The sequence below is a fragment of the Emydura macquarii genome, unplaced genomic scaffold (assembly GCF_026122565.2).
Source record: "Emydura macquarii macquarii isolate MOO-44397 ecotype Brisbane River unplaced genomic scaffold, CSIRO-AGI_Emac_v2 contig_1483, whole genome shotgun sequence".
NCBI lineage: Eukaryota > Metazoa > Chordata > Testudines > Chelidae > Emydura > Emydura macquarii.
Genome location: NW_027131620.1, coordinates 19,624,497 through 19,761,821, shown reverse-complemented (window position 1 = coordinate 19,761,821; position 137,325 = coordinate 19,624,497). Strand labels below are relative to the sequence as shown.

Here is a 137,325-nt window from a genome sequence, read left to right as displayed (position 1 = left end):
ATGACTGTTTAAACATTTTTCACCCTCTATACACTCTTATTGCAGCAGAAAGTCAAATATTGTAGCAGGATTTCTAACAGGACAGAGTAAGTTTTTTAATGGTAATATCATTGCTAGATATACATGCAAGGATAAGAATTATTAAATCAGATGCTTCCAGGTGTGAATTGATCATTTTTAGGGTCAGGAAGAAATCCCATGTATAACATTGCACATTTGGTCCTGTGTAGAAGGGGGGATTGCATTCCTTTGTGAAAGGCCAGAGACAAGATACCAAGATGGGCCAACCCTGGATATGTTAAGATAAAAGCACTTTGTTTTTATTCCATACTCCTCTGTGATAAGAGCATCTGTTCCTGTACAATTCCTTTGCTGCCTGTTTTGTTGCTTTGCTTTTACAAGACAAATAAAAGCGGTAAATCCTTTAAATACAGAAGGAGATCAGCTGAAAGGAGAATACTGACAGATAGGAAAAGTCCTTGTAGTTGTGCAGAGGAGTCCTTTATTTTCAATCTCATCTGAACTCACCCCAAATATACTAAATCAGTGTTGCCAGCTAACAGCTGGGCACATCTGGTGCATGGGGGTAAGGCTATTCCACTAGCATTCTGTCCTCCGCTGCAAGCATTTTGCTTGCCTCACAGTGTCCCCCCTCACTTCCCCCCCGATCTGGAGTCTCTGTCCTTCCCAAATGGTTGGAAGTTCTGGTCACTGGAATCAGTCATAGGTCATATAACATTCAGTTCCTGCATACATAACATTCAGCACCTGCTACAAATTCTTCTACTTAGTTCTGTAGTAACTGGTCTTTGAACAGCTGGTCTAGTGAATGAGGAGACAGTCCTTTGATGCTGTGTAACTGTGCTGAGCTGTGTTGCTGGTCCTGGCAGGTTGGCAGTCAGCACAGATACCTGCATGCAGCTCTGCTTGCTCTGTTATTGGAATTGATAAGCAATATGCCAGAGGCCATTATCCATCATTTCAGGGTTCAGAGATTAGGTCCATAAGCCCATACACCAAATGGCGAAATCCATACTTTATTAGATGTTCCAGTCCTCTCCGCCCCTTTCTCTCCCCTTACAGTAAACTGACATGAGGATTTAATTTCAGCCTTGCATTAGATAAATAATCAATTACGGAGAGAGGCAAGGAGATGAGTGAGCTGAGCTAGGGCAGCTGTTAGGTCAATGCGAACATGGCTGGTGTATGAGCAGTGCTGAGACACAGACACACACTCGGGGTCACCTGCTGCTGTAAAATTTTATGTGAATGTAAAATTGACAATAAAACCTGAATGCACCAACTCTCACTGTATTTAACGGAAGCTTTAAACCCCTTTCCAGATACCCATATTCTCCTCTCTTTCTCTCTCGATTTAGGACATCAGCAGCTAGAAGAAAAGGAAACAGACCTGGAGTGAGAGCTCAGCGTTACAGCCAAACCAAGAGTCTGTCTTGGCTTCTGTGGCTCCTGAGACTAGTTCAGTGGGAGTGAAATTCACCCCTGTGCAGAGAGCCAGCAATAGGTCTATACACCACTACACTCTTTCCCAGCAACAGAAAGATTATTTCCCCAAGGCGAGTTGGTGAATAGTATTTTACAAGGCATATTTATGTATAGCATTTTATCTATAAACTTAGAGCTGGGCAAATCAATTTGTGTAATAGGTTTCCTAGTCACCAGTCTTTAATATTTAGTGTATGTCCTTTCTTGAGCAGAGCTTTCAGGACTTATAACAATGCTTAGGATTGGAGACTGCCAACTCTCATGAGTTGCCAACTCTTAAGATTTTTATTGAGAGTCTTGAGATATTTGGAGTTTGTATTTACAATCTCAGCTGCTGGAGGCAAGTGGTTGCAAGAGAATTTCTGTTTTCTTTTAAAAAAGTTTCTACCCTTTGTGGTTGCAGAGAATAACTTGAAAACGTGATCTAAATCCACTCTAAACGCTCAAAAGCCAGGTGGTAAATAAAAACCCAATGGTCTCAAAAAACCTCATGATTTTGAAGTCACTTGTAGTTTTGGGGGTCCAGACAGGGCCCAAACATAATTTTTTCGGGCCCAGTACAAACTTGTAACACAGGCCGCCTCCCACACATATAGTGGGGGTTGCAGCCTGGGCCGGGCCCCACAAAGGCCCCTGGGCCCTGGTAAAGTGTACCCTTCCCCCCCCCAATGTGAGGGCCCTGGGTCCAGACTCATGTTTTTTGAATGTTTGGGGTTGGTAATAATGGAAACTCAGTTCCAAGGAATGAAGTGGCCAAGAAGTAAAACTGTTCACTAATGGTGTTTGAAACCTCACTTTACCCCACCCTCTTGTGTTTCTGTACTCTCTCTGAAACCAGTAGCTGCTATGATAGCAGCATGAGGGGTCTCCCATTAAATGGTGAATTTATTTCCACCTTGAGATCAATCCAGAGCTGGCTATAGGGCTTCTGCAGTTGGAATTTAATCCAATACAGCTACTAAGAAATGAGCTATATCCATGTATCAGAATTGCTAACTAGCTCAGATTCAGAATCCATTCTTGAAGGTTAGAACTGGGTGAATACAGCCAATATTTTTTTCCAGATTTGCTTCAGTGGTATCCATAACCCTTTGAATTTGCGTGTGAATTTGTGTGTGTCGAATTTGTATTTTCATAAGTATGTGCCCCAGTGCTAACATGGCAATCTTAATATTCCTTAATTAGGCTAGCTCTCATAGTCAGGGAACAGAAAATATATCAAGCAACATAGGTGACCAATCACAGCTCAGATATCAAACCGCAAATACTAAATATTTGAATTTTTGAAGTGAACCATTCACAAGCAATCTATAGGCAGGATTTTGTTTGATCATAACATAGTATTTATGGATGCTGTGTATTACTGCATTTTTATCTATTCATAGTGAATGTGTAGACAATTCACAAACCAGGAAAAAAGCTATGTGTACCTAATGAATGGTTCATGTGAGTTATTCTACCAGCGCTAGTGAATAGAAAAAAACAGAACTTGATTTCTGGAAGCCATTGTGAGTATACAATAAGAAAAGCTCTGCTTGATTCCCATAGTTTAACAAATTTAATCTGGAAGCTGCTGTTGGAAGAATAAATGTCAAGAAATTATCTTACTGAGGTGCTAGCTTAACAGCAACAGGACTTTGGTTCTGGCTGTGTAGATAAGACTTCAGAGTTTAACAATGGTGGTTAATTCAGTTGTGGCAGATCTGTGCTGTAACATTGTTCCTGTGTGTGAATGGAAGAAAATCGTTGAGTGAATAATGCAACAATTCCTGTAAATATGCATTGGGACTCCAATTCAAAGTATTTAGGTACATGTGTAACTTCAAGGACATGCTTAAGTGCTTGGTTGAGAAGACTTTAAGTGAATTTGCTTTGGCTATTTCAAGCCTTTTTGCTGAGCACTTTCTATGAACATTTGGACTATAATATTTTGCTGACACAAAAGTTTATGGAAAGCCGAGTTCAAAGCAGTTGGGTACTGAGGGGGCCAGGCCCCCCAATGCTGGCTTGTGAGGGGGTGCTGGCCCAGCCCTTCATGACGTGTAGGAGGTGGGAGGCGCAGGAGGCTCTAAGGGGCTCCAAGCCGGTGCTGGGATGCAGGGCTGGAGTGGCGGGTAAGTGTGGGGCGTGCTGGGCCAGCCCTTCACGACAGGTGGGAGGTGCAGGAGGCGCTATGGGGCTCCCCTCAGCGTCTCCACTGCCACACTTCATGAAGGGCCAGCCAAGTCCCCCTCTCCAGGCCGGGGGCTGAGGCCACCCAGTCCAAGCTGGTGCCAGGCTGCGGGGCTGCAGCGGGAGAGGTGGGTGCCGTGCAGCGGGTAAGTGCAGGGAGGGGGGTGGCGGAGCCAAATCTGCATTTGCGCCTTCCCAAGCCTCCTGCCTCCCCTCCCCCCCCCCCCCCCGCAAGTACAGATCCCCCCTCCCTTTGGCAGCTGGGACCCCTCCTGCCATGCACAGGGGGGCATTAGGCTCAGGCGCCGGAGACCCTTGGTATGCCACTGGTTCAAAGTCACGTTCAGGAGTATTCCATATATCAAATTAATAGTTGACAGGTGCAAGTATTCATACAAAAATTATCTTGGCTTAACCATACAAACAGTATATTACCTAGCTGACCAATCACAAAACAGTTCAAATTTTAAACAGTTACAATCCACGGGCTAAAAGGAAAAGCTTTGAGGCTGCGGCCTATCTCTTGTTTTATCACAAGACCGACAGATGTCTGGAGGTCACATCTGTGTCGAGCAGTGGTCACCACACCTACCTTCATCAAGCTCTGACTGTAGAAAAGACATTCATCTCCTGGCCCACAGGATTTAAAAGAGGTAACATTTTTCAGTAGTTAAGTCAATAAGCCAGACCAATCGCATCTATCAGTTCACTGGCTTCCCAAAGTTCACCCATGATAACAAGGCTCGTGGCATTTGGATAATAAATCCACAAACTAAGGGCCCCCATAATCAGGTTCAGGAAGTTAGACAGAGACACTAATGATGCAAATGTAATAACCTTTGAAAACATCTTTGGAACAAACAAAAAGAAATCAAGTGCAAGAGTGAAGCAGCATAACATCATCCTCAGAACCCTCCATACACACTCCCCTCACACATCAGAACCTACCATTTGTTTACTCAATGGCAAAACTTTGGAAAAAATCCATCAAATGCACATCTAAGTATATATACTGGGCAGGATGCAACAGGAGAGCAGAGGACACATTTTCCAAGTGGTACTTCACCTGGGTGAATTTGTATGAAACTGTATCGTAAGAGAAAAATAGCATTGCCCTTAAACTGATTATCTATGGGCTTATCTACACAAAATTGGTACTGCTTTAACTATCCTGGTATAGTTAAAGTGGTACATCCCTCCCCCCAAAGAGTGGGTGCAATTATACTGGTATAAAGGTGCCTTATACTAATATAGCTATTCCTATACAGGAAGGGGAATTATAAGGTGCCTTTTCTTTGGTATAACTGCATCCATACTAGGCGTTGTTCTACTTTAACTTTTTTTTAAACTAAACATGCCCCAACCAAAATAGTTACACCAGTACGAAAACTGTGTAGGCCAGCCCGTTAAAGTAGCGTACTGACAGTTCAAGTCTGATTCCCAGTGACTGTAACGATGACTGCAATGCTTACTGCAGCTCAGGGTTGGAGCTGGTTCAATTCTAAGCTGGTAAACCAGCTCTATCAGCAACTAAGCTGGTAAATTCTGGGCTCTTATTGAAGATTTCACAGACAGACTTGATTTTTGCCTATTTTCTTATATTTCATGCTTGTGAGAACGCTTCAGCCTCTGGGTTGTTCATGAGGTGTATTTACTGTATGCATTACGCTATTAGTTATTACTGCTGTGTGATTGTTTGCCATCAAGTAGTGTGACAGTTTGGGGAATCTGTCTATGTACAACCTATGCATTCTGACTGATGTTATGAACTCTGTCTGACTTTAACCATCAGTGTGTATTCTATCAGCCATGTGCTGACAGGGACCATGTCACATATCACAGACCTTGTCTGGCAGCAGCAACAGGACAATCAAAGAAGTCGTTAATATGAAATGACTGCGTTCTGATAGAACAATGAATATGCTAAAGAGATTGGCCAAGCTAAAGAAAACTGGTTATTTTAGCTTGTCTGAAGGGAGAGTGGGTGGAACAACAGAAATTCCCCAGCAGAAAAGAGAACAAAGGAAGAGGTGTGTGAAAGACATGCTGTGAGCAACTGGGGTCTTCTCACTGCCTGACCTGAACAAGCTACAGAACTTGTTTCAGGGGCAGAGAGAGGGAACCTGGAGGCTGGGCAGGGGAGAAGGGTCCTGGAACCCTATAAGTACATGACCAAAAGAGCTCTGGGAGTGGTGAGGACATTGGAGGGAGGGCTTTGTGTGCAGGTTTTTGTTATTGTCCATAGATCTGTATATCTCTTGTCTGTGAGTCAAGTGCGATTGGTTTAAAAATGCAAAGTCTGTGCTACTTGCTTTCACTGTCATGTAGTCCTCAAAGGAGGAAAGCAGAAACCCACAGGGCCCATATCTTCAGTGGAACTCTGGGAGCATGTAAGAGTTGCTGGGGAGGCTTGGGAGAGCAGGCACTAGTTTCAGGGCCTAGGCAGTTGGGCTGTGGAGTCCCATTTCTCAGAACAAGTGCTAGACAGAGGATCTGTACCTCGGGAGCATTCCAAGAGGCCCAGAAACAGTGCCTAGATTCTGCTCAGACCCACCAAAGCCTAGAGCATGTGGGATCCAGTGTATGGATCCAAGTAAAGCAACCAGGTGATCATGCACCAGGGGAGCTCATCCAGGGTTGTAACACATGGCATTGTGTGTTACCTGATTGGTTGAATGTGACTGTAGTAAGGAGCAAGTCTCAGGGAGAAAGTATTCAAGTCTCAGGGAGAAAGTGGGAGCAAGAAATCTATAGAATATTTAGGACATTAAGTCTTTTCCTCTGTGGAGCTCTCAAGTCCAGCCTGGCCTGAAAGACCATTCCCAGTAAAGTTAGACTACTGCAATGTTGCTTGAGATCAAATTTAAAATGATTTCTCTCATCACATCCACATAATTGCATGTGGTGTTTGATTGTGCAGTCCTAGCCATAAAGAGGCAGTGACCACACGCTTGTTTGGCTTATTTGATGGTCTCTGTGCCAGGGCTCTGACTAGGGGGAGGTTGTGTATCTGTAAAGAACATGGTCTATGGTCACATTCTCTTCTTACTCTTGTTTTACTCTTAGTGCCAGGGGTCTGTATGGGGCTTGGCACCCTACATCCTTCCCCTGCTGTATGGGTAAGCACCATTTCCCGCCTCATACGTAGTGATATTTCATACATCCACCAAGTTCACTTATTTACCAGTCTCCAGTCCTCTATCACCATTCACCACCAGCCACTGTGACAAAATCAGGCTTCAGTGGAGGCATGAAGACCTCGCCGTGAAGGGCATGTGTGACGCTGGCTAGATTGGGGGATCATTTATGATATTATTTTAACATTTCAAAGTTACAATAATTCATATGAGATAAGTCATGTCAGGTACTGTTAGAAAGGTTGTAATTTGCTAAGGATGATGATATTGTTTATGTGTATGTGTCATATTTGTATTGGAAGTTATGGATATGTTTGAGTATCTGTATTTCAACTTGTGCTGTGTTTCTGGCAACACCCCAGATAAGATGGCTGCAGCACTAGCTGCTTAATGGCCCATTAAGGAAACTCACAGGTACAATGGGCCCAGGGAGAGAAGCAGGGGCTACACCTGATGAGTCACCAGAACCTACTCATGTGACCCTGGACTCCATCTTCTTTCTGTAAATTTCCACAAGCAGCTTGGCAAAGGCCAAGGGACGTAAAAGGCAGCTGCACCACATCCATTTTGTCTTCAGCCTTCAGTAAGTCTTTAGTCTTCATCCTTCACCTACCTCTGGATCAACTCATCTACAACTGAAGCAGTGAAACAAAGGACTGAGACCCATCCAGCTATTGGATGTACACCAGAGGGACTATAGAAACCTGCAAACTCCACAGTTCTACTGAAAACCTGATATATATGGACTTTTAAATCATTTGTATGTATCTGATTTCTTTAATCATTTAACATTTCTCTTATAGTTTGTTTCTTTTATAAGAAACCTTTAGATTTAGTTACTAAAGGATTGGCTGGCAGTGTGGTTTTTGGGTAAGATTCAAACTTATGATCTTGTAATGTGGCTAGCCCTTTGGGTCAGGAGAACCTCTTTGGTAAAGAGCATAGAGTTTTAAGTAACTTATCTCTTTACTGGACCTAGTGGCTGACTGGGATCCTGAGACTGAAATGCAGTAAAGGGGGCTGTGTATATTTTGTTTTAGCTTCTTGATAACCAGCGTGGGGAATCAGGAGCACTGTTTGTGGCTGGTTGGGAAGTCTGACTTCAGTGTCACCCACCAGTGTTGGGAGAATCTGCTCTCCTTTTACAGCCTGCCCTGACCTTGGCATTCTCAGATGGCTACCCTAGGCCTGGACGGGTCACAGCATGGTGAGCTCCCGTACTAGCCTCCATGTTAGAGCTCTGCCCTGCGAGGCATTTTGACTGGTCTGTCCCTCTGTTGTATTAAGCATTACTTGGTTTGTAAGTAAATGCCTTTACTGGTCATCAGCACACAAAATATACAAAAGAGAGCATCAGAGGGAGAAAGGGGTCTGCCAGAAAAGTTCCATGCCAATACCAGAAGAATCCTAGCAGAGGCATTCCCACCTTAGCTTTGTCTTCACAGCATGGCCCTTCTGGCTAACCAGAGCCATCTTTGCAGGGGCGGGTTTATCCTCCTGATTCAATGGGTGTGCACTGTACTAAACTGCTGAGCGGGGCACCGACCACCCATAACTGCACGCTACACTCCAGCACTGCAACCCTAATCCCAGCCTGATAGCAGGGGTGGGGAGGAGAGCAAGCCCATCCCACACTCACTCTATGGCCATGGTGTCTGTCCGAAGGGGCTGGGCCCAGCTCTCTGCTCTGGGTATGGCGACCTGGCACACAGGGTTGTCACGCCACTCAGGTTTGCCTTGGCCAGCCTTCCATCATGGAGGAGTGGCTGGGCCAAACCTGAGTGGTGTAGCAACCCCATGGGCCAGATTGCAACGCCACTTGCTTAAATTTGGCCTGGATGCCCCTCCATTATGATATCTCTGTGTTTTTCTCCTCCAACCTTTTATCTTGCCTATGTAGGGGGACAAGGCACAAATGGAAGTTGAGCACCTAAACTATCCTTATGTATCTGAAAAGAAAATCTTCCATTTATCATCATCATGGCCCCCATCATCATTGTGTGTGAGCATCTCAAAATATTTAGTGTGTTTATTCTCAGAATCACCGTGTGTATGTGAGGTAGGGAAATGCTCTTATCTCCATTTTACAGATGGGAAACTGAGGCACAGGGAGGCTACGTGACTTGCTCAAAGTCACACAGGAAATCTGTGGCAGAGCCAGGACTTGAATCCAAATCTCAAGTTGTAGGCTAGTGCCCTAACCCCTAGACCATCCTGCCTCTTAGACTACACACTGGGGGTGGGGGGGGGAAGGTGCTGTCTCACTGCACCCAATGGGTTCCTATCTGTTATGGCCTATAGGTGCAACTGTCATACAAATAATTCCATGTGAAATAAGTTTTGGGCCCACAGACATGCCCAAGTCTTTAGCTTATTTATGGAACATTTGTGAAGGTCCTTTCCATGTTGCTGTTTGAACAGTGTAGTAACCAGATCCCTTGACATGGCTGGAACTGTGACCATAAGCAGGTCTTCTGATTCTAGCACAGCTCTAATAAGAACTAGTGAACTGTTTTGGTTTTTTGTCCTGCTTGCAAAGAGATTCATTTATTTCTGGTGACCAAAAAAAGGGTGAAGTTACCCTTAAAATGCTACAAGCTCACACATTTGTCTGTGGGGGGATTGCTTCTTATGGTCGCTGAGAAATGTCAGATTTGGAACCACAGCTGATCCATGGTGCAGCTGTAGTTTGGCACCAGCAAAAAAATGGACACTTATGTGGAAAATAGCAAAATATTTTAGGCGAAACCTTTCCTTCCCCCACAGGTATTAGCAAGAGGGCTCGTGTATTTCTGTTACGCCCCGTGTTAAAGATGTAACTCGAGTAGTGCTGGAAATCCAGCAGTCTAGGTAAGCTGGAGAGGTACTTTATTATTTTGATACAGGGAAGAGATGTTTCCAGTATTTCCCTTACAGTGTTTGCTCAGCTGCTGAGAGGACATTAGCTTCACTTGGCTAAGTTTCTTGTGGGTAATGTGCACTTTTCTGACTCCTGCCTGTCTTGGTGATAGTTACTGAATTGATAAAATCAAGGGTTTTCCTCCCCACATTTTAAGCCAAGATTTTAATTAGCAATAACAAAAGCTAGGCAGTGTGTATGGCAGTGTCATGGGGCGTATAGACCCTATGCAGACCTGGCAACCAAAGAGTTAATGCAGGAACTGCTGGTCAGTGGTGATTGGCCATGTGGCAGCAGCTGGGAGAATAAAAAAGCTGAGAAGCAGAGGGCTAGGGTGCCTGCCAGAAGAGCAAGCAGGCTAGAGAAATAAATTTCTCCCAGAAAGCTGTGAGAAGCCACTCCCTGTATAACAACAACCCAAAGAAAGGACAATCAGAGCTTCAGGCTGCAGAAGCCTACAAAACCAAGGGAAGTAGGAAGATGCTCAGGGTACAGCAGGAGAGTTGTTAAGGACTGATTCTGCATGCCGGGGTTAAGGGCCCATGCTGGAGCCAAGTGCAGTGGGTGGGTCTGGGTTCCCATCAACCCCTTAACAGAGACTTAAGAGCCAAAGGGGATTCCAGGCCCCTAGAGGAGAAGGATCAAATAACCCCCATCAAACATAAGGGGAAGTCTGTACACCCCAGGGGGACAGAAAGTAATGTCCTTGCCTTTAGAGTAGGACTATAGAAACAGACAGGAAGGGTAGTTGACTGCCCCTTTGAGCTGAGCAGACTCTGTGCAACACCCTGTCTGACCAAAGGGGGCTGAAGGGGCCAATGCATTGGAGCCCCAGCCCACAGTCAGGTAAGAAGGAAGCATTCTAGACCACACAAGTCTGACAGTACCCTCTACCTTTTGTCCAGAGCTTTCCAGTTAACATCTGGCCCAGCGTGGTAGAGCCCAGAAGTCACCACAATCTGACAAGGGTTTGGCACTTCAAGTAAGTTGGATGGTCTCACTGGCTACCTAATGGAAGAGGGGTGAAAGGAAAACCCATCAAAATTAATGCCCAGAGCAAGAGATCTTAACAGAGAGGACAAGACCTGAATGAACATGGAAACTGATCTACCCTCGAACAGCAAAAGTGATGCCTTCATGTTAAGGAGGAGAAGCATTATGAGGGGAACATGTTTAGGCCTTAAAGGTTGAGACCCCAAACCAGGCGATAAGGTGGACACGTATCTGTGTAGTGTCAACTGTACTAGATGCTTGACAGTAAAAAGACAAAGGCTTCGCACCACAGAGGGCGTGATCTCAAACTAACAGCATGGATTCTCTGCCCACAACAGTGTAACTCTTGACTGCAGTGGAGTTACTCCAGTTCATAGTAGTGTGGTATGGCCAGTGCAAAGTGCTAAATATGATACATGACCCAGAGGAGCAGTGACACACACACTGTGTTAATCATAAATGTACAGCCAGAACTGCAAAATTAATCGGTGCATTGACAATGTTCTATTCTTAGTTGTACACCAACCAGGACACAATTCCTAAGAGGCCCCAAAACAGCAGGGCCAGGTAGAGAACAGTACACCACACTGCATTACTGGGGCTCACTGTTTGGAAGTGCTTTTCCAAAGCCTCCTTGAGCCATATAATTTTGTGTTGAGCTCTTCTAATAGCCATTGTGTCTGGCTGTTCAAACTCAGCAGACAGTCACTCCACCTCCACACTCCAACCCAACGGCAACTTTTCCCTCTTTGCTTCACATATATCATGAAAGACAGTATTCAAATAGTAAATGTTGCGTTCTTTTAATTTGCCTCCTCATTTTTGAGCCTTTAAGGTGCATTCAGGTCACATTTTCAAACTTTTCTTCGCAACTCTGAGAGCTAGATCTTTTTATTAAACAAGTAAATTGAGAGTCTCACACAATCACATGACTCCAGGAGCTGGGGCTTTAAGAAAAATACCAGATATCATGCAACTTGGAATGCCACAAAAGACAAAAAACAAGCTCTGCCTATTCTCGAGCACCAGAGTTTTGGAAACAGCATACTCAAACTATGGAATGGAGAAGGTGAGTCAAATATTCCAGTTTTCAGCACTGGGCACTCTGGTTTATCTTGCCACCCAGACTAGCCTGTCTCTGTGATAGATGGTCCCTTACATAAAAAATCACAACAATATTCAGGTTACTCCCAGTCATAAACAACCAGTCCCTTACCCGACGACATTTTTAGCCAATCCTATAATCAATTAACTAAAAATGTACTAACTAAGAGAAAGAAATGAGAGTTCTTTACAAAGTTAAAGCAGATAAACATACACATACAAATAAGTTACAGTCTTAGGTTCCAAAAGATAATAAAAGCTGTTGTGATATGCAAGCTCTCAGTGTCTTCTAGGGCTAATCATCCGGGGATCCCTTGCTTATGCTCAGAAATCTTGCCCTTCCAAAGTTCAAGCAGCACAAAGATCCAATTTTTTCTTGTCATGGATTTGTATTCCTTTCTCCCAGAGTTCAAATTGATGGATGACTCCCCACGCAATTCTCCTCTTCATGGGTGGGAGTGGGAGTAATTAACAAAATATTTTGCCTTCTGATGTTCCACGATAGTTTGTCTGGTGTCTATAGGTCTGTTTTTGTGGGTCATGATATAACACCGCCTGTGACAAATGAATATTTCACAGTTGGTAATGCTGCTCTCCTGACTTAAACACTTAAATGTTACCTTATAATATGGGATTCAACTGTTACAAGTGAGATTGATGCACCCAGGAACTGACAAGCTTTTCATAAAGTCTAAAAATGTTTTATATAACTTTTATTTTAACAATGCTAACACCATTGGGGAGCCAGACTGGTTCCCAGCTATGAATTTGTCCGTGTGGAGTTGAAGCTTAGGGACCCTGACATGAGCTGGCACCTGGTCTTGCCAGCATCACAGGGAGCATTTGAGGAGGCTTAATACAACTCTTTGTTGAAACTGGGCCACATCAGGGTTTGCGTCCCATCTCCCAGGAGAAGCACCACGTGCTTTTTAATATCCCCAAGGGTTAAGGGCCTTGGTTTCGTGTCTTTGAAAAAGTGATAATGAAGCAGTGTGCTGTTGCATTTGGTTCTTTACTGACTCAGAAGGAATAGCTGCAGCAAACTGGCTTTTCTTTGGAAATCCCCCCCCTCCCACCCCCCAAATACTGACCTGTTCCAAACCTGTTTAATTTAAGTGAGAATGAAATGACACCTCTGGGTTACATGGTTGCAGGAGAAGGATTTACTTCATTCTCCCCCACAACATGTGTAACAGACAGCAAACAGAATAAGTTAAAAAAAGCATTGACTTCTCTAGTTATACCACAGTGTGCACTAAGGGGCTCACATTGATTTAACAGGATGTCACATATAGTTACACTAGTGACCAGCGCTTTTCTGACTGCTGTGCTCTTGCAGAGCAGTTATCCACATTTCTGTAGTTTATGACTGCACAGCCAGTGTGAAAGTAGCGGCTGGAATGATGCCATAATTTCACCCCATGTGTCAGCCCACACATTCCTGGCCTACTGCTTGCTATGTAGTGCAGGAACTCTGAGACCTAGGTGGGGCTCAAAGGGAATGTACAACGCCAGCACGTCCCCTATATTTTGAAAAATAAGGAAACTAAAGGGCCTTGTAAAACACCAGACTGCATGGCACAAACTGAAACCACAAATTGAAACTGAATCTAATTCTGGGTTTCTATGATCCATTGAAATTTATTAGCTTTGGAGCGTGAGTTAAACAAACAGCCACCCTGACACTCCACCCCCAAAATATAGAGAATTTAAAGCAATTCAATGGCCCATTTTAGGACAGTGACTTAGGCAGTTTGTGCAATTGCTGCACTTCCCTCATAAAATTCAGTTTCTGCACCTCAGTGCTAGCACCCACCCTTTTCTAGTTTTGGGCCTCTCCAAAGCAAAAACTGCCAATGACACCAGGCTTTTATGATGTAGGCATAACACGTGGTAAAAGGATGTAGAATGGAACAACGTTTGTCTTTGTGTTCTACGGGAGTAGAACCCAGATATCTAGCAGAGAGAGGCTGATAGATTAACCTTGCTTGTCACTCATGCCAGAGGGAGTGACTTGGGGCCCTCTATAGGAATGTGCACACACTTCTGATGAGTTGTCGTTTCAAGGTTTGGCTCTGTCGCTGTAATGGGAAAGGAAGGCTGTGTGATGACATCCATATCCAAAATGGATGTCTGAAATCTTCAGAAGGGGTTGGTAGCAGGAGAAACCCTTAGAATCAAGTTTCTAGGAAAAGTCCCCCTCATTACTGTGAATTATAGGGCACCACGATCTACTTCTCTTCGTAAGGACAAAGTACAGGTCTCTAAGAATTCAGCCAGCCCCCAAATGAGTGGCTCAGAGACAGTTATTAGAAGGAAGGCCGGTGGGGTTTACCATAGGATGGTTCTGAGAAAAGACAATTGTCCAGTCTCAAGAGAATAAGATGCAGAACATGAATGTAGGGATTGGCCCAAAACACGAAATATGGATCTGGATTACGACCTCTTGACTCTGAAGCTGAAAGTATTTATATCAGCAAGCTCATTTCTGCTTGCTGTATGCTTAGGAGTTATTAACTCCTAAGGAGGAGAAGCTGATAAAACACAAGTAGCTATAGCCTCTATATGTTAAACTAGAAGTACCCTGCACCAGGTAAGGAACAGACTATGGAACAGAAAGTGTCCCCACCCTCACAAACAAACTATTTGCCACTCTAAATGTTGGAGGAACTTTGCTATTGTGAGTCAGATGAAACATGATCTTCCCAATATTGGAGCAGACGAGGCAGTGGTATTTGCTTCTCCAGCCATCTGGACTAGTAGAAGAAGTGAAGATGAGATTAATGATCAATGACTCTTCAAGGGTCCAGAGTTGGGATTCATTTGAGCAACGAATAATTTGTGATCTTTGTAGATTATCTGAACCTCTTGGGCCCAAAAATGGGTGGAGAATTGAAAAAGAGCAGGGAATGAGGCAATTTCAGATTTCCTTTGGACCAGAAATGCAGTCACTATTAACTGACATTATCTACAGCTCCCAGGTAAGGGTGGTTGAAAGTTTTCTGTTGAAACTTTCCTTCAACAGACAACTGAGCTTGACAAATCATTAATTTTTCACAGAAAGTGTCAGCTTTCCTCATATTTTTGATTTTTGTTGGAAAGCCAGAAACCAAAATGTTTAGACTGAAAACCAATTTTTTGATGATGAAAAGTCAAAGTTTTCCCTGGAAAAGACCCATTTTCCAACCAGCTTTACTCCTGGTTACTCATTTTGACAGATTATAGTTCAATGCCAAGGAGAAATTAGTTTAGTCTTCACTGCATTTCTGGTTCTCCAACCCTGGAGCGTGCAACAAGAGCCTGTGGCCGGCATGTCCAAAGTCAGAAAATGCTGAAGGCATGATCTGAGTTTCTCACATCCAGAGTAAATTGAAGGCCACTTCTCATTTGGCCAGATCCCCCGCTTTACAAACTCCCTTGCTGTTACAGATGTTTTGCTTTTTCCAAGTCCTGTGGTTGAATCAAGACTAGAGTGTAGTCCCAGGAAAAGCCATTGCAAACTCCGGCACTCTCCAGGACTTGAAAGTGCAGAGATCAAGTCAATGTGAATAACAATGGGCTGTGGAGAATTAACCACTTTTTGTTTTGAATGTCTAAATAGATTGATTGAGTTTTGGACGGGCTCTTATTTTAGCCAAGATTGTTTGTCAGCGAGTTAATATTCATGCAGCACTTTGGGACTGTAGAATTCTACTTGCAAAGATACAGTAAGTTGCAAGTAGGGGAAAGCAAATGTACAGCTGCCTCTTGAGTGGAATGTGTGTAACTGGTATAGTGCTAGCCTGTCATTGCTGAAGCAAAAAAGAGAAAAATCGGAATTCTAGCCCTGTCTGAAAAGTAAAAGGGACAAATTAGTTTCTTGTCACTGCACTGTAATAAATACATTGTCATTTTTATACCCCAGTGAATCATATTCTCCATTTCCCCCGTAACTATTATACAGTCTGCTGGCAGTACATCATTTTTTGGTAATTTTATTTTCACCAATTGTTTTATGAAATTTTTGAGTTTTATGGACACTAAAACAAATCTAGCCTGCGAGTGTTATAGCCCTTTAAATCACCAGCAGGAAATCTCAAGGTTCCTCCAGACTGTAAGAGAAGGAGGCTTTAGGAAAGAAAGATTGCCCCTAGCTTATAAACTGAGCAAAAATCTAGAGATAAGTTTGTAAAGGGGACATACATCATCACTGGCAAAAACTGGGACATAAAACAACATCTCTCTGCTCAGCTCCCTTAAGAATAAAAATGGATTTTTATTTAGCAGAAGCACTAAAGCAGTTGGGGGGGGAAGGAACATACAAGCTTTTCCATGCTTTCTTAACCATAACAATCCTTATTTCCTACTGAGCCAAAGTGTCAGGCTGCACTTTGGTCAAATTGTGGATGGTCGTTGTCCCAATTCAAAGAAAATAAGCCTGGGAAAAAATTCTCTCATTCCTTACTCGTATGTATATAACAGCTGGATGAATTTGGTCCTCATGAAAGTGAGGACCTGATGGTACCTTACTACAGTGGGTACACAGTAGGCAAACTTCTGTTTCTCTCCCACCCTGGCCTCTGCTAATGCTTTTCTGAGTTAACTTGCTATTGGGTACTTCCCTGAGCAAAGACTGCTAACCACACAAAATTTCATGGTGGAAATTAATAAGGTGAAACCAGCAGACTCATATTGCTTGCAACCAGTTTGGATTTGAACCAGGACTGCAGCAATGAAGGGATAGGGCATTTCATCAATCCACTGTAGTCCTCATCTTCCCATTGTCCACTAAGAGAAGTCTACTTTGCAGGTGTTGGTCTCTAGCTCAGTATATAAGCAATTTGCCTAATTTTTTACTTTTTCAAGGTAAAGGGAATATGGTACTCCATGACAGCAAGAGGCTGAAATGGAAAAGTTAAAGCATGGACCAAGAACAGGATAGGGCATTTATCTGGGGTATTATAATAGCCAGGATTATATGATACAATGTAATTAGAGGAGCCAGGTTGCCATTTTACTATTTGTTAGGATAGAATATATAAATGTACACCACACTACTTGAGGTACAGGTAGAGATTGCACTACAGGGCATGTTCCAATGTTCTATGGATTTGTGGAACAATGTAAAGAACAGGCAGGTTTAGCATTTCGTACAGCTATTCGTTCTGTCTCAAAAAGGAGCCATTTTCCTACTCTTCTTTAAAACATGTTACCCTCCCCATTAACAACAGTAGTTTTCCCATCATACTTTCTCTTAACAAGCCGCACCACAGTTTCCCTTTTATAGGAATTTTTCCCAGCATATCTTTCAGAGGATGAGGGGGAGGCACTGAGCCTATAAATTTGGCAATGCCAAGCAATTGCACTCTTAATAGGGCTATTTTGCTATGAGCTGCTGTTTGGGGCATCCTCTCTAGCTGGTAAGTTTTCATTATGTCTTATGTTTTTTTAATTATTGAGAGAAATTATTTTTTGGGATAAAATTAAGAGTACACTAGAATTTACACCCACCTTTAATCCAAACTGATCTTTATTAAGAGTTATTTTATTTTTATAAAATCCTACTTATGAATGTTTGGTGGTGGTACTTTCTGGGTTTATTTGGAAATGGAAAAGTAAAATTCTATGAGAGAGGCCTGGCATGTGGGGAAAAAAGTATGGGGTCACTGAGCAGCTGTGCTTCTAAATGCCTGAGAATTAGGGCATCCTGACTTCTAATCCCAGCTCTGACACTGAGTGACTCTGTAGCCTTGGTTAACTCTCTTTCTCCTGTGTGTCTCTTTAATAATACTTCACTTTTGGAGGTATTCTGAGGATTAATGTTTGTGAAACTTTCTAATGAGTCATGGAGTTTTAAGCATAAAAGGAACCACCAGATCGTCTAGTTAGATTTCCTATATATCACAGGCCACTAAATACCATCCGGCATCTACACACCAAGCCCAGCAATCAGCATTAGGCTGAAATATTACTGAAATATTAAATATTTACTGAAGGACAGTACATTACCGTGTGCCATAGGCCCAGAACAGGAGGGATTGAGGTGTACCAACATCCAAGACACCTGTGTAACCTGGTGGTGAGCTAGAGGGCCTTGGGCTGGCCAAGCCTGATTGTGAAGGAGACACACCTGAGTTGGATAAGAGCCTCAAGAAGCTGCAGTGAAGGGGTATGAGTTGTAAGAGCTACTGAGGCTCCCTGAGGTAAAAGGCCTGAAATAAGCTGTGGAAGAGCTACCCCTGAGGATCTCAAGAGCAGGAGGGTAATGCTATGTTGTTGTTTCAGTTTTGGTTGGCTGTATTGGGAGACTAAAAAAAGAATAAAAGCCTGGCTAGAAGGGCCTCTGAGACTATTTGTTTGGTGGGAGCATAATGGGAGAGCCCTGAAGATGGGAGAAATTGTTAGCAGGACACTGCATCCTGAGAGGGGGCACATGGGAAGTGGCTGACCCTGCTGCAGCCTGCAATGGAAAAAGCCAAAAGAACATACTTTGCTATGTATAAACCTCTCTGCTGAAACTGAGCTGTTCTGTGTGCACACCCCCACTCCTAGTTCTCCTGGCAGACTGCTTCCATTTCACAGCAAAGTTCTGGGCTGTGAATTTGGGTGGTAAATGCAGAGTAACAGCACTACTATGGCTGGTCACATCATGGGCAGGTTAAGGGCTACTTCTTTAACCACCTGTTGAAGAGTAACTATCTCCTTTGAGGAGTCCCCTTGAAATGAAACCAATGAGACTACTTATCCAAGTAAGTGCTGGTGAGGGTGAGGAAGGGTTGCAAAACCAAACCCTCTGAATAGCAATATTTAGAAGTGTGAAGTCCTTTTTACTGAGTCATTGAACACGCTCTAAAGGAGGCCCTTGGACAGCCTTAGCTGTATAAATACTTAAGTAGACAGAAGGTTAGACGGGTAGCAATAGTTGCTCCTTTTACAGAGGGTTGCAGAAGTAGCTCATGATATTGGGTGCCTAACTTTCTGGCTGTCCAATTTGGGATGGGTAAAGATTGTCTGCTGCAGCCCCCCTGCTTTAGCTACCCTTTAGCTCACAAACAACTCAAAAGACCCTCTGGTTTAGCAGTCACCAGTGCAGTTTATTTACAGTGCCTTTATGCATCCACTACCTTCATACACTGCCTGACTAGCGCTAGCAGCCTCTGGGGCTTCTCTCCTCCCTATGAAACAGGCAGAGAGACTTGACTTCACTCCCTTGGAGTGCCCCTTTCCTTCCTCTGGCCAGCAGATAAGCCCTACTTAGTCAGCCTGGCAGCTGCCTCCTATCTGCTAATCAGGTACGAACAATCTCTGAGCCCCCTTATGTGCACAGCAGACTCCCATTCCCTAAGTTTCTCCTAATTAGCTGTAATGCACCTTAGTTAGCTGGCTAGGGGGTTACCACCCAGTCCTCTGTCACCTGATGCTTTAGGCCTGATTTTCAGAGGTGCTGTGCACCTGCACCCCATTTGGAACTGTGAGTACTCAAGACTTCTGCAAAATCAGGCTTAGAGGGGTTCCGGTTGTGCATCCAAAACCAGTTGCTGCTTCCTAAAATGTTGTCTGGAAAATTTCTGTCTTTTATCATATGTCCCTCCCTGTCCCAAACCAATACAAGATTTGCACCTTTGGAATGGACCAATGGTTCATCTGACTTGCTGGCATGTCTCTAGTACTCATTAATGCTGGGTACCTCAGAGGTAGGTATATATTACATTATGTACATCTAACTGTCCAACACCATGTCATAGGCTATGGTGGGGATATTTTACTGACATCAATCAGTGAGCATCTTTTATCCTGAAGCATGAGGATTTATATAGCTCTCATATTATTATTCCCAGAGGTACCAAAGTGCGTTTGGTGCTTTATAAGCCAATAAAGAGGCACGGGCTTTACAATTTAAATAGACAATGAACAGATGAAGGGGGTGGGGACAGGATGCAACAAAATGAATGGTTCATAGAGTGGAGGTGTCCAGCATGTGTCTTGTGCCTCCAAAGCGTTCGAGTTTCTTTGTGTTTAGACAAACCCTATGTTTAAGCAGTTCAGCTCTCTAGGGGGGATGTAGTTATGTTGGTATCAAGGTGTTTATACCTACATAGCTTATTCCTGTAAGGGAATGTAAATAAGCTATAACAGCAAAAGGCACTTTCTTTATACTGGTATAGCTGCATCCACACTAAGGCCTTGTCTATAATACAGATGCTTTGCTGGCATAGCTATACTGGTGTAGACCCTTAGGGGAGATGCAGTGTAAGCCCTAACAGGAGAAGTTCTGCCAGCATAGCTAACACTTACTTAAACAGCATTAGCCAGGGACAGCAAAACTGGGGCAGCAGGAGATTTACCTCCCCTGCAATGGAAATATTCAGGAATAAGAGTGTCCACACAGCTCCATCTGTAGACAAGTCCTTCGACTTTCCTTCCTTCTGTTTCTTACCTTTCAGCTCTTTGTGGCAATGGGCAAGCACTGGCCTAATAAGTCTTGTCAAAGAAGTGAGTTTTAAAGAAGGATGTAGTGGTCTGAGCTATAGAGAGGGCTCCAGGTCTAGTAAGGATGCATGGGAGGCAGCAGGGGAGAAGCAAAAGGAAATATTTATCCTAGTTGGCCCAATTTCAGGTGCTGTTGATTAACTCTGTTAATGTTTAAATCTGTGTAATTTACCAGGATCCAGATTCTGCCATCTTCGAGTAGTAGGATCTTACTCTTCGAGTAGCCCCATTGATTTCAAACTACCCAAGGAATAAAGCTACTCAGTGCAAGCAAAGGTGGCAGAATCTGTTCCAAAGCTATTTGCTTCAGTAACATCCAGCTGAGTCAAATGATAATCCACAACATAGCTCTCCCTGCTCAGACATACCTCCAATGGCATTTTCTTTTAAAATGAGGCATGCAGACACTTCTCAATTACACTACTTGCTCATATTAACTGTTTGCCACTTTCTGCTTTATTCTCCCCCAACAGGGGCTAATTTTTTTCCTGGTCACTGCTCCATCTATCTCTACATTTTTTCCCCTTATGCTGTTTAATCTCTAACTCGGAGCCCCAGAGCCAGTGCGGCGTTACAACAGTTTTGTCATGTTGGCTGTCACAGCGTTGACAGCGCCGTGACAGGTGGCAGATGTGCAGATGATGGATGTTTTCTCCCCTGTGCAAGGACGATGGGATAAAAGTGCAAACAAACCGGGTAATAGATGAGAAAAGCAGAGCCATGTTGATAAGGCCCGGTCCACGCTCTGTGATGTATGGGAAAGCAAGCGGTGGGCAATTTGTTTCAGAGAAATGAGACTCTCTTTTTAGAGAGGGATGCAAGGAAAAGACAAAAAGGAAAAGAAAATAAAGGAATTAAAAAGAAAAGAGAAACATGGTCCTTTTTGCAGCACCTGCAGCCAGTTGTTATGGCAATAGGCAAATCCAGTTTCAAGGACAGACATGGGGTATCAGTTCCTACTGGGCAACTTTGTACCTAGCATAAAAATCAGAGTCCCTGGAGGAGAGGAAGAAGTGTGTTGTGCCTTTTTAGGGAGGGAAATGGCTGGGTTTAGGTTCTCTTGTTCATGCCACCTTCACACACCTCTCTGCGAGATTGCTAATAACTTTTTTGATACCTGGATGCCTCTGTGTACCTGAAACATTCATAAACTAAATGAGCACAGAGGGCAGTTAAACCTTCAAAGCTGGCTGCCTAAATTAGACATTTAAATCTATATGAGCACTTTATAGTAGCGGGTGAAGTCATGTGACAAGGCTGCTGAACATTATAATCCCGATTTCAGTCATGTGACTGGGGCTAAGCCATAAAAAGCAGTTCCTTACCATTAGTCTTGCAGGGAGGATTCTTTGAGCTGAAGAATTTGAATCCAGATTGGAACTTTCCCCAAAGTTGCAGGGCGCTGAGATCCAAGGTTTCGATTGAAGCCCATCTCCAATACAGACTTTCCTTGCAGGGCTTTTGACTGGGGACTCAGCTCCTTGAACCCCAAGCGAAATTTTATTACTTGAGGCTTCCACCCACTGCCAAAGCAGTCTAGCTCTTTGTTAGTTGGCAAAGCAACCTGACACTAGGTATGGAAATAACACCTTTTTGCAAAATGAGGTGGGATTGTATTTGTCTGCAGGGAATACGTTGTCCTGTGAGAATCAGCCCCTTGCAGAAATGTCTCCAGTGGATTATATCTGAGCCGTGTAACCCTGGGGTTGAGAGTGTAGTGAGCGGGAGCCAGTCTAAAGGAGATGCAGCTCCTATGGAGCGGATACAATGCTGCACCTGGAAGCACCAGTGACAAAGGCAGTTTTATTTTTGTTTTCAATAGGAAGAAGATGGAAGAAGTGGGAATGGGGAGATCCTCATTGGGGGAGGGAAATGTGAGGATGGTAGGAGCCTGCTGGGGAAGGGATTGAAGCAATTCGTCTCCATCCCAGGGGCTTCTCACACTACACAGCTCTGAGCCTGAGCTCCATGCCAGGTTAGAGCATGCACAGCCAAATGGGAGGTAGCAGCTACCGGCTGGTTCAGCTGAGATTTTAGCCTGGAAACTCATGCAGTTGCCTGAAAAGGTTTGATTACACTCCACCAAGGGAACCTCTGGAGTGTGGGGAGATGGACGCTAAAATTATAGTCTCTGTTACTTACCTGCTTAGAAACAAGTTGGTGGTAAGAGGCTGTCTCTTTTTAAAATGCTGGGGGTGTCTTATGAGTGTCCCATATGGATACAAAATATTAATACCTCAGCACTGCTATTACTAACATGGATATACATGCCTTCACACACTCATTTACTGGCATGTAAATTTCCAAGACTCCATCATTCCTCCCCTCCCCCCTGTTCTGTCACTGTCAGGGACTTATTTAGGCCTATAATGGTGATAATTTATTGCAGCATACTTCCTACTTTGAGTAAACAAGTCTGTCTCCTTTAAATTCCCTGGGCAATTAGAAGAATGAAAGACTGTGCCACATATTAGCATTTATTTCCTACCAGCATTTATCCAAGGCCATTTTCCTGCTGACAAATTGTGGGGCAAACGGTTCTCGAAAAAGTCTGTCAGATGAAAAGGTGTTATGATTAAACTGCTGGCGTAAATTTGGGTGACAATAAATCCTTTTATTGCATTAACTGGATTTATTTGCCCACAACTGCCATTAAGGAGTCAAAGAAATAATAATAAACGGGGGCTGATTTTGCACCTGCATAAGGGTAATTAATATGCATTCTAAAAATAGAATGAGTCTTTTTAAAAAGAAAAAATCCAGTTAGTAGGTTAGAGACTGATCAGGAAACGGCTGTAGAATTGTCTGCCTGTGTGTGTTAGTGCTGGGTTAGCAAAAGCCCTACAATATGATTGCAATGTGGCTAGCCTGGTTCAGATGCAGCACAATGGGTCTAATCCTGTTAAACTCTGCTGATGCGGTGGCCCAATGATTGGACCCAACTGCCTGTTATGTTCATATGAAGCAAAGGGGGCTGTAAGGTCAGTGGATCTGGTTACTAGGAATACACTTGGTGTACAGGAATTCCTCAGTTGGCAGAGGATGGTGTAATGGCTCTACGCTCATCCACTTGATAACTCCGTGATGCAGGAGGTGCGGCCTGGGAGAATGGATGTGGTTACAGCACCACTATGTTCTTTGTTGTTGGAACTTCCCATTGTGGTCATGAGCAGCTGGGTGCAAGTTCGTGTGGCTGCTGTAAGTTATGTGGGGTGTCAGCCTGTTTGTGCCCCATTCAGTTCCAGGGCCAGATGCACCTTGGATGGAATTGGTAATTAATTCTTTTGATTTTAGCAGGTGTGCTTGTGTAATGGATTCCACATGGGGGCCAGATTTAGCAGGAACAGTCATCTCTGTTTCAGTGAGTTCATGGGATCCTGTTTAGGATTACCCATGTGTCCAGGTTTGGCAGGGTCATCTGAGGCAAAAGCAGGTTGGTGGTAGGGTTTGAATTGGGCTGGTATACCTCCACCTCTCCAACTGCCTTTCTTGTTCTCCAGAATTGCTGCTTTCATTTCCAAGCCTCTGTCTGTTATGTTTGCAAAAACAACTTTGAAAACATGAACTGAAGCCTTGTCTAGACACCAAGTTGCACTGGTTTAACTGGTCTAATGGGTGATTTATTTTTTTTTCAACTGACTGAATTGGTGCAGGCTTGTCTGGATACTCATGTGTCCTAAATCAGTTTAGTTAAGTCATTTTGTAATCAGCTTAAATTAAATGGATTTAAAATAATTTAAAGTCAAGTTGAATGTTCACATGAGGAGGGGTGTGTGGCATGGCACTGATTTAATCAAATCTGTTCATAACCGATGTCGTTAAAATGGTGTAAAAACTCTGAGTAGACCAGTTCAGAGTGCCAAGTGAAGCAGCAACGTCTGCCTGAGTTTGCCGAGATCATGGAAATATTAGCTATGAGGTCCCGATTCATCTTAGTGGGGGTTAACTTAGATGCCCAGAGTGAATCCTAGCATTTATAATTATTGCAATCTCATTGTGTAGAAGGAGAGAAAGTGGCATATTAGAGATCTACACAATCCAGTCTGTGACCCCTCATTTTGGGATTGTGAGTGGGTGGGCTGGGGAGAGCCATCATTCATTTTTTTCCCCAGTTGAGAAGAAGCCTCACCCAAAAGGCCGCCTGAGACCCAAGAAAGGGAAATCAAGCCTAAAGAGACCAGCAGGCTCCATGGGTGTACTTAAACCCCAATGAGACCATCAGAGCTCAGAATGTGTAGATGTTCATGTATAATTTATTCAGAACAGGATCTCAGTTTGGTGTTTCAAGTGGATGAGACTCGCTTGTAATGGTATTGTCCCCTTTCAACCCCCGTATCCCTAGTGGGGGGCCAGATCCAACTCCCATTAAAGTCAACGGAATGGCTGTCTTTGTCTTCAATGGGATTGAGGATGAGAAATCCCTCTAGAATTGCCTTTTAGTAACCCTGGAAATTGCATCCAGTAGCACCCACTGAAATGTAAGATGAGAATAGAACCCAGCTGCAACCAGCACCTGAGATAACTGGCCTCCCTCTATATGTTACCATACTCCCTTCCAGGAGGGTTGACCATATTCACACACAGGTATTAGGGGATTCTAGTACTCCAAATAGAATTGCTTCCAGTCTCCCCAAGACTGTTCCATCCATCCCAAGAGGCCCCAACCCAGACTCTTCAGGTGCTTTCCCCACTGGAAAAGTAAGGAGAAAAGGTTGTCTTCTGAGAGCTGCTGTGGAGGCCCTGTGCTCCTGCAAAGCGGTGCTGCTGGGCTGCTTTACTGATTGATGATCTCTCCCGTTGCTGTGACGAGCAGCGTAACATCTGGTAGGTTACATTCAGGCTCAGTAGGGAAATGTGCTGCAGAAAGCAGCTTTTCCCTTGCTCCACTTGCTTTGTCTCCTATGTCCAAGTACCTGCCAAAGCTCAACCCTGCAGAACTCCAATGGAGGGTCTTCCCCACATGGTGTCGAGGACGGATTCATCATGTGTGTCTTTCTTGTGCTTCCTGTCTCCCATGACCACTGCTGGGTCCCATTTATTTTGTTTGCCTTGTCAGCGTTGTCATGTTTGTAGGCCAGTGTGGGAAAGCTCTTGCTACTCTTTCCCATGCTGTACTTTGGACGTGGAGGAGTTCAGTCTGCAGGGCTGTCAACGTGGCACCTTTCACCAGCACTAAAATAACATGAAAAAATGCTGCACTGGGCGGTGTTAATGGCTGCCACCTGTGAAGTCTTGGATCCAAATACAATGGCAGACCTTGTTAACACCAGTGGGTGCCAAGCACCCTCCTTCAGGTTCAACAGAAGGAGCAATCAAGCCCCTTCAGGTGGTGGAGACAGATGTAAACACTAGAGGTTACCACCCCAGGCACTTGGCCACATGGCGGGTCACAGCTAAAACTTGTGGATTGAAGGAATTTTGTGGCTGCAAATGCAGGGGCTGGGATACTGGTTTGTAGCTTGTATGCTGGAGGCAGAGAAGAAAGCCAGGACAAGGCATTGAGTGTGACTTTGGGAGGAAGCAGAGGGATAAAACTACTTGAGCACAGAGCTAGCTGGAGGGACAAATTTGAGGATTTCAGAGCAAGGAAACTGCATGCTGTTTGTTTTTAGAGAAACAGGGCTTTGTGGAAGGAAAAAGAAAGTAAGACAGGAATTACCTAACTTGTTCCACCGATTTCTCATCCTAATGGAAACAACCCTGCAAGACCCTGAAGTTTGGCTATCTGCATAGGTCAAAGGGTGGCAACACAAGACTTTAAAATATCAATGTTGATCAGAGAAGGCAGTGCTGGTTATGGGAGATTTTGGGTTGCAGAAAACTAGGGTGACCAGATGTCCTGACTTCATAGGGACAGTCCCAATATTTGGAGCTTTGTCTTGTATAGAAGCCTATTACCCCTCACCCTCTGTCCCGATTTTTCACACTTGCCATCTGGTCACCCTACAGAAAGCAGTGTTGGCTCTAGGCAGTGGCACCACAAATATCTAGGATTTGGTTAATATTCAGCGTGCAAGATTCTAAAAATTCATCTCATGCTTTCAAAATCTATTTTCCTGTGCCATGTTTGTTTTTTGCAGGGTCTTGCATGCTAATTTCTGTGCTGAATCATTTCCTTTTGGTTTGTTAACAATGAATGCAAAGAGATTGTAACTTCTTTGCCCTGGCTGAATATCTGCTTTTGTCCTCGTTTCCCCTGGTTTGCTATGTCGGCTGCAGGCTAATAAAATGATGTAAATAATTTAGTGTAGCTTGAAATAGCCCTTTTTGGGAGGAAAGTTGTGGGTGCTTTTATTATTACTACGGAATTATTATTTCTTGCATGGTGGCATGAGGGATTTTAATGAATTCCAGATGCCATTTTACAGCACTGCTCCAGCTGCCGCTAGTTCTGAGTTTGCTGCTTTGCTATGTAACCAGCAGCATCTTATTATGATGCCTGATCTGACTGGGGACCTGGGAGACAAAGAGACCGCGCATTACAAAGCTCCTCATTAAAAATCCACCTCTGACCTTAGGCTTCTTCAGCTTCACTTCAATCTGGGTGCCAAGTGGCTCCAGAAGTAAGGATATTCATATCTGTCCTGGCCTTGATTATAGTAGTAATCACCTATTGTTCTTGCAGGTAGTATTCTCAGCTCTCACTTTCCCCTTGATTTATATACTTTGTCACAGAGAACCCCTTGGTAGAATGGAATATTCTGCCTGGAGGGAAGTTAGCCATCTTTTCAGTCCGTCAAAATCCCTCCATTCCACCAGAGCTGTGAGAGCCTGACCCTGCAGTGGCCCATTAGGAGTTGAGGGCACTCAGCACCTTGCAGGATCAGGATCTCTACTAGATATTGTATAAATGAGGGCTTCACACAGAGGTGGGCACACAGTGCAGAAGATTATTCATGCATATTCATTTGACTAAAACATGCAATTTTGCTTTGACTGGATCCATGACCCCCTTTTATTTGCCTTCTGTGACATTCGTACAAGGGCATTTCTGTTCCCAGAAAGGAGTGTTGTGAATACACGTGAGTGTGTCCACGTGCATTTGTGCATGCTGGAGATGGCAGCACAATCTTCCTGAAAGCTCTTTGCAGGTTGAGCCATCCAGTCAGGGAGCAGCAACAGTACCATGTGATTTTTTTTTTAGGTAGATAATCACTCTGTATGACTAACAAATTGGTGATAGTGACTACTTGAAGTGACCAGTGCAGTGAATACCATTTGATTAATCTTTAGGCAGGAATGTATGCATGTCAGCCACTCACAATTTATCCATAGGCAGAAATGTGTGAACCTCCTCGATTCACTAGACAGCTTCAACTCTCAAACAAGTCCTAGAAAATCAAAGTTAGTCTATGGATACTTGGAGCAGAAAGGAGCTTAATTCTATTCTTTGAATAAACTACCCATTGCAAATAGTTTGCCCAATGCTATTTCAGACCATTGGGGATTGATTTCCGATTGTCTCTATGTATTACAAGACAAAAAATGACACTAAAATAGAGGCAAGGTTAAGCCAGCCAGTAACTGAAGGGTAAAAGGTATGACACTGACATTATTACCCCCAAACCAAGCACTAAAACCCCAGTCAATTGAGTTAAGACTGAAGGTAAGAGAAACCCACACATGGAAAAGCATGCACCTGCCCAACCCTAACTCTGCCCTGGTGAGATGTCATGGAATAACCAGATAATTATGATTGACATTTTAGTGTTTGTGATCCTAGAATAGAGAGAGACTGCTTTTTAAAAAACAATTTTCATATATTTTCCGCTCCTATTGTCACTATAGGGCAGAGCTAACGTTGCCTGGGGGTTTTCAACCTACCATAATATGTTTGGATTTCTCTTACCAGATTTTTCAGTTCTCTTACAGTCTCCCTCCCCCCCCCCCCAAAAAAAAAAAACAAACAAACCCAAAAAAACAAAACAAAAACAAACAACCCTCCCGCAATAACAACAGCACCTTCTCCCACACACACTTTTGGCTCAAACTGAAAATGAAAGTTTTCAAAACTTACAGCAAACCGAAAAGTTGGGGGAAAATTTTTGCAGGTCAGGTTGTTTGACCTCAAATAAAATGTTTTATTTTTGATTTTGAACATCTTTTATATTTTTGCATTCTTTAAAAGAAATTGAAGGAAACTTCAAAATGAAAAGTTGTTTCTGCTTGATAATCTCAACAATGTAATTTTTTTAAAAAAAAAAGTCAAAACAGATTTTTCTTTTTCAGTACAGACAATTTGGCAAAATAGACATGAATTCCTAAAACATTTTGGTGATGCAGAATCTTCATTATTCTGAAAAATTTCACCCAGCTTTATCCTAATTCTGAATTCCCTGAATTTATAATGGTTGTTTAGGGGATAATTACTGCATTCTTGAATGGAGTCCCCACTGTACCGGCCAGCAGCGGTGTAAAAGGGCCAGTGCCACCCCCAACAGCCAGATAGATTAAGGGGTGGGCAAAGAGGGGAGATGGCCACATCACACCATTGAAGTAGGGGGCTAGTATGAAATCCCACCCATGACTATCTGTTGCTAGCTAGATTCTTATTGGAAGAGGGGAATGCCATTCCAGAGCAGGAACTCTACCCTGTCCAAGTGGGGACATAGGATTGGCTGTAGACTCATAGACACATAGACTTTAAGGCCAGAAGGGACTACCATGATTATCTAGTCTGACCTCCTGCACACTGCAGGCTATAGAACCTCACCCACCCGCTCCTGTAATAGACCCATAATCTCTGGTTGAATTACTGAAGTTCTCAAATCATGATTTAAAGGCTTCAAGTTAGAGAATCCACCATTTGAACTAGTTTAAACCAGGATCTCTGCCACTCTGACCTAGGGGAAAACTCCTTCCTGACCCCAAATATGGCACAGGCACAGGGTGATGGTGGAGAGATTACTTTTGCTCACTCCTGAGCACATAACCTATGACAGTAGCTGCTGCTGGGACACACATTGGGAATCTGGGCTGGGGCACGGGGAACAACCTATCTGTGGGCCATGGAGCCTGTACCGCATGTGAGAATTAGCCAGAGCCCAAAGAGAAGGAGGCCTCTGATCAGTGCCTGGGGGGCACCAGACTGTGTGTTTGCTAATAAAAGGGTTGGAGTTATTTCTCAGTCAATTTCTACCTTCTCAAGTTTGTAGGAGAGTTCTTTGCCAATTCAAGGGGTAGGAGGCTATGGGCAAAGGGAGCTCCCTCCATTCTTGTAAAGTTTCTATGCTTAAATTAATGAATTGTGCAATCTTACCTCTATTTCAACTTAGTTTTTGTCATGGAATTTCCGTTGGTTGGTTGGTTTGTTCTTTAAATAATTCATACACAAACACTAAGCAAGAAGCCCAAAGAGAATGCTGCCATGTAATATTAATGATGTAACAATATATAGAGGTTTGGAAAGATTATGGGTAAAAATGTCAGTTAACATCTATTTCACTGTACACAAACCAACAAAAATATTTCCATTGATGATGATTGAAATGCACAGTTAGGCAAAGTAAGAAAAATGCTGCTTGAGAACGTTAGAGTTTGATTGAAGGGTGTGTACTGTGCATATTTTGATGTGGTGTTGACAATTTGTGCTTTAATGGTTCTAAAGACTTACCTTCTGGAATCTCAGTACCTACGATCATTAAATAATTATTGTCTGACCCTCCCATCATTTCCCACAACAGAAACACAAAAATTTAAGTGCATAAATATCTAAAACAAACAATACCCAAATTATAAACCAATAAAAATCGAATTCTGCGAATTCTAGGTAATAGCATCAACTGTAAATCACTTTGTATTTTAACTTCCAAGAATGGATTCACCACTAAAGCCAGAATGCACTGGCCTTTTGCATCACTAGAACAGGGCAAAACAATCAGAGTGTAATGGTGAATCGGGCCCTGGCTTTGCAATTCCCTTATTGGTTTAAGGGCCTGTTAGTGAGAACAGCTGTATGTGAAGGGAGCCTAGTCCCCAAGAGCTCCCCCTATGCTCCAGCTTCAGCTCCCCCTAGCATCGCTGCCTGACTGCATCGTGGAGCAGCCGTGCCATGGAAGTCTTTCAGACGCTGATCCCCAGCCAAGCCTGCAGCTATGGAACCTTTCCTTGGTCCAACCTATGCTGCTGTTTAACCCACCAACGCGAACTCTTGACACGTGTTTGCTCTTCCTCATATCAGTGGCTTGTTCCAACCAATAGAATTGTTGCATGCAAGTTACTGTAGAGGAAGAGTGGTGACTGGCTGCGTTTCTGTCACAGTTGCCTCATTTAAAAGTTAATGGAGCCTGTCGGTACCCTATACCGTAACAATTAAATAAAACAATGCTAACAATTTTTAGCTTAATTACAAACTAACTTTCTCAAATGCAGCTCACAAAGAAGACTTCAATATTAAATATATGGGCAGCTTGACAATTCTCCATTCATCTGTTGAGATGATTTGGGACAAAGAAAACACTGATGCAGACACTACATTCCTTAAACGGCACCGGTTTAAATTTAGGTTTAAACTAGACGAAAGCCAGCAGAGTGGCTGCTGAAGCTGCATAAGCAGGTACTGTTGCACAAGGGGAGAGGGTAAAATGGGGCCTAGCTGGGGCTACCCCTCCCCTGAATCATCCTGACCAAAAACCGTGCAAGAGAGATTCCCCCCTCCCCGTAGGGAGTACTAGAACCCCTGAAGTGTCCCCCTCTCCCTTAGCCCTGTGTCCTTGGGGAAATAAACTACAGGGAAGAAACATCCAGAGACTGAAATCTGCACAGCAGCTGCAGAATTAGTTTAAGCAGGGACCATAGGACACTGGTATCTTCTACAGTTTTGACTTGACTTTCTCTGCTCTTTGCTGATCAGCTATTTGCTCCAACCCCCTGTGTCCTTACCTCAGCCTCATTCCACATCTTCTCCTCATTCGTCCTCTTCTCCCTTGCCCTTCCCCACCCCCATTCATTTCCCTTGTGTTGTCTTTCCCTTTACCTAATTCCTTCCTAGCTAAACCCACCCCCTGGGAAAAATCATGGAATTATCATGCCCTTTGCTGCCAAATATCACGTTGTTCACTCCGGATGTGTGTTCTGTCTCTTCTCCACACTGTGTATCTGTTCAGGGTATGAGCTGTCTGGGGCAAGTACTATCTCCTATACCATTTGGACAGTGCCCTGCATACTTGAGGCCCTATTTTGGGTTGAATCCTGGGCACTATAGCATAATAAACATAATTAAAAACTTGCATGTGGATGAGTTCCAGAGGGGTAGCCATGTTAGTCTATTTTTAGCAAAATAGCGTCCTGTGGCACCTTAAAGACTAACAAATTTATTTAGGCATAAGCTTTCGTGGGCAGAAAAAAATTTAGTCTTTAAGGTGCTACAGGACTCTTGCTATAATTAATAACTTAACCCAGTAATTAGTTTGTGAGTTTACTTGCAAAACAGTAAATTTAATTCTGTATTCTGAGTGCTGTAATTTTGGGGAGGGTGTTCTGTCTGTTTCAGACATAAGCAGGTTGAATCCTTGATTTAGGTGTAAAATGGAACTCAACCCTAAGTACCTCGTAATCGAACATTACTACATTGCGGCTAATGCTGGCAGAAGGAAGAAAATGACTTATAACAGCCGATGGGCTTTGATTTAAAAGCCGGGGCCTGATGCCTTGTTGCTTGTCCCCTGAAGAACTCTAAATCTTCATTGAAACGGGTCTAAAATGGGGAATAATGCTTACTTCCTTTTGTAAGGAGCTTGGAGAAGTTAGCAGGAATTGGTCATTTTCTGGGGTAGGGGAAGGAATCATGTCATTTTGTTCCAACCTGAGGTCTGATCTCTTCATGTAATTGAAGTCCAAATAGACTTCAGTGGCAGTTACTCACATCCTGCTTGGGAGAACTCTGGCCCTGGGATTTGAAGGACAAGTCCTTTAAAAAACACACTAGACTTGGGTGGAGATTTACCCAGGAAGGAAAGGGTGAGCTCTGGTTAGCCGGAGTCGCACAATAAATAGCAATGTGTGCAGCATTATAACATGCTATAGCAATGCACTGGCTGTTCTATTCAATAGCTAGGAATAGCCATCACCAGACTTTCTGTAACAGTCAAAATCCATTCCTGGTATATTAAATGTTAAAAATGTTGTTTCTCCAGTGTTCCCATCCTCTCATTTACCCAGTGGTTTATGGATGGGACCCCGAGTCTTTCTGTTAATTCTTGGTTTCCCTTGCAAATGGGAATGATCTATGGATATTTAGAACTGAAGCTACATTAAATGGGAAGCCCCTCCAGCAACTCAGCTCAAGCTCAGTGGAACTTCTGTATATTTAATTAAGAAATACTACTCATATAGAACTGAATGTGCTAACCTAATTTACTGCTGTGTCTGTTTGTCTCTGTGTCTCGCCTTTTGTCTTTCTTTGCATCCTATACAATACCCTGGCATCTTATTACACAAGTTAGGTGGATTCTTGCTTGGCTGAGCCGAGATCAAAAAGTAATTTTTCTTTTTGCAACAGCCGATTAGAAATTCATTTATTTTCACATTAGACGTTTGGCCAAAAAAAAAAAAGTCTTTGGCAATTTAGCTCCATTTGTATAGTCTGCATAATGGAAGAGAGTGAGGCTGCTAGAAAAATGTGGCCCAGGGCACAAATTAAATGCAGAATCGTGTATCAGAAATGAGATGTATTTACTATTGTTTTTGAAAATTAATGGTGCATTTTTAGTTTTTATAATGTAATTTAATGATGCAGTTCATCTAATAAAAAAACACATTTTAACTCAGTTGTACAGACCTACTGGGGCAGGACAAAAATGTACCTTTCAGATGTAAGATTTTTTTTCCAAATACTTGGGGCTTTCCCCCAATACAAAAATGAGAAATTCTTTGTGTGTTGGCTAACAGCTGGAGTATCATCAGGAGTCCAATAAAAAGGACATTTTTCTTTCTAAATATTGGTGTTTGCACTGGATACAATAATATTATAAATGCAGCATTGGGTTTGAAGTACAATGCTGCACCTGATTATAGAATGCCATATGGTGCTGGCGTGTTAAACTGGTACAGGCTGAACATACACTGGAGCTTTAAATGAGACGGGCCAGCAATTTTGCTTAACTAGAATAAATATACCATAGTGTGTCAATGTACAGTGCTGTCCTGGGCAGAATGAAAACAGCATCAAAATAACATGGAAAGCCTGGAGAAAACCCACCAAAGTCAGAGTTCCAGAGGGGTAGCCATGTTAGTCTGTATACAGCAAAAACAACGAGAGTCCTGTAGCACTTTAAAGACTAACACATTTAATTTCTGCAGGCATAAGCTTTCATGGGCTGCAACCCACTTCAGAGTGGCGCACACTCTCCCCTTATCCCTGATTCATTGTCACTCATGGGAGATGCTATTCTGTGCAGAGCTTTTCTGGGTAGAGAGAGAAATTGACTTCAGTAGGTAACAGCTGGATGCAGGGGAGAGGCTGTGGTGTTCCAGTACATGCTGGACTAGGAGTCAAGAGTCACTAGGTTCTATTTCTGGCTTTATTATGGACTTTCTTTGAGAATTTAAGTAAGTTACTTACCGGGCCTCAGTTTCCCAATTTAGAAAACGGGGGTAACATTTGTAAAGTGATGATTTATGGTGCTAATTAAAATGTGTCAGCTGGATTAAATCCACTGTGAGTATTAAGTATTGTCATTCTCTTGCTTTGTAGGGGTGAGTGTAGATCCTTGAACAAATTTTTAGTGTACCTCAAAGCAGCCTGATTTTTGGTCTTGCAAGAATGTGCAGGCAGGTATTTCCAGCTTTAAATTGTGCACACACCTATCTTTGCTAGACTCTGTTTTGCTCTTGCATATATTTGTGTGTATGAAATTGAAGGCTGTGGCTAAATGCATGGTCCTTAGTGTTACTTTAAGGTAGCTCAAATTCTGTGACTAAAGAAATGTGTACTTAGTGGGGCTGAGTGATCCTGTTCAGGTAAACTATTAATTTGAAATGACTGAAAAATCAACTGACCTTGAAAAATTTGTAGCTGTTTAAGAACTCTGTTCATTTTTTGGATGGATTATATTTCTGCTCATTTCTTCACTTCCTGATTCTGGTTTCTGCAGAACCAAGGAAGGCTGTTCCTGTGGCATTTTCAGCCTCAATGAATTCAGGCAATACAGGAGAGCTCCTTAGATTCATAGACTTTAAGGTCAGAAGGGACCATCATGACCATCTATTCTGACCTCCTCCACAGAGTGCCTCCAGACCTTCTGAAGTTTGCCCATCACTGTTCATGTGATGTTGAATAATAGGGATGTATGAACCAGTTTGGATAAAATAAGGACACTCCATGGTTCATATTAATTCCAGGGAATACATGGATAAGATCCTCACATGTGGCCCCCATCTAGAGAGTTTCCTCCCATTTTAAATACTAACCCCACTGAGAGTTCAGCCCCTGGCATGTTTCAGCCACTGTGCTTCTGCCCAAGGAGGACTTGATTTGACCCATCGACTCTCCCTGACATGATAGAAGCATCACTGCTCCTACTCTCCCTCCTGAAGGCCTGAATATACTGTCTCCATGTTCTCATCGCCTTCCACGCTAGGGGATGATATATAGCCAGGGCAAGAGTAAGGCAATTACCACTAGGCCAAAGAACCAGCTAAATGAAAACCAGTTACAAGCTTGCTGACACTTTTTTCTTGTTTCATTAGGTTCTATTCATCCAGCCACCAGTGAGTAGCAAGAAGCTCTTGGTAATAAAACAGTGAATGCAAGGATAATAGGACCCTTTCAATAACTGCTATTCTAGGTTTGGCTTTGAACCAGTGACATAAAGGTGAAAAACTCTGTCCTCTTTTCCTATTTCCTGAGCCATCTAGTCCTGTGAAGGTTCTGTAGCATATACTATATAAATAAAACATGTCTGGGGTTCAAAGACAATAGCTGGATTGTAAAAGAAAGTAAATTAATTTTACGACAGTAACAACATTATAGGTAGATCTGCTGAAATAGGGGTAATCCAGTCTCAAGGTTAACAGTGTCAGCTAGCTGCGTAACCCCTGCTAACGCTTTCCCACACACCCATCTAGTTGTATTATGGATGCTTTCCTTTCTTCTAAAGCAGTATGTCTTGGCCACTGGATTTAACTCCTAATGGATCAAATGTCTGATCCAGTGTGGCAAATTCTATACAGGGATTCATACTGAAGCAGCAAATACATACAAGCTATTATTGTTTGTATTTTGTTAGTGCCCACATCCCTCAGCCAGGAATCAGGGCTCCATTGTGCTGGGTACAGTACAAATAAACAAACAAAGGCCCTACCCCACAGAGCTTACCACCTAAGTAAAGAAAAATACTTTGTGTAATAAGTGTATTGTGTACACTGGAGATATACAGGGTGCTATGTCGATGTGGTCAACAGATGGATAAATCCCTGGGACTTTTTCAGCCAATTATCTAACATTAAGAGCTGTGTGACAAACAGAATTTTTGTTTCATTGGCAATTTTGAGAAGTTTTTAAATGGTCTTGAGTTGAATGAAATGTTTTGTTTTGACAAAATTGACCATTTTGAAGGTTTTTGATTGTTTGTAATTAAAGAATTTTGAAACGAAGTCATTTTTAACTGAAACACTTTTGTTTCAGAAGTGCTAAAACAAAGCATTTGATCCCCCCCCCTCCCCCCCCCACTGATGCAGCTAGGTGAAACCAACAAGAATTAGTGAAATGTTTTGGTATAGTTGAATCTACATTTTTTTCACTGGGAGAGGATAGGAAGTTTCACTGACACATTTTGCCCAGATCTAATTACATTTTATATCATGAAAGAAAATAAAAATTGACATCTTTCCTCCAAATAATGGCCAATTTGTAGTGATTTCTGTAGTACAAAGATCTATAGAAACTTTCTGGACTGTACCTTGGACCTCAGGGAGTGATGGCATATAAATATCTAGGGGCTTGTCTATATGGCACTGCAGTCCAGAGTATGGAGAAAAGAATGAATTTAGAGCGGTCTAAAGTGTTGTGCTTTAGCTGACCCATGTAGACCCTGCTGGCATGAACTAAAAGGTACATAGTGCACATTAACACTGTCCTGTTTGAAGCTGGACAAACTCAGACTCGAAATAAGGTGTATTTTTAACTGTGAGGGTAATTAACTATTGGAACAATTTACTCAGGGGCACAGTAGATCACTGGCAATTTTAAAATCAAGATTAGGTCTTTTTCTAAAAGATCTGCTGTAGAAATGATTTTGGGGAAGTTTTATGGCCTGTGTTAGACAGGAGGTCAGACTAGATTATCATAATGATCCCTTCTGTCCTTGGAACCTATGAAAATGTGTACTAGCCACCTTTCAGTTTGTACCAACGGGGTCTACACAAGGCAGTTAGAACCCGGTGCTTTAGAGTTCTCTACAATTCACCCGCCCATTGTGTACATGGTGCTGCAATCCAGACAAGCCCTAGGACAGAAATCTGCAAATGAAACAATCTCCAATCAAAGGAATGCTAGAGTGAGTTACCCAGATGTTGCCAGTAGAGTAGGCAAATGATGAAATAAACACATTTCTTAAACCTCAAGCCGCCGTTGAAAAAAATCCATCAAATTTAAATTGGGGGGGGAGAAGAACTTTATTTTATTTATTTTTTAAACAATCTTATTTTTAAAAGGCTAAAGCTAATTTGCTGAAAGCCAGAGTGTTTGGGGTGTGCTATGTATCAATAACTTCGTATTGGGTTTCCAAAAAAGCATCACATAATTTTTCAGTGAGAAATCCTAGAGCCTGGGAGATGATGTTATGGTGTGAATTACATTGCAAAGCGGTTGTCAGCTGTCCCAGTCAGCACTTTCTCAGATGCCATAATGTGCAGTAAATGCTGTGGCTGCAGCTATTAGGTTTATGGTGGTGGGGGTTTTTTGTAGGGGGAACCACAAATTAACGGTCAATGAAACATGCCCCCTTTCCTTGTATTGCCCCATCTCCAAATTGCCTCAAGCTATCATTTCTTTAGCATGTGACTTTCCCACCTCCTTAACTGAAGCTTTGTCAGTAGACAGGACTACTCTACCCCTGTCCTCTGCAGCCTGGGTGAGAAGACTCCCCTGCTTATACATGCTAAATGCCCCTTAGCACAGTAGCGCAAGGGTTGATGACTGTGTTACCGTGTGTTCATTGTAATTTGGGAGGCAGTGCAGTCCAGTGGATAGGAAGTTAGGTACTCTTTCCGGTCCTGCCTCTGACTTGCTGCATGACCTTGGGTAAGTCACTAGAGCACAGTGTTGATCTGAAAATGGGGTGGGGTGAGGGGACTGCTTCCTTTCCCCCACCCATTCTGTTTAATTTGACTCTTTGGAGCAGGGACAATTGCTCCAGGTATATACAGTGCGTAACACCATGAGGCCCAGACCTTAGTTGTGGGTCTCTGAATGCTTCTGTAATACCAGTAACTTCCCAGATCTAGAGAGATCCCTCCCTGAATCAGCTATCTGGGTCCAGGTTTCCCTGTGATACATAACATTGGTTGATAAATATTTATCTCCTGGGCCAGTTGTTAAAATTCAAAAGGTGGCAATGACTAGGAAATAGCTTTTTGAAGTTTTGATGAAGAGGTGGCAAAGTTCAGTTGCTCCTTTCTTCGCTGAATCAGTCTTAGCCTTTGGAAAACCTTTGTACGGTCTGTATGCACCACGTGCAGTTTTCATGGGCCTAAAGTGGAAGCAGAATGTGAACATGTCAAGGCTGTTCTGTGTTCACTTGCTATGTGCACATCACCTCTGCTGACTGCAGTGTGCCCTCATTTGCAGCTGTGACCTCTTGCAGTTGCTGGGGATCAAAGGTGAGTCTCAACACAAAACCTGTTGGCAAGCTCAGCAGGTAGGCATAGGTGCTGGAGTTAGGGGTGCTACTGCACCCCCTGGCTTGCAGTGATTTCCATCATATACAGGGTTTGCAGTTTGGTTCAATGTCTCTCAGTGACCCCACTGTAAAAATTGTTCCAGTACCACTGCAGGTAGGTAGACAGTATTATTTGGGGGCAGGATAACGTGTGCTCACTTTCTGCGTATATCTTGTGTATATCACACTGAGAGAGAATGAACCAATTGTTCCTGCTTAGCTATTTGCTACCTAGTTACATATGGGGTAGGACACAGCCTTTCTCCATGTAATCACCTATGTGGGCACTGTGAAGTGTAGAGCAATATTTGGCATCTCTAAATCCTTCCAGCTGAGGACCTCAAAATGCTGCATCAGCATTAATGGATAAATCCGTCAACCAGGTGAATGTTACTTGCCCCATCTTAAAGCTAGCAAAACTAAGGCACAGAGGTGAACTGACTTGTCCTGGGGCACAATGAGTCAGTAGCAGGGCCAGCAATCAAACCCAGGAGACTGTGCTGCCAGTCCCCTGTTAAGATCCTAGGTCACACTTCCTGGTCTGATTGAATGCTGCCCATTTATTTATCCCACGCTCTCTTTGAAATCTTCCCTCCCTTGAAGTCAACTTCTGGGCAAGGAAGCCTGTTTGTCTCCTAGAATCCTGACCATATTTTTTCTATACCAGCTCTTGGGCTCAGCTCTTTGCTTCCCTACACAACTCTTAGGCTTCATCTATGATGAATGCTGAGTATTTGGCCCCAAAGTTGTGCATGAGTTTCAGGACGGCCTGTCAGATGGCATATGAAAATCAAGTTACTGCTTATCTAGTGAACCATGTGCCTATGCCACTCTGAGGCTTGTGCATCCAAAATGTGTTTGCTCCAGTTCAGAGGCTGAGAAGGCCCTACAAATCGACACTTCTCTTGCAGGAGAGGACATAATAAGGGAACTATGTGGGAGAGAATGGAGCGTGACTAGCTTAGAAGGAGCTAGGAGCTTCTGAATTCTAATTTAAGTGAGCAAGAGTGATTGGTCATTCGACTAGGTTCTGGCCAGCTTCAGATTTCACAGCAAGTCTGCAATACAGTTATCCCAGCTACCTTGCACTTAGAGTTGTAACTTTCCCTCTTCCCTGTAGATGACACTGTTTGACCATTTTGCAGACACTTGTGTAGATAAGTTACTCACTGATATTTTCCATGCTAACAGGAATGTTCTGCAGAGCAGCAGAGTCCTGGCTGAAGGATCTCTTTTGGTAGTCCTGGATTCCCTGATTAGGACAAGGGCAGAGTTCTTGCTGTGTCAATGGGCCATGTGAGAACTTGTCCCCCTCTTTCAGGTGTTCTGTAGCTGATGTGCCTAAATCTCACTAGCCCGGATTTGCCAAAAGCAACCCTAATGAGACCCAACATGTTGCATAAGAGTCAGTCTGAATGTCCATCTTCATGTCTGCAGGCCAGGACGTAATAGCAGAACTATGTGGGAGAGTGTGGAGAGAAACTAGCTTAGAAGAAGCTGGGAGCTTCTCAGTTCTAATGCTGGCTCTCTAAGAGGCCTTAGGGAAGTCACCTAACCTGTGTCTTTTACCCTATCTGTATAATGGGGATAATAATTAACGTAAGTGTTGGAAGGGTTGATCAGTTAATCTTGGATCCTGCTCAACATTTACCTGGGTTTGATTTACTGTGAAGGCAATGGAGCTTTCTGAACCACTTTCATACTGGACGTGGAATTTGTGCAGCTGTGGAATTTCAGGGCCGATTTAGAGATAATCCACTATGTCGATATGGGCAGCCGCAAACCATGACACACATTGTTGAGGACTGCAAAATGACTCAGCTTACTTCCTGGAGGACTTCGTGCATCATTAATAAGAATGCTGTGGCTTGGCATGACTGGATTGCATATGCCAAATAAATAAATTAATCTTTGTACAATATGCTGGTCAGGTCTATAAAATGCAAATAACATGTTACAGGTGGCTATAGGTGGGCATATCTCCAGTGTCTGACTTTAAATTGTCTGGGGCAACATTTCTTTGGGTTGACTGCCAGATTTTCTTTGTTCTTTTAGCTGGCCTCTTATCAGCTTTCTGATAATGCTCTGTCAAGCGTTTTGCTGTGCTAGTTCATGTTAGGCGAGATTGTCAAAAGATCTGTGTGTTGGGTGCTCTTCTGAAAATCTGATGCAGTGTGTGAAGTTGGGTGAACTGTACGGCTGTGGAGCAGTCAGAGCTCACACGTTTCACATTGCTGGCTACATGTAGGGGCTACTGTGCATGATTCTCCTCAGTTATACTGGTCTTGAACCATAGTGACTGCATTGACTACGTGGAATCATTCCTGACTTCTATTGACTTGGGAGGAAAATCCAACCCTTAGTTCTTTCCTGGTGGCCCTGCTTTAAGTACTTAAGATGAGCACCTGTGACTGTGGTAAATACCCTCCACATTTTTAAATAAAAACCAGGGGGACAATCCTATGAGAAGCTACATGCCTTCAACTACCGTTAGGAGATGTGCAGCACAGTATGCATAATAATGTATTTCCAGATTCTCATTAGTCTGTCTCTGTCCTTTGGGTTTTATAGATGTAGAAATAACTATCTCTAACCGTATTTACTACAATACCAAAATTACAATCTTCCTTTAAAATCCAGAGAGTGGGAAATCATTCTTCCCCCTTCTGCTTCTGGAGCTGGTCTGCAGTATCACTTCCATCCATGAAGGAAAGAAAAATTATTTGAGCTAAAACGTCATATTTTATATGGCAAGATTATCTTCCTTTATTTACATATTGCATGGCTAATACTTACAGACACAGTCAGGGATTAAAAATTCAGCCCCAGATACCCATGTACCCACTACCTGATCATGGAACCATAATCCAACAAGTATTTTGGTATCGATCAGTGTAGAGAAATCCCAGGTGCCTGCATATATCTGTGATGCACCAAATACAATTGTATTGTCTTAAGTAAAACAATACTGCACCAGGTGTTGTTGCACAATGTGTGTCTTACCACCACACAATTCTTGAGACAGTCCTTGGGGCATTCAGGACTCCATCTTTTAGTGAACCTCTGCCAACTGGTGTCTCTATCTGTAATTCAAATTGGGCGGCTTTGGCTGTCTCATGTGCTTTCTAAGGTTTTCTTATGCCCCAAGTTCTCATCTAGCCTCAGCAGAGAACGGAAGCAGAGGAGATCCTGCAAACTGAATCTACCTGCAGTGAGCTGACCATACTAACTCCAACCCAGCAATACTGAGCAAACAGATACTTTTGCTTGGACTCAGCCATGAAGCTTCAAGATTCTCTCCTTGTAGATCTATCTCCCCTTCTGTCTTGTTGCCAGGTGCTTCATCAGATCAGTTTTTTTCCTTCAAAAGGAAAATAGCATGTTAATGTGTGTGAGAGAGAAATGAAAAACACTCACCTGCCTCTCCCAAGCCTGCTGGGCCAGGGCAGAGAGGCTTAGAACAAGTGATAAAAAGCAATTAGTCAGCTGTGCAATTCAAGGAAGAATCAACTCCAATTTGGGGCTTTGTTCCTATTTCCGATAAGCCCATTAAAATCTTAAAGGCCCCTTTAACCACTGCAGGGGTTCTTCTAGGGAGAGGCTGGGAGAACTGCACATTTCCACTAGTGGCTTTTCATGTGGGTTCCCCATTAGGGCAGATGGGGTTAGTTCCCATCTCTCTGTAGGCAGAAGGGACTTCCCCCATTACAGCACATCTGTAGATCTGTGCCCTCTCTCTGGCTCGTGGCCCCTTTGGCTTCCCTCATCAGGAGACTTCAGAGTGAGGATGGTGAAAGGAATGGATAAGCTAATGCAGCTTCTCTCAGCATTGACTTACCCAAGTCTTGTGGCCTATGACTGGGGAGAAATGTCACAGAGAGGGGCTCTGCCCTTCACTCCACTCCCTCCTCATGCATCCCTTCAGCTGTGGATTATAAAAAAAGAAGCAGAGGAAAGCTCTGAGGCACTTCCTCTAGCAGATCTTCCTTGGAAGCTTGCCCCCTTCTGTCCACAAATAATCTCCATGTTATTAGACAAAAGGCTTCTCTGACAATCACTCTTAATTTTTCACCACTGATCATTTATTTCTTCAAAACTCTCAGCAGAACAGAGCAGCTCCAAGAAAGCAGAGGCACTGGATGAACACTTCCCACTAACCCAAATGGCTAAAATGTCTTTATTCAAAAGAACCAGAGAGAGAGAGAGAGAGACAAAGCAAAAGGAAAAAAGAGGTTTAGGCAGCAAGCCACAAATAAATACCATCAATCATAGTGCGGTCAAAAACGTTCACGTGCTGGTACCTGCTAGTTACTGGCAGGACTTGCGGAGTCTCGAGAGTGCAATCTTTGGGGCTCTTAAAAAAAATAAAAATAAAAAAAATTCCATATTCCTCTGAAAAACTGCTTGTCAGCACTGGAATGGCAGGTGCATTAACTCCCTAAGAACCAGATTATGCCCTGCATAGCAAAAAAATGCAAACACAGAGAAATAAGACGTCAGTCAACCCTACTGTTCTCTCCTTTTCTCCTGAAAGTAATTTTAAAAAACCCTCCAGTGTACAAAGGATACTGAGAAAGAGGGAGGTGCAAATCTGCCTTTGGTCTGGCCATTCTGCTGCTGCTTTAGATGAGACCAATTTCCTGCCTATCTCTATGCCTTCCTCCAATGATAGCTGTAGTCTTCAGTCTGTGAACTAAAATCTCTCCTTCCATGCTACTTATGACCCAATAAAACACAAGTAAAGACAGAGCTCTAGTTACAGATCTTACCCCATGCAAGTCTATTTCCATCAGATGCATTGAGAATAAATGAGATTAAAGAGGCTAGTAAGAAATAAGACTCACTAAAATGACTTCCTTAATATCTGAGAATCTGATGCTATGCCCTTTAGGTGCGACCAGGTGGTGTTTAACTATGCTGGAAGGCATAGCGGGAGCTTATTCTCCTCTCCTCCCCACCACACACAGTTCTACCATTGCATCATTTTCATAATCTCCAACTGAGTTTCCAGTCCCAAGAGTCTGTTGAGCAAAACATTCAGTTTCCTGCTGTTCTTGGGATGGCTACAAATTGGCCAAGGAAGATCCAGCTGACCCAGAGCTAAAAATAGCTGGTCTTCCTTCTAAGTGCTATGGAAATCTTAAGGAAACACTCTGTCAGGTTCAGGGAAGGGCTAATGACCATCTTCCCAAACTCATTTATCTTACCGCACTAGACTGTGAAACCCTTAATAAATCTGGAACAGGACTTTACTCCTTGAGTCGCTCTATTGAAATGCCTATACTATGGCAGAACCAGGCTGGCATAAGGGCCCCAGAGATGTACATAGTGCTTTACACAGCTATAGTGAGACATGTCCCTTTATGCTTGAAGGACTTACATTCGATGAGTGGTACAGATAAAGGCAAGGCATAAGCTAATGGGTGTAGGGGAAGGGATTTTTGAGAAGGGGGAACCTTTCAAGGTTGCATATGAGAGAGATGCAGGGAGCAGGAAAGTAGATTGGAAAAAGTGTTGGGAGGGGAATAGGAGGAGGGGAGAATGGAAAGAGAATTGGAGGGGTGACATTTGATAAATCTTGGAAGGAGTAGATGAGGAGCTTGAACATGAAGAGGAAGGAAATGGAGGGAATCATGTGGGGATCTGAGCTGATCAGAGCAGCAGGAGCTGACTTCAGAGGACTAAACATACCATACTTTCCCTTTTGGGTTATGCTACTACAGCCTCATCAGGTCAGCGGAAGTGTTGATCCTTAATTGTCATGTTAAGTTTTGTGAGGTGGATTTCGGAGGGCACCACAGTGAGAGATGGAGAACTCATTTCACGCTGGTGACTGAACAGCTGTCAGCTGCAGCAGGATTGCCAACATGGTATTTTAAAAAAGGGACGGTTTCCTTAGCACCCCCGCCCCACTCCTCCACTTGATATCATCATCATCATCATCATCATCTTCACCATTACTGCTTATTAAAAATAATACTTACCTACATTCGCCAGGGGTATGTCTTGCTGTTTTTTGCAGCACTCGGCAACTCATGATCTTGTTGTACAGAGATGAAAAAATAAGGGATGTCCCTTGTACTAAGGGACTGTTGACAACCGTAGGTAGTGACTTTGGCTGACAACTGGGCAAGTAAGCTGGAGGAAAAAGGCTCTGAGCTTAGTTACAAATTTTTGGAGCCATTCAGTTCTCCATGAGGTGTATTTTGATAAGATGCACAGTACAGATGAGCACAGCCAGTTTTTCAGAAAGGAAATGGAAAGGTGGTATTTTCACTGCTTTGCTCTGAAGGTCTTGTCAGTACAGTGGGGCTAACGTGCTACAAGGGTGTGATTTCTAAAGCGCACTAGCGTGTAGCACGTTAATTGATCTATGTAAACCCTGCTGCACTTTAATATGGTGCTGTTTGAAACTGTGCTATGTTAAAGCACACGAGGGAGCCTTTTGTGTGTACCAGCATGGATCAATTAATGTGCACCATGGCAGTGCACTTTAGAAATCACACCCTTGTAGTGTGGATTACCCCACCATGTAGATAAGCCCTTATGTAGTCATTTATTCTTGTGCAAAGCAACTTAGACTACTCTGATTGAATGGCCTTTTATGCTCACTTTGCACAGAGGTAAATGACTATACAGGATGTGAGACAGTGGAAAACCCAACCCTATATATCCCTTTTGTTGAAAAAGGAGTGTGCATGAAATAGTTTGTGAAGAAACAGTTAAGGAAATCATTGCAATTAACAAATACAAATTGGTTTGAATCAGGAATTGTGTAGTTTCTTAACTCTCCTGTGATATGTCCTTCTCTAGACTGGTAACTTTCTCTTCCGGAAATGCAGATATGGGCATGCTAATTTAGGCCTAGTACAGGCACTAGTTCTATAGAGGGCTGTGGGTTAAGGAAAAGAGAATTTGTTTCTAGGCAAAATTACATGAACTTCACAAAAGTATGTAGAAAAAAAGGGTAAGTTTGATGGGGTGTTTTGTCTTTTGTTTTGCATCTCAGCCTTGACAATGCTCTTTAAGTATATTTGTTACCAGCAAAGAAAACCAATGCAAAATTTAATTATTTTTAAAAATTTGTTTCCCTTAAAAAAAATCAAAAAAGAAATAGCCACACGGTGGCACTCTGGGGCTTTAGACTCCATTTTTCTCCCTGGAAGAAATACTCAAAACGAGCAGGTTTGGAGACCTTGGAAACTATATTTTTCCTTAATTGTAAATGTTTTTTATATTTGTTTAGACATGAAAAATTGCAGATTCGTTGCCCTCCGTGTATGTGGCTCTGGGGGAAAACTTTGAGTGACTTTGTCATCTTCTGAACAATCTAACTGTAAAATATGAGCTGATCTCTTTATTCGAAGGTATTTTCAGCTCACAAGAAGCTGAACTTCGGCATCTACATTTTAAACAAGGTAAAATTTCTCTATCATCTGGGAGCCTGAAATTCCAGAGATAATATCAGAAGAGCTCTATAAAATAAATGACACAGAAACATGGACCATGATAAGGGAGTGCTAGAGCTAAACAGGGTTGTATGTGACTATTAAGCATTGATTGGCCTTTCCATGTATGTAAGAGAATAAATGACATTTTGAAGTGCTCTGCTTTCCCTCATCAACTAACTCTTCGGTAGGTAGAATTTAGACCAATGTTAGGAGCTCGGGGTTCTAAAATTAAAACAAAAGTTTCCAGGTCCTTATCACCCCTCTGTGATAAGATGAAAGGGTCTTTACTGTATTTTTCAGAGTTGAAAAGTTGCCTTTTGTTTAAAGTAATGGACTCTCTCCTGCAATGCCCCTCTGTTCTAAGCGAACTGGCGTTAAAGGAGTCAGATCTGTTCAGCTTCGACTGGCTGTTTATGACAGGACTTGTGAGCATTTAATTATGATTCTTTTGCTACAGACAAGGTGATTCTTTGAGTCTGAGGAGTTTGGTTGTAGTCACTCCACACACATGCAGTTTTAAATGACAGGAGCGCACACGTACGCACGCTCTGAGATACCAACAGTTGACTGTCTCCCAGAATATAATTGAATTACTTTATCTGACCCAAGTAAACATTTATGAAAGTTTATTAGTTAACAAAAATGTATTTTCATGGCTTATGGAAGCTAAATAAGGTGTCTGTCCCATTTGGTGGAATCCAGGAGTGAAATGCATCTTTGGTGCAGGCACTTAAATACTATGTTGGGCAAGAATGAGCAAACCCTTCTAAAATAATTGCCATGGACCTCACTGGGAATTGCATTCACTCACGTTGCACTTGCATATTTGGTCCAAGGTAGATCTGATACAATGAATTAGTTCTTTACTATTCTATTTACAAATGGACTATGAGTAGTTGGATTTTTTTTTGTGCCTCCATATTCATTATTTGCTCAATACTTTTGTGACTAATCCTTGCTCTGTAGATTGTTTGGAAGCTGTTGATTGTTGGTATTTGATATTTGAAATCTGATTTGTGTTGGTTAGGCTTGATTGGATGTGCAGGTTATATGGTGTTATTTCTGTTCCCTGAGGAGACAAATGAAAGTTGAAATACTTGTGTTTGAGTTTGAAATTCACTTTCAGTGAATATTCTCTAAATTGCTTAAAACTTGCTATGCTCATGAATAATCTTGTTAGTAATCTCTAAGACTAGAAATTTTGTGATAAATTATCCTCGGAGGGATGGGAACACACCTGAAACAAATTCCAAGAAATACTTGAGGACACTTTTGTGAGATACATTGTTCTGCTGTAGTAATTGGTATTTAGTTAGTTTGTTTCTAATTCAAATACCTACCAGAAGAGTTCTGTAACTCAGCCCACAATTCCCCTTTGGGCTGAAATGTGGCAAGGAACATGTGTAAGTACTGAGCAAATAAATGTATTGAAATGTGTGCAAAGCTGGTTTTTTGAGCTGTGACCAAAAGAAAAATGACTCTCACTTTGCTTAAACTTTCATGAATTCTCTACAAAACAGAATTGGCAGTCGACTTTGGCAAAAACCAGTTCTGTATTGTACACTAATCTCTCCATATAATATAGATAGGCAGATTGGTAGTAGAAGGTATTTCTACAGAGCTTTGGTATAATTAAACCCCACTGGTATATGAAGTAAAAAGAAATTCCCAAATTGTTCCAATGCATCTTCCTGGGAAGTCTGCTGCTCTGATCATATAGAAGTTCCTCTGTTAAGAAACATGATTTCACATTGAGGGGTCTGCATTGTATTCAACACAGGCTTGATTAACAAGTTTCTGTTACTCATCCATTCCTCAAAGGGATTCAAGACCTTTTTCCTTCTCTCCTCTGTCCATTTTGCTCCTTGAAGAACCCATGTCCCCCTGCATGTTCTCAAACTACTGCTGATACTAGGAGCTAATGCTGCAGTTATCCCATATTTCTATTGGGAACATGTCTGTCTCATCTGCTGTTTATTTTTTCGCTGTGGGTGTTCAGGCTGACATAAGTGCTCCGTTCACTGAAACAAATAATTTTTCAGTGCTTGAAAAGGAGTGTGTGGCGGGGGGAAGCAAAGACTCAAAACAGCCCTTAGCATGGTAATAAAGGAGATTTTATAACTTGTTTAAAAATGACAGCAGGGAAAATGAAACTGATGGGTGTCTTGATACATTTATGTTCTGGCATTTTGACCAAGTGCTATGTTGAAGAAGAGAGAATGCATGTTTATGGTTAAAACCTTGGCTTTAATTGTAAACTTTTTCCTCTCTATAAAGAAAAGATATATATCATTTTTTTTTTTTAAATGCGGTTTTCCATAGCAGAGATTGCTTTTGGGAAAGGAAAATCTGGCAAGAATGGGGAGAAATTGTTTTTTCATAGTTGCTTGGCAAAATACACCCCCACCAGATAATCAAGGACTTAGATTTCTAAGTTATCTAAAAATTGTTCAACCCAGCAAAAGACATTTTAAAATGTAATAATTATAATGCAGATATTTAATCTGCTTTTAGAAACATTTTCTCTTCTTTTGTGCTCAACGATTCAAAGTTCTCAGTTATTGGTTTTGTAACATGTATTACAATATTGTGACAAAGAATTAGTTACTCCTTTCAAGAAGCAAGCCTCATTGTAGCCTCATTCAGAAGTCATGGTAATGCTTTAAGTTAGCATTCCCTAATAGGCATTTAATTTTGATTTAATAAGACTATTGCATGATAAACAAATATCAATTGATTATTAAACACATTTATTTCAGATTAACAGCAATGCCAGAGATACAATAGTCATTAAACATCAGTGAAGGGGCTTTCATTAATAAACTGATTTATTTACCATGGCATAAGTGTCCTGTTCAATCTAAATTAAATATCTATTTGGGAATCTTCATCCTGTAATGTTACCAAGGCATCTTCATGTTTGAATACTGCACAAAAAGCATTTTTAGTTCAGATTTGCAAGATGCCATCTCGAAAATAATGCATCCACATAAAGGGGCTTTGGATCCTGCTAGATAACTAATTATACAGGCAGAGCCTTTGTGCATTTCTGTACTAGATATTCTTTGTTGTTCTCTTTCTTCTGAACTTTGATGCTATTTAAAAATAAATTTAATTACCCAGTGGTTATTTACATTGCATTTATTTTTTCTCTCTAGAATTCCTTTCAAATTTAAAACCTGAAGGTCAGTAGCATTTTAGAGCATTTTATTATTCATGTCTGTTACAAAATTTCTGGGAAGAAAAATGAATCTTGCATCAGAATCTGAAATAAAGCAATTGTAAAACTCAGTGCATTGGGCCTGATCCTGCATTATTTAGTGGGGGTTTTGCTGAATAAGAACTGCAGGATTGGGATCAATATTTTCCCCATTAATAGCTGCCGTCTTAAAATCTTCATTTTGAAATGTTGTTTAATTTCAATTATCTGTCTCTGTATAATAGTGCTGGGATGTCTCTACATTTTGTAAAGATTTTTTTTCACTCTATTTTTATGCTCTATTCTATGGGCCCAGTTTTGCAAATGCTGCACACACACAAGTAAAATTACTCACATGCATAAGTATTAACAAGATTGGGTCTTATGTCCATTTTGATGCATTTGTTTTTTAGAAGACCAACATTTTGTACAACTGCAGACTTACACACATTATTTTAAAGAAAAGCTCTTCCCCCGCCAAATTGTTCTAAAGTGTTGAATTTTTAAAGGTACCTTCCTGCTGCGACAAGATTGTACTTACCACAATAGCTAGAGACCTAGCAGACTAGCTTGTAAAATTTGCAGCTGCACTGAGGTTCATGGACTCTGCGTGACTGGGTTTGAACAGGGTCTATTTAACTTACTGACATTTGTAGTTACTCAGCCTTAAATAAAAGGGAACTTTAATCCTGATCTTCAAGATATAAACTGTTCACTACAAGGTCAAGGAAGAAATTTCCCCCTAAATACAAATGCTGAATAACCGTTCAGTGACAAAATCCAGTGACTGAGTAAGCAGGCATTTGAGGACAATGCAGTGGAAATGCTGCGTTTCTGCCATGCCCGAAGCAGTGGCTATACTGTGTTTAAGGACTCCACACCACTATGTCAGCTGCAATTACTGAGATTTCTGCAATCCAAAGAAGCTGGGGGATAAGTCAGGCATATACCCAGCTCCTCTATGCCTACTGTGAATCCACATGAACAAAAGGCATCTTAATGGGGGTTGATGGGCCTCATCTGTGACTCGGTCCCTTGTCTACGGCATCAGTAACTGGTATGCCCTGGCTGCTTGCATGCCCACAGCCTTGCTTTGATTTTGGCTGAATGGGTTCAACCAGGTCCCTGAGTTTTTGGGGTTTTTTTTTTTTGTGAGAGTTTCTCAGAGTTCTTCCCTGGGTCCATTACTTGATGAGGCTGTGGGATGGAGTTTTCTTCTGCTAAGCGAGTAGTATTGGCTGCTGCCCGAGGCAGAAAATGGATTTAATAGAGCAATAATCTGATTTGGTATGGGCCGGATTCTTCTCACTTATATTTTTTAATCATTTCACTGAACAAAATTGAGTATAATTTTTAAATATATTTTTATACAAATGTATTTTTTAAAGGAAATTATTTCTTTGAGAAGAGCTTTTTAGTATTTCATAAATGCATAGAACAAACCCCTAATGGAGTTTTCTCTAGGGTAAACGATTTTTCTTGCCCACCCACCTATGAGAAACAAACTTTGACAGTGCATAATTCTTTTCTTTAAAAAAAAAAAATCATGTTTTTTGGATGGAAAGAGCAACTTTTTCTTGGAGTATTTTCTCCGTTTGGAGGAAATGGGGGTTGTGCGTGGTTGATCAGATATTGATTAAGACTGAAACTGCAGTGGGTACAAAAGGATGGAGAAAAGAAAACGGTTACTAAAAAAACCTGCTGCCCAATAAAGTCAATGGAAAGACTCCCACTGAGTTTAATGGGCTTGAATCAGATCCATAAATGATTGCACTGGTGGGGACAAAGAGCCAGTCTCCTCTCCTCTTCTTATCAACAATGGCTTCCCATGCTACTTAAATGCAAGGTGGCCATGTTAGTGCTTCCAGAGAGACGTGTCTCTGTGGGATGAGAGAGTGGCTAGGACTGTCCACCCCTATGCCCATGGACTAGTCCCCAATGAATAGCTCTGGGGTGAGCAGTCCATACCCCTTCAGATAGTAAATGTCACTGCTGAACATGTCCGTTAGTCTGCATACAGTGGGACTGGGGGTGGTGGGAGTTGGAAAGTTGGGCCTTGTGGAAGGGAGCCATGGCTGGTTTGGAGAAGCTCCCATATATTTGGTTGCTTATCTGAACCAAGCTCCCAGTTGTTTGGTGTTGCTCCTTCCCTAAATTCATCTGTAGTGTCGATACAAGGGGGCTGGTTTGCTGCAGGCTTTTATACCGGGGTGGCATTTTTAATAGCTTTCAGCATTTGCCTATTTCTGCTCAGTTGAAGTAAAATCTGTAGGACTTCAGTAGTTAGCGCTTTGCAGGATCGGGCCCATACTATGTCTCTCACAAGGTTCTCAGTAGATTGAAATGTATCAGGCCAAATTATGTCCTTGGGTATTCATACATACTGAAGCCAACATGAGATGTGAATCCGAATCTGTAAGCAGAATTTGATCCACTGTGTGTGTGTGTGTGTGTGTGTGTGTGTGTGTGTGTGTGTGTGTGTGTGTGTGTGTGTGTGTGTGTGTGTGTGTTTTTGTTTGTTTGTTTGCTTTTTTAATAAAAAGTCTTGGTTGTTCTTGTTTGGCTAAAGAGTAGAGGCCTAATCCTCCTTTCTCAGGCAAACCTCTTCCTGAGGTCAGGGAGCCTTGCTTGAGTGAAAAGTTTGTGGCTCCTTAAGTTCTTGTGTATTTAAAGTTTTTATCAAACTGCAAGATTTGTTGCAGGTTTTTGCACACAGATTTTGAGGGGGATTGAACAGAGACCACAAGACTCATTGCCTTTATGCCCTCAGTCAGATTTGACCTGCAGTCACAGGCTAGGCAGACTGCTGCTCTGGTCTCTAGATGACCCTTAGTCCTCATACAACTGATCATTGAATGGTCTCCTTTTCATGCAATAAAATGTCATTACAAAGGGAGAGGTGATTAACCTGAAAATGAATCACACTACTTCCCCCCCCCCCCCCCAAACAGATCTGAGAAATACGATATCTAGATTTCTTGATTCCCTGTTTTATTCATCTCTGGTTTCATTTAACTAAGCCGAAGGGTCAATTTATGGCTGGGGAGCTGGTCCAAAAGGAATTGAACAGTGTGTCTAAAGCAATAAGTTATGACAGGCAGTACCTATATGGGTGATTATGACTGGAGTTAGGATTTTTCCATCAGAAGGGTTTTCTGACTGAAAAGGACCGACCCCTTTTTGAAAATCAAAAACTTCCCATGGAAAATCAAAATGATGGCTCTTCAGCTCTGCAACAGGTGGACACTGAAATTGACGAGCTTTCCTGGTGAACTGTCTGCCTCCCTATCTTCCCCCTGTCCAGCTGCTAGCAAGGCAGTGGGCTGCATGGGACGTGGACTGCCAGGGAACTCAGACATCGCCATGGCCTGGCTGCCTCTATGACAGCTGGGCTGGTGGGGGAGCTATAGAGCTGGGATGCTCAGCCTCTGCCAGACCCCCTGGAAGACTCTTGTCAATTTCATTTTCTAGGTGGGCAGCTGGCAAGCTGAAAAATTCTTTTTCAGTTCTTTCAAAATAGATTTTTTTTTCTAGAAATTCCTTCGTGTGAGATACATATACCACATAAATTGCATATTTGACTCTTCATCCCAATTAGGGACAAAACATTTTTTTAAAATGCAAAACTTTTCATGGGCAAGGATTTCCATCTTCCAGCCAGTTGTAATTATAACATGCTTTGAGTAGCGTGATAAAGTAGAGGCCTCAACCTGCATAGAAGTGCTAGAATTACTGGGAAATGCATTACCCACTTTAACGTTACTGCTCTAACATGAAATTCCTGCACAGAAATGGGAAGCCAGTTAGACCCCTACATTTAGCTTGTTATCGACATGGATGAAGCTGATGTCATTGCTTGACTGCTGTTTTTCTGCATGGTATTGAAATTTATTTCCCCACATGCTTTCTACATATTTTGTATTATTGCTTTTAAATCACTGTTCCTTTAATTGGCTCAGGAGAAAGAGGCAGAGGAATTAGTCCTAACTCTTTGTTTTTGTTTTTTCCATAAAATGTTTAGGAAAAAAACTGCCGACTATGTAAACTAGAGATCATTAGAGGTTGTTTTTCTTAAAGAATGGATTCAGCAAAATGCTGTTTTCTCCCAGGCTCTGGGTCTCTATTTAGGGGATTTTAAGCTCTGTTATTTATTTATTTATTCATTAGATAGGCCCACAGTCAAGGGGAATGCGGGGTTATTAATCTTTCCTGTCATCCATTCACAGATGTGAAGTTCACACCACAGCAAATGTGAAGTCAGCAGTACGCAACCACAAGGTGGAAATTTCAAGCGAAACAAGCTTAGAGGAATGGGGGCGGGGAGAGGAGAATGGGAGGGAGAGGGAAAAGAAAGGAGTAGTTGGCGGGGTGGGGGGAAAGGTGAAAGATAAGAACGATGAATGTAAAAGGAGAAACAAACGAATTAAGGGAAAAGGGAAGACAGACGAGAAGAAAAGATGAATGGAAGAGTATGAGTGAAATGAGAGATGCCAAGACATTAAGATAGTGTTAATGTATCACTGGTTTATCTGGGTGTTCAGATATCCCAGAGATGTAAAGGGTAATCATTCTCCCAGCATGTATATGCTATTGATATGTTAATATTATTTTCTTCTCCATCTAAAAGCAATGAAGTTTTCAAACTGACTGATTAACTAGGTCTGGCTGTTTCTGTGTATGGACACATTCACAAGCACACATTATATATAAATATTTATTCTACATGCACAAGTGTCTGAAAATTCCTATAGAGCAGCGGCCAACATGAAAAGTCCTCTTAGTATTGATGTGACATGAGACGAGCATAGTTGTGCTGATCTAGCTCACAGCATTATCAATCCTAATATGGCTTTTTGGGAATACAAAATGTAAACAGATAAGGTTCTTAATAGAAACATGGAGCAAACTTCTATTAAACAAACCTGTAGTAATGTCACACGAAGGAATCCCATCTCGAGTCTGGCTACAGGTCATATAACATTGATCTTCTGCTTTTTTTATAACACAGTCTATTCCCCGAACCACAGAGATGAGTGAATTATGTACCTCCTGGGTGTGTTGTGAGACTGATGTATTAGAGCTTGTTGTATAGTAATAAAAAATGCATTTAATTGGACTGTTAATGCAAAAGAGTATCCAGCAAATTGCTTGCTAAATTACAGTTAATCTCACTTAGAGATCTGGTCCAATTGCTGGAGAAATGGATTCAGTGAATAAGTTAAATGACATTAGGTGGTCAGCTCTGGTATGTAGTAACATCCTCACTATATGAATGGGAAAACATTGTGACTTGCTGAAGTTTGTATGTTGTCAGTGAGGCACAGAACCTAGGAGTCTCGAATTCCACTGCAAAGCTCTAACCACTAGGATCAGGATCTACTTCCTCCTTGGCAGTGACTCAAGTGCTAGCCTGAACTCGTTTGCACAAATTACATGATGTACACAAATTATTTTCGCCCAAAAGTATATTGGCATTGTCACATGAGTTAAATTCTCAGCATATCGCAAATCCAGATGATCTACTCCCTCCCCAATTAGTATGAATATTCTACAGGCCTTTGAACCACTGCAGGAGTAAAATGACTTAGCTCAGCCCTATGTGGGGGGTGCCAGGAGGAAGAGGATGCAGAAGCCAGGTACAATCTTGGTGCTTGAATAGTATGTGTGGAAGAGCCAAGGGACTCTAGTGCTGACAGCAGTTCTAGAAACACTATAGGGTACTGGGGAGAAGATCAGTGAGGGCAGGTTAATTGCCCTATTGCTGTCCACATCAATCAGCGGAGATAGGCTGGCATTCAGGGAAGCATGCTGTTATCTGCTAAAAGGTTGTAATAGCTCCTGTTGTGTGCACTGCCAGAGATGACTTCCATGTCTGAGGCTTAAAGCTACAATCTAGCGCCAGAGTAACACTCAGAAAACTATCCCCTTGCCTACAAGCTGGGAAAAATAGTGTTTACAGGAGTCTACATGAATCTTAGTGTTTTCATCTGGACCACAGCAAAACATCTGTGGGAAGCTTTCCTGGAAGGCTTGCTTTCATGAAGTCTCAGCTCAGCAGCTCTGAACCATCTACCCAAGGAGAGGCACTCAATACCAAGCAGTTGCATATGTAACTAGCCTATTTGCATATGCATATTTAGGTCCTGATCCTGCCCTTAGATAGGCATGACTAGATGTTTTGTGGATCCCATTATAATGCATGGGACTCGGTATGGATGCAAGAGTTCACCTGTGGAGGAATCTCCTTGCAGGAGCAGGGCAGTAGTCAGGGTAATTTGGATACCTATCTAAGTCTCAGGTTTCATCTGGCATGCACAGTATCTTCTTACAGCACAGACCAAACATCAGGTTTAAGGAAATGAGATCTTTTCCCAAAATCCTTGTATGCGTTGGATTTTGGGAGCAATGGAAAGAGCTTCTGCACAGCTTTCAAAAACTACTGCACATCCATACTCTGCAACAGCCTTTCTGTTCTGTAACCAATCTAGGCTCCGCTTCTGGATGTTCTGATGTACTCGTACTCCTTTGCCCTAAGATAAAGTTATAATATTTCCCATGTTCAGGTAAATACAGGTAGCCACTAACTTACATAGTTCAAACTACCTGGTACAACTGTTACCCTTTAAGGCTAGGACCCAAGATATGTTTACGCTAAAATAAAAAACCCATGGCACTGAGTCTCAGAGCCTGGGTCAGTTGAGTTGGGCAGGACTCTGACTGCAGGGCTAAAAATTGCAGAGTAGACTTTCGGGCTCAGGCTGGAGCCCAGGTTCTGAAACCCTGTGAGGTGGGGGAGGGATGGGGAGGGGAGGGTCTCAGAGCCTAGGCCTGAGCTCAAAAGTCTATACAGGCATTTTTAGCCCTGTGAGCTTGAGTCATCTGACCCAGGCCAGCCACGACCATTTTACATATTGCAGCGTAGATGTAGTCAACGTGACCAAGTCTCCGGTTGCTGAGCTCAGAATGGTAATGCCATAAAGCAATGGCCACTCTGTTTCTGATGTATTAATACCAAACTGATTCAGGATTTCTCTTCTTCCAAAACCATGTGTATGAACAGCCTATCTAGAAGGTGTAGGAGGAGACTTGGATAAGTGAGAGAGTGCTCTTTTAATGTCTGTTAAAAGTCTCCCTCCGTGTTTCTGTCCAGGTCTCTGAAACCACTGAAGAATCCATCTCTGGTTTGACATCAGAACAATCTCATGGGGGGAGTCTTAGTCAATGCAATATGGATATCTGTTCAGAATGGACATGTTCAGCAAAACTGTGAGTAACTGGGCCAGATCCCTGGTTGATGTAAGTCAGCATAGTTGCTTTGACTTCAGTGGAACTAGGCTGATTGACCTAGTTACTTTAATACTGAGTTTCAGTGCATGACTTCAGAACACAGGACACTACATCTTCTGCTCTTTCTAGCGTAGCCTGGTTTTGGAACTCAGAATAAAATGGCAGTTTCATGTGAATTTCTGTCTTTGGTCACTTGAATGTGACACCAGTGAAACTGGTTTTCTTTTTTTATAAAGAAAAGACAAACTCCCGTTCCCTTTGTCAAGTTCAAGAGAGAGGAAAAAAGAAGATGAAAATGTAACTAGAGTTTTCCCATGGCAGGACCTCCCACTGATTATATCATTATCTGGCTCATGGCGGGTATCGGTTTCATAGCAATGAGTATGTTAGTTTTGAATCTCATTTGGTTTAATAGTAAATCTCTCTTTGCCTGATCACCCTCCTCCCACTCAATCTTTTTCAGACTGGGGTGGCAGCTTTTCCATATCTTCTAAGAAGGGATCTGGAAAGAAATCCTCCATTAGCATTTTATTAGGGAACCTCCAGCCTCTGTCCAAACTTGGGCATACATGCGTGTACACGAACTTGCACACACACAGTGCCCCTCATCCAATATGCTGTCTGCTTGCATGTGGTTAAACTGTATTGTTGGACCCACTTACGATGATCTCGGTCCTAGTGAAACTGTGTGTCTTGAAGCAGAGTGGAGATAAAGAATGGATTTTTAAAAAGGCAGTTCTGCAGGTGCAGTTCATGAGTTTCTCCTCTGGGTGAGCGAGGCTTGGCAAGTATGTGCATGTGCAAACCTGTGTGCACATACTGGGCCCTATTTTCCTCCAGCAGGGTTTGAATAGTTCCTCTTGAACCAATAGGAGCTACACCTCTGTTGGGAGAACTAGGTTCTATGTTCGTATTATACCTGTAAAAAGGCAAAATGGAAACCAGCTTTCCAATTTGCATGTGTTCAGCAGAAGATGCCTTTGGGGAGGACGGGGGTGTTAAGTTTCATTGTAATGCCTAGAAAAGAATGAAATTCCTTTTCAGAAAGTGGCAAGTTTGGCAACTTTTTCCCCTTGAATGTTCCCTATTGCCATGGGAAAGGGAGGAGTCAAACTTCAGCAAAGACTGTCTTTTGAATTGGTTTATACAGGATGTGGTTCAGAGTTGCATCTTTCGTGTAGATAAGACACAAGCCTGGGAGGGAAAAGCAGACCCCTAACAGATTCCCCTACACCTTCTATAGCTTTGGTAGAGAGGTCCACAGGTCACTTTCCTGGGACACTTGTACCTCTTGCCAGTAGCAGATGGATTTTATATAGGTTGGGGGAAAGCAGACAAGTCTGACTGGGGTTACTGAGATTCCTGAGGCTGTGTTCCTCTTCTCACTTACAATGGTGTAACTCCATGGTTTTACTCCTGGTTGTGAGAGGTCAGAATCTGACCCATTGTCACCATAAAACATAGATATTTGTCATTACGCTGTGGCCTTGGTACTGTAGAAAATCCTGTGCTATGTATAGGAAGATACTGAGGTTACCGCAGGTACCTGAATGTTGATCTTTTAATGGCATCCATGGAGAATGTCAATAATAGGCAAGGAGGTTGCTAGTGCACACCCCATAGTCTCTAGTAGCATCTGTGGCAATAGGAGGACTATGCTTCCACCAGGCCCTCCTAGATGCCTTTTCCTTCATAGAAGGCAAATTTGCTTCAATCTCAAATGACTGTGCACCCTCTAAAATATAATCCAGTGATGCTGGGCAATGGAAAAGCCGAGAGCTATCACTTTGAATTGCAAAATCTGTGTATCCATAATGCATAAAGAGATCTCTACTATAACACAAGGATTCAGTCCTCCTGCAGCTCTGGAAAATTGGACAACTTCATAGTCCTTTATGAAAATGCAATGAATTTTCTTCTCCTTTTGACTAGTAAATTATGCATTTGAGAGCAACAAACATTAGGAAGCTGCCTTTATTACTAACAAAACTGGGCAGGAGGGGACAGGGAGTTGGCAGAGCCCATGACAGAATGTTTAATAACTTTTGTGATTACTATTTCCTAGAGGTGATGTGAATAATATGTATTTCCCTCTTTCATTTTATCATAACACTTATGCTGGAGATTATTGTTTCATTTATGCATCCTGAACTTCCTGGGTCAAAGGTTAGCATAGTTTGGAACAACCACAATAAATGCTTCATGTCTAAGTTGTGAAGCCTTCTGGTTTTTTTAAGGGCAAAATACACTAGTTTTCTCAGCCCAGCAGTATGAAAGTTGACAAGAGAAGTCCCCCATCACCTTGCAATGAATAAATGATGGCACATTTAAATCTTATAAAACCAATTGGTATTTTGGAAATTTCACTGTGGGGAGCCATTTCGCTGAAGAGTGGTGATGTCTCTGCAATGGGGTGCGAATATGAGCAATTTCTTGTACCAGATTCTGGAGAAAATAGTTTGAAATTTTATTTTGGGGCATTTTCTGGCCAGGAAATGTGACTTTGGGGAACTTTTCCCTCAAATGGCATCAAAACATGGACATTTCAAATGCTGCGTATCTTGATACAAAATTTGATCTTTGGCTGAATAAAATTTCAAGATCTGGTATTTTTAATTTGGGGTCTTTGTTGAAAAATAGAATCACTTGGGAGTAAAATGCAATATTTTATATTAGGCATCTGGACTGCAGTTTTCATTGAATGAGTGACAAAATCTTCCTGAATGAGGGAGAAGTCCATATTCACTTCTCTGCATCAGTTGGGGGGAGTGTAGGGCAGACATTCCCATGGGAAAGGATTAGTGACACTGCTTAGCTGGGGAAGAGAGGGCAAAACTACAAAGTGTTGAAGCAGGGCTGATTGATAATAGGGATGAAAACTGAGGCCTGGAATGAGAGAAGGATGTATTTTGTGTCTGGGTTTTGGTATCCTGGACTCTTGCTTGTGGTAGAGGGTCAAGGCGATAAACACTGACTTCCAAAAAAAATACACTTCCCCAAAAGACTGAAGACCACGTGCATCTGATGAGTGATAAGAACTTGCTACAGTGAGAAACATTAAGTACAGGCAATCTTCCATTTATTTTTCCTCAGGCCAATGGGACATAGGTTGTTTTAATCAAGTTCTGAAAGATTGGGCCCAATTATATGTGGTAATGAGTGCCTGTGCTGAGGTACTGTGCAACGTCAGCTCCTCACGAGGTTTAGCTGGATGGCTTGCTTCAATGAGGTATGAAGCATCTCTGCATCTGAATTCAGGGATGAGTTTGTAGTTTGCACTGCGCTATGATGACCAGATCTGAACACTTCGGGATGGCTCCAGCATGGATCCAGACTCTCAAATGCCCAAGTTTAGAAGAGAAGGGTTCTGGGGCTCTCCTTTTGCTCATAGATAAGAAGTTCAGATCCAGCGAGTTGATCTGGGCATGGCCAGCAGAGGTGCCTACACAATCTCCCCCTTATTTACATCTCTGCTCTCATTCTCCCTCCTTTCCTTTCAGTCCTTAGTCTCCTTCCAGTCATGACTTCGCAGGTTCAGTTGTGCTGCTTCTGATGCTTAGCACAATTTCCAAATTTCTATTTTCCATGTGTCCCCCGTTCCCACTTCAACTCACTTCTTAACACCTTGTCACAAAAATCTTACCTTCTCCTTCTCAACAATAATTTTCTCTAAGGCTTCCTTTTAGCTTAGCTATTGTCCCATTCTTTAACTTTGTTTTTTGTCTCCCTTAGACATATTCCTGTCATCTTCTTTAGTGTTTAACTCCATGTTCTATGAGGTGCTGCCTACATTTGTGGCATTACCTAGAGGATTTTTAATAATGGTGTTGGATAAGGGGATGCCATTTTCTTTCTATGACCAGTCTTTCTGAGAATTGCCTCACTTTCAGTATGCTCCAATTAGCTGTTGGTTTCACTTACTTGATACTTTCCACCCCATTTCACAGTAACCCAATTTGTAAGTAACTTGCATTGGAGGGCAACTCAGCATGGCTGGCTGTAGAGACCAAGAACTGGCTGAAGTACAAGGTGGAAAGTGCACATTGTATGCCTAGAAAGCGCAGCAATAGGGGTGACATTTCCTAACTGGCTAAGAATATTCAGACATGGTTAGCAGATGGAGTAAGTAATTTTTTGTTGTTGCTGTTTTATCTCTCTTGGGTACTAATATGGACCCCATTGCTGCAGTTTCAGAGCACCGTGTGAAACTGGCAGATCAGGGGCCAGCTCTTGTCAAGGCTTTAGGCCTCAGCTGAACACTGACAAATTCATTGCTGGAAACCAGTCTTTCATCTATCTGTTTGTATGGTTAAGGTGAATATTGAACTTGTAACAATGTGTTTAGACTTTGTGAAATGCTTGTAAGTTGCTGCATTCATTAATCACAATTCTCTTTATTGCATGTTAAAGGTAATATTTAACTTTTGATTGTGAAAAAGTTTTTGCTTTGAAATTGTGAACCCAGTCAGCAGGGACCATCTTCTAACCATCAAGAAGGCCTATCCAAACTAAATGGTCCCTACAAAGACTTCAGTTCCCCCTTCACACTCAGATCAGGGTACATGCAAAAGGGCTCGTCCCAGGACGGGCGTAGTTTAGGAAGCTCATGGAATTAGCCCTCAGATCTCTCAAGGTCAAGGCGAGTGTCCTAACCATTGGGCCATCTTTCCTGTCTGGGAGCATCTTCTGAAACTTAGCTGCAATTGAGGAGTTGCCAGTAGCCGCAGGAGCTCCTTGGCAGCACAGCTTGGAGCCTAAAAAGTAAATAGCATTTTCACCATGAAATATTTTGTATTTTAAAAACTGAGACAGTGTTATTTACTCTCTCCCCCTTCCTTCCCCTTCTCCCCCCAGCAGATGGGACATGGATCATTTTAATTAGATTTTATTGGACTGTTATATGGCCCATAATTGTGATCATTACTCATTTTCACTGCGGTTGAGACAGATCCTCTATTTAGACATGATGATATTTTGATGAGACAAGTCCCATGTAACTTGTTATGTTAGGGGCCAGTAGCCAAAGCAGTGGAATTAGGTGTTTTCATAGCATTAATTTTCATAGCATTAAAAAGAATTGGAATAGATTAATAAGGATGTAATGGGCAATTTGTGTTTCTAGTTGTGCCCAAACTGTGGGTGCTGAGGGCAAAGCATCTCTTTGGGCTACTTACACAACATGTCATGCTGAAAATTACAGGAAACAAACTCTCCAGCCACTGAAGTCCAGAATGCTAGAGATTTGGGAATGACGCACAGAGGGCTAGTGCTTTTGCCAGTTTACCTTCTGTGTAGTGGGTTCAAATACTGGGGTAGGTTCATAGTTTAAGGCCAGAAGAAATCATGAAATCATCTAGTCTGATCTCCTGTATGTCACAGACCTTTAAATTTCACCCAGTTACTCCTTTAGTGTTTGTGCTCCCAGTTGCAAGTATTGAGTCCAATAACTTGTGCTTGACCAAAGCATACTAAAGCACAACTTGTTAGCTATCCTTTGCTGGTGGAAATCAGTATAGCCCCACTGAAGTCAATGCAGCTGTGCTAATTCATGCCAGCTCAGTGTCTGCCCCCACTGCACTTTGGTCTCATTCCAGTCTCTATTAGACACTTACTCGCATATGTTCTGACAATGATTCACACCTGCCGCTAAGAGGTTAGGGCTGGAGGCTGAAGAAAGCTGAAATTGACTATGTGAATCTGACAAGTTTTAACTATTCTATTTAGGTTGGGTCCCTTCCTTTCTTTTGGTTTATCTATTGCAGCTTCCTCCTGTATAGGGCCTCCTTGAGGGCTTGTCTACACTTACCTCAGAGATTCAGCGGCAGTCGACCGGAGTTACGCAAACTACGCAAAAACCTTGAGTAACTCCCGTAGACTTCTGCGCTTCTGTTCTGTGCGCCGTCTTCACTGCACTGCGCCGACGGGAACTGCTTTCCCATCGACGCAGTGCTACGCCACTTGAGGAGGTGGTCTTCACTGACCGCTCAGTCGATCCAGAGAAGTCAATCTGACGGTGGCAAATTTGCTGCCGTCAGTGAAGACACAGTCTGATTTTCACTATTTAAGTCCAATGTGCAGAAGCATAAATTGTATTTCTCACCTACAGCTCCAACCAGATCAGTTCCTCCTAAATCCCAGTCCCCAATCTCCTCCATCTGCTTCACACACACATTCTCAATCTTCATTTTCAAAGTGTCATACAGTCCCATTCTTGCTTAAATCTTGCTCCTTGTCTCTTCCTTTTGTACCTGCTCAGGCCCTAGGCTTTGGCAAACTGGCCCAGCTTGTTGCTCTTATGGTCACCATCTGTCCTTCCATCTCCTGTAATTGGTAGGCCTGCCTAGAGCCTGTGTATCATGCAACTTCAGTCTCTAACATCATCTTCGCTTCTTTGGTGATATTCCTAATACACCACGTGGCTCCTCCTGCCTTCTTTCCTGACCTCGTTCCTTCAAACCCTAGCTATAATATTCCAGCATGTTTTTTTTAAAAAGAGCAGCATAAACCCCAAAACTGTTCTCAACAGCTGCCATGTCCTTGTTTGTGTCACTGAAACTTTGGAACTTAACAAAAATGTAAATTAGAAGTTGGTCAAATATTCATTGTGAATATGAGTCATCCAAGTTAGCCCTCTTTTCTCTTGGGGAATGAAAATGATCTGATTTCTCTGCATGTATTCATTATTTGTATGTGTGGCTAGAATTTTCATCTGGAGCTCATTCACAAACGGTTAACTTCGAAAATTCCATTTGTCACTTGGATTATGTTGTTGGACATCAAATTCACATGGCATTGTTTCTGTTGTCTGAGTGGATGAGTGAAACGTTCTCAGCAGGAGAATAATTAATCATAAACTTCTGATATGAATTCTTCATATGAATAATTTACATTAAAATGGGTGAAGCCTCAGGCTTCATTTTCTTTCACTCATGAGAGTAATTGCAAGCAATGATAATAGTCACCCCCACACTCTGGCACTCTTACTTGTAAACACACTCATGAAGCAGGTTTTAGTACTATTCAACCAACTCGAATACTTTACTGTAACCTTTATCTTTTGCAGAGCCCCACCTATGTTTGACTCTTGTACTTTTTCTAGCTTACATTGTGTGGAGAGAGCCTGGGATGATGACACCATAGAAATAATATATAATATTGCTTTGTTTGTACCATTGAGCTGGTCCATTTCTTGCTAAGACCCTTACTCCTGTCATGAATGCCACTTGTGTGGGCCCCGGTACCCATATGGAGTCCCACTGAAAGTCACGGAGATTTCCCTGCATAGCTCTCATTGCAGGATCCAAGTCTGATTTTATGTTGCGCTGGGCTAGGGTAAAATGAACACTCTGTAATCAGGAGGGCAGGAGGCGAAGGTGGAAGTCCTGTTGAGATTAACAGCAAGAAAAGTCCTACTCTGAAAAGGAAAGAGGATAGGAAATAGAAATGGCTGGTAGCGGTCACTCTGCTGCAGACATTGTCCAAGACCTTAATTACTGGCATAGACAACCATGGCAATAGGAGGAGAGAGGTGGATCTTGTCTGTGCTTTCCATCTGCTGCCTGCAGAGACAGGAAAGTTCCAAGCCAGGTGTTGCTGCTAACAACAGAACAATGCTCAACAAGTTAAGTTTAATTAAAGGGCTAATTATTCCCCCTCTGGAATGGACCTATCACTGTACTTGTATTCACATTCTGAATCTCTTTCTCTGCTGTGTATGCTTTATACACTTATCTCCTATTGTTGCTGTAATATCTTATTTTTTCTTTAGTGACAGCTGAGTTTTTGATTCTCATGAAAAGTGAGAGCTCAGAGAATTGGCTAGAGCCAAGTCTAGGAGGAGGATTTGCACTATTATGGCATTTTCCGACACAGAATCTTATAGCACTTTATTTTAGCTTTCCAGCCCCCTGTGGACAAGGTGTTTCCACTTTATAGACATGGCAGTAACTGAGATTTAGAGAGATTTTGCCAGGGTTCACATAATAAGTCAGTGGTGGAGCTGGGGTTAAACTCAGGCATTATCACTCCAAGCCCCCGATCTAACCATTAGATCACTAAACAAAACTCTTTTCTGAGCTACAGCAGTGCAAATCCAGAGGAACTTCACATGCCATTGACTTCTATGGTGCTGCTGGATTTGCTCCAGCATAAATGACAGAATGTGGCCCGCTACCTCCTTGACACTGGCCTTTCCCATACACAGCTCTGTCAATGCAACTTTATGCTGCATTTCTGTTAGTTTCCTAAGAACTGATGTAACCTGTGTTTACTCAGTGTGGCTCGCTGGAGCTTGGAATCTTGTACTGGTTTTGCACTAAGAGACTTGTGTCATTCAGCTCCGACAGTAGAGACTCATGCTTTTGGATCCAGATGTCCTGGGTTGATCCCTGCTGCCAATAAGTTACCCATGGGCGTTGTGTTATGAAAGCATTCTTTCATATCAAAGATGCACTATGCAAAACTAAGCACAGAGAACCACACAAAGGATTTCAGTCATGTCCCATGCACTGTCTTGAAGCCTGCATAAACCATATAGGATTATTTCACCATGGGAACAATCGGACTCCAAGAACTTGTAGAAGACCCTCATGCATAAACGGGACTAAATCATACTCCTTAAGTGTCACTAAAGAAAATAAAAAAGCACTAAGCCCCAGTTTAAATGCACTACCTCAACTGTAAGGCCCGGAATATAAACCAGTTGCAATGGGACGCAGACTTGTCACTGTTATCTGGTGGGATGCTCAATTGCTTTACTCTAAATTTCAAAACGCTTTGGGTCCATTTTCTTTCCAATAAGGTGTAACACCTGTAACACACAGTACTGTTTTCCCAGGTCACTATTTCAGGATAATATGTTTCTGTGTCAACTGACTTGTTTACAATTAATGCCATTGGTGTCAGAAGTACTAGCTTTTTTGAGCAAAACTTTCATGGCCTTTAAGAGTGGTCTAAAGGTTGTGTTATTTGTACTATAGTAGCACTGAGAGGCTCCAAACAAGATAAAGGACTCGGGATGTTTCATGATGTATATACATATAGTAAAGGAGACCTGGCCTTGAAGAGCTCACAATGTAAGTAGACCAAGCATAAGAGGAAAAAGGCATATCCCCATTGAACAGGTGGAGAACTGAGACACAAATAAACAATTTGCCCAGTGTCATAGTGGAAGTCAGTGGCAGGTCTGGGAATTGATCCCAGGTCTCCTAAGTCAGTCTACTGCTTTAACTACATGCCCAATCTTTCTCTTCCTGTGCACGAATACTGTACATTCTATATTTCCTATTAGAATTTTTCTCATCCCTAATCTGCTTTTTCTAGTCTCTCTTAACTGGAACGTGAGCCCACAAAGCTGAGCTTCTGAACTGTTGAAGGCACAATGCTTGAAGGGGTTTGAATTAGACAAAATGAATGAACCCACCAGTAGTTGTGAATATGGTATCTATTGTAAGTAGACTGAGGGCAAAGTGCTTTGAGATCCTTTGGTGAAAGGTGCTGTAGAAAGGCTTAGTGGTACTGTGGTAGTCTACGAATTAAGAAAAATTACTCTTGGCGCAAATGCTATAGCCTTGCTGGTTTTGATTTAAACAGGGAGCACACTATCTTGCGGGTGAAGTTTGTCTTTTGGAACTCAGGGTACTAGTTTGTGACTGCAAGCCAGGTACGTGGATAACTAAATGACATTGAGAGTGGTCCTGGTACATAAGTTTCGGCCAAGAGCATGTTTTACAGTTGTGTTATGAACCCAAAGAAATCATGTAACCTATGTTTCCAATCAAAACTGCCTGCCACAACTCAAATTACCCCATACTGCAGGCGTTACAGATCAGGAATGACTAGGTGAAATTATCTGGGGAATAATTTCTAATAGCTAATCCACTTGATAGAACTGTAAACTGCTCACAAACAGAAAAAGGTGAATTTGGTGAATAAATGGTTCACACTAGGAATTATTCACCTAGGTCTAACAGTGGTTTTGACAACCCAAGAGCTTGTTTACTTAATTTGAATATTTGACGTCTACACTTTTTGGAAATGGTATATTTTCCTCTTAATTATGTAGAAGGGACACTTCCTTTTAGCACTCTGATGGGCTTGTCTATAAATAGCTACGCATGTACCAGAACTTAACACTGAAGCCTTCAGCAAAGTCAGCATTGCTAGGACTTTCGGAGCCTGAGTTAGAAACCACGTGGAGTTTAATCATTAATCACCAGTCCTTTAATTAACAGCTCTGAGCTTTGAACAAAAGGTGCTTACTGCAAGGCTGCTGAGGGGCCCTGAACTCTTCAGTGTGTTTTCATTCTGAGGACCCAGTGGCCTTCAGAAACGAGGCTGATGGAACAAGCTACTCCTCCTGTCAAGGGTCACCCTTTGAAGAACTAACAGATGTTCATGGCTTCATCTTCCTGCTCTCACTTGCCCTGTTGGCTCACTGCAGTTTTGAGCTGACTCAACCCAGATAGGTTGCCAGGTCTCTGAAGCAGGCAACCTGCAACAGCAGTGTCATGTTCAGAAGAGGTCTGGTTTGCTGCCAAATGGAATCCAACTTGTCTGATGTCTTATTGCCTCCATCATGCCGGGTGAGTTTGAATGGAGGAAGGGAGAAAGTTGCTGCAGGCAAATTGTGCACTGGGAGGCTCAAAATGGAGCACCAGAGAGAGGAAGAAAACACTGCTATATGACTTGGCCAATATTTTTCTGCATTCCCTGTGCTCAGATTGAAGATTTTTTTTTTTTAAATATAGGCTTGTCCCTATATATATAGTCTGGTTTTCCTCTGAGCCTGCAGTATAATCTGAGGGCCTGATTCTCAGCTGATGTAGATTGGCATAACTGTATTGGAGTTAATGGTGCCACAGTAGTTTATGCCAGCTGAGGCTCTAGCCATATCCTGGTGTTTTTGATATCATACTCTGTTAGTCTGAATACAATGCTAATTTAGGATAATGACTTCACAGTGTGTTAAAATCAGCCTAGGGGATGGGTGATGAAGGAATGCAACTGGGTTCAAACAACCAATTTTGGTAATTAGCAGGCTGGGTGAGAAATGAATTTTTTTTTAAAAAAGAGGAGACTAAATGGACTGTTTAGGTGTGATACACTTGGAGGTTTTCCCTTAGCATCAGGATCCCTCATGAGAAGCAAAACATTTGAGACTGAAGCTGGACTAATAGCTGCTTCGGCAACACATTCATGGCGCAACAGAGAGCGGGCAAGCTTGTGTTGCATCCTGGGCTGCTGCCTGTGCACTGCTGTCCTCTCTTGGAGAGACTGACATTTGCTATAGTGTGTGTTTGAACTGGCTGTTGCACAATACCAAAAAAAGATATAATCCTTCTCATCTTACTACCAGTCAAGGCAAATGAGATTGCACCCTTGGTGACAGAGGCCTAGGGAATAGTCTCCTTCCCAGGCCTTGTTTGTCTTTATAGAAGACATCTAGTGTTGGATTGTTCCAAGTGGTGTGTGTGTCTGCAGAATTAGGTTAGGGTGAGATTAAGAAATCCGCACAGTGGTGTGCAAACTGGCTTCTCTTCTTTAACTTCCTCCAATCATTGAAGACTGGGAGAGTACAAGTGTTCTGCACACCATGGGATCGGAGCAATGTACACAACATAATTGCAGTGTACTTAGTTCATGCAGTAGGGAACAAACTAATGTAAAATAATGAGGGGCCTGAAGCAAAACCCTAGATCCACATCCCGATAGATCTAAACTTAATGGAGTGTGTGGGAGGGGCAGGTGTTTCAGAATCCAGACCCAAATCCTGATTTCACACCATGCTTCTCTCTCTCTCTCTGATGGGATGAACCAAATCTCTAGATCCAAATTGCCTGCATATTTTGGGGATTGAACGGCTTTCAAGATCTGGTTCCAAAGTTTATGGCTCAAGACTATATTTCCTAAAACATGCTGTCTTTTTATATGGACAATAACTAGCTGGGTGGAAGGAGGCAGATGAGACTTTTGTGAGAAAATGAATGGTATCTTTAAAGGGAAGGGCTGATATCACACAGCTGTTGAACCCCCGCAGTAGCCTTGACTTCTGAACAATAGGAGTTGTTATGCTAGGGTAGAACATTGACCATTTACTGATCCAATATCCTGTCTCCTGCAATAGACTCATTCCTAATGCTTCAATGATTGGCAAAACACCCAATACAATTGTATAAAGCTGCATCCTTCTCTCTCCTAGCATAATAGTAGTTTTCCCCTTTGCAGTCCATTCTTCAGCACTAGCTGGAAATTGCAAGAGGGACTATGCTCTAGACTGTGGGGTGTGGTAGCCCATACTGGTTGGTGCTATTGGGCACTGAAATGGGCGAGAAGGCATAGAATCCTGAATAAGGCCAGGTAGGTGCACATATAGATCTCAAAGATGAATTATGTTGTTTGTGGTAGCACTGCTGAACAGCGCACACTGGTTTTCTGTGCCAAGAGGGATTTTACAGGGACACTGCTAAATGGAGGCAGTAAATTTAACTTTAAAGGGTGGCGAAGTAAAGCTTTTGGCTAAAAGTTGAAATCCTTTTACTCATTACCGAGCCCTTTTAACTTCACTTGGTACAGGACAGTATTTTTGTACCTCTAAGGCCACTGGAAGCTGGCGGTCCTAGACGTGTTATTTGTTGCTTGGCTCCATGTGGTGGTGATGTACAAAGATAGTGGGGTCTAGCAGGCCAGGAGCTGAACATTGCAGCGCATCTTTCAATGTGAGTGAGGGGAGTCAGGGTTATTTGTCCCGGGGTGGGATGCTGGTCTGCAGGTTGGTCACCAGAACCATGGAAACTTAGGCTCGTTGAAGTCAATTTCCAATTTGAGAATGGGCCCAGGCTGCAATATCCAGAGTAACACTTTTGAAGCACCAAAGTGATTTAGGCTAACTCCCCTTTTTAGTAGAAGTGCAGACACTTAGGAGATGGAAACCTACATTGTGCTGTCTTCACTGCTTATGTTGCCTGTGCTTGCTGGATTCAAGCTAAATCAGGTGGGCTAGCCTGTGCACAGAGTTTGCTGTGTAGACATATCTCTGTTCTTCATTTACCTCTGCTCTGGATGCCAACACTTCAATCCAGCTTAGTAACAAACAAAAAGGGTCTGCCTGTCTAGGCCCCAGAGGAGAATATTTATCCTCCTCACAGAACCATGTGATTTGGCAACAATAGCAGTCTCTACCCGGCAGAAGTAAATGGCTGGAATAACAGAACAGGGGGTTTTGCGGGTCAGGAGTCAGGTGAGTGAAGAACTAGGACTGGAATATCAGTGGGTGTTGCAGGTCAGGGATGGAATAGTAGAGGATGCTGCAGATCAGTAATGAGGTGCATTGGATTGGTAAAACTGGTGGAAAAGTAGAAAATACTTGATTTTGGTTAAAACCAGGAGTAGTGCAGGTTATTAACTCTTTGCATTCAAAAGCACCTAATTCACCAACACCAGCACCAAAATTAAAATTATGATGGGGGAAAGCCCTTTGTTCACAATCATCCTGCAGAAGAAGCTGAACGTTTCCCATGCTCAAGGGTATAGAAGGCTAATAGAAGTTGATATTCCTATGTAAATTTAAAGGGAGAGAAGAACAAAAAATCCTCCAGATATTTCTTCCTTGCTTGCTTTTTCCATCTTATTTCTTTTCCCTCCCATGTCAACACCAAACAAGACAGGACTAAAATTAATGGGGAAAGCAGCAATTAGCAAATTAGGTTAGCGGCGTGTTGCAGTGTGCCATGGCTGCCAGGTGTGAGGGGCTCTGGCAGTATATTTATTAGCGGCTGTCAGAAAAGTGACACTTTGATGAATGAAGCTGGGTAATCAGCACCCTCCGACAGCGAGCACTGTGAGGCCTCAACATGCTCAACTACAAAATCAAACCTTTTTTCAACCCCCTGTACAAAAAATAAAATAAAATAACAAAAAAACCTCTACAAGAAAAACATCTCCCTCCCCCCCTCCCCCATCAGGAATTGGTGATAACCGGGGGTGGGGAGGATGAGAGGAGAATGAGGGGACAGTCAATTCGCTGTGGAAATGTGGGCAGGTTCTGGAGTTGTCCTGTCCTTGGGAGATGGGACACAGGTTAAAAATTCATAATTGTAGATGGTTTCAAAATAGATGGACCCAGATCTTTGACTTGTGTAAATCACCATAACTCCATTGAAGGGAATGTTTCCTTTGACTGGTGGGCTGCAACCACATGACATACCAAACCATGAATGCATGACATCTGAGAGCCAACATTAAATGCTTGATCCCAAAGAAGAGGTAATAAATGGGATGTGAGTGAGAGTGTCTCACTCGGTTTTTGCCAGTGGTGGGGTCGTACCATGATTTTATTTTTCTCTGTAATGTTGACTTTGAATGATTCCCTCCTATTAAACATTTGATTTATTTCCAACTGGAATGAATTAGTGGTTATTTAGGAACATCTCTATGCTGCATGTCATGGGCCTTCAGAACTTTGAACTGAATGCAGGGATGGAAATCTAATTCTCTAGTTTAAATTAATATGTAAATATACAGTAGTCTAAAACTACCATTTAATGTTGGTTTAAGGAAGCTTTTTTTTTTTTTTTTTTAAAATGCTGCTGGTAATGTAGTTCATAAGGAGACAAATTCAACTTAGCTGCCGTAAATGTTCTTGGAGGGTTATGTATGAATGACACCTGTAGTATCCAGATAACAGAGCACTCAGCCTAAAACAAAACATTGTGAGAGAGCATGTGTGGCATTTTTCCAAGCTTTCTGATTTAAGTTCTATATTGGAGATTAGCATCTTGCCCCAAGTAGCTAACAATACTTAATGGTTCTGAACAGAGATGAATGAAATTTCCAATTTCATTGGAAAAACTAAGTCAATTTTAACAACAGAGTTGCTTAAAATTTTTCAAAATATAAACTGGGCACAATTTTTATTTACTTTTGACAGATTTTCACCCATTTTCCTGGTTTGAAGTGAAGCTTCCTGATCGAGCTGGAGTTACTGGACAAAGTCTGCAGCAGCTCCACTGTTAAGGCACTAGAAGCAAAACTGAAATTGCTCTTTTACCCATTAATAACTTAAATTACTGAGCCAGAATAAGAGATTAATAAGACTGAATTTTTAAAGACCAATAATAACTGACTTTATCAGAGGAAATGTCTTGTAATACACTCCCTCACGGAAATGTCATTCTATTTTATTTAAGCTACATAATCCATTTCTACAAACTCCAAACTTCATAAGCATAGATTCTTCAACATAAACCACTTCTCAATTTTAAGAATTAAACATATAGTTTCCCACTTCACTCAGTCTAACTCAGGGAACACCCACACTTCGAGCTGCAGCTGTAATTTCTGGTTTGAGTTAGACATACCCACCCTATGTCTGATATACCCAGAATATTAAAAATAGAAGTGTGCAATGGCTGGTTGTGATGGGAAGAGCTGCTGTGGTTACACCTCCAGTTTTTAGTGCACGTGCTCAATCGGAGCTAGCATGGCCATGTCTACTTGAGCTGGAAATCACACCTCAGCTCAAGGCATAGACCTAACCTTTGTTGATCTCTACCAAGAAAAGCCAATGGACTACCAAGTCCATTGCTAATTCTATTTAGTCAATGCTGCCAGCCTGCTCCTCTGACTCCGCAGGTGCCCTACTGCTGCTTACTTGGGGATAGCAGGGGTGACCCGACCCCTGGCCCATATGCCGCCTCAGCCTTGCTACTGAATTGAGGGAGAGTGGGGTTGGGGGGTATGTCTTTAGCTGGTTGGCTATAGAAACAGGTATCAGCCAGCCACAGTGATTCCAACCTTTTTGAGAGAAAGCCCCACCAGTTAGCACTAGATAAACACGTGCCTCCCCAGCCGCCCCCCCCATATGCCATAAACACATATAACCCCTATAAACACACATGATATGTAATTTAGTGTTGTTGCTAATAATAATAAATTACTCTTACCTGAATAAGAAGCTAAACCTTTCGTGGCGCAGCCACCGCCACACGCCCTGTGTGGCCCTGCCTCTTCCCCTCCCTCATGGAGTGAGGGTAATGAAGGTGGGCTTTGGCGGGATGTCCGGGGCTGCTCTTCTCCAGCTGGGCACCTGGCCAGTGCAGGGCTGGGGGAGGCTGCTCCTCCACTGTGTCGGAGTGGAGCTCGGGGCTGCTGCTCCCTTGGGGGGCTGCTCCTTCGCTCTGGCCAGCAGAGAGCTCGGGGGGGGGAGTCCTAAATGACCTCAATATTACTGAAGCCTTATGGACCCACTGGAATCTTTGGTGCTCCTCCATGGGGGTCCTGTCCCCTAGGTTGGGAACGGTTGAGCTAATCTGAGTTTATTGTTTGTTCCCTCGCCCTCTGGCACTGAGCTTGCCATCAAGGAGTCCTGTCCTGCCTGTCTCCCTAAGGATGCACATGTCCAATTCCTCTGTAAAAAGGGCAACTTTTCTCTTTTCAGAACTTCATGAAAGAGTTATTTTTAATCTACCTCGGGTGTTAATATGGCCCATGTCTGGGCACTGGACAGTCCTTTCTGTATTTATCCTCTTCACACTCCGGTGAGGCAGGGAAGTGCTGTTATCCTCAATTCACAGACAGACAACTGAGGCACAGGGGGCTACATGACTTGCCCAAAAATCACAGAGGAAGTCCCTGGCAGACTTGTGAACCCAGATATCCCAAATCCTAGAACGTCCCTGTCAGGGCCCTGGACCCTTCAGATCCATCATTCAGTTCTGGCCATTTTCTGCCTGTATCAAGGTTAGTGCTTTTTTTTAGGGTATTACTCTTCTGCCTTGATTGTGGGAGTCATTCTCTGCTCCCTTGTTGCCATTGGCTACGCAGTGCTGTAGTTTTCCAGATTCATGGTGTGAAATGAATGGGAAGGCCACCCCATCTGGTTACCAAACAGCAAATTGCGTTTTTAAATAGCTTCAGTCTATATCAGGAAATGTGATGAGAAAAGGGGTGGGAACACTCATGGAAGGTGGTAGCTGGAGACCTTCTCTCCCCTCCCTCCCCCAATTTAAGCCAAAAGCAAACACTACTCCAAAGCAGCAATGACCCCTTTCATAAAGAGGCAGCACACCACAAACTAGGAGCGCTGGAGGACAGGCTGTGGCCTCAGCACAGTCCCACCCCTTTGAGGGTGCGCAGTGCTAGCCATTCTCTTCCACACTCAGGGTTTGTTTTAGTCTGTGACTCCTATGTGAGTGCATGGGGGAGGGGGTGAAGGAGGTGGGGAAGGAGTATTCTGCCTTCTGGTCTGATTCTTTGTTACATGAATGCCTCCTTAAGCTGCTCCGCATTATGAAGTGGCCTTAAAGGGGGCGGAAAGAGCTCCTGACCCTGTCCAGAGTTCTCCTTAGCTGCTCCCAGCCCTGATGTAGGAACATGTTGGGATGGGTAAGGGCTGTGGCTGGAGTGTACCGGGCTGTGGCTGTTATCCGCTTCCTGCGGTTTTAAGCCTGCTTTAACTTGCCCTGGGTGTCAGGATTGGCCCCTGAATGAGTTGGCATATGGGGAGCATTTGCTACCCCGTACATTCCTGTTTCCAGCACAGGAACAGATTAACTGAGAATCAGGGTCTGATGTTACCTAACCTAAAGTGTGGTGCAGCAGGCTGCTCCCCCAGTGTGTTTAGGTGTTCTGGGAAGCCGCTGTCCCTAAAGATCAATCCCTTGGGGGCTCCCCTTGGAGCTGGTTGTCTTAGCATTGCCCTTTGTTGAGCTGATGTCTCCATTAAGCCCTATACAGTGTTAACATTTTGCACATCTGTAAAATAAAAACTAGAATTAAAATGTCAAGACCCAGATGCTCCTGTGTTTCACTTGTTTAGATTGCTGCATCCATTGCCTAAGTATTTTTGGCTTGATTCTGTTCTTTGCTACTCCAGCTTTACACCAACTTACGTTCACTGACTTCAGTGCAGCTACTTGGGGGCAAAGCTGCTTTAACAGAGTGGAGATCTAGGCCTTTATTTTGAAAGAGCATCTTGGCTCCCCTTCAGAAATGGCATCAAGAGGTTTTTTTTAGACCGTTGTCAACAGTACTGACAAGGTGATCTTCGGTGTAATTCTTTGTCAGGGACGAATCTGCACTATGTCCCATCATTTTTCCCTCTGTTTAAATCAACGGCTAAAGACAAGCAATTTTAAGACTGTTTTGAAAATCCAGTTGCTTCTGTGATATTTCAGTGTAAATGTTTTATGCTAATTCTTTGGGAGGTGCCCATTGGCTGGGCAGAGAATGCTGAAAGGGTGTAGGTGTTCTCTGCTTGGTACACGAAGCTTTAGTTGGCCAGCTGCTGTTAGTGTTAATGGGCTAAAGCCCCATGCATCAAGCTAAGAATATACTCCTGGTAATTGTGTACCTGCTGTCCCTTGTTCTTTGTGGGAATGACGCATCTTGAGAGGTCCTTGCAATGACTCAACACATCAAGATAAAGAAATAAGGGGATAAAGTTAGACCCTGGTTCAATGAAGTTGAGTTGATGCCAGCATTAGTACATGAAGAAATCAGCGTATAGTCATAACAACCTATATTCTCTTGGCTGTGGCCTAGTCCATTCCTGAATGGTGCCATCTTCTGAGCAGCACATCACCACTGTCTCAGATTGATGATGTATGATGCCCACACATCCTTATAGCGGGAGTGAACTGTGATGATGTATTGGCGTAATACATCACGGACAGAGTTCATCCAGGTGATTTATTAGCGCCCTGAGAATGTATTACTCAAACGGTGGTATTGTTCAGGGTTAAAACCAAGCCAAGGAGCAGATTCAATTTAATTACAGCACAAATGATAGTGCGGCGCCAGGAGGCACTTTGGCACCAAAATGCTGGCACCCTGTGGAAATATGAGTCGTGGTTCCTTGTGCCATTGAGTTGCATCACAATGTACCATGAGAAGTGCCATAATTTAAAAAGTAATGTTTTGGAGAGAAAACATAGGAGGACAACTTAGAGAACTGTGGATAAAGCAGAAGCCCAGTGTGCACAAAAGCACTTTAGCAGACAGTCCAGAGGGCTACGGTATGAGCGGGTAGTTTCTAGCTATCCACAAATTCTGTGCACATGTGGGCACTAGCTCAGCATCATGGGGGAGGTGTGTGTGTGGGGATGGGTATTGTGTTCTTTCTAGGTCAGTAAAGCTAAGAACTGCTTTGCTTAATGATGAAACACTTAAGAATGAAATATCCCATTTGACATAATTACTCTGTTTGCCCACCAGTACTAGAGATGGGTCTGGGAACAAACCTGATATATACACACGGTCTCTCCCTCTTCCCCCCTCCCCAGTCCCTGAAATATTCAGATCATGATTTCACAGTGTGGTCCCATCACTAGAATATAATGCTTTTTCACATTGCCCCTTTCAGGGTCTGCACAAATGGTAAAATTCTTATCAAAGCCCAAGGTAAATCTCCCATTGACGTCAATAAGGCCAGTATTTCACCCAAGTTTTTTGATAACACAGAGTTGTGATCAAGCAATCTCTCTGGCTTCCTCCCATGGAGAATTGGTTAACAAACAGGAAAAATTTCCATAATTAAAAAAATCCTATCACTTCATCAAAGTGAAATTTCGTTATGATCAATTTTCAGCTTCATAAGCGATCCAAAAACAGAAAAAGAAGTTCACAAAAATGTTGGTGAATATATTTTCCTGTTAGAAGTTTTTTCTAAAATCAGCAAAACAAAATGTCAATGATGCTTTAACCAGCTCTACTTGAATGTAAGGTTTTGGTAAGATTGTCTCTATGCCCAGTAACTTTCTGATGTCTATTTTTAAGATAAATAAGGAAAACAATTTGCATTTATATGCTCTCTCTGGACAGCCAGATCATACATCAAGCCAAGCAAGGTCTTTATTTTCCATAGCATTCTTTGGCTGTAATGGTAAGGTTCTCTAAGAAAGTCTACGTACAGATTTTACTTTGCCTGTGAAACACATCAATCATGATACTGCATCCAATTTAGCATGCTTCTTGGAAGACTTGTGCCTTATGTTATCCTGACTTTCAGTGAAGAGCAGTCTTTTGGACCCACTAGGAATAATCCTGATCCCACTGAAGTCCAATGGGAGTTTTGCTATTGACTTCAGGGGGGCCAGATTTCACCTAATATCCTTACCAAAGACTTTTGATCAGTGGTTAGTTGGGAGTAGTTGATACTATTTTATAAAAAGAGACATGTTTATATTGATTCAGAGCCAACAAGGTGGCAATAATAATTTGCTGTTATACAGTGCTTTCTAGCTATAGATTTAAGAGTTTTACAAAATAAATATATTGTCAAACAGATGGGAAGATTGGGGCACAAAGATGTCAAGTGACTTGGCCAATATCACACACAGCAAGCTGGAGCCAGGGCAAGGAGCAGAATCCACGTCTTCTGACTCCCGTATAGCTATCCAATGCATCTGCACGGTCTTATTACTCTCTCCCTACTTCTCTCCCATTTATTTTCCTTTGGGCATGTCTACATGTTCACTTACTGCGCAGCAAGCTGGGGTGTCAACCTACGACTCTCCAACATTCCATCCACTGAGTGTCTGTGGACCCTACCACTGTGCACTAAAAGTTCCATAGTGTACGCTGGCTGATTCACACTGCAGTGCCTCCAGGTGCACTAAGACAATCCCAGAGTGCATCACCGGGGTCCAAACAGACAGTTGGCTGTTCAGTAAGTGTATCTGTAAACATAACTGCTATGGTGCAAATGTGGGAGGGTTTAGGTTGCTATAGATGAGTACAGGGTAAATCACAAGTCTGCTTGCACATCAGGATTCTGCTTTTATGACCCTGAGCATCCCACCTCTCACTTCCCCCACACTGGCAGCACACAGGTTGGCACATGTGCTGTGCTGTCTTTGGCCGCTGCACTCATTTAAGTCTGTGCTGTGACTTAAAACATGCAGGGGGGAAGTAGCACTGTACAGAGAAGCAGTGACTTAGCCTGCCTTTTGCAGCTCATGGGTGTGATGTCTTTTGGAGGGGAATGTGCTGCAGAGTTCAGTGTGTTCCCTGCCGGCTTGTCCTAGCACACACCACAGCAAGTATATTAATGGCTGTGCAACGGTGGAAGTGGGTTTTCCCTTATGCCCTCTTCTGTGACTTAGTCCTTTGCCACACTGCTCATCAGAGGAGCATATGGCGCTCAGCGATCAGTCGGCTCTTGTGATAGCTGTTGTAATTGATTCTATAAATAGGGTTTCCTCTTGCCCAAGTCTTTGCCAACTCAGCTGTTTTTATTTTTAACAGGAAGCCAGGTTGACGCTTAGCAGAAATATTTTTTTTTTAAAAAAAATTCTTTATTAAACATAAAAAGATGCTGCATCTGTCTAAAAGGGGAAGGTGCCCCTTAGATATTTTTAAAGCGTCCAGAAATAGTCTCAAGTCACAGACAAAGCACATGTAGTCAGAAGAGCTGTAGGAAGCCTGGTACTATGGAAAAGATTATGCCAGCTAGTGCCACTGGCTGGCTTCTGCTGGGAGGGAGACCAGGAGAATGTGTGGCACATATAAGGGGAACAAATTGGGGATTGTTCTATTTAATGCTACTGGGTAAAGCAGTAATTAGCAAAAGCAGTACTTACTTGAGAACACTAGTGGGACATTATGGATGGAGTCAGGAGTTGGAGAGCAAGAATTACAAGACAATAAAAGATTTGCCAATGTTTCCATTAAAAAAATCCTGTGTAGTGCTACTGAATGTTACCATGCTTCAATGAATGAAAATACACTTGTGGACTTCTCACTCAACTTCACACACAAATGTTTGCCATTTCATTTCAGATGACTTTTCACCTCCTCAGATTTCATTTTTTTTCAGTGAGATTTGACAAAACCAATCAAAACAAAATCTTGTTGCTTCATCTTTGATTCCACTCTTTTCTTGGAATGAGTTCCCATCATTCAAAATTTGCACTTTTACCAGAAAACAGATCCATTTGCAAACTAAATATATTGAAAAATGGTGAATTTTTCAGGAAATGGGGCCAGTATTCAAGCTCATGCTGAAATCTACCCAAAAAAACAAACAAACAAACAAAAACCCAGAACAAAACAAACAAACAAACAAAAACCCTTGTCAGTAACTCCTAAAGGTGCTTCTGTAGTCCAGATAATAAAAACACAGGAGATCCGACTCAAACTACCTCAAATGTTGGTGCTTCAGATAACATTGAATGTGAATCTTACCTGCTTTTTGATGGTTCCCCCTCTGCTCATTTCAGGAAACATGGTCTAATGAATACCAGGATAAGTGATGGAGTAACAAAGGTTTAACCAGAAAGTTATTTATAAGGTAAGGTTAATGCTTCCTGAGTATATTACACATCACCCTCCTTCCAGCTGGGCAGAAAAGTAGAACGTGCATTTTTGTCATGAACAAAGGACTTAGTTCTTGACCACTAGTGAAGGCGGTGCAGTGTCTCTCTTGGTTCCTCTGCAGTCATTAGGTTGTGTATAAATGAACCCTGAAAAAAAACAGATGAGAGTAAGATGGAGTAAATTCTGGCTTGATTGCATTTTTTACTAAGGTGGAGAAGCGGGTATAGTTTGGCAGGAGCATGTAAAACTCCAAAGCCCCGAAGGCCCTGGGATTGTTTTTTCAGCTGATGTTAGGAAGGGACTGGCTGTACTCAATGGACACCACAAGGTACTTTGGTTTATGGATGAAGCCATGCAGATGGGGATCAAAGGTTGTGAACAGCTGCTATGGCACACAGTGGGGGCTGAGAGAGGTCGGGCAGTGGAGATTAATTTCTTGGCTGGTTAGAGCCAAGGTTTAATAGCAGACTTGGAAAGTATAGTGATTGAGGTTGATGGCTAACAGAGCCTACACTTCAGGTCAAGTAAAAGGAAGGAGCTAAGGGTTTTTGTGTGTTGGTTGCAAGAGAGAGTCTAATGGCTTAACAATATGCAGACTCAACAAGACATATTGTGAGCTACTTGCTGCTGAGCTGGGGTAGGGGTAGAGACTTGAAGAAGCACACCTCCTGTACTGCTGCATAACTTTGAACAAATGATACATTTCCAGGGCTCGACCGATGCACAAAGTGAAGAAAAGAAGTAACCATTCAGAGGAGGCACTGTTAATTTTCATGTGGACTAGAAGAAACCGAAAATTCAGTGGCTGCTGAATGGAAAATGACACATTTGGAGTGGGTGGGTGTTTGGTTGGGGGTGGGCGACAATTTTTTGTGTGGTTTTAAAAATGGGTTACTAAACAACGCTATAAAATGTATATTGTCCTGGAAGCAGGGCTGGAGGATCCAGTTTGGCTGAAACAAGAACTGACTGAAAGATTAAACTGAGCCTTTTTAATCCTTGCTTTTCATTTCCATGCCCTTCTGTGCTTCAAAGCTCCAGGCATTCAAACCTTTGGAATTAGAACTGCGACACCCTAATAATGCAGATTTAGTTTGTGTGATCTAGTTATGACTTTAGCTGCAGCTTGATAATTTTTCTAGAAATTTCATTGTTTTCTAGAAAATGTTTTAAATCTGGGTACTTACACTTTCTTCTGATTGAGAGATTCCATCTTGTTACAAGTATATTTTGAATGTAAACTACTCTGTAAGCAAATATTTTATAAGCAATATCTAATCCTCCCATCTGCATAATAGAGTAGGCAGGTAAATAAGTATTTTACTTTACCAATTGGAAATTGAAGCAGAGAGGCTGTGACTTGCTGAAGACTAGAGGGAAGTGGTGGAAAAGCCAGGATTGGATCACCATAGTTCCTGATTGCTAGTCAAAATACTAGGCACACCTCTTTATTAAGTGTTGTGCAAAGATGCTATATACTGTTCTAGGTGGTCATGTTTTTTCACAGAAATCAGAGCAGATACTCCCCCACTGGAATCTGCAACCTTCTTGAAGTGGAGCTGTTCATCTGACAGTCAGTGTGGTGGAGTTTGTAACCAGGGGCATCATTCTGGTTTTGGAGAAGCTTCTGGAGATCGGAAAGTTTACTGGAACTCTCCACACCTGCAAAATATCATCTGAATGTTTTGTGTAGGGGTTAAACCACTGAAGTGGGACTTGGTTGGTCTGAGCTTAATTAATGGTTATACTGTAGATTTACCTGTGTGGCATTGGGCAAGTCATTCAGTCTCTGTATGCCTGAGTTCTTCATTGCAGGATGGAGATAATACTTCATCTCCTACCCTTTGCTTGTATTACCTATTTAGATTGATAGCTCTTCAGAGAAGGGACTTGCTATGTATATGGTACTGCACCTAGTTCAGCGGATCCTATAGGTGTTACAATAATATGAACACTTTAAAAAAAACCCTGGACAGTTCTCAAGAACAGGATCTCTTTCTACATTTGCTTTTCTGTTCCTAGTCCCAGTAAGGGCTCATAAGTACTGATCCCCAGTAAAAGCAGGAGAGAGAGAGAATACTGGACTATATCACAGCCATGCAAGAAGTAGTAAGCTGAACTCAATTTAAAAATCTCCCATGCAGGGGCTTTGGGTAAGAGATCTCTTCTGGATTTGCTTTAAAGGCACCTTCTCTTGAGAATTCCCTTTCTTGGCCATTTCTTGGAATGATCTGAAGCTTTGGTTTCCTTCTCCCTCATATAGTTTTCTCAGCAAGATGTGACACCCTAGCCAAAATCTTTTGACTGACACTGATTGTCTGAGTAGACACAGGTACATCTCTCTCCCAACCTACAGTTTATTCAGTGGACAGAGCAAGCAACATTTCCTTGGTGCCCTCTATGGGGGAGAAGCAACAGTGAAAGCTCCATGGCACGTGGGGACAGTCCCACTCATTCAGCTAGCTCTTACCACTGGTAAAGAGCGGTGCATGTCTTTTTCTCCCATAATTGCTGTCAAGGGCCTACATATAAGAACATGCAGCCACTGAATAGGGACCCATGAGGACTAAAGTCTCTGGGGTGCTTTGGTTTAGTGTTCCCCTTGTAAAATTCTCAGTGCCTCAGCTTCAAGAGCACCCACAACCACAAATAGTTCCGAGTGGGAACTGTCAAGCTTCACTGCCCTCACCTCTTACTCCTTACTTGTTGTAACACATTATACTGCTTCACCCCCAGGCGTCTTGTGAGATGAGACTGATTGTGGTGCTAAATTGTGCCAGCTTGCATGCTGGGCTCTATTAGGTGGACAAAAAAAAAATCACAATCCTTTACTTTAGAAAGGAGACCAAGAAGGAACATGTAAATATCTTTGAAAAAATGGATGGTGCACAGAAGGTAGGGGAGAACAGAATTTCATGATCTGTCTCATAACACAAGAACAAGGGGACATTCAATGAAATTGGAAGGTAGGAAATAAGTATTTTTTCACATGGCACATTATTGGACTATGGAACTGATTGCCACATGAGATCACTGAGGCCAAGGACGTCTCAAGATTTAGCAAGGGCTGGATGCTTGTATGGCTATAATAAGGATAACTCTGGATATTTTTAACGTGTTTTGGAAGGGATATTCATCATGATTCAGGTTTTAAGCCAATGTCTATTAGACTTCGAGGTGAGACTTAATCTAGGGGGCAAATTTCCACACGCCTGCCTACTGTGGGGTGGTTCCTCCTTCTCCGAAGCATCTGGGACTGGTCACTCTGACAGGATTCTGGACTAGATGGATCTTGGTTCTGAACCAGTTTGGCAATGTCTGTGTTCTAAATAAGGGCAAGTAAAAGGATTTAAACATGGTGTCTGGTTCTCAACCCAACCCTATTTTCCATTCCTTCTTCTCCTCTAGAAACTTTGAGCTTTCAGCTGGCATCTATAAAGTCCAACATGTTTCTTCTCCAAAACTATGCAAAACAAATGAGTTCATAAGTGATGAACAGTGACTGTTTTCGTAAGGCATGCATTAACTCACTTGTACATCTTAGGTGTCCAAAATGGCTTTCTCCATGGGGCATGACCTTATGTGTGTGGTGTATGCGAGGTCACACCGTGTGGTGCATACCATTTTGCTCTACAAAATGGTGTCCTCTATGGGATCTGGATGGAATCATCCCATGGTCCGGATCTGGCCTGCGGGCTGCCGGTTGGACAATGCGCAGTCAGCTGAGCATGCAAGGCATGTCTTGCTTACATAGATGGTTCATAGGAAGAAAAGGAAAAGTGTCCCAAAGGTGAACAGGTGACTGACTTCATTCTAGCGTATAACCCTGTCATAACTGATAGCTTTGTGTGGTAACTATTTTTTCCTTTACTTTGCTGTAGTATTACGTTTGGATTTTGAGTTTTGCTCTCAGCCTGTCTTATCCCATTCTCTATTTATGCTGCTGAATATTTTCTGCCTTAATTAGCCTTTCTATCAAAAGATCACAGTGGAAATGGAAGATTCTGAGCACATTCCACAAGTTGCCAACTAATTTTGTCACTTGGTTGTACTTGTTTAACTACACTGGTATGGTATAACCTGCTCCTCCTGCCTGTATGGCTGCAGTTATATTAGTATAAATCTGCCTTATACCATACAGGGAAGGGGAATAATTTATGGCCATATAAGTTTCATGGGCTGTGAAAAATGCATGGTGGACTGTGAAATTGGCCCTTCCCCATGAAATCTGATCTCCCTGTGCTGCTGGGAGTGCCCGGGCCGGGGCCTCTAACTGCTGGTCCTGGCTGGGCTGGGGCACTCCCAGCACTACAGGGGAGATCGGAGATCAGCCTCCCCTCCCTGCTGCCTTCAGATCCCAAAGCACAGCTCTGAAGGCAGTACAGAAGGGAGGGTGGCAATCTTGCCGCCCTCTTACAACTGGTTTGTGACCCCCTGCAACCCCATTTTTGGGTCAGGATCTGCACCATGAAATTTCAGATGAAACTATCTGAAATCATGAAACTGACCAATTTTCAAATCCTATGGCCCTGAAATTGACTAGAATGGATTGCGAATTTGGTAGGGCCCTGCTTATAAGGTACTTTTTTAGACCAATATAATTGTGACCACATTAAAGAGATTGTACTGCTTTAACTATTTTGGTAAAAATTTGCACCCTGAACTGAAATTGTTGCACCAATACAAACTGTGTGTGTAGACCAGGCCATAGTGGTCACAAAGGAAGTTAAGGGTGCTCTACATCTTCCAGGATCAAGTCCTAAATAATCACTTCTCAAAACTAAATCCCAGTTTTGTTAATTTCTTTGTTCCATTCACCTATTCCTCCACCATGGGTAGCCTACACTTGAGTCTCCACCTTTTTTCCAACAAGATGACCAAAATGAGATAGCATAGTCCGGATATGGAATAATCATCCATGCTATATAAAAGCAGAACTCAGTTGCATTGCTTTGTAGATTGAGCAAGTTCCCTCTGTCTGCTTGTCTCCCATTTCATGAGCAGGTTCCTTAATTTAGGATCTAGCCTTCTTGTTGAAGTCCTTGGGCATAGGAGCAGAACAATTAAGGCAGTCTCCCTGCAAATTCTTCTTTAACTGTGCCAAGTCTTGCAGCGATGAAGGAGAAATCCCGTCAGTAAACTCTGCAGCTTGTGGACAGCTTTTCTTGCCACGCACGCATTACGAAGGGCTAATTGTAAGAATGGTGCACCTGCCGGCTCCCCGGTGGCTGGAGCCAATGAGAAAAAAAGTAATTTATTAATGACCGAGTCACAAATAGTAATGAAAACAATGGGAGCATCTGAAGGAAGTGCTGCAGGGGGCAGAGGTGCAGGTGCTCTGTGCCCTGAACAGGCTCGTAGGCACTTTTATAAAGCTTCTTTACAATCTTATCACTTTCCTTCTGCTTCCCTCCCCCTTTGCAAATGTTTTGCCTGCACAACAGGCTCAGCATTCTTGTTATAGGTGATAAAATAGCTGTCACCCCGAGGAGGGAGAAAAGAACAGAGGCAAAAATGTTAGGCCGAAGAAACACAACAAAGAAAAGTGAGTTTCAATTGAAACAAATGAGTGCTAATGGGGCCGCTGAGTCGGCAAGGGAGAGAGATGATGTGATTTTTAGCTGAGGAATGTTTAAAGGTTTTGGGTAACAGTTACTGGAGGCCAAGAGGAATTGTGTGTGTGTGTGTGTGTGTGTGTGTGTGTGTGTGTGTGAGAGAGAGAATAAGTATATAGTGTGTGTGCTTGGATTTTTAAAGGTTTGGACACCTAACTCTCTCTTAAAGTACCTTAAAAAATCCTATCCATGGTAATATAAATAACTGCGTTATATGAGCAACCTTAGCATTATTTTAAGCAATCAGAAGAAAGGACCACCAAATAAAAAAAATTATGGATGCGTGCATAATCTAATGCTGCCCTCTTATGTGTATGTGTTACAAGAACCTTATAAGTGATCACAGTATCTCTTAGATAATAAAACAGGAGCACAAAGATAACATAGCTGCACTCATATGCACAGATGAGTCTGGGTGCGTTTGAGAGATGGCCAGTTGATGATAGAACTAATTTGCTTGTAGTCTAAGGTGCCAGCTTTTACCAATGCTGTGCATGTAACATAGTATATGTGAAGTGCAGGAGTTTGCTATGCCCTTTTCATAGATTGTGATAATGTAATTAAGAGTGTCGTCATGCCTACACATGAGGGCAGAGTTAAGGTTATGCATGTAAGCTTATCCCTTGCGGTCTCTGTCTTTTGACTAATTTTCAGAGCAATCATCTTAATTCTTCTAAGGATTCTAAAAGTTAAAGATACCTGGAACAAAAGGCATCATAACTTTATAACTATGGACAAAACCCAGGGATTACTCTGGTTGCTGTTTAGTTACTGCACCTTCATTACTCAGTATTGCCAGCCCAAGCCTTCAAAACTAGGCAGGCTCCTGACGAGTGGGTCTCTGTCTGGGAAAGGGGATATATATTTTAAATTTGTGTAGCTCATAAAGAATTTTTTATAAATTAGTATGTAGATGGCATATGACTCCAGTTAAGATCTTTTTTTTTTTCCCCTACTAGGGAGGTGCTCTGTTGACGGGGTTGTGGGGAAAGGGCAATGTATTTGCAACATGTGGTGGTTGTATGCAGGAATTAGAGGGTTTTAGGAGAAAATTATTAGAGATTCATCTTATGACAAAGTGCCAGCTTCCTAGCAATCCCCGATCTGCTTACTGAATGCTCCAGTAAAGGATCTACATTTAAACAGAACAAATTAATTTCTTTTTTTACCGTTAGCAACTAGATTCTGTATCGCAAATTATTGGAAAAACATGATCCCCCTCCTCTTATGCAATTATGATATGGTAAAATATGAACTGTTCTTGAAATGGAAAAAGCTTTCACCACGTACATATGCTAAAGAAAAGCCAAATCAAGGATAGGTATTTAGAGCAGGGGGTTGGACTAGATGACCTCCTGAGGTCCCTTCCAACTCTGATTCTATGAAATTTGTTCCCCATTTCTAGCATACTCAGAGGAGGGAGGGCTCCCCAGCCTGCAAGCCAGAATCTTTAGCAGGTGCTTTGAACAGTAACCTGATCCTGAATAAGTAATGTACAATGTAGTATGCTCACATTTTATTATATTGCCTTAATAAGTTTTTAAAACATGAAATTGGGTTATTTTTATTTGCCTTCTGGTTCTTGAGCTTTTTAAGGTTCATATTGTCAAACTTTTTCCACTACTGCGGAGGCTAGAAACTTATCTTTGAAATTAAACTGAAATTGTCTTTTAATAACATGACTCCAGGAGCTGAGGCTTTGAAAATAAAATTTAAAAAAAATTGTGAGATGAGTGATTAAAATAGCAAAAGTTGACAACACTGGTTACCACAGACGGGTTGAGGAAGGCTTTGATCCATCAGTACCAGTGGGAATGTGAATATTGGACTATGCTGACATAATAGATACATGAAGACAAATATGCCCCCAGCAAACTGAATTCAAATTCCTGTGACTCATCACATGCATTAGCACCACCATTTGTTGGCTATAAAATTGACCTAGCAGTCACATGGGTGCAATCTACCTAGATCCTCCAGTTTACTGACCAAGTACATGACTGTGGAATTTTTTTAGATTCTTTATATAGGAGTGTATAAGTGCAGAACTGTTCATCAGGACCCCTGCTGGCTTCCCTAGAAGGCTATTAAGTTCACTGGAACAGAAACAGGACCTTTCTAGAGCTCAGATTACTTTTTTTTTTTTTTTTTTTTTTTCCCTGTGAGCCAGCTGGTCTGCGTGGTGTGTGGATAAATTCAGTGATGAATGATGGGTCAAGAAAGGAGCAGGCTGATTTTCGCTCCAAGCTTGACCTTGTCTCTGGTCTGACACTTGAAATGACAGGTGCATTAAAAAGTTATTTGTTTGGGGGGTGTGCAGTGCATTGTGCTCTTTGCGACATAGCACCTGGCCTTGTAGGAGAGTTGCGATAAAGGCTTCCTAAGCCATCACCTCTCTGCCTGCTGGTGTCCATGTTCATGTACTGTTAACTTTACACAGGCAGCTACGGTGTTAACACACCACCAAGTGCTGTACGCTTAGTCTAGGACACCTCCAGTTCCAAAAACAGGAAGGCAAAAATGAACAGGACTCATAAAGCAGGTAGCAGTTATTTGCACAGGACTGTGGCACAAAGACCACTGGGTCTCTGCATTAATTAACGATAAATGTACGTTGGAAGGAACCTGTGCTGCGTAAGGTGCTTCAGGGTAAGATGAGCACCAAGATGCCTGAAGACTTCTATCCTTAGAAATTGCATTGCACTACTACCAGGCCCGTTAGCTCCTGATCTTCTTCCTAGTTGGATAATTTTATTGGTTCAGGCCCCAAACAGCTGCACAAAAACTCTGTGCTGGACTCCTGCGTTCTGGAAGACTGTTGCCCCAGATCCTCTCTGACACCTTGGAGTGTAACACTGATGCATTGAATGAGACAATGCTGTGCTGAGGGCTAACAGTCTCTGTATTTGCCTCGACTCATCCAGAGCAGGTTGCAGTGGCCAGAATTCACTTGCAAAGCAAAAATGTGACATCTTCATCTCTGGTTCAGTTTTGTTCAGATGCTTGGACTTTAAACTCCTGGAGAGTGGGGGAGGGTTGGTGTGTAGGATAGACTTGGAGAACATTGTCGCTCTGGAACAGCAAACAAAGGGGTGTGGTGGTGGATTGTCTGTTTTCACACTAGACTGTTTAACATTACAGCTTCCTCTCTTCCATCATGAGTCTCAGTCTAAGTCTACTGCCCTGGGGCATAAGAATTGGCTCTTAACTTTCCGAGGGGCTGCCAGTCCATCAGTGCTACCATCAAATATTGTCTCCATGATTAATATTCACCCTCTTTCTTCATTAATCAACAGTCTTCATTCATTTTTATGTCATTTCCTGCTGACAGGTGATGTTTGCGGAGCAGCCGAGAGGACTAGAAGACTTGAACCGCTGTAGGCTGGTTGCAAAGAGGGAAACAAAAGTAGCCTAATGCGTCATACAGCTCACAGTGATTCTTAAGAACCAGTCGTGCCAGTCTGAGAACCCCTGGAGATCCTATTTTTCTAGTTCTGTGGTGGTAGAAAGCCTCAGAGGGTCGTCTCATTGCACAGTTACCGAGTGTTAGGCTTCGGGCCATATTTTCAGCAAACTCAATGTGAAACAGTGATGGTGGATCCCATTTAGGACACCATGTTGTTGTAACTTGAGCACTACTGGTTGGTAATTGGGTGATAGTCAGAGGCAGACTCCTGCAGCTTTGCTAGTTCTATTAAACCTGTGCATGGCCAGGAAACAGTGGCTGTGTGGTCAAAGCATTGAATGATGACTTGGGAACGGAGCTCATTTCCCAGCTTGGCCACAGACTTCCTGTGTGGCCTGGGTAAGTCACTTAGGTGGCATGTAGACTGCTGGCACTACATGTACAGCTACATGCTGCATTGAAAGGCTCTGGCAGTGGGATTCTACACTGCTAAAAAATAGCAGTATAGAGGTGGCAGGCACTGCTTTGGTGTGTAGAGAGCCCATGCAGGGTATGCACCCTAAGGTTCAGGCGCATCGCGAACTTACCCTACTGTACTTGCCTAAGCAGTGCCTCAATATCTACACGAGTACTTATACCCAGGCTCATTGGGAATGCAGTGTCTGTACGCTACCCTCTGCCGTAAGTGTAGACTTACCTAACCTCTCTGTACATCAGCTCCCCATCTTTCTTTCTCCCACTTTTTCTCTGTCTAGTCTATTTTAAAATGTCAGCTTTTTGGAGCAGTGATTCTTACTACGTGTTTGTACTGTGCCTAGCACAATGGGACCAATCTTAGTTGGGGCCCCTGAATGCTACTGCGATAACTGATTTCCCACTTTCTACAAGACAGTACAGCAGTTACCATGATTGCACTTACAGATCAGGTCACCATACACGCAGATGTGGAGATCACACACTTTAAAGTAGGGACACTAATGCCTGTCTTAAACTTTAGCAAAGTTGGTCCCTCCTGTCTGAACTTAAGTCCTCAAGAAGCTGCTCTTTGTAATATTTTGCATTGTCAGAATAAAAGTAACTTTCCTGTAATTTCTAGTTCAGGATATTTTCCTTTCAAATCTCGATTTTACCATTGAGACTAAGAAATTGATAGCTGACAACTAGAGATGGAGGGTGGGGGATGAACCTCCAAAACAGCTGGGTCTGAGCTACAGATCTGACTGGATTTGAGTTTCCCCAGAATTTGGGGTATTTGTAGCCAAGAGTTTGGTCTTATTTTTCTCTGCTCAGAGTTCAGAGGTCCAATTTTATGTGGATAAACAGTCATGAGTCCAGAAGCTGCTTAACACTATCTGAACTTCTTGAGCCTGCAAAGTTTGGTCAGAAAACACATGGAGGACAATTTTTCTAGTGAGTTCTGTTGCATCCTGTTTTCCAGGGTGAATACTATAGGAATGGCTCCCTCGACACTGTTTTTCAAGATATGCAGCTAATAACCTTATGCCAGTAACAGCCCACTTGGGATGGTGGCAACACTAACCAGGGAATTCCAGACCTCCTCATTTTCGATTCGAGTGAACTTACTAAGGGTGGAAGAGGGACCTTTCTAGCCTGCTGTGACCATAGGCATTCTTCACTGGTTACCTCCACTCTGAAAAAAAAAAAAAAAAAAAAAAACAAAAAAAACCACATAGATCTCAACAGTTTTCTCCCTGTCTACCTAGGCATTGCTTATCATGGTGGTATCTCAAGGACCAGATGTGTTGGGCTGCACTGGAGGAATGCAGTTGTTAGAGTTGTATAAAACAGGGATGTAGTCTGGTATGTCCATCCGCCAGCCTGGGGACAAAAGTCAGGCATGCCCAGCTTTGTTTTAGCCTTTTATGCAGGCCCTTTTATTCTTTTCTTTTGCATTTCTGTAACAAGAGAGTCCTTGGCTGTTGCCACCGCCCTGTAGCTCAAAATTCATGGCTCTCCCTTAGCCTCGGGGGGACCATAGGGTCTACCTGCCCTGTTGCAGTTGTCTGCTGCTCAGGGAAACATTTGTCTCTTGGCCCTCCTTCTCTTATAGTGCTGGACTCTCGCTTATATCTTGCAGCTGGGAATCCACTGCTTCTGCTTAGTGGAATCCACTCATTCCCAACACCTGAAGCTGGGCTTCTTCTTAGACCGTAGCTTGCTGCTCCCTTGTTCCAAGGCTCTTAAAGGGCAGCCTGCCTTGCTCCAAGGTGTATTAACTCTTTATCTGAGGCCAGCATGGCTAAATCATGATTTGATTTTTATATCCACACCTGAAAGATTCTGCCCCTGCCTGGGCACGGCATTCATTAGCTGTCATTGGAACATATAATTATCTATGCATTGGCCAATGTGGTAGCACTTAGGGCAGATTTACAAATAATACAGAAGGAGAAGCTATTGTTTCCTTAACATAGTAGAGTAGATTTTTCTCTTGAATGTGTCTTGTATTTGCCTGCCTGCTTTCTGCTGACTTAAAAAACAAACAAACGACATCTCGTCATTGGAGGTGTGAAGATCATATGAATCAAATGATTAAAAACTTTGTTCATTGTAGATTGCATCTGTTGCTAACTTGATAGAGAAATGAATGAATCCAACACAGATCTGAGGTCTGTTGGCTGGCGATAAGGGCCGCAGGAACAGGATGACTCAGAGGCGGAGTGTGTAGCGACAGCATCTTTATTCGAAGTAGGGTGTCTACTTGTTCCACCTCCCAGTGCTGGGCAGTGAGCCCTGAGTCTAGGCAAGGTGTGTACATAGATACCCATTTACATGCATCTTGGCCCTCCCTGAGGAAGGTAGTGTGCCCCTGTATTTTTACCTTATAACGTCTTGTCCTATGCATACACTTAGACCACCCCTAATATTTAATTTTTTATGCTGACACTCTGGGCTTGGGTTCCTTTCCACTGCATGTTTGTGGTAGGGCACTTCCCTTGGTCTCTAGCAGGACCATTGCCTGTGGCTGGATATGGGTACATCCGTTACCCCTGTCACTGGCCTACAAGGTCATTCCAGAGAGCTTAACAGAGATTCAAGAAGGAGGGAAAGTAGGAAGTAACAAAATGGCTGAGGCCACTGCAGTATTCTTTGAAATGACTGAATAACAAATCTAGTTTATCTTTGGCTATTTCAGTCAAAATACAGACTACATTGAGCAGCTCTGGAGAGTCCTCATTACAGCTAGCTTAAAAAAATCTAAATATTTTAAAACAAAAATTGGTGTTTTTAAAACTGAAAATTTAGCGAAAAGCTTGTTATGAAAACGTTGATTTTTGTTTTAAAATGTTAGACACTTCATCTTTCCCCTCTCCTGTTCTTTTCCCCTGCTGAGAGCAATAGAATAAATGAGTCAGATACCGTTTCCCTTTTTCTATTGACTTTTCTGAATGTCAACTGTTGAAAATGTAGTTTGGCAAAGGGAAAAAGTGGAAAATCTGGATCTTATTCAGAACGGTAAAAGCGAGGAGTCGAAGATAAAAAAAAAAGAAATGAGGGAAGACAAGATGTCAGACATCATCCATTCTATTGCATCATTGGCCAAAAAAGGAAATGGTGAGGAGAAGAAGCTATCCAAAATTCTGAAACATCAGTTTTTCAGAAGTTTGCCAACAAAAAAAAAAAATAAATAAAATAAATAATTCAGTTTCAAATTCTGTGAAATGGAAACAACTTTGGAAATGTGATTTCCATGCCCTTCCCCCCACACAGACTTTGATTATTATTTTTTTTTCTTCAGCCAGCTCTAGCTTATATGTAAGGTCCTAGGGTGCTTCCTTTCACACCCTGACTCCCCCAGTCAGTTTTATACCTTGATAGTTCCTGTGTCTCAAGTCCAAGATTATAACTGATCTGACATCAAGCAATCACTGCTCTGGTTATTTCTTCATTTGCCTGTCATGGAGATGGAGTACCACGTTATGCAGTTACTACAACTGCATGTATAAACTGGATGAATGCTCTGACTATGGACTAACTTTGCACCTAATTAGCAATTTGTACCTGTTTACTAAATTGCTGTGAACAATTGCATCAACCTTGTGAGGAAAAAGGTGAATTTGTAATTGTGTGCAAGTATTTCTATTTTTCTACACAAATCTGGACTTCTCCATCTTGAAAATCTGGCCCAGAATTTAAATTCCTAGGGGGATGGGATTTTAATAATAATACCTAGCTCTTGTATAACACTGTTCATCAGTAGATCTCAAAGCACTTCACAAAAGAGTTAAGTATCATTTCCCCCATTTTACAGGTGGAGAAACTGAGTCAAAAGTGAGTGTCAGAGCTAGGACTAGAACCTAGGTTTCCTGAGGTCCAGTCCATTGTTCTGTGCACTAGGCTCTTCAAAATGTTGGGTGGCTTGGTCTGATTGACATCTGGAACTGTGGATGCTTATCAGTGTATCCAGATCTCTCTAGTCTAGGACCAGGACTACCTCATCTACCAGTGGTACGGAGCCCCTGGCCATCTGTGTTCTGGCTTGCTTAGCAAGATAGAATGCCTCTTTTTCCATGTTAGTAACAAATGGAAAGAACGGCTACGGTCATCTCTTTTCTATAAATCCTCCAGCAGTGGAGATTCCTGTACCCAGTGGCCCACCAGAATTAAGGCTGTCAGAAAGGCCCTCGTGCTGTGATTGCTGTATTGTCTGCCCACCTTGAGAACAATTCTGCTCTCTGGAAGTGGAATACCCAGTGGTCCCATAACCTGAGGACATAATTAGTGCTGTTCATCTTTTTACTGCTCTATTGCAAAAGAGTCCAATCAGCAGTAACTCTCTGAACATGGGATTGGGAGTGAAGCGGGCTCTGATATGTGGATAAACACTGACTAATTAGGAAACCTGGACAATCTAGCGTCAGAGACCTCATTACTCACTGAGCTTTGCTTTTTATTTTATTCTTTTTAAAACAAGGTTTTGGCTCAAAGCTATCTTGTCTTTTTTTCCCCTCTTTCCCTCCCTCCCCTTACCACCCTTCACTGCTGTAAATGAAAGCTGCTATGTCATCAGCTTCCTACATCTGTTTCCTTCATTAGTTAGCCTAGTGGTTAGATTCATGGAAGTGGGTTCTGTTCTGTCACTGACTTCTTCTATGACCTTGACTAAGCTGCATTCCTTGTTTCCTACTTCCCCATGATCAGTTTTACCAACTAAAAATGGGGTGCTATTTCTCTACACTCTCGGGGATGTGGATTGAGACTTCAATTATGAATGTTGGCACGTGCTGTCAGATCCTCACCTGAATGACCCTATACAGATTGTAGTGTTTAGAAATAGGGTAGTATCCCTTTAAAGAGTTTGAATCCTTTAGTGGTGCTCACCGTGTTTTAGAAAGTCTGGAACCAGCCAGAGCAGCAGTATGTAGCTATTCAGGCCTCACATATTTGAGGGCTCGTATACTATTTAAAAGAATACTACCTGTGATGGGAGTCTCTGCCACACTGACACTAATGGGTTAACTGGAACTAGTGAGGCTAATTATGGTACCTGGCTTCACCTGGGGGAGGGGCCAGGCCTACTGAAAGATGAAGCCCAGCTGAGGAAGGTGCAGGCTGTTGACTACAAAAAAAAAGAAAAATCTGGAACAGAAGGGGACTGTAGGGAGAAGGGAAAACTCTGCAGTCACTATCTGGGACTAGAGGGGAGAATTGGCCCTGTGATCCTCTTCTAAACAGAGGATCTGGCCAAAACCCTAGGAGAGAGATGGAGCAGCCACTGAGGGAGGAGCAGGCTTCTATGGTGAGGAAGCCTGATAGAAGGGCAGGATCTGGACTTCCAGGGAGACAGCCCTGGGAGGTGTGCAGTGGCCCATCCCGAGAAGGGCGGAAGTTGGGTAAGTTTTTACTTTGGGTTGGAGATTTATTGGGGGATTCCAAGGGAGAGAGCACTGCACCTCCTGGCCCTGAAAGAAGGATGACTGGGCAGAGGCCAGCTGACAAGCTACATAGGCAGAAGCAGCAGGGAGTCTGAAGGAGCAGACTTTGGCTGCTGGTTAGAGTCCATAGACTGCAACCGAGTGTAGTGGGAGGGCCTGGATTTTCCTACCAGCAGGGTGATCAGATAGCAAGTGTGAATAATGGGGACAGGGTGGAGGATAATAGGTGACTATATAAGACAAAGGCCCAAATATCAGGACTGTCCCTATGAAATTGGGATGCCTGGGGGTGGTCACCCTACCTACTAGCCACTGGGGAAGGCGGGATGAGGCCCCTGAGAACAGGATACAGATGACAGAGGACCTTGAGAGAAACTGGTGAAGACTTCAGGGCCCAGAATCAGGGCTGAAAACCTTTTAGAAGGACGTTGGAATGCTATTTTGTTGGCCTTTGATACCATGAGAGAGAGAACATGGGTGAGGTGATTTGTTACCATGGAAAAGGCAGGACTAAAGCATAACCTGGTTGGAGGGCCAAGCTGTGAGAAAAGGCAGATTGGGTGAGAGAGAGAAAAGAGTTGCTATTCCAAGTCCAGCCACAAGGGGGTGCACCAGTGGCGAGTCTCTTCCGTGCTATCCTGTTCCTGTATACTACCATAGTAGATTCCTCCCGACCCAAAAAATTGGGGGTGGGGGGAAGTAATAGTGTGAGCCTAGAGAGACATTCTGCCCTCTTCCATGACCCCAAAGATTGCTTGCTGTAGCATTTAACAGTGTGAGTGGCTCAGGTCCCCAAAGTGTAGTTTACAGGCTGGTTCAATACAAGGCTATAGCAGCAGCTGGTGATATAAAACCCATCAGCCGTTATTAAATGCAGGATGGAAAAGAGCTGCCAATAGCAGAAATGGCCAGTGGAGCTCTGTTGTGCACAGAAGTGTCCAGACACCAGAGACTACATGGAGCAATGGAGACCCCTTGCTAAGGCTATTTATTTCCTCTTTCCAGCACCAACCGGTTTAAATCCAGCCGGATTAAATCACCTGAGTAAATTTTACACATGCGAAAGGAATAGTGACTCACTCAAAGATCAACAGTAGCTCTGTGTGAGCTTCCAGCTCCATGCATGTTCTACTAGACACCACGATCTCTCATGAATAGTATAAACATTAACTAAGACCTAAGGCTCTTTGAACCAGAGCTGCATTGTTGGAATGACTGGGAGGCATTCTACTTATGAAGTGGTGTGGCTAAAGGGTTCCTGCCTGTCTAGACAGACAGGAGTAGATGTATACTTTTAAAAATGGCTGAAAATTTTTGATTGGAAAGATTTTTTTGCAAAATAACGGACTTAAATTTTTTTCAATTTAAGTTTTTTTGTAACATTTTAAGCACGTTGAACATTATCACAAGTTATCGAAGTAGCTGGATGCTTTTCTGTTACCAAAAATGGGTTTTTATTTTTTAAAGTTCTCAGTAAACAAAAACAAACAAAAAAAACCCAACTTTTTTTAATCAATAGTCAGAAAAATTAAAAAGGATCTATTTCAAACCTTGCAAAATGGAAAACTTGAAAATTTCAACAACAAAAAAATTGCTTTTTTTTTTTTTTTGGATCACTTTAAATTTATTTTATACATTTATTGGCCCAGATCTTTGCCTATGGTGAAGGAGTGCACATAACTGTTCAGGAACCACACCCTGTCTGAATTCTCTACAACACCTCTTATAGCGCATCTTGTAGATGCACAATATACTGAAAGTAAACATAACATCACTGTTAATCCTGAAGAATTCAGGATGCAGCTCTTCAGTGGCTTGTGTATATTCTACAGTCCCATTAGAAAAGGCACAGCCATAGATCATGCCACATTACTGAAATATGCATTTCGAACATGGACAATTCATCCCTTGCTAGAGCCCAGGCCAAGGATGAGAAGCATTTGAAGAAAAATGCCATATAACATGCTCTATCAACAACAGTATCTCTGCTGGTACACCAGCAATGTAGGTGATATTTGGGGGATTTAGGCTGCTGGAAATCATGCCTGCATATGGGGGAGGAGTGGGTTGGCTCTGTTTTCACTAATCTAGCTTTCCCATTAAAAATGACCAGAGGCCTAGGGCAACAAATCTTCCTGCATTAGTACAGTTGGGATATTTACAACTCCATGGAGGATACCACAGAGCATTTGTTCTGTAAATGAACATTGACATAAAGGTCTTGCCCTCGCTGATGAGCATTGATGTGGTGTTTTCTGTAGTCACAGTTCCCAGTTCTAGGGAAGGTTTTGCAGAGGTTGTTTCTTTTCCAAAGAACCTGGCTAGGAGGAAGAGCCCAGAGGAGACAGCCTCCTTAGTACCCCTTTCACCAGCTGCCTCACCTCCTCGGGAACGCTCCGTGCGCAAGGGGGAGCAGAAAGGACTCAACCCAAAAGCTGTACAGCAGCATCAGCCAATCTGCAACGCCTGCTGTTGCAATGTCTCCTCTGAAAATAGCGGGAGCAAGGGGCATAATTGCTATGTGTGAATGTCATTCATGCTAGCATTAAGCCCCCCCTACTGCTCTGGCCCCAACTCTCCAGGCCCCAACAAGCACCAGGAAGTTAGTGCGGCACAAGGTGCACCTTCTAGTGTGGCATTCTCCCAGGCCCCACAAGCTCCCTTGGCAGTATTACCTCTCTACTCCTGACTCTCTGCTTCCCCAACTTGCCCTCCATTCTTATCTGCCTGTCTTGTGCTTCACTCTTCCATGCACCGGGATTCCTCTCTGATGGGGCCACTGAGCCTCCTCCCTTTCTTTGAGTCCACTCAGAGAAATATTTCAAGGTCTGTGGGTCCTCCTGCCCTAGACCCTGTTGCTTGCTGCCAGAGTAGGGGCAATAGCCAGTTTTCTCTGTCCCCCAGCAATCCCTAGCTGCTGAATCATCCCCTTGGGGGCACTGGCAAGCAACTCAATAGACAGGATCACCCCCAGCCTGTGGGTAGGTGGGTGAGAGGTGGCGTCTGTAGGACCCGCTTGCCCTCCTGCAGCCTTCTGCTGCAGCCACGGGAACGTGTATACTCAGCCCTCTCTTGGTCAAGAGACCTGGAGTTTTTTCGCCTTCCTCTGCAGGATGGGGCATGGGGGTCACTTGCTGGTGGATTCTCTGTACCTTGAAGTCTTTAAACCATGATTTGAGGACTTAATAACTCAGTCATAGGTTAGGGGGCTATTTCAGGAGCGGGTGGGTGAGGGACTGTGGCCTGCATTGTGCGGGAGGTCAAATGATCATAATGGTCCCTTCTGACCTTAAAGTCTATGAGGTCTGCCTCTGCTGGGATAACTTGGCTCTCTGCAATTTGCCTTCCCCTCCAGAGCAGTGTTAGGATGTGTTCCTCTTTCTCCCTCAAAGGCATGCTATGTTCAGCCATGCTAATCCAGAGTGTGTACCTGGACAGCTGGTACTTCTTGCAGCGCCTTCATTTTAAAGCTATCCATCATGCTCAGGGGAGAGCAGCCAGGCCCTGAATTGCAGAACTGGCACCTTGGGAAGTGTTCATCTGTGAAACCTGACTTGGCAGCACAGCTTTGCCATATGAGAAAATGCTTCAACTCTTTTTCTAAGCAAAGGTAAAGGGAGAGGCTGAATCTGCTTCCAGGCATTCAGCTGTGTCCCTCCCACTCCATCCTTCTGCTTCTGCAGGAGCGGAGCAGGTACATCTAATCAGGGCAAAGACGCTTCATTCCTGGGACAATGGGCAGTTGTCTACAAACTGCTCTGTCCTGTCAGTATCACTTTGAACTTTCAGGGTCCTAATTCTGTGTGCGTATGTGTCTGCTGGGGAATGAATCTGTGAAAGGAAACTGGGGGGCCTGAACTGCAAATCTGGGAAATGGGATTTTGAATACCTTGAGTCTAAAGGTTTTGGGGTAGGTCCATTATAGAGCAGCTGTGGAATCGAGTCACAGCACTCTGTGTTTGGATAAAGGAGTTTGGCAACTGCACTGCCCTGGGAACAACTTTTTGTCATTCACAGCCTGGGCTGAAATCAAAACTGATGACCTGGAGATGAAAAGTAGTTAGATCAAGGTATTTTTGCAATGAGGACTCCTTGGTTTCGCTCCCCGACCTATTACTGCGTGACTGTGGTTTGCTGTAGCATATTCTACAAATGTCGTAATACTTATCACATGGGGATATTGTGAGGCTTAATTAGTGTGTAAAGTGCTTTGAGATTCTTGGGTGAAAGGTGATGTAGATGTAAAGTATCATCTTATAGCCACCTCCGCAGAAGAATTTCAGTATGGATCAAGTGACCTCTTGTGCATTGACACACTGCAAAGCACTTGGGATATTTTTGACACAAAGGTACTGTGCAAATGCAATTTGTTGTCACTTTCCATTACCAATCCCTTTGAGCCATCCAGTCCACCATAAATGGCATTTCTCATTTAATCAGAATTCAGCCTTTGAAATTTCCATAAATCCACAAATAAATAAAGGAGCAGCTATAGATGACGATTTATTTATAAATCTGTTTATGATCTATGTTTTGCATATTAATCAGAACCTCCCTATCTGGCAATTCCTTAAGAACCATTTTTCTGAGTGGCTTCTTTTGCCCCTAGATTATATGTAAAGAATTATATTAGAAAGTTTTATAAATAAATGATAAACTCTTGCTTTATTTATATATTTAATTAGAGTTAAACAAAGATTCTTGCCCCTACACTCTTTGGAATCTTCTTCTCTGTACTCCTGAGCTGTGCGTTTAAGGACATGAAAGATGGAGTGTATCTCTGCACAAGATCAGATGGGAAACTCTTCAATCTCTCATGACTTATGGCAAAGATTAGCACCTTTTTTACTTTAATCAGGGAACTTTTATTCGCTGATGATGCTGTTCTTATAGCCCATGATGATCTACCACAAGAACTCATGGACCACCTTTCAAGTGCCTGTGAGGCATTTGGCATCACCATCAGCATTAAGAAAATGGTTGTAGTAGGACAGGGGGTTCCACAAGATCCTTTAATCACCTTAAATGCAAACCCAATAGAAGTAGTCAAAAAGTTCAGCTATTTAGATTCTACAGTAACTACCAACCTCTCACTGGATGAAGAATTAAATGTTTGCATTGGAAATACTGCCACCACCTTTAGTAGGCTAACTAAAAGAGCATGGAACAACACAAAGCTTACCATCAAGACAAAATGCTAGTGTATCAAGCTTGCATCCTCGGCACTCTCATGTATGGTAGGGGGACGTGGACAACCTTTGCTCAACAGGAGAAAAGTTTCCATTTACACAGCTCACGCCATATACTCAGCATCAGATGGCAAGATAAAGTTCTTCTTGGAGTGCTTGCTTATGTCCATTCCATTGTAGGTGTTCGCACGCCTTCATGCACACTTACCAGAACCTTTTTTCCCTCTAGCAGTACCTGTAAGGCTGGCTTCGGTGCCCCCTGGAGCCCCTGCTGCCTGCCCTATGCCTCCTCAGTTCCTTCTTTCTGCCTGTGATGGTTGCTGGAACTGCTTGGGCTTGCATCGCATGTGCTCAATCCCTTTTGTTCTCCCTTAATCGTTTGTTGTTTGTCTTAGTTAGGTAGATTAGACCTGAAGTGTTAATAGTGGTAGTTAGTCACTTAGGATAGTCCCGGCTGAGTGGGGCATGCCCCGGTCACCAGGTTTCAAACCGTGTGCCTCATGTGGGAAGGCCTTTCTGCTGAGCGACCCCCATGATAGTTGTTTAAAGTGCCTGGGGGAAGCTCATCCTAAGGACAAATGCAAAATTTGTAAGGCTTTCAGACCTCAGACCGAAAAAGACAGAGATCTGCTTGAAAGCCTTACTAATGGAGGCAGCACTCAGACTGGCCACCAAACCAACTCGTTCTGCTTCGGTACCGAGCGTGGCATTGGTGCAGAGCGTGCCATCGACACCGGCCCTGCCTCAGCACTGGACTTCTTCCTATCCGTCAAGAAAGAAGCAGCACACAGAGCAGGGACACTTCCCTGCACCGTCCAAGAAAGCGGGGTCGAACACGGGGCTGCACCAAAGCCAGACAGTGGAGACTCACTCAGCACCGCCGGAGCCTATGCCTCCAACCAGAGCGCCACCACATTGTTGGCCTTGTCAACGCTGCCCCGGCCTCTGCTCAGAGAGAAGGGGCCGGTGTCACAGGGGAAGCCTATGTTGGGACTCCCTGGTTGGCTCAGGCGATCGCCCTCAACCTGAAGGACTCTTACTTCTGTGTTTCTATCTTTCCCAGCCACAGGCGTTTCCTCCGTTTCGTGGTAGTTGGCTCCCACTACCAGTTTGCAGCGTTGCCCTTAGGCCTCTCTTCGGCCCCCAGGGTGTTTACAAAATGTATGGCGGTGGTGGCGGCGCACCTGAGGCACAAAGGGGTCCAAATTTTCCCCTACCTGGATGACTGGCTGATCAGGGCAGGTCCAGGGCCCAGGTCCAGACCAATGTAGATCTGACATGTGCCACCTGTTGCCAGTTGGGCCTGCTAATAAATGAGAAGTCCAGCAAATCCTGCTGGGTAGCAGGAAACCTTCCACGCAGGTTGTGTATGGGGCTAAATGGAAGCGATTTACCTGTTGGGCAGAGTCCCAGGGGATTTTGCCTGGGTTGTCACCAATACAGGTGATCATGGAGTACTTGTTGCAACTAAAACTTCAGGGGCAAACCGTGGCCTCCCTGAAGGCCCACCTAGTGGCTATTGGCATTCCACCAGCCTTTGGAGGGGAGATCAGTTTTCTCCCACCCATGACAATTAGGTTCCTGAAAGGGGTGGAGAGGCTCTATCTGCAGGTCTGTGACCCAGTGCCTCCCTGGGATCTCAACCTGGTCCTCTCGTGGTTCATGGAGCCCCCCTTTGAGCCCATGTCTACATGCCCTTTACTGCTGCTGTCATGGAAGGTGGTCTTCCTAGTGGCCATTACCTTAGCAAGGAGGGTCTCCGAGATTAGGGCACTGACCTCGGAGCCTCCTTATACTGTGTTCTGTAAAGACAAAGTTCAGTTGCAGCCGCATCTGGCCTTTCTGCCTGAGGTGGTTTCCCAATTTCATTATAACCAAGATATTTTTCTCCCTGTGTTTTTTGCCAAACTGCATGGTTTGGAGGAGGAGAGGAGGTGCCACACGCTAGATGTTAGACGGGCGTCAGCATTCTACATCGAGCGTGTGAGACCGTTCCGGAGATCTACACAACCCTTTGTCGCGGTGGCTGGTCGGATGAAAGGTTTACCTGTTTCTACCCAGCGCATCTCATCGTGGTTAACTCCCTGCATCAAGTTCTGCTATGAGCAGGCGAAGGTGCCGCTTCTGGGGATAATTACAGCCCACTCAACCAGAGCTCAAGTTTCGTCTACAGCCTTTCTAGCCAGAGTGCCTGTGCAAGACATCAGCAGGGCTGGTCGTCTGTTCACACTTTCACATCCCATTACGCCATCGTCCAGCAGGTGTGGGATGTCGTGGGCTTCAGCAGAGCGGTGCTGCAGGCAACTTATCCATAACTCTGGCCCACCTCCAAGGTATTGCTTGTGAGTCACCTACAATGGAATGGACATGAGCAAGCATTCGAAGAAAAGATGGTTATTTACCTTGTAACTGTTGTTCTTCGAGATGTGTTGCTCATGTCCATTCCATGACCCACCTCCCGTCCCCGCTGCCGGAGTTGGTGGCAAGAAGGAACCAAGGGGGCATAGGGCTGGCAGCGCCTCATATACCATGGCATGTGTGCGGGGCTCCAGGGGGCGCCGAAGCTGGCCCTACGGGTACTGCTAAAGGGAAAAAAGTTCCGGTAACCATGCATGAAGGCATGCACACACCTACAATTGAATGGACATGAGCAACACATCTCGAAGAACAACAATTACAAGGTAAGAAACTGTCTTTTACTGATGCAGAGGTTCTTAAAAGGGCAAATATACCAAGTGTGACAGCCCTGCTCAAACAAAGACAACTGTGCTGGCTGGGCCATCTGAGCAGGTTGGAAGATGGATGCATACTAAGGACATACTATATGGGGAGCTATAGGAGGGAACGAGAACAACAGGATGCAGCAAGCTCTGGTATAAAGACACGTGGAAGTGAGTTAAGAAGGAATTTGGAATTGATCCGGACTGATGGGAAACCTTGGCAAGTGATCGTAACAAGTGGCGCCATTGTCTCCATCAGGAGCTCCATGACAGGAACTGGCTCCTACAGCTTGAAGAGAAAAAAGCTTGTAGGAAGCAAGCTCCCAACCAAGACAAACACATTTGCAATAACTGCCAAAGATTATGCATATCTCGGACTGGACTATTTAGTCACATGACCTTGCAAACTATCTACATCATAGACTGCAATTTCCACCGTCTCTCTCAGACAAAAGGATGCCAATCAAGTAGAGCTGCCACTCTTTAGAACACTGGATTCTCCCCTTTCTGCCTGCCATGGGGTAAACTTTACTGGTGCTAACTTCCCAAATGTCCTTTTAAAATGTGCACATCTCACTTTAGATGGAAAAGCTCCACATACTACCTAAGGTGAGACACCCTGAGGCCTGACCTACGGCTGCCACTGTCAAAAAAGAAGCTGAGGCATTCAAGTACTTGCAGCACACGCTAAAAATAAAGGAGCAGAAGTTTATAAATCCAGGAAACCTCTTACAAAGTTCTTTCTGTGCAAAAGGAGTTGAGTTATTGTCTGGAGGTACAATGGGATGTATTAGGCGTAAAGATAGGGGAAAGTAGTTCAGAGAAATCAAGAACCACTTGAACCTTCACCTGCACAGAGTATAATTGAATCCAATCCAAGAGCTTCGAGATCCAATGTCTGATTTGTAGACTTATTCTAGTGAGAGGTCTGAACAAGGAAGCTTGGATGTAGGTATGAATATCTCCAGAGTTTGAAGGAGTTTGGATCTGATGTGCTGTGTGACACAGTCCCTCAGGAACCATGCCCTGGAACCACTTGGGACGCAGCCTGTCAGGACTCTAGTGCTTCGGAGTCGGCCCCCTTCGGGTCTCCACACACCAGTGTAGCCGCCTCCTGACTCTGGCCTCGCAGCATTCAGCACCCCTGCTCTGACCAAGCTCCCCCCATTGAGTCCTCCCTGGCTTGGAATCTGGGGAGCCCTACCTGTTCCCAACAGGGCCATGCATCCTTCCTAGCAGTCAGAAGCAATTCACAGCCAGCGTGGAAGTTTTAAGGGTTTAATAGTTCTCAGGATCACAGGCCTCTTCCACCCAGCTACCCACAGACCCGTCTCCATGCCCCTCCGCAGTCCTTTGTCTCTTTCCTGGGCAAGGTGGCCACTCCTGGTCACCACCTGCTACAACCTGCTGCAGCTGGCTGACTCAGGAGGACAGATGCTAGTGGACATATGGCTGGGGAAGGCCCTTCCGCCCTACAGTGGCATCTGCAATGATCACACATTTGGGACCCATCACTGAAATACATGAGTAACATATGGGGGAAACTGAGGCACATGCACAGCACTCAGGGAAAACCCCCCAAAATACCTCCACTTCATCACATGCTGGTATAGACCCAACTGTAGAGATCAGATTTTAAAGATAAGGTAAAAAATGATGAGCAATCATTCTGAAGGTACTCAGGGAGAGGGGGTGTAACCCAGTGCTCATGGTAGTGGTTTGAGAACCAGAATTCCTGGATTCTATTTCCAACTTTTCCACTAATTTGTTACTTTAGGCAAGTTCTTTAACCTCTCTCTGCCTCAGTTCCCCACCTCTAAAGAGGATGACAACTTACCTCCCAAAGCTTAATTAAATAATCTTTGAGATCCTCAGAGGAAATGGGGTGTATGTGCACAGTAGTGTTGTAATTTATCAAATGAATCCTGTCCCCTTAGAATTGCTGATCTCTGGTTTCTCTGTCAGTTACTCTTAGCATCTCACCACTCGGGGAAATAAATCATTGCGCATGCATGCAACACACATGGCTTCATGGAAAAAGCTATTCTCGCTTATTTTTGTCACTTTATGCCAGGCTTAAGGGTACAGGTATATAACCGCTGTAGCAGCGTCAGTAACACTATATTAGAGTTTATGGACGGGAAGTGAAAGATACTATTGTATCCAATTAAAGCATCAGGGATTTTGGATAAGAGATTTAATTATTGATACTGTATTGTAACTGGAAATGAGTACAAGCCCTGACATTCGGAATTTACCTGGGGCAAAACCTATGCAAATTAAGATAGTGACTAAGTTCAGAGAGGAGCCCATCTCTGATTGTAATACTAGGGCTAATGCCCTGACTCTTGTAAACAATGCTATGGGTACCGCTTAACCTTCCAGGACTCAAATATATGTCACAGAGTGTGGCAAAGTCCCAGAATCAGGGACATGAGAGAAACTTTCATGCAAGAAAAGTTTAAACGCTGTGGGTGGGATTTATCCAGTTAAAGAGAAGGCATTTACACTAACTTCACTGGCATGAGCTAGGTATTATTATTTGAGTTATGTGACTTTCAGTGCTGTAAATATTGCACAAACACTGTGCCACCATGGCATGCATCTCACATCCAACTGGAAGTAGGCTACAGATGGCTGTTGAGGGATGCTCAACAAAATAAAGTCTTGTTCCTGCATGAGGGTCTGCTAGCAAATAATTTCATTGACTTTAGTGGGAGCTCACATGAATGCAGGAGTGTGTACTAGCAGATCCCAATAAAGGATTGGGGCCCGAAGGCTTTTGGATTGGAATATCAACTGAAACAAAACTCTGGATCAACATACCACTGAAATTTGCATGAATCCCTAGCACATGCCTCTTGCTGGAGAAGTCAGGTGCCAGAGTTGTATTAAGCTGGTACATTATATCAGCACCACTCTGATAATCAGTTTCTGCAGAATTCAGGTTTTCATTTGAAAAGAGAATGCATTGTCTGTCTTTTTTCCACAAGGATAGAGGCATCTGATTACAGAAAGGATGGGGACAAATTGGAAGGAGGCCAGCGAAGGGCAACAAAAATGATTAGGGGGCTGGAGCACATGACTTATGAGGAGAGGCTGAGGGAACTAGGCTTGTTTAGTTTGCAGGAAAGAAGAACGAGGGGGGATTTGATAGCAGCCTTTAACTACCTGAAAGTGGGTTCCAGGGAGGATGGAGCTAGGCTGTTGGTAGTAGGTGACAGAACTAGAAGCAATGGTCTCAAGTTGCGGTGGGGGATCTCTAGGTTGGATATTAGGAAAAACTTTTTCACTAGGAGGATGGTGAAGCTCTGGAATGGGTTACCTAGGGAGGTGGTGGAATCTCCATCCTTAGAGGTTTTTAAGGTGTGGCTTGACAAAGCCCTGGCTGGGATGATTTAGTTGGGGTTGATCCTGCTTTGAGCATGGGGTTGGCTAGATAACATCCTGAGGTCCCTTTCAAACCTAGTCTTTGTTAACCCACAGACTAGGATCTGCTGTTAGTGTGCTCAGGAATTGATACGGCTCTCGTTCGATAATGACAGAAAGGCTTTAATTACTATGCTTATAAACATATAAAATGAGCCCCCAAACCAAAAGTCCAGTATATTTTAGCTGCAAACGCAATTATCCTCACCAATGCAGGCAAGAGGCAGCGATGGTTTCTTAGCAGCTTCCTCGGAAAGCCTGGATCCATGGTCTCAGAAGACAGCTGGGCAAAATGGCAGGTCTTGTCAGTTTCTTGGCCAGAGTGACTCTTCACTCTTGAAGCTTGCTTGTCTTGCTTATTTCCATTGCTTCTCTTTTATATTCTTAAATTCAATGTTTTTCAAAGCATTTTGGTAATTTACATGAATAAACACAGGAATTCCCAAAAACAATATAAGAGGGAGAGACCCATGTGTTTTACTTAGTGAAAAGGGGCTATCCATCTAGATTTGTTGTTTAGTTTCAGTGTTCCACCCTTCAAACAAAAGGGGTTGAGGTTGTTGTGATTAAATTGAGCAATACTTGGGGTGGCATCCAGCCAGGGCTTTGATCATAAGGTATTTTGAGAGATCTGGGTCCATGGAGGACTAGCACGCCCTGCATTTAACACATTTCTGTTTACTGCATAGATGAGTTACTCCCAGAAGATAAGTTCATTAGGGAAGATGGTCTAGACAAGAGAGGCAATTAATAAGCAGTTATCTTAATGAAATACCAGACATACTTTGAGAATGGAAAGACAGCATGGGTGTGTTGCAATGAGAAACAACCACCCCTTTTCAAAAGGGACTCCAGCCCCCATTTCACATACTCGGCAGTATGCAACTTATTAATATTTGGTAGCTTAATTTTATAAGTAGGCCCAGCCTAACTGAAATTTCATGGTCTACATCTTCTATGATTCTAGGACTATAAATTGATACAGTGCTGTCTTTGGGTCTGTGCAGAGACTAAAGCAATAACCCTGTGTGTGACCTGCCCACCACTTAGGTACTGTTAACTCTGAGGTCTGCTGGTGGCAACTTACGGGGCCGTACGGTTAACCTTTTCTCTGCTGATTGTTAGTAAAAACAACCAGCTTTGGAACTGAGTGGAGCTTGGAATCATAAATCTAGCTATAGTAAAGTACCATTGCTCTTTCATCTCTGTTCATGTGAGTATGAATGCTGCATCTGGGCTGCTGTTGCACCAACTCAGTGGTTTATTTTAACTTTGGTGAACAAATTTCTGCCCAGTCTCATGGCTGCACTTTCAAATTTGTAGAACAGCTTCATTGGAGAGAGCAGTACACCCAGCTGATGAGAATTTTGGACGAACTCCTTTGTAACTACTAATGATTTAGATTCCTTGGTCCGGATCTGCCATGTTCGGTCAGTGGGTCTGGCCATCTCAGGATTCCCATAGCATGAGGGAATTCTTGGCTGCTGTAGATCCAGTATAGTTGCCTCTTTTGGTCCTTAACATCAGGGTTGTTTCCAAGGAAAAGTGGGCATGACCAGACTACTCCTGCGGTCCAGATATCGGCTTGTTGGGAAAAACTTGCGGCGTAGTTGAGAGAAGCCAGGATGGTCCCTGGCAAGTCTCGGACTAAGGGGGTAGAAATGGTGGTATAAAGCTACTTTAGTTTACCCCTCATGTGAGTCATCAGGTTTCAGCTGCAGCCGGTCAAGCCCTTTAATTTGGTTTCTTTAAATGTTCATTGTGTTGTATTTTCTTTTCTTGCTAAGGTGGGTTGCCTAATGCTCCTAACCTTGCGCCCTGCTCAAGCACACTCCAAGTGGGAGCCAAAGGAACTCCTCTCAGTACAAGATGGTAGCTGAGGTAGCAGATCAGTCCTTTTGGACTGTCTTAATCTTCTGGGGGTCCTGTATTTCTTCTCCACTGTGTTCTCGGACGTTCTCCTACCAGTAGAAGGCTTGTGCTTTGCTTTTCTCCACCTTCCCTTTGGTGACCCAGGGGACTATGTAGGAAGGATGGCCTGGTGATTGAGGTGCTGGACTGGGATGCACGCAATCTGGCTTCAATGCCTAGCTCTGCCATAGACTTTTTGTGCAACCTTGGGCAAGTTACTTGATCTCTGCGACTCTGTTCTCAGTCTGTAAAATGGGGATAATACTCCCCACTCCTCGTCTGCTTTATTTATACAAAGTGTAAGCTCTTCAGGACCGGAACTGTCTCTTACTATGTGTGTGTACAACGCCCAGCACAATAACATCCTCATCTCGGTGGGCCCTTGGGTGTTACCTTAATACAAATAAATGACTTTCTCTAAAATTGGCTCTGCAGTACTTGTTCTCTGATGCACAAAAGGGATGCTATCCTCACTAGAAGCACTAATGTCATCTGCTCTGGTGTTTACCCTGCTATCTGAGAAGAATCCAAAATCCACTGTATTGAAAAAGTATCAACGGAGTAAGCAACAGCACTGTGCTCAAAGAGGGAATCTTTCAACAAAAGCATCATTCACCTGGAGCTGGGGCAGCTGTGCACAGCACAGACCTACCCTATTCACTCAGCTACTTAAAAAAAAAAAAAAAAAACTTTAGTAATGGAGGCAAATCCCTATTTAGTAACTGTCACTTAAAAAAACCCCCAAAAGCTCCTAGCCTCCATGCTGACCAGCAGGTTAATTATCCTTACTGGAGAAAGAAAGATGGCTCTTGTCTTCTCTACTGCAGAAGGTTCTGTGTCTGATGATGCACTCTGCAGAGACTTAGCTGCTCAGTAGAATCCTTCACTTTGTGATTTTGGGTTGGCTGTCTGCCAGCTGCCTCCCAAAGGGGGCTTCACAAAACTGCAGACCACTTAGTGAGCATCAGCTGGGCCAAAGTTTGGTGCTTCTGTCAATCTTTTAGGGGCAACCCCACTGGCAACTGTTTCTTGGCTTGCTCAAGATGTCAAAATGACCTCATCACCCTTGGTTGTATTTCTGGCCCAGCATAGCCAGTCTAGGGAGTGCTGCTGTGGGTCAAGTAACCCTATTAAATGTTTGCATCCAGACATCTCCATAATCATTATTAATGATCCGTTATGTTCTCAGTTACAACAGAGTTTTGGGGCTAGGACATTACTAAAGGGTGCTGTATTAATTGAAAGAGGGAAGTGCATTTCCCACTCTGTTCAGCCCCGTCTGGGTTAAGAAGCAGGGTTGGTCCTATCTAAAGAATATTTTTCATTGCTATCCATTAGTCAAACTGGATCCTGTCTCCCCCCCATATTCTCTGGGTATCCCCATCTACCTCCCGCTTTCTTTGACTCATTCCTTTCCTTCGGGCACCTCATTTCTATTCTTCTCCCGCCCCTTCTTTCTCTCTCTCTTTCTTCAATGTGCTGATTTTTATCTTCTCCCCAGATGCTCTCCTTCCTCCCTCTTTGGGGCTCTTTGCTGAATGTCTTCTGCCTTCAGTGGAACACCTCCCTTGCTTCACACTGTCTCCCTGTAATACCCACCTACCTTGCCACTGCTTTAAAGCCACCCTTGGTCTCCAGTGAATTTTACATGCAAAGAACAAATCCCCACATTATCTTATGAAAAGAATCTGCTGGCAGGCTTTTGTCTTCCTTTTTTTTAATGGACCACTTAGAAAATAAATGGCACTTTTAGTGTCCATTAACTCTCGCTTAACTAATGCTAAATTGCACCTGAGCACCTACGGACACACTTGTGAAAGCCATGTTAATACCAGATGAATTCATTAAGAGCGGGGCTATTGCTTCCCATGCTAAATGAATTCATAATGATGGGAAATCTGAAATAAAGTGTTACCAAAAAATAATCGGTTAAGTGTCCATTAAGTGCAGTGAAATGACACTCCAACATCTGTGCAAATACAAATGAACTCCCCCATGAAGGAGGGTGACATGAGGGAGTGTCTGGACTGACGGGGGCTGGTTAAGGACATAAGCCACGGAAGTTTTCACCTACCTTTGACCTTCAATGAATGGCTCAAGAAATAGGGGGAAATAGAAAGATTGACACACCTCTCTGCTGGTCAAAGGCCTTTATTGAGACAGGAGTTTGACGTTTTAAACCAGACTAAAAGTTTCCTTTATTGAATGTTAGGCTCACCTCTTTAATTATTAGTAAATGAGTAATTATAAAGTAAAGGGCATATTTTGTTTTCCCTTTTATTTGATGCTGCTATTACAAAGGTCATGATGTATGGTGGATGGAAATTGATAAGTTTTCCAGTAGTCTCAGTGCCCCTGCCCTCTGGTATCCTTAGCCAGAGGTGGCCCTGCCCTCTTGGATCATTGACCAGCTTTGACAGTTGCTTTCTGGGCTAATGGCCAGAGGGATCCTCGGTCATCATCAACAGAGTTCTTCTCCAGTCTTTGATGTGTCACAAACGTGGCTATCACCAGCAGCTCAGCTTCCCCGCTCCATTCCTTGTGATTCATTCCACTAGCTACTACTATGCCACTTGCTCCCACTCGCATGGGAAATTTGTCCTGATGAACCTAAGCCACCAGTTACCCAAATGGGAACCTCCACATGGCAAACTGTCCATTGGGGCAGAATGTTGTGAATGGGGATGGGGCTTGAAAAAATTTGCACCCATGACTGGCAAAAGAAGGACTTTTGATTGGGTCTTTGTCCTGGACGTGAGTAGAAAGGTCAGTCTTATTTGTGCTGTGGTAATGCCTATAGGCCCAAGCTGAGATCAGGGCTCCAATTTGCTAGGTCCTGCATAAACACATAGTGAGGGAAGCCCTGCTGTGAGGAGCTTGCAACCTAAAGACGCATAATAGGAAAACAGAAGCCCAGAGAGGCATGTCTCTTGCCTCCCATGTCAGTCCCTATCCACTGAACCACCCTCTCACTTGGGGGAGTGTCTGAGCTTATGTCATTGCTCCATTGACTTGTCCCTTTTTGGATCTACTTGGTTTACAGTTTCCTATTTGTCACTCCTATGAAGTGCCTGGATAACAATATAGAGTAGGGGATAGGCTGGTGATAGTGTTGATGGGTAAGAGGGCATAAAAGGAGTATTTTTCCTCCCACCTCCTCTGTGCACCCGTATAGGGCCCAGACAGTGTTCCTTTAGGGGTAAGGATGGGTAGGGGGTGATTAGCTTACCCAAAGTCATTCCCTACCCCAAAGCTAACTGGGCTGGGGTCATGGCCAGGGCCTTGCTCAACTGCTGGCTCCTTGTTAGTGCCTAGAGGCAGGCACAGTTGGGAGCATGGCCTGCACCTTTCTACAACAGCTGTAAGGGGCACTAGTCAGTGAGCTCTCTAGGCACAAGCACTGTGCCCCCAGTGCATTTCTGGAGGCAAAATCCAGAACTTAGCCCTGTGCTGAAGACACTAATTTTCCCCATGAGGCTTTCTATTGATCCGGATCTGCTGCTATTCTTTGAAGGGGCAGATTGTTTTGTTGTTGCTCATATTTTCCCCTCATTTTAATTATACAGGTGTCTTGGGAGCTACATAATCTGCCATGTTGCAAAGGAAACCACAGGGCTGCAGATCAAAAGAGCAGCCAGATGTTCTCCCCTGGCAGAATGCTGCACAAAAGGCAAAGTTAAGGATGCCAAATCCAGTTGGTTGGCTGTGGAAGAGAGAGAGGAGCTTCTCTCGTCTTCTGCAAAGAAGGCCACAAGGAAAACCGCCATCGGACAAACCCAGTGCAGATATGGTCTGTGTCTTGCAAACTATCTTGGTTGAGTTTTTACTTTGGTAGATGGACTAGGCCTTATGCCTCTTTCATCTCTCGCTTCTATGGTTATTCAGGGTCAACACTGTCCTCTTTAGTGAGGCTGAGTGTATTTTACCCCTTGACTGGTCCTAGGCACCACTCAGCCTGAGGAAAGGCAGTAGTATCTGTGCTCTCTGTGATTTCATGTAATCGGGTCCATGATATGCGGGGCCTGTGTATATTTGAAAATCAAGAGTTTGTTTTGATGTGTTGAATACTGCTTTTGTTTATTTGTGGAGGACTCCACATGTCAGCCTCAGATTGTGGCTTTAGAACAATCAGTAAAGGCAGGAATTTTCTTTTTTTCTCCAAAACGATTATTCTCAACTAGTATTCACCTGGTATCAGATTGTACTTTATCTCCATAGCAAGCATTTCTCCACATCTTGGTAGATACTCTGCAGGGGGTGCTTTTTTCTTTTGTTATGGAAGAAGTAGCATGCAGGAATCCATGAAGGGGAGGTTTCCTGTCTAGATCTATGCTTCTTTGTCGGTTTCTTCTTTGCAAAGGTGATTTAAGATTTATTTTTTACTCCCTTGCAAACAACTCCCATCATCTTCTCTCTGCAATTTGGCCACCCCGCTCATTTAGATTTCCGAGAGTAGGTCTCTAACCCTTTCTTGGCCACACCAAAAGGGTGAAAAAAATACCAAACCATTTCCATCTTTGAAGAGAAATACAAATGCATGGCTCAAAAATCCCAACTTTAGCTCACATAGATCCAGCTCATGGTTTCTGAATCCTTCCCCCACTCTATTTAGTCAATTTCCTTGTGTGAAATTGATGCTTAGGATAATGAGGAGTATTAGCTGAATGCAGGAGTAATAAAAATTCCTCTGTGTTCACAATACTAACTCTGGGCCAATATTCTGCAAATAGTTAAGGTGCTAAGTCAGGTAGGTCGTTTTGTAAATGTTACCCTATGTTCCATTTTCAAAAGTGATTTAGACATTTAGGAGCCTATGTCCCAATGACTTTCAATGAGACTTAAGTACTTAAGGCCCAGATCCTGAAAGGTATTTAGGCTTCTTACTTCCATTGAAATCATTTGTGGGTCTGGGTGTTTAGCGCCTAACTAATTTTTCAAAAATGGGACCTTAGGACCTTTTCCTAACTCATGTAGACATTCTGGAAAATTGTAGCCCTAGTTTTTGCAAAGGTAGAGACCCTTCTTATAACTCCTTCTGTTGTACTTGTCCAAGGCTTTCCACTAAGCAGATTGTGGCCCTTATCTTCTAAACTGAGAATAGTGGGAGTTGCTGTTCAGTTTTGAAAATGTCTACTTCATATAGGTTCCCCCATGGGAGTTGAGCTCCTGTGAAAATCTGGTCATGAATCCTTTTGCTTATTTTCGTCTGTAAAATAAGGATAACACCACTTTCCTACTTCATGTCTGTGAGAGGATCAGATGTTATGATTGTTATGATGGAGATTGGGTAGTCCCCAGCAATCTTGGCTTTGATCTATGGAGGATCATGAACCTCATTGAATCTGTTCAATGAGAAACAATTAAATGTCTCTTTGTTTAGTAATAACTGAAACAATGGAAGCCACTGCCCAAAGACTAGACTGAATACAAATGCAGGAATTGTGTGTGCGCTGCTTCGGCAGACTGCTGGCTGGAAAGAGGCTTGGAGTTATGAGCAAGAAAATTGCCTCCTGCTGTTAACTTCCTGCTGTGACCAAAGAAGCAGCGCCTTGTGTACATTCTTTGTAAATAAACAGAATACCATCAAAGAAAGACCTAATTCCATCAGCTGCTCCCAATGTAAACAACCCAGGAGGTCCTAAATATTGGCTAACTGCTCGGGCTAAAAAGGGGCAACATGGGAACGGGGACCTTGTGAATGCCTCAATAGATTAAAAATCAGGAAATGTTATTCTCTTGATCAAAGTGTTCATCATCCATCTAGGGAGCAAAATCAATAGCTTGTGACTTAGTGACGAATCATGCAAGATGACTAGAACTAAAAAGTCAAAATGAACAGTTAGTGCACAACTTATAGCCTGACAGTTATTTATCCAAACAATGTTGCAATATTTTAAGAATTACTCCACTTGAAAAAAAACCAAAAAAGAGTAGGTGAGCTAAATACATATGAATATAATTAATAAATAGTTTACCTGACTTTAATACTTCTGCTGAGGTGACTAAAATTGGCTTGATATCAGGCTGTTCATGAGTAATTCCAAACAGGTCTTTAGCTACTGGACAATGGATAACATGAAGATCAATTCCCTATCATCTACACAGTCGTATAATCCTTGATCTACAGATAAAGAATGGGAATACTCCACAAAATATAGAGAAAATGATTTCTCTTTCTTGTTGTACATGGTGCCTGTGGGAAATCCATGTCTTGCATCTGATGGCACCACCAATCTTTTTGTTAAGTCTGAGCCCTTTGTATTTAAGAATCAATGCTCAGATTTTTTCTCTTTAATTCAGAATCTGCACCTTTGTGTATTACTGAAAAAGTAACATCCCGCCCCCCCCCAACTTTTACCTTTTTACATATCCCTTAAGGAATCCTGCAGTCTCACTACAGAACTTTCTTTTTCTTGGCATTTAAATACAGTATCTATTAAAAGGAAACTGATAACCTTGGGAGTAAAACAAAGACCGGGACTATGACATGGTGTGGTATACTGACTGAAGGAGCACACTTTGGGCTTTTCTTTGCATTAAAGCAACAGGAGCTTTTATTTGAAAATTTTTATATTTTTAGTAAAATATTACACAACATCGCAATGAGAGCCTGCTGTAAGTTGTAGCCAGTGCTGTCTAGTCTATCCCTTGCAGAGTAGCTATCAAAATTGAGAATGAGATTTGATCAGTACAACCACACCTCCATATCTTTACATAACAATAGTTACCACTCTGTACAACCTCTTCCCCACATAGACCTTCTTTTGTGGCTACCAAACCTCCCTACTGTAGGGCTGCCCTTTTATAGGAACTTTTCCCTGACATGCTTTTCTGCAGCTGGCCCTTTAAATTTGGCAGAGGAAAACCCAAAATGGGCCATTTTGCAGATCCTTCTTCCAACTGATGGATATTTTTACCTCCTGTTAAGCTCTTTGTTAATTTTTGTGTTGTAATCTTAAGTAAATGTTTTTCTTCCCTCATATAATACAGGGGAAAAAAATCATTTATGAACAGTTTTGGCAAATTTTGTTTGCAAGCTTTGCTTCACTCCTGTGGGATATTTTTACCTATTTAATACAGGGGCAGATGCCTCTTTATCTGGCAGAGACTCATTGCACTGGGAATGTTCCCTTATGGTTGCTTCTCAGCCCCTTTTGTGCTGATGTACCTGGTGCAAAAGGACCATGACACTGAAGAATTTATTTCTCGGTCTTCAAGCCTGTCACATTGGCACATTTCATCAGCACTATTTTTGTAATTGGTTTTGTATTTTAATATGGGGATGTAGACTATGGAGGCTGCTGATGCAATGGTCCATCTTCATATGAATGGACTCTCCTTCTGTACTGAAGTAAGGGTGGTTATGTGCTGTATGTAGCTCACATTTCAGCTGTCCCTAGGTGACCGTGGCCGAGTTTTGGTTAATGGGCCCATTAGGTAAATGGCACAAGGGGTAACGACACAAAGGCTGAGGTGTTTAATGCCTATTTTGCTTCAGTCTTCACTAAAATGATTGTGTCCAGATGCTTAACACAACTAACAATAACAAAAGGGGAGGAACAAGTTAAAGACTATTAAGATATGTTCAAGGGACAGGGCCTGATGAAATTCATTCTAGAGTACTCTAGAGTACTTACAGAACTAGTGGAAGTAAACTTGAGGCCATTCGTGATTATCTTCAATAATTTATGGAGGATTGAAGAAAGGCAAACGTAGTACCTATCTTAGAAAAAGGGAACGAAGAGGACCCAGGAAATTATTGACCAATCAGCCTAACTTCAATACTTGAAAAGATATTGGAACAAATGTTTAAACAATCAGTTTGTGAGCACCTACAGGATAATAGGGTGACAAGTCATAGTCAACATTGGTGTGCCATGATTTGTTCTTGACAAATCTATCTGATTTCTCCTTTTGACAGGATTACTGGACTAGTGGATAATAGGGAAGGACTACACTTGCTTTATGGTGATGTTAGTAAAGCTTTTGACATAGTTGCATGTGACATTCTCATAAGCAGACTATGGAAATGTGATCTAGATGAAATAACTAAAGGTGAGTGCACAACTAATTGAATAATCATACTCTGAGAATAGTTATTAATGGTTCACTGTCAAACTGGGAGGTTCTGTCTAGTAGGGTCCTGAAGTGGTCTGTCCGGGGTTTGGTATTTTCATTAGTGACTTGGATAATGAACTGGAGAGATGATACTAAACAGAGAGGGGATACAAGCACTTTGGAGGACAGGATTGGAATTCAAAATAACCCTGGAAAAAAAAATTGGAGTATTGCTATGCAATCAGCAAGATTAAATTCAATAAAGACAGGTGTAAAGTACTACACTTAGGAAGGAAAAGTCAAAGACACAAGTACAAAATGGAAAATAACTGTCCAGGTAGTAGTATTGCTGGAAAGGATCTAGGGGTTATTGTGGCTCATAAAATGCATATGAGCCAAATATATGACGCAGTTGTGAAAAAAGGCAAATATGATTCTGAGGTTTAACAGGAGTGTTGTATCTAAGAGATGGGAGGTAATTATTCTGCCCTACTCAGCATTGGTGAGGCCTCTGCTGGAATTGTCTCCATTTTTCGGCACTACATTTGAAGAGAGATATGGAAAAATTGGAGACAGTTCAGGGGACAGCAACAAAAATGTTAAAAATGTTTTAGAAAACCTAACCTATGAGGAAAGGTTAAAAAAACTGGGGATATTTAGTCCTGAGAAAAAAGACTGAGGGGGGAACCTGATAAGTCTTAAAATACGTCGTGGGCTGTTATAGTGGTCAGATGTTATCAGTGTCCACAGAAAGTAGGACCAGAACTAATTGACTTAATCTTCAGTAAGGGAGATTTAGGTTTGATATTTAAAAAAAAAAAAAAACAAAAAAACTTTCTAGCTATAGGGATAGTTAAGTAATTGAACAGGTTACCAAGGAAGGCTGTGGAATTCATGTCTCTGGAGATTTTTAATAAAAGATTGGACAAACACCTGTCAGGGATGTTCTGAATATAGTCCTTCCTCAGCGTGGGGTGGGATGGGCTAGAAGACCTCTCAAGGTGTTTTCTAGCCCTACATTTTCATGATTCTATCTGCTAATGAAGCATTCACATGGAACTTAATGTAACGGTTCATGTGGTAGGAGAAACATTCGGGGTTGATGTGTCCATCATTCTTTAGGGATTCCATTGGGGAGTTTTGACAAGTAACAGTTCTAATTACTTAGTAAGAGAAGTTTCTCAGGCTCCAAACCGTAAATGACAGAGAAAATGAGACAAGGAGTTTGTATGAGAGAGAGAGAGAGAGAGAGAGAGAGGGAGAGAGAGAATAAAAAGGAAGAAACTATTATCTCCCTCAGATATTAAAGAAATTTCATGTGCCGCTGAACAGAGGTACAGCCTGTCCGATATCATTTTTATTCCAAGCCTTCAATATTGCAGCTGATGGCAGAAAAGGTGCAGTAAAACATGGGAAGGCCATTGGGTAATATCCACTGTAAAGTGTTAATTGCCTATTGAGGCTGTAAACTATGTCAATATGCCTGGATCTGAGTTATTGACAGGCCCCTATTTATTCCAGCCCCACAAAGCTAGGCTCTTTAGAATGGGGCTCTAATCAGTCATGCTTTACTGATCCCACCAAGAAGCACCAGTCGATAAATGTGCTTGCTGTCTTAACCCTTTGAAGTTTGTAAAATTACAAGTGGGATTGATACCATTGATTCAGGGAGAACTCTTGGCAGTGGAAACCCCTTGGAAATAAAGGCTGCCTGGGGTGAATGACACACACCCCAGCCTAATGTGCCCTCGGGGCTCCTGTGGAGAAATGTGGGTACTCCCATGCTGGCCTAACCTGTGTGGTTCTGTAAGCATTTGAAGTCTGTGCTGAAGGAAGCAGTTGCTTCAGGATGCACGTTGTGCATTTGCGATGAGTATGACTGGATAATGGTGGCGATAATTATTTCTCATTTCTGATTATTACAGTTGTGACATTTGTCGGCTGTGGCCTTGGGTTATGTAATACCACACTGTGGGTCCGAGACCATATTAAGGCCTTTAAACAACCCATGAGAAGAGTGTTATCCTATATCCATGACTGAATAAACATTCTGCCTAAGCATTTTTTGTCTAGTAAACTGTTGTCTAGTATTGATGTAGAATAGCTGTTGCGTTCAACCCCAAAGATGGCTCCATTTCAGTTGTGAGTGAAGCGAACAAATATAGGCCCAGATTCCATTCTTGCGTGTGTGCCCATTTCTGCTGTCCACTGCAAAGGGAGCTGCTGGGGGCAGAGGTCTGCTGTCCGTTTGTAAAGTGTTTTGAGATGAAAGATGCTGACTTGTAAATGTATAAGATCCTATTAGTAGACTTGTGATATTCACCTTATCTAGCACCCCCGACATGTACGGTCATTAATGTATTTGCATTCATTTACTGAGTTTTTTCAAAAATCCTGAGTGGCTGGAGGTAGGATGGGTGCCTTTTATGAGCAGAAAACAATACAGCTAAAATATTGCCCTACCAAGTAGGAAGGCTGGGATGCTGCTGCCATTTACCATAGTCTGTAAACCAATGCAAGGGATCAGAAATGTGGGAAAGAACTAGAACTGGGCCTTTGTACAAGAAACCTCCCATGATTAATCATTTGAATTTATAAATGAAATCCATACAGTCATGTTCACACTCCCTCTCTTGTACTCCTTTTCCCTGTATATTTGAGCAGTCAGGTTTCACTAGGAAATATATTTGGAGAGTAGAAAGCGAATTTCCATCCTGTGGGTGTTGTAGAATGTTCTCTTCCAGAGGGTTGAGAAGAAGCAACTTTGTTAGTGGATCAACTTCTGGTAGACCCTGCCTACCTGAGAAAAATGAGGTGGGTTTACTAAACTCTACACACTACTTAGCACCTACTATAGGCGAAGATTTTGGTATCTGAAAATGTTAACTGTTCATGGTGGGTTGGGGAATTGAGGGCACCTTAGGGCTGGCCATGGCTAGCTAACATGGTTTTAAACTCTACTGCCTTTGTTTACACTAGGGGCTAAGTGGTGTTTTAAACATACTAATTAACATGTGTTTGCTAACAGGCTTCCTAACCATATCTCATTTCCCTGGTCTAGACCAGACCTTACAGAGGAGTTATTAGGAACAGAATTTGGCCTAACGACCACTAGCCCCCTCCCTTCATAAGATTACAGTTAAATCTTTATGAAAGTGTTTTTCCCCAAAGGAGTTTAACTTGCTTTCTGAGACTGTTGCCACACCATCACTATCCATTAATGGGAGCTAAACAGCTTAACCTCCCTTTATAGTGCTTGAAAATTTAAGGGCACCAAGTAAAATGCTGGGATTTATGGGGACTCAGGCATTGTATATCCCATGCTACGTAATATGCTACAGTCTTACCTCTATCCTCATGGGTAGAAAGAGTTACAGGTGTTTCTATTATGCAGAACACCGCAAAGAACCTATGATCATAACAACCCACAGCATGGAGATGAAATAAATGGCTGTGTTAGATGTGCATATTGCTTTGCATCAGCCTTTTGCCGTGGACTAAGTAATGCTTTAAAATAGTCCCCACCCATTCTGCAAAAGAAATGGATTAACTTGATTTCACACTTCATTCATAGACTTCAAGGCCAGAAGGAACCCATCCTGATAATTTAATCTGACCTCTTGCACATTGCAGGCCACATAACCTCACCCACCCAGTCCTGCAATAAATCCATATCTCTGCTTGAGTTCCTGATGTCCTCAAATCATGATTTAAAGATTTCAAGTTACAGAGAATCCACCATTTACATTAGTTCAAACTTGCAAATGACCTGTGCCCCCATGTAGATACAGAGATTAATGTGAAAATCTCAGACTAAGGGGTTCAGGCACACAATTCTTCATTTTAATGGCAATTATGTGGCTAAATACCCTTGTCTGCGATGAAAATCTTGTGTGTGTGTGTGTGGGGGGGGAGGAGGTTACAATCTATGGCTAATGTAAAACAGACTATTTCATCTTCATGCAGAAATGTCTTCTGATAACTGGAGAGAATTGCTGTCTTTCCATGAGAACTTCTAACTGATCCATTGCTCTGTCTCATGTTCATTGCTCGGTAATATGATCCTTGATTATGTATAGGTGTAGCCTAGGCTTCTTTTCAGAAGTTGAATTATTGTAGGTGCAGCGACTTTTCTTAATTCGAAGCCCACTGAAGTCTGAGTCTTTCGAATGGGCTTTGGATCAAGTGCTTAATGAAGAATATTTCTGTTATGGTGCAGTTTCTACATACCTTGCCCACGTCAAGGGGATAGAGTAATAGATGGAGCTACAGATCCTCAAACACTAGCATGTTAATGCTATTTACCTTATGCATAAAAATATAGTATAAAAATGGCAGTCTGTCTTCATTTTCGCAGAAGACGAGGAAGGTTAGTTATAAAGTCAGCTAGCTGAAAATCTTATGTATTACGGGGAAGGAGATAGATAGAGAACTAAGACTCACCAGTAGCCAACTGCATGTCAAATACTCCTTTATGGGCAATGCATGAATATAAAATGACTATTTGTGACCCCTCCACTCCAAATGGTCATAAACAGCAAGGTATACAGATACATTTTGCAGTTTATTTCAAAATCCTTCAAGCTGATCGGAGCCGAATGCATTTGAATTGAGGAAAGCCCTCTGATCACTATTCATTTTCTCTGTTGTGCCAAATCTGCAAGTGCCACTAAAGGCAGCAAATATAAATACCAGGCAGAGAAAAAAAGCAAGGCAAGTCTCTGAAAGAGACTGCATTTAAATTGCAGCCACAGAGATAATCCTACATGGAATTTGCATATTTGCCTTGTGTTTGATGGGGAAATTTGATTAATTTTTTTCACTTCATTCTCCATAGGCTCTTCGCATGCTGTAGTTTCTTTGTGATGTGACCACTAGAGAGCAGACTTAACCTAGTAACAAGAGCTAATTAGTACTTGGCCTCTTCACTTCCTCCCCCCCTCCTCCCCCCAACCTCTCTTTTAATATATAGATGGAGGGAATTTAGATGGTTCTTCGCTTTGCCACCAATACTGTGCAATCTTAGGCCTAATTAAAACGCCACCGACGGTCTGAACCCCCCATTAAAATTTGATGAGAAATTGATCAGCCAAGCAAACAGGAAATTTAGCTGTGTGAGTGAAGGTAATGTTTGCTCAAATGTGTAATGAGGTCCATAGAGAATATTTATGGGGACCTTAGTGACGGCTTCAGCAGTTCCTTCTCCTTGATTTCATCTGACCTACCTGCCCTTTCTTTGTTAAGACTATATGCATAAGGAAATCCAAGGCTGCTTCAGGTAAAGGTAGGGAAATGTGGAATGACAGGTTGTGTTTGACTGAGATTTTGCCATTCAGCGCTCTACAAGATGTGATGTTTAGAAATCCAAATAAGGCTCTTTGGCCTTGTCTTTAAATTTTTAAAAATCAATACCAGGAACTATTTATGTAACCTAATTATCAGTGACCAATGGAACTCAATGCAGCATGTTATTAAAGTACTTACTCAAAAAGAGCCAGTTATTTATATGGATGTATCTGCATTAATTTTAACTAAGATAAAACTTTAAAGGCTGTCAATCCGCATGCTCTTGGGTACAAGCTGGTACACCATCAGAGGAGTTGAGAAGATTCACACACACCCTGCCACACACACACCCTGCCCTTGGCATTTGAGTAGAAGCTTTACCAGTCTTTCTCTTACTCTTCACGCCTTCCTCAAAACACCTCGGTGTGAAATTCAGTCTGACAGTGGCCAATGTCAGTACACTGGACTAAATGGATCATTGCACCATTCCATTACAGCAATTCCCCTGTCTTAATTTTAGGGTAGCTTTTCCATATAACACTATAGTAATACTGAATGTAGAAAGCTGAAAAACAAAATCCACGAATGAATGGAATATCAAGAGTTAGCAAAACACTTTGTCATCTTTCCTACAGTAGAAAAGAGTGAGATTAAGTGGATCTAAAGTATGCATACAAGAGCACTTGAAGGACTTTACATTTTCAAAGTGTTATACACACATTAGTGAAAGAGACCTGTGAGGTGGTAGGGAAGCACTTTTATTTTCATAAACAAAATGATTAAAATTGAAGATTTGAAAGATTTGGCGAGGACGTCTCTAATTGGCCTTGAAGTCTCAGCCTTAAAATGCCTCGCCTAATGTCTCATAACAAGCAAATGCAAAAACCAGATTAAGAATTCAGGGGGTCCTGGCTCCTAACCCTATTCTCAGTCCACTAGACTGAAGAGTTTCTGGCATACATCTGGGCTAACATTTTCAAGAGCACCTAAATCCAATTTCCAGAAGTGATTTTAAGAGTCTAACTTTCATTGAAGCTCAATGAGATTTAGGCTTTGTCAGCTCTAAAACTTAATTTCACCAAGTTGCATCACTCAGGGTTGTGAAAAATTTCACACTGTGTGACATAGTTAGGTCGACCTAACCCCCGTGTAGAATTTTCCCGTTGACCTAGCTACTGCCTCTCAAGGGGGTGGATTTACAAAAGGGATGAAATGCCCCTTCTTTTGCTGTAGTGTCCGCGCTACAGCAGCAGGGCTGCAGCTGTATTGCCTCTATACCCTTAGGCTTTTAAGTTACTTAAGTGCTTTTTAAACTTTTACCCCTAGTTGACTGTTTTAAGTGTTAAGATCCAGAGTGATGGTCAGAATGACATGGCCCATCTTAAAACACACATTTGGGAACTGTTCACAGATAACAAGCTGGTTTCTGAAAGGGTGTAATAAATACAACTGGCCACACTATAGACATCAGGTTATTGATTACATCAGATCGATGCCTGTTGCCTAATAGGCCAAATTCAACCCTGGTGTCACTTTATTAAACATTACACCAGGGATGAGTTTGGCTCAATGTATTACAATCTTCTGACATTCCTTGAAATTTTATCACTTGGGTTATTTCTAGCATATTAATGACGACAGAGGCTATTCTAAGATACTGGAAAATGAGGTCCAAATAATACAAGAATATACTAAATAAAGGAATGAATTTTTTGAGCATCTTAATTACAGTTGGCAGCTGTGGGGAGCAAACAACTTATGAGTCTGTATGGGAAATTCATAGATAAGAACACTCTGTTGAGAGGGTGTCACTTTTCCTGGGTTCTACTCCTGTGTCTGCTACCAACTCACTCTGTGACTTTGGCTATATCGCTTAGTACCTCTGAGTAAAACATGGCATTGCTGAGTCCCAACAGGGAGAAAGCCGGCTTGTTGTGCTTTGGCTTGTCTGCAAAATAGATACAAGTATCCTCATCAATCACAAAGGTCTGAGATCTTCAGCTGAAAGGTACTTAATCCTTCCTCTCCCTACCACAAAATAGAGTTGTTATATACAGCATGCCTCACCATTTCCCTCTGGCTTGAGTCCTGCTGCCCAGTGTGAATTCAAGAGTTGTAGCAACATTTAGAACTTCCTACACTTGGTAAAGCTCCCACTGCCTTTAAGACACTTCCTCTCTAGGCAAGTATGTCTGAAAGATCTGCCTGTAACAAAGAACTTGTGTCAAAGGAAGGGTTTCATGTGAACATCATGTGATCAGGCTGCACTAAGTTGCCTTCACCAACAATTAAGTGTAACAACAACTAATGTCAGGCTAGGAAGGATCAGCCCAAGGGCAATTTCTAGCACTGCTTCCCTGCAGCATCGCTGTCTAACTTAATACACGTTTCAGGCAGAAAGTTTCAATTAAAGGGAACCTATTTTGTGTTTAAAATCAAATCAGGCACGAGTTTGATAGTCAAATGGTAGCTGTGATGCCATGGTAAGAGGGAACTGTCTCCTTTACGAGACAGGTTGGAAAGGTCTTATGACTTGCAGCACTGTGCAGTAGATACAGCCACTACCGTTAGAACCCAGTTCAAAACATGCAGCACAGGGGCCAGACTGGATTTGGATCCATCTGCATAAGTTTGATTAACATCCACCTCAACTTTTTTTCTTCTTGGTGCCTTAGACAAAATGTTTGTGTCTTAAACCCTAATGTTTCTTTCGGAACTGATCAGGAGCGATGGTTCCTTGAGCATTCTGGAAACTAGGAAAATGACAGCTGTCAAACTTATTAGGTATTTAAAATAAGCATCAATGGCATTTCCAGGGCTGACACCAAGACACCAGCAGTTAAAGTAAGGCTGTGTGTGTGGGGGGGGGGGAGGGGAGGGGAGGGGAGTGTAGCCCCCTCTGATAAAAGCAACGACAACTTCCTACGCCTCTCCCTGGCTTAAATAAACAGTGCTTTTTACTACTTTCCCCTTGCTTGTGTGCTGAGAGCTCCCCATTCTGTTTCAAACTACTTTAACCACAGCAAGACACAGCACAAGTAGTGTATCCACCCAAGGAATGACTGTCCATTTAAGTTTAAATATAATGCAGTTCTCTGGTCTGTCCCCAAGGATCTCAAAGCACTCTGCAAACATGTATGAATTTATCCTGACTCTCTATCTTCCTCCCCCACATGTGACAGAGGCAAATATTACACGTCCTTCTCAGCTTCCCCATCATTGGCGCAGAGTCTGTGACTTGCCCAGGGCCAGGCTGAAATCAGTGGTAGAACCAGGAACGAAATCATCCTTCACTTATTTTCACACCAAGACGTATTGCAAGGAAGTGGAAGAGCAAACAGCTTCCTGCATATGAATAAATGATGGGCCTAAGTGTTTGAAAGAGGAAAAGTGATATTGGTGTTTTGCTTGTATGCTTAAAAGCAAATGGTGCACAAGAAGGTAAGGCAGGGCCCAAGGAATCTTCTACCTTGTTAGGAATCCTGAGAGTAAGGACTGGAAAAACGATACCTTTGGAGGTATTAGATGAGCTACAGGAGCAAGAAGAGGTAGGGCTAGGGCAGATCATAGCTGATTGATCTGAGCTGATGTGGGGAGAAACTCATGCTATAACCTCTGCAGTGTAGCTCATCTCCATGCAGGGGTGCACTCTCTGTCCCTGCACTCTGCACCAAAACCCCAACTTGGAACATTCCCCAAGGCAGGATGGAGATCCACATGCTGCCCCTTGGTAACAGTGCTAGTTGCAGCAAGACTTCCCATAAATTAGAGTGTAAGCTCTTTGAGAGCCCAAGCCTTTCCTATATGTTTATACAAAATCCTGGCAAAATGGGATCATGGTCCTAATTTGGACCACCAGGTGCCACCATAATAGGAGTAGTAATATATTGACACTCGGTGCTAAAAGACATGGGCCTCTTATATAACCATTTAAAAAAGTTACCAAAAACCTTCAGCTTTCTTGGAAGGACTCTTTACTGAAGGCCCCTGGAGTCCAATCTTTGAGGTGATTCCTTATGGAAGTCCTTCAATGTCCCAGGAAAGACTTCTTACAAATGTCCTGTCATCTCTTCAGATTCAGTTCTGACAAGAAGCCACTAGGGTCCCATCCATAAGACTTGCACATCATATTATATGCCTACTGTTCCTGTAGACATTTCTGGGCTGCAGTAAACTTATGCTACAAAAGCCCTTCTTTTTCTTTTTACTTGTGACATACTTAAATTGTTGGGGTCCTGTTCTCCAGCCCTGGTTTGAGTAAAAGATATAAAAGGTTACTGAAGCAGAGTAGTAGCATTTCACACCCACTTTCTACTCACTTCCTAGGAATGTAAATGTCTGCCCAGGGTGAAAGGCAGCAGAGAACTGAGCTTGCAAGCGTTATGCTTTTCCCAAAGGAAGCATTTCAAAGTCATTTAGGTCAGAAAACAACGGAAGGTGCAGTAGTTGGAGGTGGGCCAAATGAACATACAAGCATGTGCATGTCCTCTAAGAATGAAGGGATAAAGTTGGTACTGCATCAACATGCTGCAAGGTGCAAAACAAATAATTAAAAGGGGAAGGGTCAACTTGTTTGTCAAAACTAACAAATTAGATTAGAGAAGGCACTTTGGCCATAGGGCGTTCCTCAGGCTATAGAAGAACAGGATGTCGTTTAGTTTTGCTGTGTCCTAGATTCATCATGCCCTGAGGAAGACGCCCAAGGCTGAAACGTCGCTGCTAATTGTTTTATAAATGACCTTTTCCTTCCCTTTGTCACTCAGGATGACACTGATATTGGACTGGCCGGTTTCCGTTGCACAGATTCGCCCTGGCAAAGGCACGTGCAGTGTCTTGGTTAATATTCAAATGGTCATTGGCCTGTCAGAACATTCTCATGTCTCCTCTACTCTCTTACACAATAGTCAGTTTGCTGTGAGGCTGAGCACATGGCTTAGTCTAGACAGGGCTGTCTTGGAACCTGCCAGATGATGACATGTTTATATGAAAACTCCCACCTAGAAAGATTCAAATATCAAAGTAACAATTAATAAATACCTTTCATGTACCATCTTTGAAGCATTTCATTCAATGCTTTCACAGCACTTTTCAGCCATTAATTAAGCCTCACCCAACCTAATAAGAAGGGCGAGCACTGTTATCCCTATTTTAGAAATTGGTAAACGGAGGCAGGAGTAGTTCAGGCCAGAATTCTCAGACTTGGGTGCCAAATTTAAGCACTAAAATAAGTGGTTTTATTTTATTTTGTTTTTTCCTCCTCCCTCCCCCTCCCCCAAAGGAGTTGGGCATCCACCAGGCTCATTGAAGTCAGTAGGGTCAATTGATTCTTCTGAAAAACAGGCCAGTGATTTGTTGCTTAAATATGGGTTTTGATGCTGTTGGAAATTTCCAGGCAATAAGATTAAACATGCTAATGTTAAAGTATTACATACAGTAATTTTGATGTCAGTCATTCAGATTATGCTGCACGATTGCCTCTTAAAATGTAGTGTAGACATAGCCTATGTCAGCATAACTTATGTATCTCAGTGATGTGACTAAACCACCCCCTTGAGCGACATAAGTGATACTGACATAAGTGCTGTCCACACCAGCGCTTATATTGGCGGGAGCGTCTCATGGAAGTGATTTTATTATGCAGATGGGAGAGCGTCTTCACCAGATGTGCTGCAGCGAGGCAGCTGCTCCATTGCAGTGCTGTATGTGTAGACAAGCCCTTAGCCTTAAGAAGGGAAACTGCATACATTTAGCAGCCAGAAAGCAGCCCATTCATTGGGCTCAGTTAAACTTTTTAAAACTGTGCTGCAGCTTTGTTGTGTGTGTTTTGGTCCATCTTTGAAACCAATCACACTTTCAGCATTGCAGTTAGAGCTGGGTGAATAGTTCACAGTGATTTATTCGCGTATTCAGGGTTTTCTTTTTTTGTTCTCAAATTGCCTGTGAGCATTTTACAGTTTTTGTAAAAGGTATTTCTTTAAAAATTACTTGCCAAATAACTTGTCAATAATCCTACTTTGTGAGCAGCGCTTGGTTGTATTGGAAATGTCTGCTGTTTAGGCCAGCACAGCTGTTCATAAAATGTCAATGGAAATAAAATTTCCAAGAAAATGTTTTATGGCAAACGTCCTCCCATTTTCTAACCATGTCAGTTGGGGACATAGGACACAGGTGTACTTCTATCCTCTGAACTTTTAGAATCAGGCTTCTGCTGTGAATAGTCATGCAAATGAATACAACATTTGCTTTTGAGAAATATCCTCTGATATTTCTAAATTTTTAAAAGTAGCTAATGATTTGGGGTGACTCTATCATTGGCTGCCCAGCTTGAGGCTCTGTGACGGGGTCTGATTTTCAGATAATGGGCATTCAGCACTTTCTGGAAATCAGGCCGCTGTGCAGTGTCTCAAGTTAGGTGCCCCCAAATCAGTCATCACTTCTAAAAATTAAGGCCTTCAGTCTTTGCTCAGGCACAACTCCCTGTTACTTAAGTGGGGCTTTAGCCTGAGTAAGTATGGCAGGAACAGGCTCTGTTATAATATCTACTAAACTACATACAAACACTGCTGCCACCATTGTGATCTGACATATATAGCAAGCAAAAGCCAACACAAACCAGTGATGCATCAAATAAAAATGTCTTGCATCATGCCCTGAAGGTTGCAAAACCTTGTTCTGGCTGCCCTACAGGGAGAGCGATTTCCAAAGGGGTGAGGGACATTGGGTGAGAGCCAAGCTGCAAGACCTGTCTGTACATAGAATGTACAGTGTTGTGGTGCTTCCAGGATATTCAAGAGACAAGGTGGGTGAGGTAATATCTTTTATTGGACCAACTTCTGCTGGTGAAAGAGAGACCAGTTTTGAGCTTACATAAAGCTCTTCTTCAGGTATGAGAAACTTACTCCAAATGTCACTGCTAAAAGCAAGATGAACAGATTGTTTAGCATAAGTAGTTAACATATATTTCAAGGGACAGTTCAAGGTGAAGTTGCCTACTAAGACCCCTCCAGTCATAGGGAAGAAAGGAAGGGGTGGGCACATCTTGGGGAGGTTGTTTGTTACAGATTGATGTAATAAGCCATAAATCTAGTGTCCGTGATTTTTAGTGGCTAGCAAAGTTATGAATTTAAGCTTAAATTTAGGGGATCATGACCCCTCAACTTTCCTCTATACTGTTCATGGGTATGGGTCTTGGTTTGGTCCCAGCATGGAAAAGGTTGAGAACCACTTTTATGAACTATGATTATTACATATTGTTTCTTAGGCTGTTCTTGGCTTCTGATGAGCCTGGCAAGAATTTTTTTCAAGGTCAATACCGGGGAGTGGTAACTCAGAATAACTGAATTCAATTAAGATGGGGGAAATTTAGTCTTAATATGAGGAAAAAGCTGCTGGCAATGAGACTTACTGGCATGTGGAATAGACTCTATAGGGAAGCAATGGAGTCCCAATGCCTGAGACATTTAAAACCAGATTGGACAAAAAGTGTACTTCAGGAAATAACCTGGTGTTTTCAGGGAGATGGACTGGATGGGCCTAGCTGAGATAGAAATGAACCACTTTTCTTTGATCCTGTAATATCCTATGGAGACCATGTAGAGAGATTTTCCTTGTCTTGACACTTTTTTCTTGTAGTCACCTTATTGCGAAGACCTGGTTGATAGTTGATCTACCAGTATGGAAGCTGGATGTACACGTTCAGCAAGAACTTGCCATCTTGAGAATGGCCCATGTGAATGCCTTGGTAGCAACACTAAGGAGAGAGATTCCTCTGTAGTTTTTGCAATCTTTATTTATACAATGTTACGATGTTGTCATCCTTCATTTCTTTTGGACCCCACCTTCCCTCCACCAAACAAGACTGACATTGTGCAGATGTTTAAGTTCACCCATCCTCCTTGTTTCAGCATTTGAGCTGGAATTCTATCTTTTCCTGTAGCCTTTTCTGGTGCTAAGGAAATGGTTGCCTTTTCAAGCTTAATTAAAAATGGTTCTGAATCAAGCTTTATGAAAGACTGGAACCTGGTGATTACACTTGGTGCTTCTTCAGAAACAGTGGTTTCACGCAAATAGAGATTGTGGTAGTGTTCCATCCACTGTTACATCTATTTGCTTTTGTTAATGATGATGTCTCCACTAATAAATTTTGAGAGAGGCAGTCTTCTTGGATGGAGGGACCTACTGTTTTCTTGATTTCATCATACATACCTCTTCAGTCTCCATTCTCAGAGATTGAGCACATAGCTTTGCAGTTGATTGCAATGTGTTCTTGGACACTCTGAGGTTAACACATCTATCAGGAGAGGGGTTCATGTTGTGGTGGAGATATGCTATGTGTTTTGCTTCAATAACTGGAAGCACTTCTCCAGAGTGTGCTGCAACCCATCTCTATCATATACAGACTTTGTGCCAAAAACTAAGATTATAGCTACATGGATATTCATTTTGAATGTGTTCCATGCTTCATTAGCATTCAGGGGAGGTATAGTCAACACCATAGCATCCTGAAGATTCCTAGTGAATTGGAGACACCTTCCTTGGTCTTCTGTGTGGTTGATTTTAATGCATGGGCAACAACTTTGTCTGGTATCATGGAATATCTTTAGTGAAAGCCTTATTTTGCAACATACATGTGCAAGGTCTGTGTCAGGCTGCACTGTGAAAACTGTGAGTATGGAGAACATCCTGTTGGTGTTTTCTGCGGGTGACTATTAAATCCATTTGGTGCCAGTGTCTGGGCTGGAGGTGTCTCCTTAAGGCCACCTGCTGGTGACCACCTTGGAAGTAGGTGTTGGTAATGCATAGTTCTTGGTAGGTGCAGAGCTCCAGTAGTCTTTGCCATTTGTTGCTCATTTTTCCCACTCCATGGTGGCCAATACATAGCAACCACATCTTCTGATCTGAGCAGACTGTAGCATTGAAGTCTTCCAGTAGATACTTGCTTACCTAATGGTAGTTTACTGATGACACTGTCAAGTTGCTGATACAATGATGGAGAAAAGTGTTGGGGCATATGGACTGATAATATTGATAAAGCCACCTGTGGTAGATACTGCTAGTGATGTAACAGGGCATTCGCCCATGGGTAGTAATTTGTCTGTGCACATAGGGTGGGTTTTGCAGTCAGTGGTCTTATTTGCTTTTTCTATCCCAGAAGGTGTAACGCATCTCAAACATAGAGCCTGTGGCTGCTAGTCTGGTTTCAGACAGAGTGGCTATGTAGATGCCAGTCATCTCCATCTCTTTCTCAATTATGGCAGTCTTTCTACGACCAGTGGCTTCCTCTAGACCATTTGTCATATCCGTATACATAGTCCTGGCATTCCAAAAAGCAAGTTTGACGAGGGCTACCCGAACTTTCAGGGTGTATGCATAGACAGAAAAAATAGAGGCTTAGACTTGTCTTAGAATCCAAGCCTCCTGTTTGGAGGTACTGACTGGGCCCAAAGCCTTGGAGGCAAAGATGCTTGAAGCCAGCATGTTTGCAGAGATGCAAGAGGGCAGAGCTATATTGCAGTGCCAATGACCTGACGTTTTCTCCACAGCAGATTTGGTTCAGGGTTTTCTCCATTAGCTTTTGCTCAGCCAAGAACTAGTTGCAGGTCAGTAGTGATAGGTGGAGATGCTCCTTTGTGGATATTGATTTCCTTTCCAATGAGCATCTGGCAATACCCCTCACCACTCTGAATGGCAGGGTTCACTGTTTAGCCTCCGAGCACCTGACCCACAACAGGTTGTACTGGTTATGTGATGCTAGTAGTAAGCCTTATATACTTGAATTGACCTTGTTACGAGTGTAGTGATATCAGCACAGTTCTGGGATATGCATTTTCTAGCTACTAACTCATCTATCAGAAAGAGCACAAAAATTCTGATACTTCTACATGGTTTTCATCCCAAATTGGGATGAAGGTCAAGATGGTAAGCTTTTGTGGCAGGGACTGTCTTGTGTTATGTGTTTGTACGTTATCCAAAACAGTGGGGTCCTGGTCTATGACAAGGGCTCTAGATGCTACAGTACCAATTAAACAATTAAAATAGCATATTTAAAAAGAACATAAAGTTCTGAAAAAATTAAATTGAATGTCAAAACATGGCTCCCATGTTGCACTGCATGGCTTGGTGAGAGGGCAGACTATAATGCACAGCTATGTGGTAATTTAAAAAAAAAAGTGGGTAAAATCTAAAACTAAACTCTATATTCCCCAAATGAATAGAGGGTAAATTCAGATTACCTGCATTTACCTTTGACTACACTACCGGCAATGCATCATGGGAGATGTGAACTGGTGAAGGATGCTAGCCTGCAGAGGAGAATGGGGGCACAAGACACCTGAACTACAGCTTTCATGAGGCACTGCAGCCACATGGGCAGAGACAGTTTAACATTGAACTGACTTGAAACAAGACTTTTTGATTCAGTTCAACAAACCAAAATATTTCCATTTGTGTTGAACAAATCGGAAACAAAATGGTTCCCAGTGGAAAATTGAAAATTTCTCACGGAAAACTTCCATTTTCCAGAAATAGCATTTTTTCTTTGAAAAATCATTTTCAGAAAATTTCCGCCCAGCAGTGGTCACATACATAAACTGTGGAGAGAGAAATAGATTTACGGACCTATTATCTAGCTGTATAATCTTGGTAAAATGAGTGGAATTCATTTTTAGGGATGAAGAAAAATGTTTGCAGCACTGGCCAAAAAAGTAATAAAAAAAAATTCATATTTTTCCAGATTTGTGAATAAAATAATAACGTTGTACTTCTGCCTCAGTGTTTTTCTGCTGTTTACCAATAAAGTAACATGTGCTATTTGTTGATGAAGAACTTTCTTTTGCTATTAATATGGCACGATTTCTCTACCCAAAAGTCAGATTTCTGCATCTTAAAAATACGTGTGAAGATTTGCTTTTCATTCATGAGGTGAATATTGCTTTTGTGTTTTTACTTGAAAAACTGCTTTTGTACTGATAGAAATGATGGCCCGGTTCAAATTTAATCACAGCTAGTGAGAATTCTATACTTTGTTTATAAACATAGGCTCTGATCCTGTGGTATGTAGGCACAGATGTAACTTTGCACCCATGAAAAGTATCAGTGACTTCAATGGGGCTACTAGTGTGTGTAAAGCTAGGCACATAGATAGCTGTTTGCTGGATCAGGGCTATGGAAAGGAAGGATGGTCTTATGTTGAAGATACTGGACTGGCTAAAAAGCTTTAGGTTCATCTACCTCTGCTTCAGACTTTCTTTATGATGTTGGGCAAATCATTTATTCATTGTGCCTCTGTTCCCCATCTATACCTTGTGGACAGGGCCCAAGCATAATTTTTTTTGGGCCCAGTATAAACTTGTAACACAGGCCTCCTCCCAAACACATACCACAGTCCCTCATCCCATACATACAGTCTCATGAGCCATGAAAAATGTTTTCCTCATGGTAATGGGGGTTGCAGCCTGGGCCGGGCCTCTGGGCCCCGGTAAAGTGTACCCTTTCCCCCCCATGTGGGGGCCCTGCTTGTGGATAATGCTTCTTTTCTCCCTGCCTTTATCTAAGATTGTAAATTGTTTGAGGTAGGGATTGTTTTACTATCTATATGTACAGCGCCTACAACGATGGGGGCCTAGATCTCAGTTGGCACTGAATTGTATCCCAGATTCACAAAGTGAAAATTGGAAGTTTCACACATCTTGGAATTTTTTTTAAAACCCAGAATTTAGAAAATTAGAGAATAATAAAATTATAAATGTGGGTCAAACTGATGACTTAGGAGCAATGTCTCTGTAACCTGTTCAGCCGTGTGATCTTTCTTTTCCATTAATCCAACAAGCGTCTTCTTTCAATAAGCAATTCTCTGTTTGCTGTTTTTCACTTTCGTTCACAATAGGCTTCTGTATTTGTTTCTTCTTCCAGCCTAAAGATAATTCATTAAAGTAGTTCCCCTCCCCCTTTTTGATCCACCTCTCCACCTTCTGGCACCCCCCTAAAAACACCATCAATATTTCATAAACTTACAGTGACAAATGTATTTTAATGTGGTCCACAGAGAACCTGAGATTGATTGGCCTCTCAGAAATATGACACGTTTCAAAGCAGGATATTCATGGAGTGTTTTAGTGCCTACATTAGTCAGAGAGAAGCAGCGCCTAAATTTATCATAGTTATGGCTTTCTCGGTATCCATTTTCTTTTAGCCACTGACAGCAAGTATCTGAATGGTCTCTATTGATTGGCTTTGTGGTTGAGTCTTTAAAATGCATTGGCTGTGGGGGTTTCCTGATCAAATTAAGGCCTGGCTTTCTCGGGTTTCTGCATATCTACGGTGCAAGTGCAGGCAGAGCTGGCTTCATTCATGCTGATTTTCATTCACAGGGCATCCATGTACAGGAAGGGAGAGCTGAAATCACCAGCTAATGCTAATGTAGATGAATTGACCTCTTCTGTTTGAAGGTGAACATTTATGATCCTAATAGGAAGTCACAAGATGGAAACTCTTAGTGTAGCTGTTGATGTACGAACTGACCAACATGCACATGGAAGCGGAACGTGGCATGGGACGAACGTGTGGATCAAGGGCTGGGAATGGGCTATTCAACCCTCACTTCTATGTCACTGGTATGAATCCAGACCAAGTCCATTATGAGAAGCAGTTACCAACTGACGGCTGTGTGAAATGAGCTGGTGGTCTCTCTGTCCAGCTCTTCATGAAAGAACATTGTAAAACTCTCCCCATGATGTTACAATTTCCCACCCACCTTGTGGACAGTCTGTCAGGAGGCCAAAGAGGGAGAGGGGATATGATGGTGGAACTTCATTCTCTCCTATAGAGGGGACCCACCAGGCATATTGTCAGGATGCGGTACTGCATGGGTTCATACCCGCTCCAGGTCCAAGTGCTGTCAATCTGGCACGTTACATCACTGCTAAATTAAACTGAAAAAAGAAGCAAAATGTGCATCAGTACTTGGTTGTGCCTTGGTATATAGGCCAGCTCCAAACTCTGTCCTGCTCATGCTTTCATAGAGCTCCTTGTCATCCCTGGAAATTCTAGCTGTAATGGACAATAGACAGGAAAATCAGAATGATGGTATTTTTGAAAGAGGAGGGGAGGTGACAAGAGGGGACAGGGGGGTTACTTTCTCAGTCTTCATAGAGTTTAAGCCAAAAGAGATGATTAGATAATCTAGCCTGACCTCCTGCATTTCACAGCCATTGAATCTCACCTAGTTACTCCTGCATTGAGTCCAGAAACTGCTTTGACTAAAGCATAACTTGTGTCAAGTGAAAACATCTCTTCCAGAAAGGCATCTAACCTTGATTTGAAGACATCAAGAGAAGAAGAATCCACCACTTCCCTTGTTAGTTTGTTCCAGCAGATAATCACCCTTACTGTTATGGCACATATTTTTATTTGTTGTTTGAATTTGTCTGGCTTCAGATTCTAGACATTGATTCTTTCTATGCCATGCCTGTCTCTAGTAGACGAAAGAGCTATTTAGTACTTAGTATTTTGTCCCCATGAAGGTACTTAGTCACTGTAATCAAGTCACACCTTAGTCTTCTTTTTGATAAACTGAACAGACTGAGCTTCTAACTGTAAAGGGTTTTCTCCAGCCCTTGAATCATTTTTGTGGCTCCACATCCTTTTTAAGATGTGGACACCAGAATTATACACAGTATTCCATTATTGGTCTCAGATCTGTACAAAGAGGTAAAATTACCTCACTATTCCTACTTGCTACACCCCTGCTTATACATCCATAGTTCACATTAGTTATTTTTGCTATAGCATTACATTGGGAGCTCATGTTCAGTTGCTTGTGCACTATGACTCCTAAATTCTTTTTCGAGTCACTGCTTTCCCAGGTACAGTTCCAAATTTTTTAGGTATGGACTACATTCCTTGTTCCTAGATGTCTAACTTTACTTTTGACTGTATTAAAATATACTTTGTATGAATGGGTCCAGGTTACCAAGAGATTCAGAATGCTCTGTCTGACTGTTCTATTCTTATAATTTGCCTCTCAGCCAGTCTTGCTGTGTCATCTGCAAATTTTGTCAGCAAAAACCAGAAAGCAGTTAATGGTGATGGTGCATGTGAATGGAATGTCCCGGGTGTATCTTGGAAACAGGTATTTATTAATATAGTTGGGCCTGAGTTTGGATCTAAATTTGAACTTTGTGATGTTTGGATTTGGCACTTTATAGATATTGGCCCTAGTTGTGATGTTCAGACCCATATGTCCTCGAGAGACCTGGAGATTCCAATCTATGTTCTGATTTGGATCTAGATTTTTAATACATTCAGGGTAGATTCATTTATGCATCATTAGTTCTAGTTGTGTTTAATTAAATTCATATGATCTCCATGTCATGCAGATTGCTACGTTTCAACAAGCCTGTGTAGTCTCCAATTGCTCTTCAGCAGGCGGAGAGATACAAGATTGAATTAAGAATAGAAGTCAATATAAATGTGTTTAATTGTAACTTGTAAAGCAGGCAGGTATTTTAAAGTGAGTGTTGCAAACATGAGTCTGATTTTAGCTTTCTCCTATTTCACTTGTCTGGGATGCTATTCAAGAGCTACAGACGCGGGGGTGGGGGGAGAGAGAATTCCGACCCCCATTCTGATTCATTCCTTGTCTTCACAGTAGTATCCTCTCAGAATTAGGGCCTGATCCTATTTCTAATCAAGTGAATAGCAAAACTCACATTGATTTCAATGTGAGCAGGATCAGGTCCTAATCTGTGTACAGTTACTGGTTTTTAGGATTTGACTCCAGAGACCCTTATTCACCTGAGTGATCCAGTGGAAAACTGTAGGATTATCTGGATGAGAAAGCCAGCCCTAGATTTGGGAACTGCTTTAGGAAAAGCAATTTTTAATTTCTGTATCTTATTCAGCTGTGCCTACTCAAAAAGACCACCCTGAGACACAGATTCAGATTTCCTCTCATTTTGCCGCAGAAAACTCTTGTGATCTCTGGGCATTTGTATTGGAGTTGAACCCTAAGGCTGAAGTTAGAATAAGGACCTCACTGTGCTAGGCACTGTACAATTAAGTGCAAAATCTAGCCAAACTGAGGGAGGGGCTGTTGATGACTTTTGAAAGTGGGTAGGTAAAATAGATGTGGCAAATATGTTCAAGGCAGTTTGACAAGCGTGGGTGAAGACGGTTGGCTTAGAGCACAGTTAGGCAAAACTTGGACTGAAGAACTGTCACTGTGCTGAAATATTCCAGTGAGTTTTCACATCCAAGCCTATGCTAAAGCTGTATTGCAGACCAGGAGATCTTTCCTTTCAGCCTCCACTGAAGCTACCAAATCCCACCCCAGGAAGCTATCCAGGATAGTAAACTTCTTCATCAGTCCTGCATGACTTCAGCCCACAGCAGAACTCAGCACCAAGTGGCGTGAAGAGTGATCCTCCTATTTCACAGAGAAGATTGTGCACGTTAGGGAAGGCTTCTCAAACTGCCTGGATCCACTGCTCTTGTACCTGACAATAAACAGCATGCCTGCATTCCCTGAGTTTAGTACATTCACTCATCAAGTAGTAATGGACAACCCAGGTAAAAACACACCTTTTTCTCAGTGAAGGCAAGGCCTCAGTCAGTCTAAGTGCTCCTAGAGTCCTTGCAGATATTAAACTCTCACATAACAGCACCCATAAGCAATTTTTCCCACTATGTCTAGCTGACTAGGAGACTCCATCCCATCCTGGCAGTTGACCTGGCTTGAGTTATGCAAACCTTTGCCATCTTCCCTCTGGACTATAGCAATGTAATATATCAGGGCACAAAGCCTTCAGCCATTAGAAAACTCCAAGTAGTCCACAGCATTGCAGCACATCTCCTCAGCAATGCAGGCTATTGCAGGCTCTCCACACTGGCTCCCCATAGAATATCAAGTCCAGTTCAAGATCACAGTCCTTGTCTTTAAGATTGCTTAAAACTATGGGGCAAAGAAGAGGTGAGAATGCTTCTTAGGCACAATGGAACTTTCTGTCAAAGGGGTAAAGCTTAGTCTGTGCAGAAGACTGAAGTTTCTCAAGGGGCTGGTCCAAGATTGTGGATCAAATTTCACCAAGAAGTAAGGCTCATCACCTTCCACTGCAAGTGCATGATGCACTTCTCCGACTTGCCTTCTCTATACTGCCCACACAGTGTCGTCCTCTGGGGAGAGGATAAAAGAGAGAATAAACATGTGACATGTGATTCATGTTGCTTAATGCACTTCTGGAACTAAGAGGCTCTCAGAATCTATGATGAAGGTGGTAGATGAATTTATAGAATTGTATGCCCAGATCAGACCTGGAAGGGCCAAAAATACAAGTAAAAAAGGCCATCTGTATAATGTTTCCTTTGCATGTTTGCAGGCTTCAGAGTCTGATAGTTCAGAGATGCTCTGTATAAGCATCCAGGCTGTTGGGTACTATTCCCCGGTGAACTCATCCCCAGATTAGCTCACTGCTAACAGAAACTGGCAAATTTATTTCACTTAGAACTATAAGCTCAAATGGAAGTAAAGTATTGTGCAGTCAGATTACTACATACATTTCAGTTAAGTGTTTATATAAAATAAGCAAAGGGCAGCATTGAGTTTAAGTAATGCTGAACCTGATAATTTATGCCACCCTTTTAAATGAATCCATGCTCAGACATGCTTTCATTGTCCAGGACAGATTATTCTGTTAGAGGTTCTTTTTAAATAAATAATTAGATGTGGTTGAGAGTACTTGTAAGAGATTTGCAGACATTCACTGCAACTCCAAAAGGTTGTTCACTTTGATTGATTGTGCCCCTCTTTATTTGCTCTTTACAAATTAATGTTTGTGTTGTGAAGGCCTTCAGAAGCCCTAATTAGCATCATGATCTCATTGTGCTAGGACCTGTACAAGGGTATAAAATGAAATGGGACTAGATAGCTAAGTGACCAGAGATTCTGAATGCCTCATTTCTTGGATGCCCAATTTCAGTCGCTTTAGAGAGGTCTGATTTTTATAGGGTAAGCATTCAACAGTGTCTGAAGATCAGACTTCTTCAGGGGATCTCAAGATGGGCACCCAAGAATTGAGGCACCCAAAATCACTAGCTACTCATGAAAATTTAGGCCATGGTTCCTGCCCAGAAGAGCTGACAATGGGATTTTGTGCATACAAGTGTAGGATAGTTGCTGTTCTGCTTTCAAATGCAAGTAAAGAGTGTTGTGCAAAAACACAATTGTCTTTTCTGTTCACTACTTGCTGTTTGTAATTCTCCTGTTGAAAAAGGACCAGTCATGCAGTCCATGGAGAAACAATGCCATGACCGAAACATATGTCACAAATAGGAGTGATAGCAAATAGTTGTTGCAAACTGCTCTCAAACATCCCATGTCTTGCACGTGATTCATCCAAGCAATTCTGGA

The 137,325-nt window shown here is 42.7% G+C and overlaps 1 long non-coding RNA gene across 5 annotated transcripts; it reads left to right on the top strand.

The window, feature by feature from the left end:
* The first annotated feature begins 17,109 nt into the window (after nucleotides 1–17,109).
* LOC137157387 (uncharacterized) lies at nucleotides 17,110–79,405 on the top strand. Of its 5 annotated transcripts, XR_010921106.1 has the most exons (5): nucleotides 17,928–18,052; nucleotides 45,406–45,577; nucleotides 55,960–56,075; nucleotides 78,314–78,384; nucleotides 79,120–79,405. It is a non-coding gene; the product is annotated as an uncharacterized lncRNA (long non-coding RNA). The 5 variants fall into 5 exon arrangements; XR_010921103.1 differs by lacking the exons at nucleotides 17,928–18,052; nucleotides 45,406–45,577 and adding an exon at nucleotides 17,110–17,210; XR_010921104.1 differs by lacking the exon at nucleotides 45,406–45,577 and having other exon boundaries at nucleotides 17,919–18,052.
* The last annotated feature ends 57,920 nt before the right edge of the window (nucleotides 79,406–137,325 follow it).